Source organism: Eptesicus fuscus, chromosome 22, assembly GCF_027574615.1.
Source record: "Eptesicus fuscus isolate TK198812 chromosome 22, DD_ASM_mEF_20220401, whole genome shotgun sequence".
Lineage (NCBI taxonomy): Eukaryota > Metazoa > Chordata > Mammalia > Chiroptera > Vespertilionidae > Eptesicus > Eptesicus fuscus.
Genome location: NC_072494.1, coordinates 37,065,179 through 37,207,733, shown reverse-complemented (window position 1 = coordinate 37,207,733; position 142,555 = coordinate 37,065,179). Strand labels below are relative to the sequence as shown.

The following is a 142,555-nucleotide window of genomic DNA, read 5'->3' as shown; positions in this document are numbered from 1 at the left end:
TACATAAGAAAAAGAATGCAATGAGAACACAATCAAGGGGCGCTTCTCCGAGTCTGGGGGAGATGCCCACTGAGCTTGGCATTGAAGGATGAGGTAGCCAAGGACAGAAAGGGGAAAGGAGGTCCCTGCCAGGGAAGCAAGTTTAGCAGACGCACGGAGGCCTGGGCCAATGTGGCAGGCAGGGACATGGGACGGGCTGGGCTGGAGGTCAGGGAGGAGCATGTGCATCAGGCTAAGGACCTGCAGGTGATCAGAGCCATGGGCAGGTTTTCTCTGGGCATGGCCTGATAAGATTTGCATTTTAGGGCTGTTGCTTTATCTCCTTTGAAAAGGAGATAATCTGGAGGAAGACTGTAGTCTGGGAGAACCATTAGGGTTTGATTGCAATTGTCAAAGTGAAAGATAGTGATGCCCATGTATGATAAAAATTCTCAGCAAAAAGGGAATAGAAGGCTCATACCTCAACATGATAAAGGTCATTTATAACAAACCTACAGCCAATATAATACTCAATGGGCAAAAACTAAAACTGGTTCCCTTAAGAATAGGAACAAGACAGGGATGTCCGCTTTCACCACTCTCATTCAACATAGTACTAGAAGTCCAAGCCACAGCAATCAGACAAGAAGAAGAAATAAAAAGCATCCCAATTGGAAAGGAGGAAGTAAAACTGCCATTATTCACAGATGACATGATATTGTACATAGAAAACCCTAAAGACTCCACCAAAAAACTATTAGATCTAATGAATAAATATGGCAAAGTAGCAGGATACAAAATTAGTGGCATACTTATACACCAATAATGAACTATAAGCCCTGGCCAGGTGGCTCAGTTGGTTGGAGCACCATCCCATACACCAAAAGGTTGTGGGTTTGATTCCCAATCAGGGCACATACCTAAGTTGCTGGTACAATCCCCTGTGGGGGTGCATACAGGAAGCAACCAACTGATGTTTCTCCTCTCTCTCTTTCTCTCTCTCCCTCCCTCTCTCTCTAATATCAGTAAAACACACACTTGGGTAAGGTTAAAAAAAATAATAAACTATCAGAAAGAGAAACTAAGAAAACAATCCTACTTACTATTGCAGAAAAAAAAAAGTACTTAAAAATAAATTTAACCAAGGAGTAAAAGACCTATATTTGGAAAACTATAGGACATTAAAGAGAGAAATAGAGGAAGATACAAACAATTGGAAGCATATATCGTGTTCATGGATTAGAAGAATTAACATCATTAAAATGTCCATACTAGCCAAAGCAATCTATAGATTCATTGCAATTCCTATTAAAATATCCATGGTATATTTCACAGATCTAGAACAAATATTCCAAAAATATATATGGAACAACAAAAAAAAAGGCCAATCTGGAGAAAGGAGAATAAAGTTGAAGGAATCACAAAACCTGATATAAAACTATACTACAAGGCCATTGTAATCAAAACAGACATATAGATCAATGGAACAGACCAGAGAGCCCAGAAATAAACCCACACCATAATGGTCAATTAATACTTGACAAAGGAGGCAAGAGTATACAATGTAGTAAAGGCAGTCTCTTGAATAAATGGTGTTGGGAAAATTGAATAGGCACCTGCAAAAAATGAAACTAGACCACCAACTTATGCCATACACAAGAATAAACTCAAATTGGATAAAAGACTTAAATGTAAGTCATGAAACCATAAAAATTTTAGAGGGAAACATAGGCAGTAAAATCTCAGACATCTCATAACAATGTTTGTAGATATATATACTAGGGCAAGGTAAACAAAAGAAAAAACACACAGCCAACCAGTGGGCCCAGGCTGAACTCTGAGAACACTGAGTGTTTCAGCGATGCCGGAAGGAGGACCTGAGAAGGAGCATGCAAGAGGAAAGCCCGGGAAGTCGGAGGAGACCAGGGGGGATTCGGGACCGCAGGCGGCGGGTCAGACGATTCCTCGAGGAAGGAGAGGGCGGCAGGGCGAGAAGCGGGAGAGATGTCCGGAAAAGTGGCCTTTGGGGTGTGCAGGTGGAGGCAATGAATTCTCATTTGTGAAATGCGTTGTGTGGGCCAGATGTAAACCGAGTGGTGAGTCTGAGTAAAGAGTAGACGGGGGTTCCTTGACCATTCTTGCAACTTGTCTACGGGGTTGAAATTGCATCAGAATAAAAAGTTCGCCAAAAACAGGGTTTTGCTTCCAAATGATACAGATTTGTTGTAAATATTCCAACAATTCTAAAAGGTATAAAGTAGAAAATGAAAATTCTGCCTTTTCTCAGTCCGCATCCAGATCCCACTCAGCCATAACTTGACCATTGTTCATAGTTTGGGAGTTTCCTTCCAGAGTCATTTTATTTATTATTTATAGTTGTTATAAAAACTAGAATCATACTATGCATCCAATTCTGCAACTTTAAAATATCCCACAGGCATTTGTCAGGACAGGCTGTGCATTTTATCTCCATTCTTCAGGTGGCTTCAAAAAAATTCGTTTTGAAATTTTAAAACATCAAGGAAAGTGTAGATAATAAACAGCACACACCCATGTACCCACTACCCTTTTAAATAAATGGTAACATTTTGACATACATGTTTCAGATTCTTTTGTAGAATATAGCAGGCTGGCCCTAGCTGGCCCTAGCTGGTTTGGCTCAGTGGATAGAGCTTCAGCCTGCAGACTGAAGGGTCCCGGGTTCAATTCTGATCAAGGGCACATGCCCAGGTTGCAGACTCGATGCCCAGTAGGGGGCGTGCAGGAGGCAGCCAATCAATGATTCTCTCTCATTATTGATGTTTCTCTCTCTCTCTCTCCCTCTTCCTTCCTCTCTGAAATCAATAAAAATACTTAATTAAAAAAAAAAATATCGCAGACTTGACTAGATGGGATATGACTGAAAAACCCAAAGTGCCTGAAAATGCAAACTTGACCTCGTCACATCCCTGCTTTAGCCCTTTCAGTGGTTCCCCATCGCCTCGAGGGTCAGATCCATCCTCGAGGGTTCCCCATCGCCCCTGCACGCCAGCCCCATCTCTGCTTGCATTTCCCTCCCCCACGCAGCCATGGTACGCTGCTTTCAAGCGAGCCTTCTCCTGTGTGAGCCTTCCTGAGGCTCTTCTCTCTGGCTACATGAATCCCCACGCCCCCCTGCCACTGCACCCCCACCCCCCACTCACCAGCCCGCCTGGAAATCAGTTGGTCATCTTCAGGACACAGCTCAAGAGTCACTTGAACCCTAACCGGTTTGGCTCAGTGGATAGAGCTTTGGCCTTCGGACTCAAGGGTCCCAGGTTCGATTCCGGTCAAGGGCATGTGCCTTGGTTGCAGGCACAATCCCCAATAGGGGGTGTGCAGGAGGCAGCTGATTGATGTTTCTCTCTCATCGATGCTTCTAACTCTCTATCCCTCTCCCTTCCTCTCTGTAAAAAAAATCAATAAAATATATATAAATATATTTTTTTTTAAAGAGTCACTTGAAGACACAGACAGCAGCATGGTGATTGCCGGGGGCAGGGGGTGGGGAGGTAGGAGAACATATAGGAGGGGTCATTGGTGATGGAAGGAGACTTGCCTTGGGTAGTGAACACGCAATACCATATACAGATGATGTGTTATAAAGTGTACACTGAAACCTCTATAATCCACCCAATAAATTCATTTACAAGTACTCCAAAAAGGGAGCTACTGGGTGCCTTTCCGGGCCACCCGCACCCCCACGCCCAGGGGGGACTGGCCTCGCCACGAGGCCATCTTTGTGTCTCCACCACAGTGCTGTTGTGGGTGCTCTCCTCTGTTGACTGCCGGCCCCTGCGCTCCAAGTCCCTTGAGGCGAGAACGACGCCTTATTCATCCCTGACTCCGATGTCTGGCACATCCAGCGAATGCTCTTTAAATAGCCTTGTGCTGCCTGAGTCCCTGGTGGCACGGCCAGGGCTAGGAGGCCCCCAACCTGTGTCTGGAGGCCGCCAATAACAAGGGTGCTCAGGACCCCTCGGGGTCTCCGGGGCCACCGCCTGCAAGAGCGTTGCCCCCCTTTCCCCTGGGTCCTAACTGAGCCGAGCAGCTCAGGCCTCCCCTGCCCACCCTGGCTCACCCACCACACTGCCTGCCAGATGCCCTCGCCGGAGAGTCAGCAGGGAGCACTCCGTGGGCTCATTACTCACTGGTCAACGGCCCGGGCTCCCATCCCCCAGGAGCCCACGAGGCTGTTGGAGCCCTGCCCCAGTTCCTGTAAATGGAAAGCAATTTGCTCTCATTCCCAAGATGGATCGCTTCGTTTTAATTGCCTGTCCTTTTGCTGGCACGGCCGCCGCCACGGCTGCCTGCGCTGCCTTTTGGCTGTCTCTTGGCAGGACACCCTTCCAGGCCCTGCTAGTCACCCAGAAGAGAAGCACGAGAGGGAAGCCGGAGAGGGAGCCCTCAGAAGGAGCAGGGCAATGGGCAGCAGGGAGCCAAACTGGTGGAAGTGCCACGAGGGTCCTTCTGAAACCCCAGCCAAGATCCCAGACAGGCGGACAGCAGCTCCCAACCTGCGGTCCCCTTGGGGCCTTGCTCCAGAGACCAGGTGGCTACTGCGGTGGCAGCATCCAGCCCCCAGCCTCTAGGGAGCGCCTCCAACCTGGAGCTCCTCTGAGCTGGATTAGCCGGGTGACCTGGGAGAGCGAGGCCAGTGATGAACGTGAAATTGCAGAACCCAGAATCGGTTCCCTGAACGTTGGTGTGAAACGGGCGGCATGCAGGGAGGAGCCACTCTGCACCCGTGTTCCTTCTCCGACAGCCATTCCAGGGGAACATGCAGGTGGGCAGCCACGTTTCCTCGCCGTCTCGTCTGCAAGAGGGCTCGTCCTGGATCTGTGGGGTGAGCCCAGCTTGCCACCTGCACATGGGAGAGCCCCGGCCCAGTCTCTGGCCTCGGCCCTGAGCGGGCCCCACTCGCTGTTCCATGCCAAGGCCTGGGCCAGACTCCCGCGCTCCCTCTGAATGGAGAAGAGGGCATGGCCACCAGCAGCCCAGGGGAGACTGGTACCCTTCTCGGACCCTGACCTGGCTGCACCGTGAGGTGTGAGGCCGGGAGGGAAGCTCTTTGCCAGGGAAGCAGGGGGCTGAGGGACTCTGGGGGAGCCTGACCTTCCTGACCCCTGGCCAACCAGGAGGCACGGGTGCCTGCACAGAGGGATGGCCTGGAGGACTCTCCCTGCCAGAGGGTTCCTGGGCTCCTAGAAGTTCCATGTGCTTCACAGACGTGACCTGGGTGGGGAGGATGAGGGAAAGATGCTCATTCCTCAACAGGTAACTAAGTCTCAAGGACAGGAGTTTCCACCTCCCCGCCCAGCCATCTCTGGAGGGTCTGCAGAGTTGATGGGAACCTCTGCTTGTAATAACTTAGTAAAACCCCACTCGGTTCTCGGGCCCTTCCTGCCTTCTCTCACCTCCCTACCTCTTCACCTCATGCAGCATGAGGCCTGCCCCACACCCCTGCCTCCTGTGACCACCCACCTGCAAGGTCAAGCCTCTCTCCTCGCCCCTGCTCTGCTCCCCTGCAGGGGGGACCGGCCACAGAGCCAGCTGGAAGCCAGGACGCCGAGGAAGCTGTGTGAGGACAGCCAAGACCCACGCCACTGCCGCTGGCAGGACCAAGGCCACGGGCAGGGAGGCCTGGGCTTCCTGGGAAGGCCATCTCTGAGGGAAGGAAGGAGACTCACTCAACAACTACTGTTCTGTTGTTGTTCATCTTCACCCGAGAATATTTTTCCATTAATTTTTTGAGAGAGTGAGAGCGGGGAGAGACAGAGAGAGAAACATCAATGTGAGAGAAACACATTGATTGATTGCCTCCCACACACGCCCCTGACAGGGGCTGGGGATCGAGCCTATAACCAAGGTACAAGCCCTTGACCTGAATCAAACCAGGGACCCCTTAGTCCCAGGGTCGACACTCTATCCACAGAGACAAACCGGCTAGAGCTCAACAACTATTTTTTGCATGCCCACTGTGTGCCAGGAACTGTTTCAGGCACAACTGTGTGCAAGACAGGCAGTCCCTGCCTCTGGAGCTTACATCCCACTGCTCATCGTGAAGGGTCAGCATTGGCCAGGCCTGCGAGACGGCTCCTGAGCCACCACCGAGGAGGAGCTCAACCTCAAGAGGAAGCGTGAGTGAGGAGTGAGCCAGGACAAGGCCCAGGGCCCCCGCCCCCAGTCACGCTGTGACTCCAGCCCAGCCATCTTCCCAGAGGACCTACCAAGAGCAAGGATCCCTGTGCTGAGTCCCCTCCTCCCTCCCTACCTCCCTCTCCTCCTGTCCCCTTCCTCCAAGCCTGCCCCAGTGGGCTCTGGCTGACTGTCTGCTTCATTCCTGACTTGAAGTCTTGAGTCAGTGCCTGCCAGGAGGTCCTGACAACCTGGTGCCTTGATGGCCCTGGGGACAGACACTCTTGGGAATGCTGAGCTTAGTTCCAAAGGCCCAGAGAGAGGAAAAGCAAACAGGGAGAGGCTGGGGGGGGGAGGGCGAGCAAGGAGTTGACCTTCGACTGCAGCTGCCCAGGTTAAACTATGATTTAATGTGTGTGCAAGCTTCAAGCAGAGAGTGTGATGTACCTATTAATCTTCTTCCCTTCCTTCTCCCCTGGGCCCCACGGGACAATACCTCCTACTTAAATGCCTTATTAATCATTTACAACATCGCTGATAGTAGTAAGATTCACAAAGTCAGATTGGAGACACTTGCTTCACTTTTCTGGCTCTCCATCAGAGAGCTACACATCTCACCGTGAGCTGGGAAAGGAGAGGGCACTGTCCCTGGGGTCCTCTCACCCCACGTAGCTTTTCGTTCAGGTTACCTCACCCCTTGGCTGGCCTGAGTGTCTCCATGAGCGTCCCATGTGCCCTGAGCGTGGCTGAGGTAGGGATGCACAAGGTGGCCTTGCCTCACCTCCTCTGGCTGCAGCTCCAAGGGCCTCGCACCCCCGACTCCCACCCCGCCCCTTGGCAGGCATTGGGCCTGTCTGGGTCCTGGAGCCTGCTCTCAGGACCAGGCCTCCTCTCCGCCTTTCTCTCTCTCTCTATTTCCTGCTGCTGGGTCTCTCCCGCGTGAATTCTTAGCACCCGCTTCCGTAGGCACTGATTTGGATGAAGCCTTTATGCATTGCCATCGATTGCAAAAATAACAACAGTGAGCTGAAACTTGAATGTGATAAAACAATAGCTCCAGCTCACAGAATAGCAGCCTCCCAGAGGAATTCCGAAGGCTTAACAAGTTCTTTTTCCCACAGGCAACTGTTGCCCAAATCCTGGGGAAAGTAAGACCTAGTGGAGTTAATGTTTGTGTAGAGAAGACTGCCAGGAGATGGGCGGTTACCAGAGCGGGTAGGAAGGAGGAGTTAACACTCTAACATCAGCACATGCATCTTCTCCTTAGAAGACACCCACATCAGCCCAGCTGAGCCAGGACTGAAGAGCAGACTCCCCAGGCCAGGTCCAGCCGCACAGGGATTGGCTCAGCACCCAAAGCCACGGGTGTGGATTCTGGCCCTGCGCTCTCTCTGCACCCCCAGACGTCCAGTGGCCTCCTCCTGCCTCTGTCACCTCCCCGCTCCCCACTGCTCCCTGTCCCCTTCTGAGCCTGACTTGTAAAAGCCTGAGGGTGGCCCTAGCTGGTATGGCTCAGTGGATAGAGCGACGGCCTAGGGACTGAAGGGACCCGGGTTCGATTCTGGTCAAGGGCACATGCCTGGGTTGTGGGCTTGGTCCCCAGTAGGGTGCGTGCAGGAGGCAGCCGATCGATGATTCTCGCTCATCATTGATGTTTCTATCTCTCTCTCCCTCTCCCTTCCTCTCTGAAATCAATAAAAATATATATATTAAAAATAAATAACTGAAAGCCTGAGGGTGTCCCTCTCAGAAACTGGAGACTGGGTGACCAAGGACTCTTTGGTCCCCTTCCCACCAGCCCTGCTTGCCCTATCCAGCCAACTCTTCCCGTTCCTGCCTGGGAGAGTGGCCATCCCTTTTTCCGGGCAGCCCTGTTTGTAATAGCTGGCCCTGCTGCTCTGAGCGGCCGGCTTGCTTTATCACCCGGCTCCTGGTCCCAACAGGAAGTGCTGTGTCTCCCTGGGCTCCCCTGCTCCCCAACCATCACCCTTGCAAACCCTTCCCCACCCTCCTCTGCCTGCCACTCAGCCTCACTCCCACTCCTCCTCTGGTTGGATTCCTGCATCTCCCTGTCCGGTGTTGGAACCCTGCTCCCACTCAGACCAGTGGCTCTCTCTTCCTGTGTGTGCAGCCCCCGGTCTGACCTGCCTCACTATTCCAGACTGAATTACTCACTAGGAGGCACGAGCAAGCAAACTGACTGCATGAAACCAGCTAGGGCTTGCTGAGCTGTTTCAGGATCGTGTATGGGTGCCCTGAGCTATCTTTCCAACTTGCTAAAATCCCGACAGATAGAAACAGGGAGCCACGCTGAGGATTGGAGACAGAGGGGCTCTGTATTTGAACCCGGAGTTTGGATAAACCCCCCCCCCCCCACCCAATGCCACCCCGAGGACTCAGGCCACTATCCTTTCTCTGGGGTCCTTCTAGCCCCTCTTTTCCATTCCTGCCCCATAGCCACCTCTGGAAAGTCGTCTCTGATGAAATCCGCTTTGTTCTAACTGGCTCGGCTCCTCGGCACGCAGGAGGGAGATTTCCTCTCTGTTTATTGCTTGTTTGCCGTGCTTGAAGCACGTCTGAATCATGCGAGCGCTGCTCCCCAGGCCATGGGCTTCCTGATCCTCCAACCAGCGTCCCCTCCCTCCAGGGCCCCCCAATCCTGTCCTGGCAGCGGGTGCAGGACAGGGAGTCCAGTGTCTGGACAACGCGACCTCTGAGACCTCTGCTGCTGGTCCACAGAGGACCCTGGTGGAGACGGGGACACTCGGGAAATACAGGAGGAACAATGCCATAAGACTGGAGCCACTTGGGTTCCAAGAGTTAAGAGCTTTTCCCAGAAACGTCTGCCTAATTACAGCATGGCCTCCGTCTGGTTTCTGAGGTAGGAGACGCTTCTCGCTCATTTCCCTGAACCCCCTGCGGAGAGTCCTCCTATGCCACGGAACAGAGACACATGGAACAGAGACAGCGAGGCGAGGGCAGTCAGACCGATGCCCTGGGAAAGGGGGGAGGGGGTCAAAAGGAGACAGGAAGAGAGAAATAGAGGAGGAAAGGGGGAGGTGAAATGGAAGATAATGGAAAGAAAGGGAGTTCAGGGAGATAAAAGGTAAGAAGAAGAGAACAGAAAGGAGACAGATAAAGACTGGCCAAAAAAAATGGAGCTATGACCGCATTAGAAAGTAGATGACTCAGAAACACAGACTGAGACAAGGACATACTGTAAGGACTTCCCCATCAGAAGCTTCAAAAAATGTCCTCAGGAATGGAAATGTCCCAGATGGGGGCTGGGAGCTTCGGTGGACCAGTGTCTTTCTGTGCGTTAACTTGTTTCACCTTGTAAGGCCCCCGGGAAGCAGACACTGCTATGAATGCCTTGTTACAGACCAGGACACCCCGGAGGAGAGGGGCGAAGTGACAGGTCACCCGGCTGACCCCAGCAGGGCTAAGGTGCAAATCCAGAGCTGACTCTAAGGCTTGTGCTCTTTCTATTGGCTTCCCCGCTGCTCCCCAGCCAGAGAGCACCCTCGTCTGTCCCGCATCTCACCACGCACAGACTCAGGGCCTCTGGGTGCCAGCATCGTCCCAGTCAGGGACTCTGCCCCACGGAGTTCACAGCCTGGCCGAGGTGGCTACGTTCCTCTAAGGTCTGTCAGCTTGGTCTTGACTCTCCAAGCCAACGGGATCCCCCTAAAATGGAAATAACTGCCGCTTAGCTCCAAGGTCATGCTCAAGTGACCAGCGGGAATGGGAGGGCGTTTCAGCCTCTTTCTTGGTCACCTATTCTAGATCCGTCAACTCCCGGACAGGAACATTTTCTCATGGAAATTCTTGTCCCCAGTCCTTCATAAGCGGTTGTCTTGGGAGGATGGGAATAAAGAAGGAAGAGAGGGTGGGGGTGGGGGTGGGAGTGAGGGTGGGGGTGGGGAGTGGGAGGAACAGAAGTGATCTAAACAGAGAAGAGGAATCTGAGTGGGGACTGAGCAAAGGCTACAGGGACCGCTGCCCGGAGCCCAGAGCCAAGCTCCTCCCTCCTCAGAGTCAGGACTTGGTAGAGCAGGAACTTGCCTGTCCGAGGTGGGAAAAGGCAGGGAGCAGGACGAGGCTCGGGTTGTGTTGGGAATTCCTTCGTTAGAGCTTTAGACTAGATTCCATGGATTACTGAAGTGTTACATAGAGACTGGGGGAAGGATTCAATGAGATCTCAAGGTCACCAAACAAAAATGCACCACGAACGACTCAGACACACAGAAAGATCAAGATCATGAGCACGTGCCGCCCTTCTCAGCCCTAGAACACCGCTGAACACCTGCTTCCTCCCCTGCTGACACCTCCTCCTCCTCCCCCAGGTGGCTACTCTTCTGGCATCTACCACCCTCAGGGGTATTCCCCACCCCAGGATTCCTGGTTCGCCTGTGGGGAGTGGGCCAAAGAGGTCCTTTGGCCAGCCTTTCACATCAGGACTCCATTCACCCTGGCTGCGTGTAGGGCTCCCTCTTGTCTCCTCTCTCTCTCTCTCTCTCTCTTTCTCTCTTCTCTCTCTCTCTCTCTCTCTCTCTCTCTCTCTCCCCCTTCACGGATGGCTGAGCAGACAATCGATATTTATGTGAATCCACCAGGCCTGCTGGTCAGGGAGGCCCAGCTGACAGGCAGAGTCGCCACCCCAGTATGGGCAGGTTTTAACTCGGACACAAAACCGGTGAGTCAGGTGCCTGGGGGCTTGGGCCGGGCTGAAGTCAGCGTGAGCCAGGGGAGGGCCAGGCCCTGCGAGTCCAGTGGGTCGGGTCTGATCTCACCGCGGCATCTGCCAGAGGTTCCAGCTCCTGCGTACTCCGGTGCTTGGCAGGGTGAACCCTCGCTGAGGCTGCGGGGAGAAGACTAAGCCGTTTCTTTCCTGCCGCGGTGCAGAGCAGCCACGCAGCTGCCTGGCTGAGGGGGTTTGGGAGAGGGCCCCAGGGCCCCAGTGCGCCCTCCAGCAGCCCTCTGCTCCCAGCGCACTGCCTGTCACTGTCCGGCATTCCACTGGGGTCACCCCGTCCTCTCAACGTGGCCTCTTGCTCTGGCCCCACTGGCCAGGCTCCACCCCCTCAGGAAGCCTTTCTTGGTTAAGCCTACCTGGCCCTGGGCACTCAGCCCTCACGTTCCTTCAGTTCTCGCACCATTAGCGGGCACAGTGGTCATTTCCTCCTGTGAACATACAGCCTCCTGGGCTAGGAACGCTCTTCCCGCCACACTGTACGCTTCTAGAGAGCAGGGACCAGGCCTGTTCCTCCCCGGGGTCTTTCACTATTTCCAAGTGGCTCCTAAGTGTTTATTGAATGATCTCTGCCTCCACATCTGCCTGAGGGTTTCTCAAGGATGAGGCCACCCACGTCCTATCTTTTCTTGGACTCTCCCACCAGAACCAATAAAGGCTCATCCACGCCTGAATGCTGAGTGAGTGGGAAAAGCCCCAGAGAGGTCTCTCCAGAGAGCCCCTGGCTGCTCCGGCCACCCACTGCTCACCCGCCCGCCCAGGGGCTCCCCGCCCACCCCAGGGGCTCCCCCAGCACCAGGAGCAGCAGCTATAGTTTCATCGGGCACCTCTGAGCCTCTGGCCGAACCCGTTGTGGTTCGATGGCCTATTTTGAGAGTCTGTCTACCCATTGCCAGTCTCCTCAGTGTTTGTATCCAAACCATCCTGAGACAACACCAGCAGCTGCATGCAGCTTTCCTGCTTCCATGCTAACACCACGCTTCTACCAGCTGTTTTATCTTCAGAGGTGCGTCTCCATTCTACAGATGAGGAAACTGAGGCTTAGAGATGGAGTGAGCTCATAGCTTGGACTCCAGCCTCTCAGGTGGCCCAACACCCCTCTGCCTCTCTCGCCCTCGGGTACAGGCGCCCACAAAGCTCAGCTTTCGGGAAAGGCAGTGCTGCCCCTGAGCACCGAGAAACGTCTTTGAGGACGGCTGAATGTCCTTGCAAGAAAGAAAGCTGAAGGGCCTTAAGGTCTGTGCAGGCCGGGGGTTGCCCCGTGCTCCCGGGCAGCAGGGATCTTTTGTTGGGCCCGGCAGTTCCTGATGGACCAGCGCTGCCCAGTCCCGGAGGCGCTGCTGCTGAGCCAGCCCTCAGCCGGATGCACTCCTCGCAGCCTCCCACCCATCGGCACCCAGAGCACTCAGCTCTCCTGGTCTCCCAGGCCCACGGGATTCCAGCTGCCACGTTGTGAGCACTTAGCACAGACAGGCCTTCTGCTCAGCACACGTGTCTTCCCACTGAGAGAACCCATGAGGGAGGGGAATCTCTATTTACATATGAGTCAACTGAGACTCAACAGTGTTACGTAACTTTGTCCAAAGATTTGTAGCTAATAAGTGCCAGCATGTAGATTCTAATCCACGTCTTTCTAGTGCCATTACCAGCCCTCTCTCCACTACACTGCTTCCTGCAACTTTACCTCCACCTTCCACCTCACCTACCAGAACATTTTATTTATTTATTATTTACTAGTAGCCCTGCGCACGAATCCATGCGCCAGTAGCTCGCTGCTGCCCTCCAGTAGCTCTCTGCCCGCTGCCCCGCCCTCTTGTACTTCTCCCTCCCCCCCTCATAGTTTGCTGTCCTGCCCCCTCCTGTAGCTCTCTGCTGTCCGCTTGTAGCTCGCTGCCCCACCCTCCTGCTGATCTGTGATCCGGTCATTACGAGGTCAGTCGTTATGCTTTTTGGTGTAATGACCATTTGCATATTACATCTTTGTTATATAGGATTTTTAATCCTCACCTGAGGATGTATCCTTCGTTGGTTCTAGAGAGAGATAGGAAGGGAGAGGGAGGGGGAGAGAGAGACACATCGGTTGGTTGCCTCCCTCACTCGCCCCAACTGGGGATGGAACCCACAACCTGGGCATGTGCCCTGACTGGGGATTGAACCCATGACCCTTCAGTGCACAGGATGATACTCTGACCCCTGAGCCACACCGGCCATGGCCAGAACCGTTATTTTTCATTTTATTTCTTTATTTTTCATAGGTCACATATTCCAAAAAAGTCCAACACCCATATGTTACCAAAGAGCATGCCATGAAGTTTTCCTCCACACTTGATCACCAAAATGCAGTCCCTCTTTCCAGAAGCAATCCACATGGTCTGTTTCCCGTAGCTCCTTCCATATACACAGTCTGCAAGAGAGGTCATTGTGTTTAAATGTTCTTTCTCCCACACTTTTAAAGCAAATGACGGGATATTATTATTATGCACATTGTTCTGTGCTTGCATTTTTTTTTTTTTTTTTGCTAAACAATGTGTTCTGGGAATTATTCCATATCCACACACTCAGTGCGCGTTATTTCTCCTGAGGGCTCCAGCATCCCATGGTCTACAAGTCCCTCTAACAGTCCCCTGTGATGGACGTTTACATCGCTTCCAATCTCGTGCTATGAAAAAGGTAACAGTGAAAAAATGTTTTATATCACGGCCCTGTGCCCATGTGCAAGGACATCTGTAGGTCAATCCCTAGACGTGGAGCTGCTGAGTAAGTAGGCTCTGAAACGGAACATTCCCGGGGGGAGCAGAATAGAATGGTGAAGGGTAGCCGGGTATCTTTCGCCCTGGCTTTGTCCCTTACCAGCTGTGTGACCCCCAACAAGATGTGTAAGCTCACCAATCCTTGGTTTCCTAGGCTGTTAAAGTATTTGCCTCCTTGCCCTGGCTGGTGTGACTCAGTATCATCCCGTACACCTAAATGTCACAAGTTTGATCCAGTTCAGAGCACATACCTAGGTTTCGGGTTCCATCCCCAGTTGGGGCTCATACAAGAAGGCAATTTATCAATGTCCTCTTCCACTCCCTCCCCCCGCCCACCCACCCGCTGTATAAAATCAATTAGCATGTCCTCTGGTGAGAATTTTTTTTTTTAAGTATTTGCCTCCTTGTGGGGTAGCTGTGAGGGTTCAAGTAAAAGAGGTCATGTAGATAGAATGTCCAGCCGAAGCCCAGCTCATGGAGGTATTGATGAGATGGAGGCATGATCATTTCCCTGGTTCCCCCTCCCCGCTCGGCCACTGACCTGCAGTCCCTCTATTGCCTTGTCTTCTCCATCCTCTCCCTGTTGATGTGCCATGCTCCTAATGCCTCCTCACCCATCTGCCTGGGTGTATCCCTTGCCCACCAGAGAGGAAGAGAGAGAGAGAAACATCCATGTGAGAGAGAAACATTGATCTGTTGCTCCCCTACACACCCCAACCAGAGTTGGGACCCGCAGCCTAAGCACGTGCCCTGACCAGGAATCGAACCCACAACCTTTTGGTGCATGAGACCACGCTCCAACCACCTGAGCCACCAGCGGGGCCCTCTCCCTCATTTCTGCGGCACCCTCCCTGCCCGTGGCAGCCCTGGCACAGCAGAAGCCGGTGAGGACCTGCTGGGCTGAAACCAGCCCTGGGAAGGCCTCCTCCCGGCTCCACCTCCCAGTTCTCCTAGTTCATCAAACAGAGACAGGGTCACCTCCAGTTGCAGGCTGAGGCCACCAGCCTCCCTCTCTGCTTGCTGATCGGGATGCCTGGTGATCAGGAAAGGTTCCTGACTGGGGTTTAAAATCCCCAGTTCTGCACCCCCTTCTCCCCCGCCACCCAGGCTCCTGAGCCCGGTAAGAAGCATTCAGCTGATCCACCGCTGGGGAGGGGTGGGCAAGCCTCTCTGGCCCCAGGCCACCCCTCCCTCAAGTGTCCCCACCAGGGACTGCACACCACCAGGGACATCGTCGCTAGAGGCCGGTGCCTAGCCTGGTGGGAGGAAGTCATTCCGATTTCTCTAGGAGCATGAATGCTTGTTTAATTGCTGTCAAAGGTGGCTCCTCGGGAATGTGTTATTGATAGTGGTTGCGATGAAAGAGGGACAAGGCCGCACTCTCTCCTCTGCTGGGGACTGTCCTCCCTCCCTGGCCATCCCGCCCCTAACCTGCCACTCCCCCACCTCCAGTCTCTCCTCCCCATTGTTCTCTGTCAGCGCCTGCCTTTCTCCCTGCTCTGCAGTAGCTCTGTTCTCTCTTCCCTCTGCCTCTCCCATCAGCCCGTCTCTGGCGCTCCTGCCTCGCCTCTCGCTTTTCTTAACCTTGCTTTTCTACCCCTGGGCCCCCACCTTTATGCTACATTTCCACCATTTGGCCACTCTTATTCTCTCTTCTCCCTTCCTTCCCCATTCCAGCTCCACTAACCACCATTAACTCTCTCTCTCTCTCTCTCTCTCTCTCTCTCTCTCTCTCTCTCTCTCTCTCTCTCTCCCTCCCATTCTCCCACCCCCTCGTTCTCACCCTTTTCTATTTGGGGTCTTGAACCCTCGGTGATTCTCTCTCCCACCAGGGGAGAGGCTGGACTATCCACGTGGGGTTTCCTGCCCCCAAACCTGGGACACAGAAATGTTGATTTCCATCCTCTCCCTTTTCCCAGGCCTCCACCCATTCCTCAAATCCCCAGCCTTTCTCTTTGGCTTGTGCCCATTGGTCAGGTGACCTTTCACCCATCCTACTGGCTCTGTGTGGGGCCAGCACTCAGAGCTCAGATGGAATATCCGAGGAAGGGTTGGTTTGGAGGGGCGGGGTGTGTGTGAAAGCCTCAAGCTCCTTCCTTCCTTCCTTCCTTTGAGCTGGGGTCGCCTCTGTGGCTGTCAGTGACTCTCCCTGCAGGAGTCTGAGCTTTGCCTCTCTCCTTGGCACTGGAATTGGTGTGGGTGGGATGCAGGCCCTCCAGCGCCTGTGCCTTTAAGAAAGCACCTGCTTCAGGCACCATCGGCTCTCTCTCTCTCTCTCTCTCTCTCTCTCTCCCTCTCTCTCCCTCCTCCTCCCTCCCTCCCTCCCTCCTCCCTCCCTTCCTCCCTCCCTTGGCAGCTGGGGGAGGGGAGCAGAGCTGGAGATCCCCGCGGAGCCCCTCCAGAGGAGCTCATAAATAATGGCTGATCTGCCCACAGGGATGGGAACTGTTCTGCTCTGTCTCCAGGAGCCTGGGAGGAGGGAGACAGGCTGGTTCTGTCTCCTCCGGGGCTCTTGCCAGTGAGAGAATGCACCTCCTTTTCCTTCCTGACCCATTTCTCCCTCCCGGAACCTGGGGGAGGAAGTTGGGTGAGGAAGAGGAAAGACCTCCAGTCTCCTGCTTCCCCTGAGGTTTTCAGTCCACCTGGCCCGTCCTACACCCACACGTGTTCGCTGAGCAGCTACTACGTGCTGCCGGCTGAGAGCAGCAATGCACGCCCACCCTTCCTCCGGATTGCAGTCGCCTTTCACCCGCAGAGCAGGGCCTGGTCAGAGCCTCATCCCGCACCCCAAGGGCCAGGGCTGTGGACTCAAAAGTCGTTGTTGTAAAAGCAAATCTAGTTGCATATGCTGCTTGCAGTACTTTCCCAAACCTCTCTCACACCCCCAGTTCCTGTCTCTCCCGCTGTGCTGGGGCTTCCGCAGTCTCCCCTCTTCCCGGGACTCCCGCCTCTGGGAACCCCAACCCCCACCCCAGCAGTCTAGCCGGCTCACAGTACCAGCCAGCCGAGTCTGGTTCAGCTCAGCTGGTCTGACCTTCCTGACTTGGTTCTGCATCGGTGCTTCAACCTGCTTTACCCCCTGGGCCTCGGCAGGCTGGGCTGAGCGTGGAGCAGATTTCTCCCCTGGCCTTGGGGCTGCACCACCTCACTCGACCATCACCCCATCCTCACTCAGCCAGGCCATCGCCAAACCCACGGCCACCTATTGAGGGACACACACACCCCACGTCCCCCCCACCACCACCATCACCATTATGGGGAAGCACCACCCAACCCCCCACCTAAGCCACCTTCAATGCTGCCAAGGGGTCATGTAATGCCAGGCCTGGCTCCCAGCAAGGATGTGGGGAGGTGGGCAGGGGTCTGGAGAGGAAAGCTGTCTCCGCAGCAGACAATCACCAGGCTTCCAGCAGGCGGTCAGACCCAGGGCCTCGCCCAGGGCCCCCTCTGTCATCACCCCACGCTTCCCCACCAAGCTGTCCCTGTCCCTGCAGGGCTGCTGAGAGTCACTGCCCTTCCCAGCAACGCTTGACTGCCCTCCTGTCTCCTGCCGGCCTGCTCTTTCTCTTTCTCTGAAACTTTCCTGTGCATCTTCGTATTTTCTCATTTCTCCATTTCTCTCTCCCTCAGACCAGCGCTGCCTCCTCTCTTTCTCCCTCCCCTCTCCCTCCCATCTTCCTTCCTGCTTCCAAACCTCACTCTCCTTCATCCCTCCCTACTCCCCCAAATCCACACCACCATCCCTCGGGCGGCTATATTTAGCTCGGAGCTGGGCTTTAGAAGCGCTGCTGGAGCTTGTCTGTAGGTTCTGTCAGTGTTTCCATAAGAGGCTCAGCGAGGATGAGTTTATAACTGAGCTGTTTCCTTTCCTCACGCCCCAGGCCCTGGGCTGGGAGCAGGCGGGGAGGGGCCCTCCAAGTACCCTGGGTTGTTCCTCCCATAGGCAGGCAAGCTCTTCAAGAGAGAACTGAAGTGCAGATGAATTCAGACGATGGGTCTGGGGCCCCGGAGACCAGGCAAGCCAGGACTCTGCTGTGGGTTAGGACCTCCGGGAGCCCAAGGACAGAGCCCTTCCTAAGCAGAGAGGAAGCCAGCGGTTGTTCGGTTGTTCGGTTGTTCCTATATGACCTGGGGAAGTTTGAAAGAGCCCTTTCCCCAAAGCATCTCACCAGCCTGCTGCGGCCCCTGGAATCCCCGCCACTGTAGCCGTGTCTTCATGTTAAACCAGTCCATGCCTCGAGACCTCCCGTAGAATCATATCTAACATCTCTAACATCGGAGGGACACTTTACAGGGAACTGCATGGTTTGAACACACTGTGCTTTTGATCCTCACAATTATGAGATCAGGATAGAGAACTAGAATGTTGACATGACTTGCTTGAGGAACCCAGTTTAACAAGTGGTACAGCTCGAACTTGAACTCGGTCTTTCATCTCTAACACTGCGGTAGATGCCCCTCCCCCACACCCCCAGCATGCCCCAGTCGGCCATCAGCCACAGGGATCCACAGTAGCAGGTTAGGAGCCCCAGGTGTGCGATCAGACACCTGGCTGGAATCCTGGTTCTTCCACTCAGGACCCCGTCACCTCCAGCACGGCAGCTCTACTCCTGAGTCCCGAGGAGGACTGTTGTGAGAATTCAAGGAAGTCATGTTTCTGTGAACGAAAAAGGGAACCTGTAACAAACCTGACAAGTTCAGTGACTAGAAGTAACCTCACAGGGTGGTCAGATCATAAATTCCTAACTGGGAAGGTCATGGTGGGTAGTCATGTCCCAGGCGTAAAACTTCTTTAGTAAAGGGTTTATCTTTGCCTTAAACCAGCCCTGCCATTGTTGGGGTTTTTTTGGTGTTTTTTTTTTTTTTTTTTTGGTTTTTTTTTTTTTTTTGCATCTGGGTAACATACCTTTGAAATGCCAAAATGATCCTCTTTTTCAGACTCCTGGAGGCAAAACCACTCTCAAGGGAGCACATGATTTTGCTATCCATATACCATCCCTATTTTTGTAAATGTTAAATGTTGACTGTTACCCCGGCTGGTTGCTCAGTGGTTAGAGTGTCGGCCCATGGGCCAAAAGGTAGCCAGTTTTTGTTTTGTTTTAAGAGAGATGTTTGTTCTTTTCCTTTTCTAATTTTTATTTTTGTTAATCCTCACCTGAAGATATTTTTCCATTGATTTTTTAGAGAGAGTGGAAGGGAGGCGTAGAGATAGAGAGAGAAACATCAATGTGAGAGAGACACATCAATTGGTTGCCTCCCACACCTGCCTCAACCAGGGCCAGGAATAGAGCCTGCAACTGAAGTATGTACCCTTGACTGGAATCGAACCCGGGGCCCTTTAGTCTGTGGACTGACACTCCATTCACTGAGCCAAACTGGCCAGGCTCCCCGGTTTGATTCTTGGTAAAGATAATCTCAGTTGCAGGCTCAATCCCCAGCCCTGAGTGGCGGCACATGTAGGAGGCAACCAATAGATGTTTCCAATAGATGTTTATCTCTCACATCGGTGTTTCTCTCTCTCTCTCTCTCTCTTCCTTTCTCTCTCTTTCCCTCTTTCCCCCCTCCTCCTGCCTCCCCTCCACTCTCTCTCTAAAAAAAAAAAAATCAATGGAAAAAATATCCTTGAGTGAGGGTTTTAAAAAAAAAGGTTTACTATCTTATACCCACCAATGTGAAAGAAGTACATCCCTTCGTTTTACTTTTTATCCAATCATAGGGATTTCCCTGCCTTGCTTTCTTCACCTCCTCCTTAATCTACCACCAATGGATTTCATGTGATTTTCCTTACATTCCCTCTTTTGATTCTAAAGCACACAAAGAACTGCCAACCTGCCATTCTCCAGAGCATTTTGAGATCTTGATTCTGGGCATGTCCTCAAGTTTATTCAAATAAGTTCTCATATTTTCTATCGGTTTGGACGTTCTTGTGTTGACATTCTAAATGCTTGACACGTGGTAGATGTTCAAAAGGGTAAATAGTATCACTAGTGTGTTAACATAGAGCACAGATCCCTGAAGGCATGGGGCATGGGACAGCAGGCTCTGGAGAGGTGAGTAGTATGGCATGGGTGGGCTGAGCAGCAGGTCTGGTTAGCATATAGCAGGTGCATAGTAGGGGCAGAGGGGAGGTGACTCAAATATCAACTACTGCATAGTCCCTAATGTGGGCCCAGAACCTTACGGTATATAAGCACCATTTGTATCTATCCATTTATCTCCTCCTAAGGGGTGGGGGGTGGCTTGGAGAAAGACAAGGCCAGCATTATAATCCCCCTTCTACAGATGTGGAAACCAAGATCCAGAAAGATCACAGCTAATCATTTCATTTATTTATTTATTTATTTATTTATTTTTTATTTTTTAAATGTATTCTTATTGATTTCAGAGAGGAAGAAAGAGGGAGAGAGAGATAGAAACATCAAGGATGAGAAAAGTCATTGATTGGCTGCCTCCTGCATGCCCTCCTCCCAACTGGGGACCGAGCCTACAACCCAGTCATGTGCCCTTGACTGGAACCAAACCTGGGACCCTTCAGTCCACAGGCCAATGCTCTATCCATTAAGCCAAGCGTCCTCAAACTACGGCCCGCGGGCCACATGTGGGTGTTTTTGCCGTTTTGTTTTTTTTTTACTTCAAAATAAGATATGTGCAGTGTGCATAGGAATTTATTCATAGTTTTTTTTTTTAAACTATAGTCCGGCCCTCCAACGGTCTGAGGGACAGTGAACTGGCCCCCTGTTTAAAAAGTTTGAGGACCCCTGCCCTAAGCCAAACCAGCTAGGGCTTATTTTTGTTGTTGTTGTTGTTGGTTGTTGTTTTAAAAATTATTTCATTTATTTACTCATGCTTGCATCAGATATTTAGTAAGTGCCTACTATGTGCAGATGCTGTGTCATATACCAAGCCTACTCAGTGACAGGTAGAAGCAGAACCCAGGGTCAGGATCCCAGCCCATGAGTTCTTTATGATAAGACCACTATTAACTAGTGGCACATGGTAGTTGAGCCTGAGCAGGGAACAAGTCACAGCCTTATATGGACCGACCCTGACCCTTTGGCCTTTCCCTTCTCTGGTTTGAGAAGGGCCCCCACTGCAATGTTTCTTTGAAAGGGGAGCAAAGAATAAGCAGAGGAAAGGGAAGTTGATCCAGGAGAGCGCCTAGGCCCGTTGGTCCTTCTAGGTTTCTTTCTAAGCCCAACTGCAAAAACTGTGTGGACTGCCCCATGAGAAGATGGCTGCTCCCCTGGGCTTAGAATCCAGGAGTCCTGACTCTCAGCCCAAAGAAGGCCTTCAGAAAATTTAGGCCAACCTGACAACAGGTGAGAGAGACATTCCATTCTACCCATTCCTCTTCCTTTCTGGAACAAAGGAAGTTACTTACCAACTTCTCTCTCAATGCTACTCCTATTGAGAGAATGTGATCTATAACATGAGATAATGTGGATGGGCTAGAGGGCAACGAAGGTTGTTCAGGAGTTGTAAATAGGACGATGGGGCATGTTGCCTGAGTGGATGTGCAGTCTCATCCATCCATCCATGCATACATACATCTATTCATCCATCTATCCATCCATCCATCCATCCATTTATCCATCCATCCATCCATCCATCCATTTATCCATCCATCCATCCATTTATTTATCCATCCATCCATTCATTCATCCATCCATCCATCCATCCATCCATCCATCCATCCATTTATCCATCCATCCATCCATCCATCCATCCATCCATTTATCCATCCATCCATCCATTTATCCATCCATCCATCCATCCATCCATTTATCCATCCATCCATCCATCCATCCATCCATCCATCCATCCATCCATCCATCCATCCATCCATCCATTTATCCATCCATCCATCCATCCATTTATCCATCCATCCATCCATCCATCCATTTATCCATCCATCCATCCATCCATTCATCCATCCATTTATCCATCCATCCATCCATCCATCCACTCATCCATCCATCTATCAATCTAATTTACTGAGCACCTAAAAGGCAGATTTCCTCATTCTCTTGCTCCTTTCTCTTCACAAGCTCCACAGGTAGGAAGTGGGAGACTTCCTAGAGGTCCTCTCTTTCATCATCCACCTCTAGGAAGAGCCGTGCTCACTGAACCCTCATTTCTCCTCCTTGATGTTTGATTTTTTTGTTTGCTTCCCTATTCACATGGCCTCCTGGAAAGAGCTGTGGACCTAGGCGTCAGAAAGCCTCGTGTTGAACTCCAACCCTATCACTCACAGTGGAATGACCACAGCCTTCAATTCTTCATGCCTCCGTTTCTTCATCTGTAACATGAGTGCAGTAACACCTGGTGGCTGTGAGGAGCACATGAGATCCTGGGGGAGAAGTCGTTTTGTAAACTGTAGGCTGCCTGCTCCTGTGAAGACTTGTCTTCAACTCCCCTTGTTTACCGGACACCGAACTGAGAAGAGCTGGGGAAAGCAGCAGGACTCCAGGTCCCAGGTGGGGACGGTGCGTCCTAACTCTGCCCTCTGGCTCTCCAGATGACCGTGGGAAAGCCTTACAACCTCTGAGCCTCGGTTTCCCATCCGGGAAGGAGACCCATTTGCCTGCTTCAGCCCAGGAGAGGAGTTGCTCATAAACAGTGATTGCTCCCTTCTCTCTTAGAGATGCTCTGAGCTCACCACCGCCAATTACCCTTTATTGAGCACACGGGAGGCGTTCTCCCAGCTGGATAGACAGGCCTTTCAAAGGCACGGGCCTTGCCCAAGAAGAGAGCCAACCTAGCCCAGTCCTGCCAAGGAGTGCCTTCACCACACGTGTGCCTCTTCACCTGAGCAGAAATGACAGCTGGTTCTCGCCCTCCTGGCACAGGCCAGCAACACCCAGTGGGACCCTAAGTGATCAGAAATAAGGGCTTCCTCCTCATGTCTGGGTTTACCAGGCTGCTGAGAGCTACTGATCTCTGCTCTTCAGTGTCTCTTGCAACTGTCCCTCCTTTGAGCTCCTGCCAGGCTCCTGGGAATGTCTCAAGGTGACATTATTGCAGCAACCTCCTAACTGACCCCACAGCTTGGACCTTGCTTCTCTCCCATCCACCCCACTCGCTGCTGTGGGATTCATCTTCCTAAAATACTACTTTAATCTCTCTTGGTACCATCAGTGACTCCCTATTGACTAAAGGGTAAAGTTCAAGTGGGATGCAGTAGGACATCAGAATCAAGGGAATCCTAGCTCGGCCCTTGACGGTCACTTCAACCTCTCTATGTCAATTTCCTCAACTAAAAAATGAGGCCAATAGCACTGATATCCTACTAGTGTGATTAAACTTTACAATATATATAAGGTGTCCGACCGGAGTGGCTCGGTTGGTTGAGCGTCATCCTGTGCACGGAAAGCTTGCCGATTCAATCCCCAGTCAGGGCACATACTGAAGTACAGAAGGCAACCAATTGATGTTTCTCTCTCACATTTCTCTCTCACATTTCTCTCTCTCTCTCTCTCTCTCTCTCTCTCTCTCTCTCTCTCTCTCTCTCTCTCTCTCTTCCTCTCGTTAATCATGTCCTTGGGTGATGATTAAAAAATAAACTAATAAGTAATAAATAATGAAATATATGTAAGGCACTGTGCCCAGCTGGTAGAAGCTCTTCACTACATGTTAGCCTCCTTCTGCTATCCTTGGTGTTTCTTCCCTCCACATCTCTCCAGCAAGGGGCACAGTGTGTGCGTAATTGCACAGCCACTGGAATTCTGGGAGACAGACACTGACAACAAGCACATCCCATTTCTAGAAGCCAAGAAGGCACCGAGAAAAAGGTTTGGGATTATGATCAGCCTCAAGGCTTCAGACAAAGCAGGAAGGTGAAGTCTGTCCCAGGTCCTGTGGGAGTGAAGAGCCCGGGGAAGGCAGAGGACTCAGGCTGAGATAAGGACACAGGTTCTTGATACATAAGAAATACTTTTTTGAGATAACTGAGCCTACCTCTTAAATGACCTTGGCTCAGGTCCTGGGGAACCCAGTTCATGTTCTTTCAAAAAAAAGAGGGTATAAAACCAAAACAACAGGCAACATTAGTCTGCAGAGCTCTGCTCCCGCAGCCAGGAGCCGTAAGGAGCAAGGACGTGGGGCCAATGGGCCTGGCGAAGGCAGCAGCAGCAGCAGCATCGAGATGACTTCATTTACCCAGTATCAAAAACCACAGTGTCTGCCAAGAAAGAGTATGAGTCACCAGGACCCACAGAAAAGGGGTCAGGGAGGTATGGGGTGGCGTGGGCAGCATGATGTGAGAAAAACAAGTATTCTGAGGGCACACAGGTTCAAATCCCAACATAGCTCTGGGACATCAGTTCCTTGTCGTTAAAACATGGGGAAGAATAATAATGCCAATTTCGTAGCATTGCTTTGAGAATAAAAAAAGCTAATCTGTGTAAAAGGCATTAGCAATAAATGTTTCTTATTTTGATAGCTGAGTTCTTGATTTTCCCCAAAGTTGGAGAAAGAAGGGTCATACTCTCTCATCTTCCACTGACCCTGACAAGAATCCTTGGCTTCAATTAAACTAACCTCAACCTTGATATCCTGTGGGGAGATGATCTCCCTGCCTTGGTCCCAACCATCCCATCTGGTCCAGATTCTTGAAATCCAGTCCTGGATCAACTCCTGATGGACCTCCCAAACACCCCCAGTGCCCAGTCATCTTGCCATCCTCTGAATCCCCACAGCACTTCCCTACTGATCCACTTGGCAATAAATCAGACCACTCTGGGCCATTCTCGTATCATTCACATCTTGTTTAATCATGTTGTTGGTTAATTCTTCATAGGTAAGATTTTACACCCAACGACACTGTAGCTTTTCATAACTCTTCCTGCAGCTATGACAACGCTAGGCACATACTTGATGCTGCAGCTATTTTGAGTGAGTGAATGAGCTGAGTTTAAAGGGCTAGGTTAATGACATCAGGGCTTAAGGTCCAGGCTACAGATGGCTATCAGAGTCCAGGCGGCCGTGTTGCTCTGAGCCGCTGGTCAATTAGGGATGGATGAGCCTCCTACCACCTCAGCCAGATGCCCTGCAGAGGGACTCATAGCCTTTTCCTCTCTCACCTTGCTGATTCCCATCCTGCTGATCTAGTTCAAGGTGACTAGAGCCTGTAGAAAAGGAAATAGCCAGATGGCGTCAGCCTGAGACAGCAACACTGCCAGCTGCATTGGCAAGGCCGGGAAACCCCAGGCAGGCCAGGCAGAGCAATCAAGAGCGCTGTATCTCTGTGCTAATGTGCAAGTAGCTGGTGCTGGGCCTCTAATCAGCCTATAGGGACACAGCAATGGGTAATCCAGGGGCCAGCCAATGGTCTGGAGTTCACAAAGGACGATGGCCATCGGGGAGCCGTTCAAGTGCAGAAGGACCCCAGCCAAGGCACCTTGGGAAGCACCTGTGGACTGGGCCAGGGCCAAGCTAGAAAGGCACTGGTCCCCTGCCTGATTGGAAAATGCTCTCAGAGGGGACACCGGAGCCTGGCGGGCATGGCTGCCTCATTAGTCCTGGGCTGGAACATCCTTCAGCTTCCCTCGCCCCGGGCATTTGCTAGTTAGGATGTTCTTCCTCTCATCTAAGCACAGAGCCTCCTGATGAAGAGGAAGCCAGAGGGGGGAAATATTGTGGAGGTGATTAACAGTGCTTCCCACAATGGCAATTCAAACACTGGGCTGGCCGGAAGCCAAGACGGGCGCAGGTGCCAGGGAAGACAGAGGGAGGGAACAAACAGAAGGTGTGGTAGGCAAGTCTGTCTGCAGTACACCAAAGAGGAGGGTCCTTTAGTCTAATACATTACAACAATAACCCTTTGGTCTTATGGGTAAAATCACCCCCAGCTGACTCTTCGAATGGTGGGGCCTTGGATAGAGAAGGATTGGAGCAAGGCATCCACGTATTCCAGGGTTTTGAGACAAAGAGGACAGTTACCCCAGTCTCAGGAACCAGAAGGGACAGGGCAAGCAACTTCTCAGGAGGAGATACAACTAACTGACTGCTCCTTCCCCACCCAGTCCTCCTCACCGAATCTCCTTAGAGCTGTTCCTGGGATTCACAGCAGCCTGCTCCCCGCCCCACCCCAAACTGAGGGCTCCTGGGGCTGGCACACTGCTTTGCTCCTGGATCCGAGTCCCCCAAGGCCTCGGACCTCACCTGCCCTATCAGGACAATTCCTCTGGAGGCTTGCCCTTCCTCCACCAAGGACACATACTAACATGCTGATCTTGATAAAATCAGGTTAAATCAAGCTCCAGGACAACTTTGAAGGGGAAGTTAAAAAAAAAAAAAGGTTAAGGTATAATAGGAGATGGAGGAGGAAGAGAAATTCACTTCATTCCCTGGGGCTAGTAGAAAGAGGTGACTTTTTTTTTTTTTTAATGAACATGGGCCTCAGTTCCAATATTGGTCAGAATTTTTCCCATAGCAATTTTTAAAAACCCAGATAAACCTGGCTTCAGCAAAATGCATGAGTCTGTCAGGCCTAGCTGCATAGAGAGCTCTAAGATGTGATCAGGCCCGGCTTGTTGCTCAGTGGTTGAGCGTTGACCTATGAAACAGGAAGTCACGGTTTGATTCCTGGTCAGGGCACATGCCCGGGTTGCAAGCTTGATCCCCAGTAGAAGGTGTGCAGGAGGCAGCCAATCAATGATTCTCTCATCATTGATGTTCCTAGCTCTCTCTCCCTCTCCCTTCCTCTCTAAAATCAATAAAAATATACTTTAAAAAAAAAAAAAGCTGTGGTCAGGACAAATTTCTCTGCCATGTGTAGCTGGACTTTCTACATTGGCTCCACTCGCAGGCAGCAATGGCAAGACGGCCCCAACCCCCCAAGCAGCTTCAATTCCAAGGGGAGAGTTTCAACCAAAGTCCCAGAATTGAGTCACTTTGTCTGACTTGGGTTAAGTGCCCATTCCTGGAGCCAGGGGTGGGATCAGTTGCACTCAAACTGCAAGATTTTAGCATGAGAAAACTGAGATTTTTTTCAAAGAAAAAGCAAAGTGCTGGTACCAGAAGCAGACAAACAACATCTGACCACCAGGGACTCCATCTTGAATCAGCGGGTCAAGTTTCTTACTATGTAGGCACCCAGGGTGAGGTGAAGCATATAAACAGATTGGTGACTGAAAGAATAGCAGACAAACTCCTGGCCCCCGAGAGCCAGTCAGTATTCTCTACCTTTGTCTCTTCAGTCTTTTTTTTTAATTGGTTTCAGAGAGGAAGTGAAAGAGATAGAAACATCAATGATGAGAGAGAATCATTGCTCAGCTGCCTCTTGCATGCCCCCCACTGGAGATCGAGCCCGCAACCCAGGCATGTGCCTTGAGTGGAATCAAACCCGGACCTTTCAGTCTGCAGGCCAGTGCTCTACCCACTGAGCCAAACCAGCTAGGGCTCTTCAGTCTTAAAACAGAGCCTGACACAAGTCACTGCATTTGCCTTGAACTACCTCCAAGGCATTTAGGAAAACTGTGAGTTCAAGAAAAATGAAGAAAGGCTCACAAAAATTTCATCTCTCCTGAGTGTCCAAAAGAGACAGAAACCACTTGGAAAATTCTAGTCTTCATAAGTCAGGGGACAGGATGACCTCAGATTGAGAGAGTTGTGATGAAAGCTAAGGTAACTTTGCTGCCCAGACAGAGGAAGTTTTTTGTTTTGTTTGTTTGTTTGTTTGTTTGTTTTCTTGGAGACAGAGGAAGTTTTGCTTCCTGGTGATAGGAGACGGTGGAGAAATATCCCTGGCCATGACCTGGGATAGAGGGAATGGAACCCAGGAGAGAGACCTGTGGCCGTGGATACTGGTATGCAAGCTAGACCATGCCCACTATCCTGGTTGTTGGAGACTGCAGACCTGTCAGTTGACTCATTGGGGTTGGGTTTATCCACCAAGATGCCAGACTTAGTTAATAGGCTATTTTATGAACTTAAACTTCTGACTGAACTAGAGGCCCAGTGCACAAAATTCGTGCACTTGGGGAGAGGGAGGGCGGGGGTTTGGAATTGCGCCCTCTCACAGTCCGGGAGCCCTCCGGGGATGTCCAACTGATGGCTTAGGCCTGCTTCCCATCACCCCGCCGCTGCTGCCAGTGGCCTCCCTCTGCAGGAGGTGACCAGTGGGCCAATCAATCGGGACAGCACTGGCCAGTGAGGGCTGGCCCCGCCCCCTAATCACCCCTCCCCCGCAGCCCGTCACCACTGCCCCTCCCTCTGCCTGCTGGCACCCGCCTTGGCTGGCTTGGTCCCGCCTGCTTGCCGGTCCCACCCCTCCCCCCCACCCATCGTTCTGCCGTTCGGTCGATTTGCATATTAGGCTTTTATTATATAGGCTGTTACAAGAGGACAAATAGAGGGCAAGGGCCAGTGATAGAAGAAAGTCAGAGGTCCAGGAGCCATGGACTCTAGGCCTTGGAAGAAAAAAACATGGACTTTAGAGTTAGAAAACTAGGTTTTCTACTACTAGTGCTACAGACAAGCTGTGTAACCTTGGGTACGTTACTGAACCTCTCTGGCATTTAGTTTTCTCTTCTACAAAATAAAGATAATGATACCACCCCTCAAGAAGTCATAGACTCACCCTGGCCGGTGTAGCTCAGTTGGTTGGGCATTGTCCCCTGTACTTAAAGGTTGCTGGTTTGAGTCCCGGCCTGGGCACATGCCTAGGTTTTGAGCTCTATCCTCAGGTTTCGGGCTCTATCCCCAGTAGGGGGCAGGCAATCAATGTTCCACTCTCACACTGATGTTTCTCTCTCTCCTTCTCCATTCCTCTTTCTCAAAAAAATCAATAAAAATATGTTAAAAGAAGTCATAGGCTCAAATATAATAAGCATAACTAAAATTTTATCACAATCCCTAGGATTTCAGAAGTATATGACCCACAGTGAGTATTAACTCCTTCCAGGATTTCCTATCTCAAAGCTTTTTAAGCACTTCAACATTTGTTCTGCCACCAGCAGCCTCGGAAACAGATGAGGGAAGAGAAGGAGCTCCTAGAGGGAGAGCCATTGACCCTCCTCTTCACTTCCTTGCTTAGTATCTGTGGTTTCCAAGGGAGTCAGAGACCGACAGCAGAGTCCCCAGGCGTGGCAAAACCCAAGATTGGCCCAGACCAGGCAGATGGCTTATTGCTCCTTCTTAAACACCTCCAGGCAAGAAGTTTCTGAGCCTGCTCACCTTTGTAATTCTGTTAGTGAGTTAGGATGCTCTTTCTTGTGACTAATTCCAAACCCTCCAGCATTAACTACTGTTCACATTCATTCATGTATTCACTCAACTGTTGATTCATTATTGCTATAATAATTACTGGGCACCTGTTATGCCAGGCACCATGCCAACTGCTAAAAATACAGAAATGAGCAAGATACCTTTGCCCTTAAGAAGCCTGGAGTCTAGTGGGAAGGAGATACATTGACACACAATCATCTTAGTACACAGTAAGCGCCTTAACAGAGATCAGCTCCAACACTTTGGAAGCCCCGAGGGTCACGGAACCTGAGTTTGGGAGAGGGGACTCGGGGAGGGCTCCTCAGAGGAGGACATTTGAGCTGAGTCTTAAGGGACTGCTGAGCAAACAGACTTGAGCAACAGTTAATTGGTGACTACTGTTCCTCAGCCTTCATGCAAGAAGCCTAATAGGTTGCTTTGTGTTGAGCTGATTATCGCATGGATGATACCATGTTGACTGCACTGGGGTCATTACCAAGCAGAAATTACAATCCAATGCCTGCTGGGCACTAAGGCCTCTTGTGGTGAATGATGCCCGGTGGTCTCAGAAGCAGGTGGCCCAGTCAGGATGCACCACTGGGGCTGCTGCAGTCTCCATGGTCAACGGAAAGTGCAGTAATGGAGGCCTGCCCTCACAGAGATTGGGAGTGGCGGCCCACCAGGCAAGAGTGTGGAATTGATCCTGAATCAGCTACTGTTTGGATGGTGACATGGACCTTCCTCTCCCCGCCCTCCCCCCCACCCCATCCCCCACCCCGCAACCACCAATTCTCAGAAGAAACGAATAATATACTTGAAGCCAGTCTGGAGCAACCGGTTGAAGTAATCCCTCTTCACCTCTCCAGTGGGCGCCCTCTCCCCATCTCCCTCATGCTCAGTTCCAGGAGACAGAGGTGGTGCCTTTAAGGTAGAAGTGCAGGTCACACATGTCAGTGTGAAGTGGGGTGCTAGGGAAGACTCAGCAAAATGCCCATATCTCAGCTATTGTCCTCATGATAGGAATGACTCAGGTTAGACTTTCTGAAGAATTTACTCGATTCTAATAGACAAAAGCAAGAATATTTAATGTGAGGGGGCAACAGAGTCTGCTTAGGGGGGTTTTGAAGAAGAGGCCTCTACCGGTGGAGCCCTGTGCAGGTCCGCTTGGAGGGCCAGTGACATCCCAGGAGGGGCACAGGTGCCTCCTTCTCCAGCAGGGGGTCAGGAGCAGAGCGGGGCAGCTCTTCAGAGCCTTCCTTCACTTTCAGGTATGCTGTTCTTTTGCTTCCACTTGCTCACCGCATCCGTCCCACTTCCCAGGTGAAGTGGTTCTCCTCTTCCGTCCTCCTTCTCCCTTGACTAAGAGCCTTTACGGTGGGCACATCTCCGTTCCTGCCTTCTGGAAGCTGTTAACCCGAGATGGACACACAGAGTAGCCAGATATTTAAAATCTCTCTCTTTCCTCCCTTCCGGCCACTGGGGCAACTGGGTCTAGACCCGGCCCACTCTCATGTCTTTTCTTTCTAGGAGTCAGACTGAGCAGACCTGGCCCGGCTCTACAAGCACTGGTCCTCCACCCGCTCTGAGCTTCATTTCCCCTGATACGAGTGAATTTGTCCCTACTTCTCGGGGACTGCCGGAGTGAGAGGAGGCAATGCAAGTGAAGTGGCTGGCCCATTGTTTGGCATATAATGGGGCTCAATAAATATTAGTTGGGTGGTTGACTGAAAGCTAAGTGTCCAACCTGAGCATTAGCCCAAACCCCATAGGAGGCCTTCAGTTCACTAACTAGGTGTCTGGAAGGGGTCATGACGATGGGGCTAAGTTGCTGCTTAAATAATGGGAGAGGAAGTGGTCTGAGCCTCCCCTGCAAACTAAATTCCACTCTAGCTTCTGTGAGGGCCCGCTTCTTACTGTCCTCCCAGGGGAGAAGGAGAAGGCAGGGACATCTTTGAAATCCAGGAATCTAGTGTCAGCTTGAGGACCAGGAGGGCTAGAATTCAATTCCGGAAGAGAGGCAGGTTCCACTGCCGCCCTGCCTTCCCACTGCCCCTCCCACCAGGGCTGTTCTCCCCAGGACTCCCCAAGTTTCCCATGCCTCCCTGTGCTCCCCAAGTCTCCTCATACTCCCCAAGTCTCCCAGTGCCCCCACATCCCCTAGTACTCCCCAAGTCTCCTAGAACTGCCCAAGTCTCCACGTACTCCCCTGTCCCCCCAGTACTCACATGTCTCCCGGTACTGGCCATTCTGCAGCCTGAAGAACTGGCCTGAGGGGTGGAGAGTCAGAAAGCCTGTCTACTCAAGGGAGGGGACAAGAGTCACGGGCTTGCTTTCACAGGACCTCTGTTATATTCCTGCCATGAACCTCAAGCAACCAGTCAACCTGTCTGAGCCTCAGTTTCCCCAACTGTAAACACTGTGGCTGTGGACACGGGTGTGTACCCGAGACCATGCCCACCTGTCCTGGCTTTTGGAGACCGCAGACCTGTGGAAATAATAACTCACATCCTAACCTGCCTCCCATATAGGACTATTGCAAGGTTCAAATGGAATAATCTATGCGGAAAAGCACTTTGTAAACTGCAAACACAGAAGAACGATCGAAGGCTCTGGAACAGAGGACCTGCGAGGTGGGACAGGTTGCAAAGGCTTCCTGTTTGACATGGGAGCCAGGAAAGATCCTTCCAATTGGCTTTTCTTTGATCTTATTTGAAACTTAATGAGCACTTAAGGCATTGCTGACACGCTAATTAGGACTGAAAATTAAATTTAAAAGTCATCACTTGTTCCCTTCCTTCCACATTCATTTCCTCAGCTCTATTGAGCACAACTATTAACTAAAATCTATTTTTAAATGGCACAGATTTGCTGTTCACTAAAACAAATGAGAGACAAATATTTTGTTAGAAAGACAAATCGCAAACCAAACTTGAGTGTAATGGGGAAAAATAACCTAGTTAATGAGTTCAACTGTAAACCAAACTGTAGCTTTGAAAACAACTGAACAGAATGAGATTGGAACAGCAAGATACGCTCCCCAGCAAATCAAACGGACCCCGCATGTCCTCAAAGCACCTCGGGCCTTACCTGCGTGGGTCTGCCTTCCCACATCAGAGTCCGCGCTCCTTCATCTAACAGCGTGGCCCTGCTATCGACAAAGTGGGGTATCCCCTGCCCCACTGGCTGCTGCTGGGGTTGGAGTTCTCACAATATCTCGAGAAAAAAGAATTGTCTGAGACTCACGCAGGAAAATGAGTGGTTTTTATTTGTGTGGAATGATATCCCTGGGTTTCCAAAGTCCCACATCCCTTTGTCCAGTCATCCAGGAGGTGCAGCTGGGGGTTCAGTACAGCGAGCAGCAAAGCCAGGGTCCAGAGCTCCAATCCATGCTGCATTTGGGTCCAGTCCAGCATCAGACTAGTCACAGCCCATTAGTCCATTGTGCGTGGGGTCCGCATGGCCGTGGGTCACATGGGCGGATGCAGGAGAGCCCAGATGTACGAGTCCCAAGAGCAGCAAGAGGAACCAAGAGCGTAATGCCAGTAAGAGCACAAGAGCACGAACTTCTTTGTTCGGGGAATGAAGTATCCCAGTTTCCCCAGTGCTTGCAGTGACTATGCCCCTCCGGGCCAACCATCTCTGTCCCCAGGAATGATTGATACCAAGCACCTTCGTTAGTCCCCCCAACTTTAATGAGCATGTGTCTATTTTCCCCGTGTTGGACCCCTGAGGGGTGTAAAGTTACAGCTTCCTGGTGAAGCTGTCTAAATGACATGCCTATAATATCTGGCCTTCCCTTCTTTCCTGTTATTAATAACTAGGTTAATTACAATGGTATCAGCCCCAGATGTCATTGATGTGCTAAGTCACCAGCAATGCAAAGATGAAGAGGTGAGGCCCGGCCGGTGTCGCTCAGTGGTTGAGCGTGGACCTATGAACCAGGAGGTCATGGTTTGATTCCTGGTCAGGGCACATGCCCAAGTTGTGGGCTCGATCCCCACTGTGGGGTGTGCAGGAGGCAGCCAACCAATGATTCTCTCTCAGCATTGATGTTTCTATCTCTCTCTCTCCCTCTCCCTTCCTCTCTGAAATCAATAAAAATAATTTTTATAAAGAAAAAGAAAGAAAGAAAGAAAGAAAGAAAGAAAGAAAGAAAGAAAGAAAGAAAGAAAGAAAGAAAAGAAAAGAAAAGAAAAGAAAAGAAAAGAAAAGAAAAGAAAAGAAAAGAAAAGAAAAGAAAAGAAAAGAGGGAGGGAGGGAGGAAAGGAAGGAAGGAAGGAAGGAAGGAAGGAAGGAAGGAAGGAAGGAAGGAAGGAAGGAAGGAAGAGATTACGCTTCCTACAGGAGCCTGTGGCCCAGCATTCAGGGTTTTCCTATGAAAACAAACTCCCACGGCCCAGCTCAGATGCCTTCTCCCCCTAACCTCCTCGAATAGGACATCTGCCTGAAATCAAAGAGTAGAATGGAACTCTGCACCCCCACTAAACCTAGTTATTGCCAGAATCAGAGCATGAAACCAGCAACACAACAAAACACCAAACGGACAACAAACCAACGTTGAGCCGAAAAGATCTCTGTGGTGACAGACTGGTGGTCTTCTGACACCAGCTCCTCCACGCCGGCAGAGACAGCCCCTTTGATGTAATTCTGCATCCCCCTTGCAGATCGTGACACGCGTTCTATAATGATCGCAGGAAAGGCTGTCCTACCCGGTCCTCTCCACAGGAGCCGCAGCAAGTGGGGAAATGAGATGGTTGCTTGTTGAGTGTAGATGACCACCCACACTCAGCAAGGGTGTGAGCTGGAGCCAGCTCTCCTGTGGAGGGCCCAGCAAGGTTCCTACAGAGGAAGAAAAGCTGAGCTAGCCGCTGCTGTTGCTGCTGAGACATCTGCTTATCTCTAATACTGCCAGAACCATCCATCCTTATCTTCCCTGGACCCTCCCAGCTGAAGTCATCATCAGTCTTCCAAGAGCAGAGTTCTCCCTATCTGGTTCCTAAAGCAATGCTCACCACAGACTTGAGAGTTAGTTGTTTGATTGTAGATGAACTTGTCTTGAAGGGTGAACCTGGGCTATCTGTGTTCTTATCTAGTTGCAGCCTTCCTTTAGCTCCTATCATCTTGGGGATTTCTTTTTTTCTTTTTTTTTTTTAAGTGTGTATATATTTTTATTGATTTCAGAAAGAGGAAGGGAGAGGGGGAGAAAGAAGCATCAATGATGAAAGAGAATCATCCATCGACGGCCTCCAGCACGCCCCCTACTGGGGATCGCTCCCAAAACGTGGGTGTGTGCCCTGACCAGGAATCAAACTCTGACTTCCTGGTTCATGGGTTGACACTCAACCACATATCCACGTAAGCTGGGCAAGGGATTTCAGCCTTGGTATCTCTGCCTAGCACTTCAGCCCTCAGTCCCTTAGTTGGCAGTCTTGTGGGCCAGTCTGCAGCTAAATTAGTTTCCCACGCTCTCTCTTCCAGGATCCAGCTTCCACCCCATCAGTAACCTTGGGTTATGTATGATAAGGACAGATAAAGGTCACGAGGGCAGATGTTGCTTGGATAAATGTCTCTTGTCCACACTGCCTCCAGCCATCACCGGACTTGCTCTGCAGAGGAATGAGAGACACTTGGAAGAATTCCAAAGTCCAGCTGGCATCCCACCAACTCTAAGAAAGCGCAAAAGCTCCAGCCATCTTCAGCTTCCCCCCTACCAGACTTCCACTGGACTTGTCATCTGGACCCAAGTTTTAGACTTATTCACATACTTGGTTTTGCTGTGCATCTGTTTTATGTGTCTCCACAACTAGAGGCTTCTATAAGAAAGGGACTGTGTCATATGTTGAGGTAAGAATGTCCAAACTTGTAGAAAAAATTTATAAGCATTTATTAGAGTTTAGTTGGGCCAAACAGAGGACAGTCCTAGAAGCAAGATCTCAACAGACTGGGCGGAAATGCTTCCTAGAATGACAGTTTGTAGTTCTGTTTATGTCTTTGAAATTAAGGAGGGGATGTAAGATAGGTTTTATGAATGCGGGAGAAAGCAAGGCAGGGAACCCTCTATGATTGGATTATAGGATAGTTACAAGATTATGTTCTTTCTTGAGGGTGGTTACTCTTCTGAGGGGTCTGAAAAAGAGGCATTTCAAGGGTCTGTTAACCTAGGTGTACAAAAACAATGGACAGTGTTTGCTTAAGGCCAAGATTCCTTTTACTAGGGGAGATATAGGCCTGAGGCATGACTACCCACCATGATCTGCCCAGGTAGGAATTTATGATCAGATCACTCTGTGAGGTTACTTTCAGTTAGATTTATTACAGAACACCTTTTTTGTCCACACATACAGATCTATGTTATATTGCCCCACATTGCACCAGGTGCAGATTTTCCCCACCTGCCACGTAGGTTTCCAATTGACCCTATACATTGCTGCCACAGCCAGATTGATAGCCACAGACCTGATGGAGCCACTCAGGGCCCTCTAGAGTTTAGTCCCAACCCATCTGCCCAGGCTTCACTCTATTTTTCTACCTCCATACCTTGGCTCATATCATTACCCTTACTGCTTCCCCCAACCCCCCACCCAAAACAGTGTCAAGATTATTCTTCAAGATTTTCCAAATACTAGAGCCTTCTAAAGTTCCTGTCAGAAGGAAGCACTCCTGAAATGTCTATAGGTGTATTTTCAGACTTCATCTTTTCATATGTACTACCAGCACATAGTAGGCACTCGATAAGTATGTTTAAAAGAATAATTATAATACCTTCTATTTTTATTATTTATGCTATGGATATATCTTTTTCCTCCACTAAATTATAAGTATTATTATCTCTGTATTCATCATCTGGGCCCAGTGGATGTTGAAATAGTAGACATTCAAGAAATGTGTACTGACTTGAATAGTAGGTAGTCATTAATGAATAAAATTCCCTGAAATGGGTGCACCTAAATGGTAGGTACCAGCTCCAAGGATTCCTATATTCCTATCTATATTACATTTCTATATTACTTAATACAAGTGACAAAGGAAACTCCACAATTTAGTCGTGTATAATGAGCCATGTGATTAACTCATTGCAGGAATGAACATCAAGGGTACAGAAGGATATGAAATGGAGTGGACTCAAATGCTGCCAAGACTCATTCAGCGTTCTCCTCTGCCTCTCTCCACCTAGAAGCTCTACTCTTTCCTACTGGCAGGCTTCTTCCGTGTGGCAGGAAACGTGACCCCTGATATTCCCAGAGCTTCACTCCGCACAGTGTCCGCTGCTGGAGGGACACTCTTCGGTCTTAAGTTTAAAAATCCCAGGAAAGGATGTCATTGACTCAGTTTAGATCAGATAGGAGTGGGACCTCTAAAAAAAAAAATAATAATAACAGTTCCCGTATTAACAGTGAGGAGAAAGACCTTCTTAAAGAAGCATTGGGTGTGGGCGTGGGAGGACACTTGCTGTTCTAGACAGACAAACTATAGGTCCCTGTGATGGGAAGAGATGCAGTTTGCATTCAAGGGCAGTGGAGAGAAATGGCAAAGGTGGTTGGGGATCTCAAGCTGGAGCTCTCGGGAGGCCAGAGGAACATACTTGTTAAGCACCTCAGGGAGAGACAAGGCTGACTACATTATCTTCCAGTGAGAGATGGGGGAGCAACAAGGCTCACCCCGAGACCGACCTGCCCTGGAGAGCCCATGACACCCAGCTAAGAAGAGCCAGGCTAGAGCTACAGAAGCAGAGAAACTGGGAAGTCAAGGACGCGCAGGGATGAGGAGGAAAGGGGGCTACTAAGCGGCTAGGACAGCCAGCCTCGCACAGCAGCCTAACCAGGAACTTTTGATGGTGGAGACAGTGCCTCCCTCTTGCCCACGGTGGGGGGAAGGGGCACAACTCCACTTTCCCACATGCAGTGGTTATTTTTATGGGCAGATTTATTTTTATCCATGTAGACCTCGAGCTGCTGCTGGAAGAAGCAAGGCACCAGGGCTTCTGGGTTTTCAGAAAGCACAGGCTCCGATGCTGGGCTCGGCTGTAGCGATCCGGCTGCCACTGCCCCTGGAGTCACTTGGACCCACCTCTCCAATACTTCTCTCCTGTCCACGGGAGGCTGAGGGTTGGAGTGAGGTGGGGAGTGCCTCTTCTGTCATCCTGCAACCCCCCACCGGGGATGGGGAGCACTGGGCTCTTCAAGAAGGGAGGACCTACCTGCTGGCTACCACAGAATTCATGCTCCTGGCCTGCCCTGAATCCCAGTCAGCCAGGGGTGGGGCAGACATCAGAGACTCTTCGGGCAGTACCTCCCCTGCAGAGCCTGCCTCCCTGAACCCAAGAAGTTTGAGGAGAGGATCTTGCCTTTCAAATACTCACCAGGCATCATTTTCAGCTCCACATGCCAGGCAGCCAAAGCAGGCTTCTCCTCTGATGGGACCGCACACCTGGCCTAAATTGTGATTTCCCCCCCAGACAAGTTTACTGAACAGTGAGGCAATGCCTCCCCTCACAGCCACGGTAGACAAGCTTAAAATAACTTTAGTATAGTGAAAGCACCATGTCATGATAAAGATGCATTTGACACTCACCGGGCACTAAAATGTCAAACTGTTGCAATCCAGCAGGGAACCTGACAAGCCATTAAATCTGAAGCCCTATCCAGTCGATTCCTTTCTATTCATTCCGTCTTTCCAACAATGGATCTGGGCTCCTGACGCTGACATTTTGATAGGAACTTCCAAACTCTAACAAGGTACCATCTCTATTCCTGCCATTAGTTCTACCACTGAAATGCCCTGGAGAGTAGGGTGGGGTGGGAGGGATCAGGGAAGTTTGGGAAGGGGCAGGGAGTGAATGAGAAAAAAAGTCTCACCTTTGGGGTCCTCCTAGGGCTGTGGTCGGCAAACTGCGGCTCGAGAGCCACATGCGGCTCTTTGGCCCCTTGAGTGTGGCTCTTCCACAAAATACCATGGCCTGGGAGAGTCTAATTTGAAGAAGTGGCGTTAGAAGAAGATTAAGTTTAAAAAATTTGGCTCTCAAGAGAAATTTCAATCGTTGTGCTGTTGGTATTTGGCTCTGTGGACTAATGAGTTTGCCGACCACTGTCCTAGTGCAAGGCGGGTGAGACCTTCAATCCCTAGAAAGGATGCCTAGAAAATTATACACAGGTGGCTTCCATAGAGGGTGGTCCTAAACTCCCCTCCCCACCTCTGCAAGCTCCCATCAGCTGGGCTGGGCTGGGCTGGGGAGGAGAGGCACAAGGACAGACAGGAGATTATTTTGGATTTGGTTCCCAAGATAGATGGCAGCAGGAAATCTCTAGCACCACGTTGGGAACTCCAAGTTCTGAGCCCAGCCCAACCAATCTAAAAAAAGTTTCACAGGTGATTCACAGAGACCCCCCCACCCTACCCAACTTTCAGACCCACTTAAGCCCTTTCCGGTGGCTTTTCCATAAAAATAGCCTATCTTAGCTCATGCTGTGCACATTCCTAAAATCTCTCAAAGGCTCTTAAGCCCCAAACAAGCAGCAGCTGGCCTTGGTGTGCCTGTACCTCTTGCTAAGTGGCCCCAGGCCTGGCATTAGTGGCTGCTCGCCTTGGTGTGCTGTTTGGCCTCCTCCAGTCACCTCCAAGCCCAGTACAAGTAGCAGCCATCTGCAAATCACTTTGTAGCTCAAGCTAGGTGGCCCCAGGCAGGGCAAAGGCAGTGGCTGACCTTGGCCTGCACCTCCTGGGAGGCCCCAAAGCCAGCATACCCTGTACATCGCTTCAGACCACACCAGAGCACCATCCAACCACCTCCAGGAACGACACACTCAGCAGGTGAACTTATCAGGCACCAGAAGCCTCTAAAGCAAGTCCTGCTCTGTGGGGTCAGCCCCTGCACAGTAGGTCGTCTGCTGTGGTTGTGGTCAATCCTCACAGCCAATTGACCTTGGGGTAAATCCCCACATTGACATGACAACAGCAATCGAGGCTCAACTACAATAGGAGGGTACACATAGCCCACACTGGGGAGGAGGGGACAACTGGAATGCCCTGCTTACGAGATCAGGGAGGCTGTGCAACTGGGTCCACAGGACCCAGAAGGCCACTCTACCAAACCAGGAGACATAGCAACTCTACCTAATACATAGAAACAAACACAGGGCCCGGACCAGTTTGGCTCAGTGGATAGAGCGTCAGTCTGCGGACTCAAGGGTTCCAGGTTTGATTCCGGTCAAGGGCATGTACCTTGGTTGCAGGCACATCCCCAGTGGGGGGTGTGCAGGAGGCAGCTGATTGATGTTTCTCTCTCATCAACGTTTCTAACTCTCTCTCCCTCTCCCTTCCTCTCTGTAAACAATCAATAAAAAAAAAATTTTTTTTAAAAAAAACAAAACAAAAAAATAAAGAGACAAAGAAACATGTCCCAAATAAAAGGGACCACCAAACCAGTATTATATGAAATGTTAAAGTGTCTCCTTTAAGAAGGAAAACAAAGATAAAAATATAAATAATAAAATGGCAATAAATACAAGCATATCAATAATGACTTTATTTTTAAATATTTTTATTGATTTCAGAGAGGAAGGTAGAGAGAGAGAGAGACAGAGAGAGAGAGAAACATCAATGATGAGAGAGAATCATTGATCAGCTGCCTCCTGCATGCCCCCTACTGGTGTTCGAGCCCACAACCTGGGCATGTGCCCTAACCAGAATCAAACCATGACCTTCTGGTTCATGGGTCTATACAACCACTGAGCCACACAACCAGGCTATTAACAATTACTTTAAATGCAAATGGATTAAAAGCTCCAATCAAGCCCAGCTATCAACAATTACTTTATTTTTATTTATTTTAAACATCAGGAGAGTTATTTTATTTTATTATATTTTTTTTCTTTTATTGATTTCAGAGAGGAAAGTAGAGGAAGAGAGAAACATTAATGATGAGAGAGAATCATTGATTGGTTGCCTCCTGCAGGCCCCCCACCAAGGATCAAGCCTGCAACCCAGGCATGTGCCCTGAGCAGAATCGAACCCTGACCTCTTTGTTCATAGGTCAATGCTCAGCCATGCCAGGTCAGGCAACAATTACTTTAAATGCAAATGGTTAAAAGCTCCAATCAAGCCCAGCTATCAATAATTACTTTAAATGCCAATAGATTAAGAGCTCCAATCAAGCCCAGCCAACATGGCTCAGTGGTTGAGCATCGACCTATGAACAAGGAGGTCAGGGTTCGATTCCCAGTCAGGGCACATGCCTGGGTTGCAGGCTCAATCCCCAGTCCCTGGTAGGGGCTGTGCAGGAGGCAGCCGATCAATGATTCTCTCATCATTGATGTTTTTATCTATCTCTCCCTCTTCCTTCCTCTCTGAAATCAATAAAAACATATTTTAAAATAAAAGCTCATATGTAGATGAATGGATAACAAAACATGACCCTTACACACTTCAGATAGAAAGACACACAGAGACTTAAAGTAAAGAGATGGAAAAAATATTTCATGAACATGAAAACACAGCAAAACAAAAGCCGGAGTAGCAATAGTTATACAGAAATATTTCATCACTTTGAGTATTCCGTGCCGTTCCCTCTGGCCTGCAATAGTTATCCTAGACTTCTTGTTACAAAGTGTACAACAAGAGACAAACAAGGACCCAGCAATTCCACTTCTGGACTTGTTGTGTTTATCTGAAGAAACCCAAAACACTAAATCAAAAATGCATATACATCCATATGTTTAGTGCAGCATTATTTACAATAGCCAAGATATAGAAACAAACTAAGTGTCCATCAATAGATGAATGAGTAAAGAAGTGGCGCATATATACCATGGAAAATGACTCAGCCAGAAAAGAGAATGACATCTTGCCATCTGCAACAACATGGATGGTCCTAAAGGGTATTGTGCTGAGTAAACTAAGTCAGATGGAGAAAGACAAATGCCACATGATTTCACTTATATGTGGAATCTAAAAAAACAAAACAAACCAACAAGCAAACCAGAAACAGACTCATAGATACAGAGAACATTTGGCCAGTTACCAGATGGGAGGAGTTCTGGGGGAGAGGATGGGTGAAAAGGGTGAAGGGATTAAGAAGCACAAATCGGCCTTGGCCAGTGTGGTTCAGTTGGTTGAGCATCGTCCTGTGTACAAAAAGGTCGCAGGTTCGATTCCAAGTCAGGGCACATACCCAGGTTGCAGGTTCAATCCCTGATGGGAGTACATACTGGAGGCTACTGATCAATGTTTCTTTCTCACACTGAGGTTTCTCTCTTTCTCCCCCCCCCCCTACTTTCTCTCCCTCTAAAAATCAATAAAAGCATTTAAAAATTTTTTTCAAAGAAGTACAAATTGGTCATTACAGAATAGTCATGGGACAGCAAAAGGAATATAGTAAAGTACAGCATAGGGAATATAGTCAGTAATATTGTTATAACTATGTATGTTGTCAGATGAGTACTAGATCAGTTTGTACGTTAAATAAATGTCTAATGGCTTGTATGACTGAAACTAAATAAGAGTGCATGTCAACTGTAATTTAAAAGTAGGAAATATTTTTTAACTGTTTAAGTCTATTCAGATAAATATACCTTGCTTTAGGGAACAATATTTTAATAAGTTATTTCACTTTTGTCTGTTTAACTTTCCCTAGCTCAGCAATAGGATGTTGATGAGTTGTTGAAAAATAGGAGGATAGGGAAGTTAAGAGAGAACAGAAAGGACCCAAATGTTAGGAAGTTGGGAAGGGTGCTCAGGGGCAGAGGGAAACCAGGGCCAGGGTCTACTAGTAATTCACAATTCTGTTTCTCACTGTGCATGTGGTTCTCTGACCTGGGGCAGGAAGGACAGATGGCAAAGGAGGACCCTCCCGGTGTGAAAAGTTGGCTTAAGCTGGGAGGATCAAAGAGGCCTCTTCTCAAAACCCTGAAGTTGTGGTGAGTCACTTTCTTCACAGCAGTTTGCAACTCTAACCTGCCTTCCATAGAAGCATATGAATATGAGGGAGTGTGTGTGCTGAAAGTAGGTGTGGGAACAGCTCAGTCAATGAAGACGTGGTGTGTGAACCAGTTATGGTGCATGTTTGTACTTGAAAGCCATAAGGTTCTAGGCAAAATCTATGGGTGGCACTGTTGTACAGTGCTGGTAGGTGTGTGGCTGCGGGGGGGTGATTAACAGTTTATAGGCTGTGCATAAGTGTGCGCGACATCTGACTGTGTACAGATTAAAATGGAAACGTGTGCTGGAGTTTGATACAGGTGCGGAAAAGTACAGGAAGCCTTGGAGTCCGTCTGACTTGGCCTTGCATTTTGGTTCATCCAGATGTGTAACCTTGGGCCAGTCACTGACCCCTCAATTTTCTTACCTCTGAAATAAGGGTAATAATAAGTACCTTTTAAGATTGCCATGAGTATTAGAAAGGAAAACCTACATGCAAAGCTTTTGGTGCCACAGACTACACATAGCAGGTCTCAAAAATAGGCAGCTGGTATCATGCACTATGGAGGTGCCTCTCGGCGGTACAGAGGCAAGAGGGAGCAACATGTGACCCAGGACTGTGTGTGTGAAATCTGGGTGAGGACTGTGTACGAGGCGTGTGCATTCGTGTGAGTGTGTGCGCGCGCATCCCAAGCAATTCCTTTTCCTTCTCCATTGAGCCCCCTATTCAGACTGGGGCAGAGGGTGAGAGGAGATGGTACAAGTTTACACAAACACCTCGGGTTTCTGGTTCCTGTGTCTCAGTGAGTAAGAGGTTGAGGGGCCCCTAGGAGCTGCAGGAAGCCAACCGCCTGCAGAAGCTTCCTTTTTTCCCTCCACCCAGCAACGGTTTGAACACTGCTACCCACATCCACGCCCCACCTCCACCCCACCTACTTTCCTTTCCACAAGCGAGAGAGCCCGGGCGGGGAGAACACCCCCCGGGAGGAAGGATTCCTCCCCTTCCTTTCCCCCAGTCCCCCTTAAGACGGACCAGGAAGCAGCGCGGCTCACGGCCGGGCCACCTTAACGGCGGAGCGCGGCTGGCCCCGCGCCAAGCCCCGCCTCCCTCGCGGCTCGCGCTCCGCCCCTTCTCCTCCCGCGCCGCTGGGGAGAGCGGGCGGACTGGAGTCGGTCCGAGTTGGCCGAAGCTGTTGCCATGACAAGCATTTTCTTCAGAAAGCTCTGCTGTTGAGACCATCCAAGCTGGGGATCGAAGGGGAAGGCACGAACTTCCTGGGGAACCATCCTTCCGAGGAAAGCAGGACCGGAGGCACCCGCCCAGCTCCCCCGCAGCATTTGCTTCCAGGAACCTGAGGTCCTTCCCCGCGGGAGGGCCGGCGGCGGAGACCGGCCCGCTCCCTGGCCGCGGCCAAAAGAAGGCGAGAGCGCCAGCCGGCATCTCTAGCGTGGCTGCTCGTTGGGGAGACCAGGGGTCACCCCCTCCCTGCCCTGTCCATGGAAACCCGGAGGGAGAGCCCTGCTTGCAGAAGCCTGGATCTTTGCTAGAAAGAAAGAGAGGTAGGCTTGCAGAGAATGAATTGACTCGCGATGTGCAAACTTTGTTTCTTTCCTCTCACTGGCTTCTAAAACTCCCTGAATTCCCTGTTCCTGGCGTATTTCTTGTTACTGGGTTTGGTGTGTGTGTGTGTGTGTGTGTGTGTGTGTGTGTGTGTGTGTACAGATTTGTCAAATACTGTATTTCCTTCCTAGACTCAGTTCTGAGAAATCGTCTAATCAAACAAGTGACTTATTTTTAATTTTCCTAGTTTTTGTCATCCCTGGGCCGTGGGGGTAGGGAAATGGAGGGATTGTCTTTTTCACACCCAAATGGAGCTTTTGGAAAAAACAGTTCATTGCCCCCATCTGCTCCTGCCCTCCCCCTCCCCCTCCCCCTCCCCCTCGGCTTGGGAATGAGCCGCTGAATGGAAAACTTGCAAAAATATTTTCCGCGTCTGTTCCCTTTCTCGAAAGCCCCAAAGAGAGATGGAAAAAAGAAAAAAAGAAAAAAAAAAAAAAAGAACGGAGTAAGAAATCTGCAACAAGAAGGAGGGGCTGCTGTGGGGATGGGAGATGGGCTCACGGGAGATGGGGGGCGGTAGCTGGGAGAAGCTGGGTGAGGAAGGGGTGCACACATTAAATGTCTGGCTTTGGGGTGAAACCCCGGCAGTTTCTCCCTGCCACTTGCAAAACATCCTCAGACTTTCACGTCTATAATTAGCCGTGGAAAAGCTGAGCGTTCCCTGCCCGCTGTTGTTTGACTGTGTGCGGAGAGTCAGGAACCAACTGTGCGAGTGTCTCCGAGGGCAACGCCCCGTGCAGCCCGGGTCCCCGAGGGAAGAAAGGGGAGGAGGGGACGTTGGAAAGTTTGCAATTTCCAGGCTGGTGAAGGGGGGCTGGTGGGTGCTCCGCGGTGGGGGGTCTGGTCGCAGGCGCCTTTGGGAGGAGTGTCCCTGAGTGACTTGGGGCTGAAGAGGGAGAAATTAAGGCTGGATTGTCCCCCCTCCCGCCCTCCCTTCCACACACGCTCGCTCACATTCTTGGCTGGCTCTTGGGGTGGAGGAGGCTGACTGGCATCCTCCCCGGAGTGAGTCCGGCCTCACACGCCTCCATCTCTTTGGAGGACCCAGCGCTCTCCTCGGCTGGGTGTGGAGGGCGCGGGAGGGGCCGGCCACCTCCTGGGAGCGAGTGGGCACGCTGCTGGCCGGAGGCAGCTCCCTCCCGGGCATTCCTGCTGGACTTACAATAACTTGCAGACGCGACGTCGGCGCCGGTTGGCCTGTTTTGGGGGTGGGGGGGGGGATGTCAGATGAAGAAATTCACTGGCCCTCAACTGACGCCTGTTTGGGGGGGGGGGGAGGGGAAGCGAAATCCATTCTGCTGCGCCACCTCCTCCTCTGGGTGGAGATCCTCTGCTGTTTTCTTATTTATTTTTTATTTTATCCACCGCTCCTAGGGTCCTCCCTGCCCTCCTTGAGCCCCTCCCAAAGCTGCCCCTCCAGCCCCCCTGAGCTCCGAGCCCTCTTTGCCTGGAAGAAGGGAAGAGACGGGGGTCTTCCTTGGCCGGGACTGGCCCTGGGGAGGGGCCGTGGAGAGGGGCCTGGGGGTCAGCAGGGACTAGGTGGGGAAGGTCTGGGAGGAGGAGGAGGAGGAGGCAGGAAGAGGCGGTGGCTCCCTCGTTGGCTGGACGTGAAGCCCACACACGTGTGGGGGGTCAGGCCGGGGGAGAGGAAGCAGCTGCCCCCCGCCCCAGCTAGTTTGGTTGGAGGAGTGTTAGTTAAAACGAGCTTAGGAACTGGAGAGAAGGGACTGGGAGGAGAGCTTACATGGGGGCCAGGAAACAATAGGAGCCAGTTTTCATTTTGAGGTGTTGGATGGTTGACCTGACGGCCCCCCCAAAGCTGAACAGCTGTTCCCTCATCCAGAGGGAAGGAGGGCTTCCCCGTTGGGCAGGGGATCCAAGATAGGATCCAAGCCCTTGTGCTGCAGGAAGAGGGTGGGGGTCCATTTCTTTGCTCCTGCACGGGAGCCCTATCCTCTCTGCCACCATCTTGCCAAGGTACACCCCCTAAATCATGACGCTCCCCACCCCCCACGCCCTTCCCTCTTGGGCATAATCCCACCATTCCCGCAGCCCACCTTCCTGTTTTCAGTCCTCTGACGAGGGGTAGATCCTGGTTGGTTTGGGGAGGGGTCTCTATTGAGCGTGCTCTGAGGCCCCTGCTCCCCCGCAGCCTTGAGCAGTGGGTCCGGGGCTGCGGGGCTGGATCCTGTTCGCTGCGAACCTGCTGCCCCTCCCTGGCGGCTCTGCGCCCGCCTGCACCGCTGCCGGCTCCCGCGCGCCTCGGCTCCGCCCCCGGCTCTGCCTAGATCCGAGTTCTCGGTGCCGAAGGTGCTCCGAGCCGCCGAGGAGGGAGCCTCAGTCCTTTCCCCTTACAGTGTCCACCCCCGTGTCCCAGGCTAAATTCAAGGTCAAGTCGATGGAGCACAGCTCCCGTAGCCTCAGGGACTCCCCGCACCTAGCACAGTGCCCAAGCGTAAAAAGCGCAAAAAGCGCTTGGTCAATGTTTGTTGGAAGAAGCAAGTAGCATTTTGGGGGGAGCCTGGGAATCAACCTCACCCAGGCAGATGCTTCCACAGTAATAGTGGGAGGAAGTGGCTGAGTCAGATTAGTCAGATTTCTATGGTCTTTGGTGTCAAAAGAAAGTCAAAATGGGAGGGCCAAAGTAGAGCAGTTAAGAGTTTTCCCTTAGCCCTGGCTGGTTTGGCTCAGTGGATAGAGCGTTGGCCTGCAGACTGCAGGGTTCCAGGTTCAATTCCAGTCAAGGGCACATGCCTGGGTTGTGGGCTTGATCCCCAGTAGGGGGCATGCAGGAGGCAACCGATCAATGATTCTCTCTCATCATTGATGTTTCTATCTCTTGATTTCCTTTCTGAAATCAATAAAAATATATTTAAAAAAAAAAATTTTTTTTTTAAAAAGAGTTTTCTCTTGGTGTGAGTGCTGGAAGAAGTAAGGTGGTGTGGCGGTGGGGTGGGGAGGTGAAGTTCCTAAGCAAGGGTATGGGGAGCCTTAGTGTTCCCCACTCTCACACACTGGAGGGTCTTGAGAGGAAAGGGCCTGGGCTGACCCAGCACTGAGCCAGCTGCCACCTGTCAGCGATTCAAGCATTCCACAGCAAACTGCCTCCTACTCAAGAATTTAGCTTCTCTCAGTAACCTCCATGGGCCCTTTTCTCGCGTATTCTAGGCTCCTGTCCTTGCCCAGCACCCAAGGACATGGATAAGCCCTGTCCAGGGCATTCCAGATCCGCCAAGCTTTGCAGGAAGGAAAGGAAGGTGCTCATTCTTGGTCCCCAAGCGTGTTTGGCTTAGGGTGACCCAGGTGTTTGATTTGACCTTGAAGAGGAATGCCCTACCCTGGGCCTCACTGGCTTCCCTGGGGGAATTCTTCCTACCCTCTGACCTCTTCCCCTGAGCCTACCCCTTAGCCAGGGCTCCCTTCAGTTCCCTGCTCCTCAGATATGCATTGATTCCTGTCCTCCCCAATTGCTATTTGGTGGTAGGGGTGAGAAGGGGGGGAGGGGGGAGAAAGGCAAGGCTTCTGGGTCACAAGGAAGCAGAACTCCTGGGCCCCCTCAAACTGGGAGGGCATCCTTTCCCCCACTCATTTCCCCTTTCTGTAGAGTGGCCATAGCAATAAAGCAGGTGCTGGGGCTGGAGTCCCAGGGGCTTGTGTGGAATGTTTTGGGCTCAGCTTCCTGTCCCAGCATCTCTCTGTCTGATTTTTCCTTTGTATGAGCCATTCTTGTTCCACTGACTTATCTCCTCTGCACGTGTTAAAACAGAGGTAACAGGGACTTTAGACTTCTGCCTCCACCCTGCCCCAGTCCTCTGTGATCGGCCCACGTGAAGGTGGATTGAGGAGGGAAACCAGGCAGGATCTAGTTAGAAACCAGAGCCCAGTCCGGGGAGGAGCTGTCGAAGGCCATTTGTGTTGGGGGATAGTGGAGGGGCCAAAGGCAAGAACAGGGAGGTAAGAACATAGACGTCATGGGGCGCAGGTCCCCTGCTCTCTTGCCTCTCCTCACCCCTCAGCCTCATCCCTTCTTTCTGCTCTGCTTTTCCAAACGAAGTACAGAAATTCATAAGGATGAACTGGGATGGAATCAGAGACCTTTGCTCTTGCCTTCTGCAGGGCAGAGGGAGCTTGGGGTAGTGTGTTATTGGTGGGAAGGTTAAAGACTCTCAGGTTGGCTCAGAGAAACTCTCAGCTCAGAACACCTCCTAGATTTTAAATCAATGCCAGGTGTACAAACCAGTAAAACTCCTGTGGAGGAGAAATTAGCAATATCTAACAAAACAACATAAGCATTTACCCAGCAGTCCAACTTCTAGGAATTTATCCAGAAAAATGCACATTCACAGTTATAAAGTACATAGCACACGGTGGTCTTCTGAGGCATATTTGTAATAGGATAGGAAATCATTGGACACTACCCAATGCCCGTCTTTAATGGACTGGTTGAGGGAACAACAGGACATCCATGTAGTAGAGAACTATGAAGCCAAAAACAAGGAATAGGAAGGAGCCCTATGAACTTACATATCATTTCTAGGATGAGTTATTAAATGAAAAAAGCAAGATGCAAAAGAATGCATGTAGTATGACACCTTTGGGTTGAGAAAGCGGCGGAAATACTTTTTTGCAGACATACATGCACACTCACGCACACACACTCATGCACACACACACCCACACACACATACACACACACACAGGAAAAACAAACCAGAAATTAATTAAAATGGTTACCTATATGGAGTGAGTGGGAACAAGGTAAAGGAGAGAGGAATGGAAGTAAAGGTTTACTGATTACACCTTTTTAGGCAGTTTTTATTTTTTAAATATATATATATTTATATATTTCAGAGAGGAAAGGAGAGGGAGAGAGAGATAGAAACATCAGTGATGAGAGAGAATCATTGATCAGCTGCCTTGAAACCTGGGCATGTACCTTGACTGGGAATCAAACCATGACCTCCTGGTTCATAGGTCGACACTCAATCACTGAGCCACACCGGCCGGGCCAGGCAATTTTGATTTTTGAACCAGGTAAATATTTTACATATTCACAAATTAAATTAGATCCAAAGAAAGAAAAAAAAACAAACCCTAAAGCTGACCACACAGAGGCAATGAACTTAACTGTATATCAACTTGATTACAAGAAAAGAAGTAATGCAAGTAATTTTTTAGTTTAATTTTTTTAGTCCTGACTCTATATCCTTAATAGAATATGTATTCCAAGGATAGAAAGAACTGGGGGAAAAAAAATCTTAACCTTTTGCACTCGGATGTTGAGTGTGACTCGACATGGTTAGCATTAAATCCCGAGTAGAATAAAGGAATCGAGAAAAAAGCAAGCGAGTGCAAAGGGTTAAACTTTACTTTGTAGGTATGTTATTGGCCATGTCATTGATGTCATAAATTGGAAACTTTTTTGTTTATTGTAGGGATAGATCAAGTGAGTAACTACTGATATTACTGAAAAGTAGGGTTTCACTATGGAAGAAGAGAGACAAAAATATGGACTGGGGAAAATGGGGAAGAGCCCTGTGTTTCTCTGTGTCTCCCCTCGGTCTGTCCACTGGGAGAGTGTGGAAGGAAGGCGCACAGTAGCACTGAACACACCTCATGCCCAGTTTTCATTCCTAAGCACCACTGCCCAGTGACAGAAAGTAGTGCTCCTGGAGAAATGGCTGACTTCAGGTCTGGGACTGGGAAACTACAAGTGAGTCGTGTTATGCAGAGAGCTAGAGCATGCTCATGACAAACGGACATGGGAGCTGGCTTCAAGGGGCTCCCACGGCGCCAATTTGGGACGTATTGAGCATCAAAAAGAATAGCATTAATAGACTGCAAGACACAGACTAAAAGATTCCATGTGTCTGTTCTGTCAGTTAAAGTGGAGCAGGGAGGGAAAACTCTTCACAAATAAATGCCAGCTGATGAAATGTAGAAGTAATGGCAGAATTTGAAATGTAACCAGTTTGCAGCCCCCAATATAATAGCTGACTCAGGCTAGGCTTACTCATGGATGCTAAGCCCATTGAGAACAAGGTTGGTCTCAGTGTATCACCTCGTGGATTACTTCTTACAAAGGAAAAACCCATCTTTACCGAGAGTCAGCGCTATCCACCTTAACCAAGTAACCAGACAGTGTTAGTGGGATCACCTGGCATTAATTCCTCTTGATATGCTAGAAGAATTCCAACCACATCACCCATGTTCATGTCAAAAATGTTTGTCCTGAATCTAATTATGAGGAGACAAAAGAAAAATCTAGATTGTGAGCCATTTTACATGACAACTGACCAAGATTTCAGGGAAGTAGATGTCATAAAAACACATTAAAATTGTGTTATGGAGAGAGGGTGAGGAGACAGAAACTGGTCTAGATTTAAAGAAGCTAAAGAGACGTTATAGCCAAATACATTGCATAAACCTTAATTGGATTCTGGGACACACACACACACACACACACACACACACACAAAAGGCCGTAAAAGACACCCTGGACACCTGGGAAATTTTTCATATAGATATTAGGTAGCATGTAATTATTGTTAAATTTTTAAGATGTGATCATGGTAATGATGGTGGTTTTGTGGGAGACTGTCCTTAGAGAATATGCAAAAGTATCAGGGGCAAAGTATCTGCAAGTGATTTTTCGAAAACAGTGTGTGTGTGTGTGTGTGTGTGTGTGTGTGTGTGTGTACATGAAGAGAAAGCATACAAAATGTTAACAATTGGTGGGTCGAAGTGAAGGGTCTGAGTTGTTTATTGTACTATGTTTCCAATGTTTCAGGTTTGAAATTTTCCCTAACACTAAGTTGGGGAGAGAAGTCAATGTCAAGAAGGACTCCTCCTACATTCCTAGACTCCTCTCACTCATCCCCCAAACTCCTGGCCAGCTAAGCTCCCTCAGCCCCACCTGGCACACACAAGGGATGTCCTGACAATGTGATTTCCCTCTGGGAGTCTTCCCTCTCACCCTCACTGCTGCCAACACCAGGCTTTTCCTCCCAGATGGGAAGCAGCTGGGCACAATGGGTGGGCCAGCTGGGCCCCTGGGCACCAAGTGGGAGCAGGCATTCTCCCCCCGCCCCACCCCCACCTCCTCCCATCCCATGGGCCAGCTGAGGAAGCCTAGGCACAGAGAGGGCTTCCAGAATCACTCGCCTTGCCTTTTGAGGAGGGGTCTCCCAAGGAATCCATCAGAGACATCCTTTCTGAATTCGATAATTGAGAGATTTGGAGAGAACCCAGCTGTGCCTGCCCTGATATTTCCAGCCTGGGTTAAGCAAGACCTAAAGACTTGCACTGTCTGTGACCCAAATCACCATGCTGCCCCCACCCCCTCAGCCCAGCTCTGGAGAGAGCTCAGGTTTCCAGGACTGCTCATCTCTCTCTTTCTCCTCTCCCTGGAAACCCTGGGGCCAGGCCTGGCGTGACTCAGGCTCTTTTCATGTAGGAGAGGGCTATTATTGATCCTTTCGTCAATCCCCCTTCTGTCTTGCCTAGGGAGCCTGAAAAAGTGGGAGCCAGGAAGTTGGAAGGGGGCAGACAGGGAGGAGTTTGTTCCCCGGTGCTGCCAGGACTGCCAGAAGAGCACGGGACTGGGAGTCCGGAAACTGGTGATCTGGGCTGCGGTGTGACCCAGACCCGGGCAGCTGATGAAGCGGAGCTTGGACAACAGGCATTTCTGATTCAAGGCTCCGCTTTTCTGCAAAGAGGCCGTGCTCTCGGTGCCTAAGCCACACCCTGTTGTCATAGAGTCCAGCACCATCTAACAGCCTGTAGTTAAGTTCCATCTTTCCGCTGGGGATGACCAACGGAGAGCTGAGAGGTTCTGCCTGTGGGCAGCCACCCTGGAGGTTTAAGGGCAGGGCGTGTACTAATACTCCCCATCTCACCTGCCCGGAAGTTCAGCTGAGAAGTGCCTACTCGGTAGCTTCCGTGGCCACAACTCCACGGTGTCCTAAGCCAGAAACACAAAGATTGGCTGGAGATCCCGAGATCCCAGCCTTCAGCGTGCTCCCTGTCTCCTAGGGATCATGATTCCCAAATAGCCACTAGGTCCAGCCAGGTGAAATTGCCAACATGCAACCACTTTTGACCCACAAAAGACAGCTGAATATGCTTCGATCTGATATTGATATGATTAGACACTGGGAACCAGGGACCAGGCATTGCTATGGGATGCCGAGAGAAGGTTTTCATCTGAAATGTGGGTTGGGTTTGGAAAAGAAAAAAAAAAAATGGGTAAAGTCTCCAGCTGCTAGGCCAGTCTGCCTTCCCTCTCTTGGCCCTGGAAGTAGACACATTGGCGGAGCCCTTGTCCAGACTCTGGTTGAGAGCCCAGCATTAGCCTTTCTGGTCACTGGCCAGAGCTGCTGCCCGTGGGTAGAGAGGAGAGTGCTGTCCATTCGGAGTCCACTATTCGAGTGCCCTCAATGCCCTGCTTCGTATTTTAGGAGCTGAGGATGGAGGAACCTAAGAAAGGAGGCAGTAGAAAATATTCATCCTACTCTTCCCCCTGTCTCGTGGCAGACTAGAGCAGGGACACACCCTTCAGGCCTCATCTGGCACAGGGACACATGATGCTGGGAGCCAAGGGGTGTTGTGGGAATGGGGAGACCAGAATTTGGCAGGGCTCACCTGGAAGTCATCCTTGGAGCAGGTGCTTGCCAAAGAGGATATGAATGAGGAGAGAGGACAGATTTGATGGAGAAGAGGATGGGGGAGGGGAGGGGGGTTGGGAGCAAGGGCTGTGCTGCTGCATCTGGTCGAGGACACTCAGCATCATGGAGAGTCGGATGCTCTGGCAGGTGAGGGAGGCTGTCTCCCTCCCACCCGCACCCCCCACTGGACCACCCCGTCTTTGAGCCAGCACCGGTGTCCAGGGCAGGATGGCGTCTGGCCTCAGCGGCCTGCTTTCTGTCTGCTCTCCTGGTGCTCATGGACCCTTAGGGTGATATCTGGATGTTTCCTCCCCGCCGTGTGTAATACAGCCTCCGTTGTGGGAGGCATCGTAGGACATTCTGTTAGGATGCTGGAACAGGTGCAGCTGCATCCAGACCTTGGTACAGAGGATGTCAGACACCAGACTTTGGGCTGGGTGCAGGGATTGGGGCGGCGGGGCGTGTTTAGAGCATTTGAGATGGATAGAGTTGAAGAAATGGTCCAATTTCCCTCTTTTGTAAGTGAGAAAACTGAAACCTAGAGAGCTGCCCAAGGCCACCAGACTGGGTTGAGCCTGAGCCAGAGCTGGAGTGGGCCTGTGAGTGGGCCCCCGCCCCCATCAGTGTATCACTGTGTGACCTAGATAAACGACAAACCTCCTCGGTCCCCAATTTCTCTACCCATGTCAGAGGGAGAGCCATTCCAGCCCCTGCAAGGATGCTGCGTGGCGTGAGGTCATGTGCCAGAAGCACTTGGGTAGAAAGATGCTAGAAACCATAAGTTCTGTGCCGGGGTTGTTGCTGCTATTATTAACAATTAAGGTCATTAGCACGCGAGAAGATGCAGAGGAGAAACTCTCCCGGCACCACCCTCATCCCAGTGCGGCTCCCAAGGGAGCTGCGTTTCTCCTCCTGACCCTTCCGCAGCCCCGCTCAGGCAGGGAGCCCTGAGCCGGAGAAGCAGAGTCGTGAGAGGGTGCAGAGGTCGTGGGGAGGCCGGGCAGGGCCTTCCTCCTGCCTGGGCACCCTTGCCCCTGCGCTTTCCCAGGTGTGGCTTCTCTGAAAGGTCAGAGGAAGTATGGAGGGGAAGCACTCTGACCAATTTCTTCCTCGGCAGCTGACTAAGCCCGGGTGGCTGTGGAGCCCTGATTTGGGGGCTGAGAGTCAGCAGAGCGAGGTTGCTATCATGTGACAACACAGGCTGATTGTAGTGCCAGAGCCAACCTGTCACTCATTCGCTGGCTCATTTGTTTATTCAACAAACATGGACGTGGATTCAAACTGCATGGCAGGCGCTGTGCTAGGCTTTGGGGAGACGTGGTGTCCAGGAGGCAGGGAGTGGCTAAGAATGCCTACTTTCGGCCGCAGGATGAGTGTCCTGAGCCTGGGGCGTGCAGCAGGCCCCGACGGGAGCAGTGTTCTAAGGAACTTGCACTTGTGTCCCTAGAGAACACTTGAACCCTGACTTCAGGAATAGAAGGCCTTGACTCCATACTCAGTTGAACTGGAGGGGCCTTGGAGACCACTGCAGGGTAACCCTTAGGTTGTGGCCTGGTGGTGAAGGAAGGACTTGCCCTTGCCCTTTGCCAGAGCCAGGCTTCTCCCGGGCCAGGGCCTGGCGCTGGTGCTGAAGCCGGGTGTTCAGCTAGTCCGGTATATCTTTCCCTGGGGTGGCACCCCAGTGTTACCTGATTTTGACCCCCCTGCTTCTATTTTGGGGCCTCTGAGTCTGCTGGGATGCCCAGAAGGGATCTGAATGGAACCTTGGAATGAAACCCTCAGTTTCTCTTTTAATCCTTACTTCTTATGTTGGCCCCTTGCCCTCCTTTCCAGAGGCGGTGTAGTATTACAGGATAAAAGAGTGGACTTCGATTTGGTTGGTACATATTATTCACACTTTTATTGAGCCTCAGTTTCCCCATCTATAAAATGTGTATAATAATCACCTTCCATTCTGTACCCTATAGAGTGTCCTGATAGACCATGAGACCTGGGGGGCGGAGCGCTGCATGAATGCTGACATACTAGGTCTGTGTGCTAGCACGTCATTTCCGGCCCTTCTCTTCACTGCCCAGCCCCAGGCCTCCCTCTCCACTCCAGAGCCTGCTCTTACCGTGTCTTCCCTCCTCACCTAGATCAAGACCTGCAACAATACTTGTTGCATCTTAAATAATAATAACCACAGTGTGATTGTCTGAGCTAACGAACATTCATTAATTATGTGCTAGGTATTAGATTTGGATTTCTCATTTAATATTCTTAGGAAATAATGAAGTCAACGCTAGTGTTGTCTTCATTTTACAGGTTAGTAAAGATGTTCATAAAGCATCAGGCTGAGGTCCTGCCCTGCTCCAGCCCACATATGGATTTCCTCTTTCCATTGCTAAGTGACTGACTGCTTGCCAAGAGAAGGGAGAGATTCAACAGCATTTATTGCGTGTCAACTAAATGCCAGCTGCTTTCAAATTATGTCACAACAACCACCTTCTGAGTCAGGTACAGGATTTGTCTTGGAGATTAGCTGGTTGTAAGAACAGAAACCCACTCAAAGAAGTGAAAGTAAAAGGGGCTTGACTGGGAGGTCACAGAGACCCATCACAGACGTGTGGGAAGCACAGTCCCTGTGTGGGCTGTGCCATCTGCAGAGCCACAAAGACTCCCCCCTTCGCTGCCCCCTCATCCACGTGTGAGCACCCATTGTGGTTAACCAAGCCGCAGGTTCAGTGGCCAAGTTCATATGACCTTCCCACTTACCTCTCCAGGGTAAGTTAACTCAGTCTGTCAGTCCAAAAGCTAGGAGATGCTGGTTCCAGCCAGGTCCACTGTGCACCCCTGCTGCCTATGGCCTGCTGTGGGGAGTAGGCCTATCCCTTCATCAGGGCCTGTGGTGGGAGCAGGTGTTTCTAGGGGGGAAATTCCTTGACCTTAGGTGGATTCAAATCCAAGTATGCTCTTCACCTCACCTGACTCTCTCTAAGATATCATGGAGATGGTGCCCTGGTTGCAGAAATAAGAGGCCATGTGATTTGTCCTGGAATATGTGGGTTTAGGTGGGCTTGGCAAATAGGTTACCATTTTGAACCCTGCTCTATGCCAGGCATTTTATATGCATTATCTGTAATCATTATAACATCCCTACAATACGTTATTGTCTGTGTTTTACAGATAAGAAAGCTAACATTCGGTGAGTTAAGTAGCTTGCCCAGAGGTCATCTGACTGGTTAGGGTTGGTTATTTGACCCAGGCCTTCTCTGACACTAAGATCCATGCTTTTTCTTTAAAAAAAAAAAAAAAGAAAGAAAGAAAAGAAAAGAAAAGAGACTATTTCACTTTGATCCTGTTGGAACATACGTTCCATGAGGGCAAGGATCTTATTCTTTTTGTTCACTGCTCTGCCCCGGGCACCTGTAACAGTCCCTGACACATAGTAAATGGTCAATGAGAACATTTCTGAGTGGGTTTTGCTTTGGTATCATCTGTACGCCTGGGCTTCCCACGGTCAGAGAAGAAAAAGTAATAGTCTAGGCCTTGGAAAAGGGGCCACTGAAATATGGAGGGGTGTGTCTGTGGGTGTGCCTCTGATCCCACTCAACTCCCACAGTCAGCTCTGATGGGTGCATTAGACACAGTCCCTCAATGTGGGGGAGTCAAGGAAAGTACGGCCCTAGAACCCTGTACATAGACACTCAGCCGGTGAGGGGAGCAGGAGAAAGGAGAGATCCCTAACACTGGGTCACCCACTTACTGAGACGAGGAAACAGGATGCTAAGGTCCTCTGTCACTGGAACAAACCACCAATTTCCACCGGATTGTCAGCCCCAGGGGTGAGAGTTCACCAAATGCTGAATCTCTCCCAGTGCCTTTCTCTATCGCAATTCCCTGTGTCACCCAGTCAGCCTTCCCAATCCCAGCCGCATGGTTTTCTATCACAGCACAGATTTGGGAGAGTCAGTGGAACTGAGTTCCAGTCTGCCTGGCCAGCTCTACGACCCTGGACAACTTACTTAACCTCAAAGACTCCATGTTCTCTGGGAAATGAGGATAATACATGAATATCAAGGGTGATACATGTTCCAAGGGGCCTGGCCCCTAGTAAGTGTTCGTTGAATTTTTATTTTTCCTCTTCCATCCTTCCATTTCTCTTTTCCTTCTCCATGGATGTTGGCACAAACCTGCCCACCTACTCTCTACTAACCTTTGGCTTGACACCTTTATCAGAGGGTTATAGTCTCTTATCCCCCAGTGACAGAAAGGCCCAGAAGCCCCAGCCTGCTGCAGAGGGCCTGCCGAGGCCCTGGGACTCCATCATCTCCACATGACAGGCTGTCCTCAGTGCCAGCGCTGGGATTGTGCTTGATGCTTGCGCAACGAGAGTCCCAGCAAGATAAGGCAGAGTGGCAGGTGCGGGGCTGCACCCACCTCGCCTTGTTTGTTCCTGCCCTGCATTCCTCCCCCAGGAGCAGATGCTGTAAGAGCCACTGCTGGGAAGGGACGTTTCCTGTTGATGGAGAAAACCGGACTGGGTGACTGAGCTCCACTTGATTATGGAAACTGGGGCCCAAGGATGTGATCACTATTTTGTCCCCAAGAGAAGCCACCAGCTGCCATCGGAATTGAGCAGGCCACTGGACACACAGCCAGGGGAGTCCCAGCCTGGGACTTCCTCTCTCCCCAGCGCACACCCACACAGAAATTGTAGGGACAGCTTGGCCAAGGCAATGCACGAACCGGAACTTGCCTTCCCTGGAAGGGGCTTGGCATTGAGTGGCTGGGTTGGGTCCCTGTTCTTGCTCCTGCTTCCGATCCATCACCTAAGTGCTCCAGGCTCTCTTGGGGTGGGGGAAATTCTCCAGCCCCCTGGCAGTTTCTCGGGGATGGGAGATGCTTTCAGAGGAAGCGAGGGCGTGGCGATGAGCTGGGAGCTCCTGTGAGCAGGCCTTGAGGCAGCAGGGTTAATGAAGATGTGTCAACTGGTGAGTTCTGGCTGTGGCATCAGCCCAGCCCACTCACAGCCTGTGAGCTCCTTGAAAGGAGAAGTGGTGCCTTCGTCATCTCTGCATGACCAGGGTTTAGCACAGTCCTGGGTTCTTAGAGTGATCATCCATAAGCGATGGATGGATGGATGGATGGATGGATGGATGGATGGATGGATGGATGGATGGATGGATAACAATAAGCAGATAGACATTTTTCTTTAACTAGAGTGCAGAGCACCGCAAAGTTTACCCTTTTCTTTCCCAGGGTCACCATCCCTGTTCAGCACTCCATCACCTCATGCCTGAGTAAGTGCAAAGGCATGCTAGTGACAGGCAGGTGGCCTGGAGGAATGAGCTCTAGCTTGGCAGGTGAGGGGCCTGGGATTTGAACCATTTATCACTTTTGAGAAATCACTGAACCTTTCTGGGCTTCAATTTGTTCATGTTTAAAGTGAATACGTTGGCCTAAATGTACTTCAAGGACATTTCAACTCTCAAATTCTCTGCCTCCTCCTAGCCAAACAGCCCTGCAGATTAATTATAGCTGGTATAAAATTTCACGTAGAAATCCAAATTTCTTCTTTTCACAAACCAGAAGCTCTGACAGAACCAGCCTGCCTTTCCCCGGGCAGTGGTCAGCAGGGACTGTCCCTGCCGCTCCCTCAGCCCAGCCTGTGCCTTCTGGCTCGCCGCAGCCTCCTCCTCTCCCTGACGCACAGCCTGCTTTGCTTGTATTTGTGCCTGTCTGGTCCCAGTAGGCATTTGAATTTGCAAACTCAAAATGGAAAAAAATAAACCTCCTAAGAGTGAAGGCAAGGGCACTTGGGCGGCAGACACTGTGGGGATCTTCCTGGGACGCTGGTGACTGGGTTGTGTAAAGACACAGTGGTCAGTGCCCGGGAGACTTTGCTTAGGGACTTGAGCCCTTGACTGACGGCTGTCCCCCCTTCACCCACCTCCCCCTCCTTGGGTCCCCCTGGGAGCTTGGGAGGCTCCCTGGGGCCGCCTCTGTGTAACTCTGCGTGGGCACTGCTTGGAGGTGGGGAGAGGGCTGGGGCTCCATGGTGGAACTTTGGCAATGGTGCCAATTCCCCTTTCACTTCTTTCTTTTGTCCAGCCTCATCTCATGGCACCTGTTGCTGTAAACAGCTGCACTTCAGAGCTCCCGGGGCAGGCCATCCCAGTGTCCCTTGTCTCCCCGGAGCTCACCCGTGCCCAGTTTAAGTCAGAGCTGTTTCCCACTCAGCTCCCTGGTTCATCCTCTCTGAGCCCTGGCAGTTCTGCCGTCTCCTACCCTACCCAGATAGAGCATCCCCTGCCTACCCCTCTGTCTTTTCATACCTTCTGGGTTGCATACTTTTTTTTTTTTTTTTTTTTGAGGGTTGGAGGTACTGGTTCTTTATTTTAAAAGGACACTTGTGAATTTTCAGTATCAAAACAGTTGCACTATTGGTCTCTCTTTCTCCCAAATGGCCCCCAAAGAGACCATTGACAGGCCTCACAGAAACCTCACCGAAAAGGGGGGGTCTTGGGTAGGGAAGGGAACCTGTGAAGGTCAGCACACTGCCAGCCCAGACTAGCGAGCCCTCACAGCCAGAGGGGATGGCCCGTGCGCCCCAACGCCAGAGAGGCAAAGTTTCAAAATAATACAAAATTTAAAAACAGTTTTGTCCATGTGTACATAAACTATTCAAGATTTCTCCAGCACCAACTGGTGTATACTTTTCTTAGGCTTGTTTTTTATAGTTTATTCTGGCGTCTGAGCTAGCCCTGTGATTTTTTTTTTTTTCTTCCAAGAGCTTCTCTCTTTTCTTTCATCGGCCTGGCATTTCTCAGTCGTCTCTCCTTGTGGGACACCCTCCCCTTGTCGTGGCTTCCTTCTCATATAGGCATTGACACCTGACCTCCAGTTTACATTGTGATGGTTCTTTTTTAGTTAAAAATAATTTTTTTCCCAGAGACAGTTTGCATTCAGTATTATTTTGTGTTTGTTTCAGGTGTGCAGCATCGTGGTTAGACAATCATATACTTTTACAAAGAGTTCCCCCTGATATGTCCGGTACCCACCTGGTACCATACACAGTTACTACAATATCACTGACTATCTTTCCTACCCTACACCCCCATGACTATTGTGTAACTACCAATCTGGACTTCTCAATCCCATCACCTTTTTCACCTGGCCCCCCACTCCCTTCCCCCTCTGCCAATCATCAGTCTGTTCCTTGAGTCTGTTTCTGTTTTGTTTGCTTGCTTATATTGTTCTTTAGATTCCACATATAAGTGAAATCATATGGCATTTGTCTTTCTCTGACTATTTTCACTTAGCATGATACCCTCTAGGTCCATCCATGCTTTTGCAATCAATCCATTAGGATGATTCTTGTCCCGGTCACTTTCAGAGACATGGCATGAGTTTTGGTGTTTCCTGGTATTCTTTCATCTAAATCAGGGGTGGGCAACATCGGGCCTGCAGGCCCTGTAAGGCCCATGAAATCATTTGGTCTGGCCCTGCCAAGGCATTAGGGGTGAGTTAAATTAAATGTTTGACCAAATATAGCAGGCTAACATTTTTTTCTTTTTTTATTATTATTATAGTAGGCTAACTTTTAAGTTGATAATTTTGTATGGCTCGCGAATGATGTTATAAATATCCAAATGGCCCTTGGCAGAAAAAAGGTTCCCCGCCTCTGATCTAAATGGTGGGTTTTGAGCTAGGCAGGTCTTTAGTTTTTTCCTGAGTGTAAAGCAATACATAAAAACACATCCCTAACATTTACTGAGCACTTCCTATCTACCAGGCACCATGCCAAGTGCTGACCTTCCATGACCTCATTTCCTGCTTAGGACAACTCTGTAAAGCAGGTGTCATTCCTGGTCTTTCCCAGAGAAGAAAGTGAGGTTCAGAGAGTGGAAATCTTTTATCCAGGGTTCCACGGCTACTAAGTGGAATTTAAACCATGTCTCTTAAATTCGAGTCTGAACTCTGTTGCTTCTATACAAAATCTTTCTAGAAAGCTTGGAAAATTCAGAAAAACGTAAAGGAAAACAATAAGGTTTCTATAAGTCCAGGGATAACAACATTTTGGTATGTTCTGCTTTATTCTCTTACTAGAGGCCCCATGCACAAAATTCGTGCAAGAGTAGGCCTTCCTTCCCCCAGCTGCCGACACCGGCTTCCCTCTGGCACCCAGGACCGGGGCTTTGTCTGGAAGGTCGTCCAGAAGGATGTCCAGTCTAATTAGCATATAACACTTTTATTATTATAGATTTTACTTTTTTAAAATGTGTTTTCTTATTTTTTATTGATTTTGAGAGAGAAAGGAAGGGAGAGGGATAGAGAGATAGAGACATCGATTAGAGAGGAACATCATCGATCAGCTGCCTCCTGCACACATGCCTACTAGGGATCGAGCCCACAAACCAGGCATGTGCCCTGACTAGAAATCGAGCCCGCAATCTTTTGGTTCCTGGGTGGATGCTCAACCACTGAGCCATACCAGCCGGGCTCCTTTTATTCTTTTATATATGTGAGTGAGTATATACATGTTTTAATAAATTGGAAACACATTGAATATTGAATTGTTTTTGAATTTTATTTGTTGACTTTAGAAAGAGAGGCAGAAGCGGGGAGAAATATCGATTTGTTGTTTCATTTATTTATGCATTCATTGGTTGATTACTGAGCTACCCAGTCAGGGCGAATATTGAATTTTTTAATTCAGATTTTTTCCTAACCAATACTATATCATGAGTGTTTTCCTACATCATAAGGAATTGGCCACCAGTCAGTCCCAAACATGGTTATGGAATCCAATAACAGCAGACCAGAGGTGAAAGGTCAATGTGATTTTAGAAGGGAAATAATGATACTGATGCCTGCAGCTTTTGCCATGACAGGGGACCGTCTGGAGCTAGCCTGGGTGGAGCGCCGAGGTCTGAGTGTGGGGTGAAGAGATCAGAGAAGGGAGAGAGCTTGGAGCTCTTGAACTGCCTTTGAAAAGTTCCTTCCCTCCCTTTGTGTCTGGATCCCACATGAAGGTGCAGGCCAACCTGTGTTTGAAGTGAGAGTTAAAAATGCCAAGTGGCTTTTACACGGGCTCAGCTAAGGGCCAGGCTTTCTGGAAGCCGTGGAACACCCTAAATCAACCCCCCTATAAACCTGTGAGTGGAGTTACTCATTAGAGCAGATCCACCGGATGTCAGAGAGGCTGGCTCCTGCTGGGTTTGGACTCTTACCCTGGCCTCTGGTTAGAGAGAACCAGGAGGCTTTCCTGCCTTTGTTCTCCGGGATGTGTATGTGTGAAAGAGGCAGAGTATATTTTTTAAGAAAATATACTTTTTAAGGTGAGCTCTCCATCTGGGAGCACTCCTACACCTTTCCCCGTTTCTTCCCCCCCCCCCCCCCCAGTTAGGAGGGCATCCCCTAAACTCTAAGGGACCCCACTAGACTTGCAACCAGGGGAACAATGGGTGGCGGCACTCGTCCTGGGCTAACCCCCCGAACCTGTCTCCAAGGCCCCCTTTTCTCTGCCTCTCCAGTGAGCTAAAGCAGCCTTGCCGTGGCTCATTTCTTTCCTGTAACATTCCTAGGGAACCAAAGCGGCCCCACCTAGGTCTCTCCTGTTGCTTCTTCTATGCTAAGCCCTTCCTTGTTTCAGTGTCCCCAGCTTTAATAAATGTACCTTCAAAATAAAAAAATAAAAGATACTTTTAAAAATGATCAAGAATAAAAGCAGGGAGGCGCAGAGAGAAAAAAGTTAGCAAATGTAGGGCTGAGGGCAAAGACAGGGTCCAGTGTGTATGACAGGGACAGGGGTCCCGTGCTTGTGGTAGATGACTCAGCACCCTTAGCAGTCAGGATGCTCTGGAATGACACCCTGAGGTGCCAGCCTCTTGGAGGCTGCACCAAACAGCTCTTATAAATTCGAGAGTGAGTGCTGTTGGCCTCCATCAGATACTGGCTTGTCCAAAGAATGTTGGCACATGCTCAGTGCAGGCTCCAGGGCTGGAACACGAAGTCTTGGGTTCATCCATGAGCTGGTACTACCTGGTGTGTGACTCTGGGAAGCTTTCCACCACTCTGTGCCCATAGTGTGGCTCCTGGCCCACAGGAAGGTCTCACCCCTGCACCTTCTTCCTGGGCCATCTTAGAGCGAGAGATGAGAAAAGTGCAGGGAGATGCTTTGAATGTATGAATACAGAGGATTCTTCATTATCACATTGGTTACCCTAGAAGCTCCTGAGACAAGGCAAGAAGAGAACAGAGTGTTATTATTGCACGTGTCACTTAATTGTTACCCTTCAGCCTTTTCACGCCTTAAAATACCAAATAATATCATCTTGACTACCTTTCAGAATTTTTACAAGAATCACATGGGATAATGGATACGAAAGTGCTTTGAGCCCTGGCTGGGTAACTCAGTTGGTTAGAGCATCGCCCCAATAAGCCAAGGTTGTGGGCTTGATCCCTGATCAGGGCACATGCAAGAATCAACCAGTCAGTGCACAAATAAGTGGATCAACAAATCAATGTTTCTCTGTGTGTGTGTCTCTACCTCCTTCTCTCTAAAAATCAACCAATCAATTGTTTTTAGAAAGAGAAAGTACTTCGTATACCGTAGAGTGCCTACACATCTGTAGATTATGATGTATGAAGATTCCTCAACAGGAAGCCCCTGCTCACTCACCTGGCTCCTCTGAGGACTGGAGAGCCATTGCTCCAGCTCATGGGAAACGCTAGCCCTCGTTGTTGGGTAGGATGAGTTGAGTCTCAAGAAGTGAATGACTTGCTCAAAGTGGATGAAAGATTTGAGAGTCTCAAGGCATTAAGAAGAGCCCCTTGCCCTAGCCGTTTGGCTCAGTGGATAGAGCATCGGACTATAGACTGAAGGGTCCCGGGTTCGATTCCGGTCCAGGGTACATGCCTGGGTTGCAGGCTCAGTCCCCAGTCGGGGGCATGCAGGAGGCAGCCGATCAATGTTTCTCTCTCATCATTGATGTTTCTATCTCTCTCTCCCTCTCCCTTCCTCTCTAAAATCAATTTAAAAAATATTTTTTTTAAATAAGAAGAAGAGCCCCTTAATCGAGTTGCACTCTTGACCAGGCCACTAACTTAAGTGTGACCTTGTGCAAGTCCCTTCACCTCTGAGCTTCACTTCCCTCATTTGTCATTTGTTTCTAACCACAAAGGATTATTAGGATTATTAGGATTCTAAGTGGAGAGTGTGGAATCCAAATGGAAGTGTTTGGGGGGAGTTAAAAGCACCATATAACAAAGGACACTGTTAGGGCTCACCGGTGTCCCTGGGGATGCTGAGAGGAGCCAAGGTTTGATGAAGGCTAGAAGTCCTAGACCTGGAAGGGGCCATAACTCAGCGCCCAGACCAGACCAGTGGAGGCCAATGAAACCACAAGGTCCGTCCCTCACCTGGGACCTGACCAAGTCTCACCCTCTCTTCTAGGGGTCAGGTTCCCCACATGCGAAGTGGCGAGCCCTCCAGTTTGCCTCCCTGTCCTCCCAGCACTGCAGAGGGAGGACCAGTGAGATCACCCCGCCTGTACCGGCGGTGACATCCTGCGTTAGAGCGGACCACCGGATGTAAACAGCGTCTTTCGCGCTACCATCCCGGAATCGCCCCCGTTTTTGTTCCCGGTCTCTGATCTTTTGTTCGGAGGCGCGCGTGCTGAGCGAAGCCCGGGGCGGCCGCGTCCTTGTTCCCAGCGCCACGGCAGCTTAGGGCCGGAGCGTGGAGGAAACGGCGGGGCGGTCGCTGAGCCCTGAAACCCCAGGGTTTTTGCTCTTGGGGTGTTGAGGGAGCCAGGTGAAGGGCGGGGTGAGAACTGGGCGGGTCCCCGCCTTCGAGACTGCAGTGGAGATTCCTCCCCGGGGTGTGGCGGGGGAGGACGGGTCCTGGGAGGGAGGGGAGGGAGGGCGGCTTGGCTGCTGGACCGATTGAGTCACGGCCCTTCCGTGAGTAATCCCTGGCTGGCCGGTGCAGCCGCCGCCTTTTCTGCCCGCGGTGCAGAGCCAGCCCGCAGAGGGCTGAGGACCTGCTGCCGCAGCTGCGCCGGGGCGGGGCCGGGCCACGGCCGCGGGGAGCAGAGCTGCGCCTGCAGGTCTCAACCTGCGCCCGGGAGCTCCGCTGCGGGGCTGGAGGGGGGCGAAGCCTGGGGGACTTCCCGAGGGCGGAGGCTCTCTCGCTGTCTCGGGCCTTCCCAGCCCAGATCTCCCAGAATTGGGGGAGAGGGAGGCGGGGGGGGGGGGGGAGGCTGGTGTCGGTTTTAGGGCCCAGGAAGTCACGGTGGAAAAAGGTTTGGGTTCTTCCAAGGGTGTTGCACTCTGGATGCTAGAGGCCTGTGTCCCCGGCTGCTGACGCCCTGAGTTTCCCTCCAGTGTGAAATGCGATGCCTCTCTTCTGCCTCCCTCGGCCCCCCGCCCCCCCCAAAATAAGCTGGAGCCCAAGCCGCTGCCAAGCTTCCCCACCTTCTTTGTGTGCCACTCCCTGCTTCCCTTACTCCCCCTCTCCCTCCACCGCAGCCCTAGAATAAGAATTTCTAAGTAATTGATAGTTTTTATTAGGCTGATACGGTCAACGCAGTCTATTGACTATGTAGTTAAATGACAATTTTGGACCATGAAGTTGACAGTTCTCATCTAAAAGAGTCTTGCTGACTTTTGGTAGATCCATGGCTGTCTTTGATCATGCTGATTACTAAGTGTTGCTGGCAGAAATAGTGGAAACCTTTTCTCTCTCTCTCTCTCTCTCTCTCTCTCTCTCTCTCTCTCTCTCGCATCTCTCTCATCTCTCTCTTTATCTCATTCTTCCCTTCTCAGGTTTAGTTTATTTATTTCAATAGCCTAATGAAGACACCTGAACCCACTCCTCAAGCCAAAAAGTGAGATCACTACCATAACTAGCATCCACCTATGTGCCCTTTCTATCCTGTCCCCTCACCTCTTCACCCAAGGTAGCCACTACCCTGAATTTTGTGATTATCATTCTCTTGATAACCATGTATACCTAAACAAATACTTTATTTCGTTTTGCTTTATATTTTGTATTAAAAATATATACCACGCACAGTCTTCTGGGGCTTGCTTATTTTCATTCAGTATTATAATACTAAGATTTATGCCTCCCTCCTGAGTGGGATCCTGGATACTTTGGAATGACATCCTGAGGTTCCTTCATTTTCACTGCTATCTACTGTTCCATTGGCGAGGCTAGCAGCCTTTTTCGCCGTTTCGGAGAGCACCGCCACAAACATTCCTGGCCATGTCTCTGGTGCGCATGTGCAAGTTTCTCCTGGGTAGTGAGCTCGGAAGGGAATTGCTAGGTCTTGGGATACGAATATCCAAATGTACATGGTAGTGACGGGTTGTTTCCCAATACATTTGAAGTAGTTTAGCCCCTACCAGTGAAGTGTAAGAGCTGCTGTTGATCCACGCCCTCTCAAGTACTTGGTATTGACAAACTTTTTCATTTTTGCCATCAGAATGGTGTACATAGTATCTCTTAGTGGTCTTGATTTGTATTTCCCTGGTTATCAAAGAAGTTGAAGAGCAGAAATAACATTCCACAGACCAGACCCACAAAAATTGCAGAAATTGGAGTGGTTGTAACCCACAACCCTTAGGTGCAGGGGCCATCCATCTAGCCACTGGGCCACACCGGCCAGGGTGGAGTGGTTGTATATAGAACATTTAAAATATATATTTACTACGTTAAAAAAAAATAAGAGGGTAATAAAAGAATGGTGAAGGGAAACAAAACTCAATTGACTAGATTGAGTTCTCTTTAGATATCTCTTATGTCTCAGATGTCCAAAGAGAACTAAAAATGAAAGAAATATAGTGAAGAAAATTAAAATTTCAGTGAAAAGGTATAATATAATTAAAGGTGATGACAGAATTAGTAAATTGGAAGATATTTCTGGAGAAATTATATAGAAGATGGAATAGAAGAAGATGGAAAAATGTGAAAGAGGTATAGAGGCATAGAAAAGAGAGCAGGAGTCGGCAAATTATTTTCTGTAAATGTCCAGCTAGTAAATATTTTAGGCTTTATGGCCCATATGGTCTCTGTCATAACTACTCAACTCTCCTATTGTAGTATGAAATTAGCCTGGGTGCTAATAATACTATATATTTACAAAACTAGACAGCAGGCCAGATTTGTTATACAGTTTGCCCATTTCCAGAATAGAGTAAGAAGGTCCCAATATGCATTAAACTAATGTTCCATAAGGAGATAATACAGAGAATAGGAGTATGACAATAATGAAGAAGCAATGGTCAAGAGTTGACTAAATACAATTATTATATTGATGAGGCCTAATGAATCGCATGAAGAAGAAATAAACTTCACCCCTAGAAACATCATAATAGAACTACAGAACACCAAGGATAAATAATTTCAAAGTAAATTGCCTTCAAGGGAATAAAATTAGAATGGCAACTGATTTCTCAATCTCAATAATAAAAGCCAGAAGATCGTGAAATAATGGATACGAAAAGTGCTTTGAGCCAAAACAATAACTGCTAACAAGGAATTCTATTATCAGTGGAAATCTTCCAAGAATGAGGGCAAAATTAAGCCCCTTTGAGGGGGCAGGGTATGGGGGGGAGACATGGACAAAAAGAGGTTTCCACTAAAGGAAACAGTTCAAGAAGAAACATTATCTAAAAGAAACATCTAGGATTCAGGAAGGAATGATAGGCAAAGGAAATTGTGAGCCTGGTGCTAAGTCTCACTAGTTATAGCAAAGGAAATAAAGATAACAATGTCTAACTTATAGGGATAAAATGAAGCTATAATTAATAAAATGAATCTCTAATAACAATAGCATGTCAGTTGGAAAGTTTGTGATTGGAGTTTAAGTGGTCTAAGGTCCTAGTATGGTTTGGGAAGAAGTTAAAGATGTTAGGTTTCTAGGCTTACACTAAAAAACTAGGAATAATGCAACTTCCAAACTACAAGAGGGGAGGAAAATCAAAAGAAAAAGAAACATGAAAACAATAGGAAATGTGGCAATTAAAAAAATTAAGGCTGTGATGTAGAAGCAAATAATAAATGTTACCATTTATTGAGTAGCTACCGTGTGAGTAATTTTGAGGCATTCATAGTCATAATTTCATGCAAAAAAGGCAAGAGTGTCAGGCACAAAATAGGCATACAATTCTAGTTTCATTATTACTGTACTTTGGGGCGTAAAACAAGGTCTGGAACTTAGTAGGCACTCATTTATTGAAGAGAGAATTAAAATGGTAGTGAGTATGGATTCTTGTCGAAGGATGAGCAAACTGAGGTTCTGAGAAGCAGCATGGCGGTAAGAAAAGCCTCAGACAGCGTGAATATGAAACGTGCCTCTTGACTTAGAAACGTGGTGGCGTTGAGCATAACATGCTCTTCTGTTTTCTCATCTGTAAAAGTAAGGCAGCGTGCTTGTCAGGTAATAATGTTCATTAACTGCTAGGCATTCACTAAATCAGTGGTTGGCAAACTGCGGCTCGTGAGCCACATGCGGCTCTCGAGCCGCGGTTTTGCTGCTCTGTTGACTAATGAGTTTGCCGACCACTGACCTAGACTCACGATTCCAATAATTACAGGCTGTTGTTGTTCCTTGTGATTAAGCCCAAATGATAGATGTTATTGGCAGAGAACTCTTTCACAGTCACAGGGCCTGGACTTCAGGTATTTGGGATTCACCCAAAGCTACTGTCCCCTCTGCCCTGTGGTAGACTGGCCTGTTCTCTAAGGCAGAAGTAGCATGTGACGGATGAGCACGTGAGCTTTGGAGCCGGGCAGACCTGGGTTCGTGGCCCAGCTTGGTCACTAGTTAACTCTAGGACTTGGGGCCTTAGCTTCTCCAGCTGTTGAAACGGGATAAAAAGTGCTGTCACAAGAGGTGATGGTAAGATGGCAAGAATGTGTGCCCCTCGTTTTGGTGGTGGCCACAAATTAGGTCCTAGTTTATTTTATTACTTTTTAATGTGTTTTTAATGATTTAAGAGAGAGAAACATCAACTTGAGAAAGATTGATTGGCTGCCTCCTGTACGCCTCCTACTGGGAATCAAGCCTGCAGACCAGGTCGAACCAGTGACCTCTCTGTGCATGGGACGACTTTCTTTTTTTTCTTTTTTTCTTTTTTTTTAATTTCTTTATTGATTAAGGTATCACATATTTGTCCTCGTTCCCCCCATTCCCATCTCACACCCCTCCCCACACATGCCCCCACCCCCCTGTTGTCCTTAACCGCCGGTTAGGCTCATATGCCTGCACACAAGTCCTTTGGTTGATCTCCCCCTTTACCCCCACCCTTCCCTACCCTCCCCCCAAGGCCCGACAGTCTGATCCATGCCTCCTTGTTTCTGGGTCTGTTCTTGTTCATCAGTGTATGTTGTTCATTATTTCCCCTAGATGAGTGAGATCATGTGCTATTAGAAATACACTTATAAGAACCGAAAATGAGACAAGCAATAATGGTTATGGTGACAGGCAAATGAATCAGTGTGTAGTGAGTTTCTTTCTGGGCCAACAGTTCTTTTGAGACCAAATTTCAATGTCCAACAGTCATGGGACGACTTTCAACCAACTGAGCCGCACTGACCAGGGCTAGGTCCCAGTTTAACACAGGCATACCTTGGGGACATCAAGGGTTCGGTTCCATCATCGTCTTCTTGCTGGTGGAGGGTCTTGCCTTCAACTTGTAAAAAATGCAACGTCTGTGAGGCACAATAAAATGAGGTTTGCCTATATAAGAAAGAGTAAGAGCTAATGTGTAGGCTCTTAGGTAACAGTAAGAAGTGGTTTCTAGTATTGGAAAAGAGATTCGTCTAGATGACCTTCAGTCCCTTCCAACCTTGAGGTGTTCCTTTCTTCCGGAAACAGAACAAGGGAAGTAGGGCTGTATCTGCTCACTCACATTCTGACTGATGAGCAGGTCCCTGGTGGCAGGGACTGACTGATAGCGTTATATAACAGCCACAGTGACTCCATTTGAATGCTTCCCATGTAGCAGCACTGTGTGCCTGTACATGGATTAATTACCTGAAATATTTAAAATGGGGTCGCTGTTATTATCCCAAATTTATCAGTGCCAAAACTAAAGGACAGAGACATTGACTCACTTTTCCAAGGTCAAACAGGTAGGTAGTGATGGTGGATCGGGACTTGGGTTCATCGGCCACAGAGCCTGTGCTCTTGATCGCTGCACTGTACTTTAGAGGTGACCTGGTCCCTGAGAAAAAGAGTTCTCGTTTCTGGAAAGCACCTTCAAGGCAGTCTTAACAGAAAAAGTGTGGCCGTTGCCAAACCCAGGTTTGAATTCTGGCTCTACTTCTTACTGTGCGGCTCTAGACAAGGTATTTAACCAGTTTTCTTTTCTACAAAATGGGGACGGTATTACCCATTTCCCAAGTGTGTTGGGAGGATCAAATGAAATAATGTCTGAGGTATTCAAAAAGATTGTAGACTGTATTTCCATTGTGAATCTGGAAGGCCTCAGCGGCATCAGCCCTAAGCAGACGCCTGTGTGCTCTGAGCTGATGCTGGGGTGACTTTCCAAGAGTGAGGAAACGGAAGCTGACTTTCCCCTGCTCCTGGAAAAGACGACTTGTCCATTGTTCTCAATGCCCTTCCACTCCCGTCACCCCCTGTACACAGAGCATGGTCTTCCGAAGCCCAGTGTGCTTCCCCGCCCCTTGGCTTTGCCACTCAGCCTTGCCAGGGAGTTGTTTGATGTTGTGCCTCTGTGGGCTCCCAGTCCTGGGCATGTCAGAGGTCACTGTCTGGGGTAAGTGACCTCTATCCCACTGGGCTTCCACCCCCATTAGAAGGTGGTCCTGAGCGCCTGGTGACAGTGGGAGCGAGGCTCACAGCCCTGGGTTTATTTCTGCTCTTCCCTTCCCCGCCCTTCTCCCGTCTCTATGCCAGCACTCTTCTATTTGCTTTCCTGTTTTCTTCTTTTAAAAAAATATTTTTATGGTGGTGAATGGCTTTAACTACATTCGCGTTATTGTGCTACCATCACTACGATCCATTACAGAACTTTTTCATCACCCCAAATAGAAACTCTGTACCCATTGAACAATAACCCCACCCTAAACCTTCTCCCCCAATCCCTGACAACCTCCACTCTACTTCCCGTCCTTATGAATTTGTGCCTAGAGTACGCACTTCATCTACGTGGAATCATACAATATCGATCCTTTTGTTTCTGGCTTCTTTCATTTAGCATACCGTTTCCTTTTTTTGTTTGTTTGTTTTCTTTTTTTAATTTAATTTTATTTAAAAATTTTTAATTTGTTATTGAATTTATTGGGATGACATTGGTTACAGTAGCATAACATTTTCAAGTTTCGCCCATGTTATGGCACGTATCCGAATTTCATTCCTTTTTAAGGCTGAGTATTATTTTATTGTAGGGATATACCACATTTTGTTTATCCATTCATCTGTGGATGGATGTTCTCTTTTCTTTTCTTTTTTTTTAATTTATCAATGCCTCTATCTTATAAGTAGAAAAATTGAGACATTTCCTGAAAAATGAAATCTGTATTACAGTGTATAATGCGGATGCTCTCTTTTCTTTAATCAAACTTGGGGCTATCAAGATTTGCAGTGACATGGGGAGAACAGCCTACTCTTTCCTTGAAGCAGGAAACTGGAGAGTCAGCATCCCAGGGGGTGAGGAGTTACGCCCAGTGTTCTGTTTGCAAAGTCTGCTCTGAAGCCTCTTCTGGGATGTCACCCTGCCAAAGGTCTCTCAACAAGTGTCACCACCTGGACCCAGAAGTGCTAGTTGGAAAGGAGAGAAGGGTTGTCTGGGGCTCCAGCCACGCCTTTGCTTGCCTTCCGGGGGACAGAGCCCGCGTTGCCTGGGGCGCTCTGTTTTCATGACGGCAGGCAAAGGATCTAGAGCAGTGGTTCTCAACCTTTCTAATGCCGCGACCCTTTAATACAGTTCCTCATGTTGTGGTGACCCCCAACCGTAAAATAATTTTCGTTGCTACTTCATAACTGTAATTTTGCTACTGTTATGAATCGTAATGTAAATATCTGTGTTTTCTGATGGTCTTAGGCTCTACAGCAGCGGTTCTCAGCTTGTCGACCCACAGGTTGAGAACCGCTAGCAGGGTCGCCTAAGACCATCGGAAAACACAGATATTTACATTACGATTCATAACAGTAGCAAAATTATAGTTATGAAGTAGCAACGAAAATTATTTTACGGTTGGGGGTCACCACAACATGAGGAACGGTATTAAAGGGTCGCGGCATTAGAAAGGTTGAGAACCACTGCTCTAGAGACTAGAGCAGCTTTTGTTTTACCTGTTTATAGTTCTGAGCTTTTGTTTGTTTTGTTTTGTATATTTCTTCTCCTTGTCAACTCTGTCATTTCTGGTCTCCAGTGCCCTTCGGTATTTCTGTACTACTCCGCTGTAATCATAGGGCTTCCTAATTTGGGTGTGTAGCGTCTTCTTTATTTAGACTCCGTGTCCAGGAGTTCCTGGAGGGGAAGGGCCCCTTCCTTCCTTTCTCTCCGTCTTCCTCCATCCTTTTTTGTTCTCCTTTCTCTGTTTCTTTTACACCCCTCCATGCACCAGGAATTGCATAACCTCTATCTCGGCCACAGTCTGTACCCTCCAAGTGTCCCCATCGCCTCTAACTCGGCCACAATCTGTACCCTCAAGGTGCCCACAGCCTAAGAGGATGACACACCACATTACACACACCCTCAGCATGTGTCACCGTTGCCTCTGGGAGGAAGTAGGAAAACCCATATCAATCGTCTGAGCTCATCGGGGCAGGAATCCTCCAGCTCCAAAGGCCTGGGTTGGGCCTAAAATTCTCAGACTGTTTCATACTGGCTGCTCTCTTGCTCTCTTATTCCTGTTTATCTTTCTTTGTAGGACCTTGGAGCACGGAGTATATCTTAGCTTCTTCTAGGCTCTTTCTGCAGTTGCCTGGCCTTAACTGAGTCACATCACCGTAAAGACCAGGCGATATAAAATCTGCAGAAGGAGTAATGTCACCAGTCCTGGCTGCCTTAAAAGGCTGCCCAAAGATAACACATCAGAGTGCTTTACCCGGATGTGAGTTCTTACCACAACCTTCTTCGACTCTCATGAACTTTTCTGCCTTTCTTTTTCTTTTTCTTTTTTTTTTTAATATATTTTTATTTATTTCAGAGAGAGAGAGAGAAACATCAATGATGAGAGAGAATCATTGATCGGCTGCCTCCTGCATGCCCCCCTACTGGAGATTAAGCCTGCAACCCAGACATGTGCCCTTGACTGGAATTGAACCCGGAACCCTTCAGTCTGCAGGTCAACGCTCTATTCACTGAGCCAAAACCAGATAGGGCTTTTGTTTTTTTCCTTTTTTAAAAAAGAAAGTGATTTTGTTGATTTTTAGAGAGAGAGGATGGGAGAGGGAGAAAGATATAGAAACATTAATGAGAGAGAAACATCAATCGGCTGCCTCCTGCACGCCCCCTTCTGGGGATTGAGCCCACAACCCAGACATGTACCCTGACCAGGAATCGAACCTGAGACTTCCTGGTGCATGGGTCCACGCTCACCCACTGAGCCACACCTGTTGGGCTGTGCCTTTTTTCTTGCTAGCGGCACTTACGAGGGAACCTCGAGCGGACAGATACCCCAGATACAGCTGCAAAAGTTGGAGATGCTGGACAAGTCCATGAATGGCAGTATCAGCGTCGGCCTGGTACACACAGGCCAGGATGTGCAGCCAGGCCTGGAAAGTATAGGAGAAGGGGCCAGAGGCGCTGAGAGCCTCTGACGAGGGGTAGCCGCCCTTTGCTTCTGTTGTTCAATAGCTTCTTAATTCAGTTGATCTTCAGCTAAGGGCACTGGTCCCTTATACATGAAAGAAGGGATGATGTTTTCAACTTCTGTGTGAGGTAGATTACTTTCATTATTTCCCCTCTCAGGTAAGAAATTAAGGCCCAAGGAGAATGGATTTGGAGGAAAGTGTGCTGAGAGGAAGGCCAATCTGGTGCTACTTGGGAGGAGCTGTGATGGGAGAGCCTGTGAGCTGTGAGGGGGAAGAGCCTGGCCCACACGGGGCAGTCTGGCCCCCAGGCATAGCTCCGGGGGGGCCTGGGCCCATGGGCCTGGCTGATGTGACATTTCAGCCCTTCTGGCGCATCCGCTGGTCAAACTGGATTCACTTCTGGTTTTCTTCCTTAGATATTTCGTAGGGTCTGTGACCCACAGCAATATTTGACAGTTTATTGCAGCTGCTAGCCCATAGCAGCTTACAAAGTCGGTAGAAAGATGCCCCCTTCAGATGAATGCATCCCATCGGCGCATGGCCTATCCAGCAACACTAAGGGTGTTTCGTCTCCCAGCAACCTCCTCACCTGGTGCCCATGTTCACGGCAAATTTTGCACACGCGTGTGTAGCAGCTCTGGGAAGCCCTAAGGAAGCTCCCCTTGACTCGGGGTATGGGTCTGAGCCTGAGCCCATTAGGGGAGACAGGAGGCTCATGCTGTGAGTGAGCTCTTCCCCAGCAGCTGATGGCTGCACCTGGCCTGCAGGGCGACCCCGGAGGTGTCCTACCAGGTGGTCTTGCTCTTCATTTGATGCCTAATACAGATTTCATTGCATCGGCTGCATCTGCCTATATCCTGCTTTCCAATCTATATCCTACCTCTTTGTCCCGGTGACTCATAGATGCTTCACTGTAAAATATAATTCAATGTAAAATAGTATTAGACCTTCTGCAAAGTTCCCCATATGGCTGTGATTCTGGGATGCTCTGGGATATTTGATGCAGTTGGAAAACTGGGGTACCTGCTCCCTGAAAAGGCCAGGAATTTACTCGCTAGTGCAATGACTAGTGATGAAACGGTGATTAGGTCTGGCCTTCTTCCTAGCTTGTGGTCATTTGACCCCTGGCCCCTCTCTGCTTTGAGAAGATTAACGGGGCGTCTGTGGTCCTTACCCTCCAATGGTGCCACAGTCACTGCCTTTGGGGGTAGCGGAGTCCTGGGCAGCTGTCTCCTTTCCATCTCTCCAGTGGAGCCAAGCTGGCGCGAGCTCTGGAGGCGGAGGGGAAGGCATCCAGAGGGCACAGTGCTGCCCCGGAATCTGAAAGGGAGCCCCTTGGCCAGGTGGCCCTGTTCAGCTGACAGCTCCTGCTGAGAGGACAGGGTAGATTTTGGCACTTGGCACCGCTCTGCCCGTCTGGCTCCTTTAGAATGGGAGTTGAAGACTCCTGGCCAGGGGACCTGGGAGGTGATGCGCTGATGCCAGGGTAGAAGGGGGCAGTGGGCTGGGCCTCAGTTCTGGGTAACGGCACCTCTGCACATCACTTCTGGGGATAGTTATCCCACCTGCCTTCTTGCAGGCAAAACTCAGAGCCTTTGGAGGACCTTGCCTTTCCCAAAGCAGCTCAATTTAGCCTCTGTTTCTCCTGCCTCCTATGGTAGGTCGGCTGAGCATCTTATACAGAGAGCTGCTCATCTTCCTATTTACTTCCTAGGCTTCTCTCACCCCTCAGTGGTGCCTTTTTATTCTACAAATGGGGCCTTCCACCCTGGCCTATACAGGAAGAATGGGAACTGTCAGGGCCGTCCATCTTCTCTCCCCTGTAACCTCTGTAATCTTCTCATTTTACCCTCTTCCCCTCCCATCTTGGCTCTTGAAACTATTCCCATAGGAAGAAAAAGGCAATTCACCCTCCCACCCCTCTTTAGGGCCAAACCTCCGTTTGTTGTCTAGGAAACCATGGCAACATGGCCTAAGAAGCCCCTTCTACCATTTTGGAAGTTAATGTTCCAAAGCCTCGTACTCCCAGCTGTGAGTTCTCTACAAATTTTTCCCAAAGGGGGACAGGAGCCTCTGATTTTTCAGATCTGCTCCAAGGAGAATGTTTCAAGCCAACCAATCCCTAGATAATCCTTTTGCAAGTGGGTTAGGAAAGTGTTCTCCGTAGGATCTTTTGGGGTATGACTGTACTAACATTGGCTGGGAGTCTAGCAGAGTATTCTGGGATGTAGTCTATACTTACTTCTCTTGTCCTCTTTCCTCCTTTCCCCTCCTCGCACTCAATTACTCACAAGACGGGTGTTGGAGGTGGTTATCTCTCAGCTTCCACCAACTCTTTCCTGCTTTTTCTTCTCCTTGACATGTTTGTCCTTCTTGCTCTGGTGCTACCTTTTAAAGCCCCAAGTTGGGAATCCAGGCCGCTGGGATGATTAACTGCAGGAGCCCAGTCGAAGAATTCCACAGCCTTAGACGGCAAAGTTTCCATAGCCTCACTGCTGTGGGACTTCCCCCGCGAAGGAGTCCTCTGTCTTCAGCTGGCCGTGGAGGAGGGTGGGGGAGAGCAGGCTGGTGTGTCCTCGGCTTCCCTTTGGATTTTACTGCTGGCAGAGGGGAGAGTCCAGTGGCTGAAACCCTGCAGGGAGGGCACTGATCCCTCCCCGCACCCCGAAAAGGCTTGCTCTCTGGTGATGGAGATCTTACTGATTTGGAACAGCCGGCCCCAGGTGTGTGAGACTAGAGCAGCTGGGGAAAGAGTGCTCCTGCAAAATTTTGTAGAAGCAAATGTTGGGCAAATAGTGGGAGATGGTCTGGCTCTGCCGGGTTAGGATGCCTTTTGCTCCTCCTGCTGCTCTGGTCCCTTCTGTGAACCCTTGAATTCTTGCATAGGGGCGGGGAGAGCTGGAAGAAGGCAGCCATGTCACCAGGGAGTTGGACTTCAGCCTCCTATGCCTGTTCCCTACCCAAGCTTTACAGGCTCAGAGTAGAACTGAGATGTGACCATGGAGCCACAGTCTTGCAGCTTGTCGTTAGGAAGGGCTAGCTTATCGTGCTCAGTTCTTGAGTTTCCATGTGAGCATTGAAAGGAGCCAGAGTCAGATTGTAGTCCTAGGTGCCTTTTATATTTATTCTCCCAGCCTCCTTCCTCCATCAGGCCACTTCCCTATTTATGCTGGAGTGGAAACTTGGCTGAGCATACTAAATCCTGACTCTAGTTTTAAATTCATAGGGATAGTCTCATATCCTTCCTCTCCCTCCATCTCTGTTAGGACTCCTCACTTTGAGTCCTCAGTGTTAGCAGTTTGCCTCTGCTTCGAGCATAGTTAGATGCTACGTATTTGACTTAGCCGGGCAAGCTCCCAGTGGATGTGGGAGAGTGCAGATTGGCTCATAGAGTTCGTCCTGTGTGCCTTCGGCCCATCATCCATGACCCCAGTGACATTGACTGGCCCTGTGTTGGTGCCCTACTGGCTTCTCAGCATATCCATATTCCTTCCACTGTTTGAACCAATGTGGGCTAGACAAGGGTGATTGATTTTAGAAATTGCCCAGGTAAGGGGAATAGAATTTCATCCAAGTAGGCTGTCCCTACAGATGTGCAAAAGAGAGAATAAGAGAGATTCTGAGATTGAGGTAGATAAGTGGTGGTGGGGAGAGAGAGGAAATAGAAGGAGGGAGGAAGTTAGGGAGACAGGACAAGATGGGGAAAGGGATATACATAGATTTGAAAAACAAAGTGAGAAGTTGGGAATGAAGTATGTAGAAAAAAATGAGGAGGTGGGGAAAGTTTGGTACCAGATATCTTCCCTATCATTTCTGGCAGTTCGGTGCTTCAGAAATAATCTTGAAAGCATCCTTTTTTGCCACTTCCTACAGACTTCCCCACCACCACCATCACCATAGTTCTCCTCCCCTGTCTTCCCTCAGGGGCTCGGCAGTGGTGTTTAAAATGCTGTGTGTGGGAGTTTAAAATCCAATGAGTGTTGAGAGAACTTAAATTCTTTATGTTTCCCTTTGCTTCTCCCTAGAGAGGTGGATGGTTCCCACAGTGATCGCTGGTCTTCCTTCTCCCTGCACCAGAAAAGCCCTGTACTATGTCCTGGAGAACAAGGGATCTATGCCTCCAACCCATTCAGTCTACCAACCACAGGGCCCCAAAGGTGGAGAGGGGGGAAGTGCTGAAGAAGTGGTTCCGGGGACTTCCAGATAACTGTTTATCTCTGGAGATTGGCAGAGAAGGGTGGCTCTTTCATTAACTCCTCCTGTTAGGTCAGGCCGTGGGGCAGAGGTTGGGATAGAGAGATGGTGCAACCTTTCTGTCCACCTAGAAGAATGCACAGTACCTCGCACTTTCTCTTCCCTGGGACTTCCATCAACAATGACCAGCTGGGCCTGAGCTGCCTTTGTCTCCTACCCATTGTCTCTTTCAACAATGGGCCCTCTGTCCCTCACCTTGGATCTGAGCCCTGTTGTGAATAGATGTTCTTTCGAGCCCATGAATTTTGGAAGCTTGCTCTGTGTCGGTGGCTCTGAGACATGTCTGCTTCTCTTCATCTTTGTATGTGTTCCCAAGTAATGGCCACTCAGCTTGAGTTAATACCCTGAGGCTCAGGAACAGAAACTCTGGTGTCAGGGACACAAGCTCACCTGCGGTGTCTCTCCAGCAGCCTACTCCCAGCTGTCCAGGATGGTGCCCCACGGAGGACCCTTTCCTCACCTCCCCCAGACCCTTCCTGCCCCGCAGGAAGAGGGGAGTGCTGATGACAGTCGGTCTGACAGGCTCGGAAACCATGCCTGCTCTGCTCTTCTGACCTCAAGGTGCTGCCAAGACTGATTTCTGTCCCAAGTCCTGATTTTCCCAGCAAGACTTTGTCAGCTGTCAGTTGGAACTGTGCTTCCCCAATGGAATCAGCAGCAGCCTCCCCCTTCTCCTGCCCTCTCTCCTCCCCGTGGGGTTCGTTCTCATTGATATTTTTTCTGAGCCATCATAGCATCTGGGAGGCATTCAGTTTCGTTCTGAGATGGTGCTCTTCTAAACGGTGCCCTAACTTGACTTTTAACTGATTCATGTGCCCATCAGCAATTGGCGTAGGAGTAGGATTCTCCTCTGAGGACCATAGGAATCCAGTGGCGCTGAAATAGGTGGAGGAAGAGGGATGATAAGACCCCGCATCATCTTCTGTATTCCAACTAGCTGTTTCTGGAAGGTGGTTCCCTTTCTCTCACTTAGATGTCATTTAGTGACTGACAGCCTGTAGCGTATTTATCAACGTCAGTATCCACTTCCAGCTCAGTGGTGTGTGTGACTCCAGTGGCTGATTTCTGATCACACTCTACCTCCTCTGCCCAGATCACACTCTACCTCCTGGGTGCCTGGGGCCCTGGAGACGGATGTGTCCCAGAGGACTCAGCCCCGCTCTTGATCATTCTTCAGCATCGGAATCTTGAATGCTGACTGCTTGGTCACCACCCCGACGGAAACTGAAATCTTGTTGTGCAGAAGTACCCCTTCACCCCAGAGCTCCCTGAGGAGTGAGGACGGGATGAAAGCTCTCTGTACAGGTGGAGGAAAGACCTGTGTCCCTTCCTTCAGAGGCCCCTCTGAGGTCATTCCCTTCGGACCTCCGGCAGGGGGTGGCCAGGCTGCATGCGGAGTGGGGAACTCTGCTCCGAGCCTCTCTTCCCATGGCCCCTGGTGGGATCCTCAGTCTCTTCATCCTGATGACAGTGGGGATGGTGGCGAGGGGGGAGGGGGGAGGGACGCTGCTGGCTGGAGCCTGGCTTAGCCAGGAAGGGAGAAGACTGAGTGCAGGTGGTGCAGAGGTGAGAAGGGCCTGAGTCGCGGCCTCTCCTTGATGAGCTGGGCCGAGGCTGTACACACCAGCAGCCCACCTTCCCTTCTTCTTTTTTTTTTTTTTTAATATATTTTTATTGATTTTTTTACAGAGAGGAAGGGAGAGGGATAGAGAGCTAGAAACATCGATGAGAGAGAAACATCGATCAGCTGCCTCCTGCACACCCCCCACCGGGGATGTGCCCGCAACCAATGTACATGCCCCTGACCGGAATCGAACCTGGGACCCCCCAGTCCGCAGGCCGATGCTCTATCCACTGAGCCAAACCGGTTTCGGCCCACCTTCCCTTCGTTAGGGGAGCGTACCCCTTCCCCGCCCTGCTCGCTTCGGTCTTCGCCTTGCTGCTGGCTCCATTCTTTTTGTTCCTGAGAAAGTTGCGGTGGCTCTTTTTTTTTTTTTTTTTTTTTTTTTTGAGGCTGTTTTAGGGGGCTGGGAAAGGGAAACGTTAAAAGTAAAATAATAAAAACAGACCACTCTGCCATCACAGGCACATAAATAGCAGCGCCGGGCCAGGCTGCACACTTGCTTTGCCATAGCAACCTACACCGCGTGTTTACAGCAGCCCGCCGCCGGCTGGAAAACAGCAGCTGCTGCTGCCCCGCCAGCTGCGCCTGTGCCCAGGCCGCTGCCTGTGCCCCTCAGAGCAGTGGGTAGGTGCCCCCGCCCCCCCGCAGAGGTGTGGCAGGAGGTCGTGGCCGGCCCTTCTGTAGGGGCTTTGGGGGTGGCAGGGAAAAGGCAGCCAGGGTTCAGATGCGCCAAGGGGCGGTGAGACTTGGGGAGACTGAAGTGAGTGGTGGGGGTCTTTTGTCCTCTCATTTCCCCTCCAGCTCTGTCTCCTGCGGATGAAGGAAACGGGAGGGCAGGGGGTGCTGGGTGCCCCCTCCACCAGAGAGGGTCGCGGTGTGTCTCTGACCCTGGGTGTACCTCGGTTTGCCTTGAAGAATACATTTTGGTTCTGCTACAGCGAGGTCCTTCCTCTCCACTCTGTGTTCTCACAGGACAGGGGCTTTCCTTGGGGAGATCGGGGGTCTCCGGGAAGGGGACTGCCCTGAGATGAATGGAAGCAGAGCATCCTGGGAGGGCTGGAGGAGGGAGAAGGGAAAGCAGGAGATAATAGATGACGAGACCCTCCTGGGCCTCTCCTGTCAGCTTAGATCTGGGGCAGTGTTTGGACCGGACCCCACTCCAGGCCTTCGAGAGCGTTAGCCTTGTGTTGTTGGACGTTGTCATGGCATTGTTTGCAGAGATGCTTCATAACTTCTGCAGCGGAAGAAAGTCTGGTCCCCAAACCAGCAGCGTCAGCATCCCCCGGTTAGGGAACTTGCTAGAAGTACATGTTCCCTGGCCCCACCCCACAACTCCTGAATCAGAAACCCTGGGAGCTGGCCCAGCAGTGGGTTTTAACCTACTGCTGGGCCAGCTCCTGGCGAGGTGGTGCTCACTCAGGTTTGAGAACCACTGCCCTGAAACACGACGCAAGTGCAGCCCAGGCTGACTTAGTGGCTCCTGCCTGTGCAATGAGTGAACAAGAAGGAGAGGCACCGGGGCAGTGAGGTGACAGGTTGCGAGGGAGTGCTCCCAGCTCTCTACTGGATAACGCCTCCTCTCAGCACGGAGTTCTTGCCCGATTCCCTGGGACTTCCAGGGAACAGTGGGCTGAGAGAAGGCCGGGCGAGGCAAAGCCGTGGTTCCCTCACTCTGTAAGGTGGCTGCCACGGAGTGCAGAGAGGCGATGGGGCGCTGGCCAGGCGTGATGTCCAGTGTGTGGTGCTCTGGCTAGTGTCTGGGTCCCACAGGAATGCTGTTTTGCTTCCTCTCTTGCTGGGCCCCCAGGGAAAGAGCAGCTGCCCACAGCACTCCCTGTCGGCGGCTGGGATGTGGCCTCCTCTGTCTGAGGCCAGACAGCTTTCTCCTCACCCCTGAGAGCTCCGGTAGAACCCGCGGCCTGGGAACCACAGGATCCTGACCCAGAAGCCAAGGGAGACTGGCCTTCCCCTCCCTCTCCATGGGCATGGCACGATTCTGCTGAGATTTGTTTCTAAAAATAACGCAGGACCCAGTCCAGCTGCTAAAAAGCCCCTTTGTGCCCTTGGGACCAAAATGTGGAAAAACCACAGCAGCCCCAAGAAAGGCAATCTGTGTTGCCCAAGAGCGGGCCCAGGCCAGACATCTGAATGTTACTGCTCAAGGCCCGCGTCCTGACTGCTAGCCTAGTAGCTTCCTGTCCCCAGGCCCAAGGAGCTGCACCTTACTTAGCGCGGAAGACAGACACTTAGCTCACCCATATCGTGAGCATTTCCCACAGTCGGGTGGGAGGGATCAACAGACCTCCTGATGGCACTGCCACTCCCGCTGAAATCAGCTCCGCCCTCCTGCTCGGAAGGGAAAGGTCAGTATTCCTGTTTCATCCTCTACGTTGTTTAGCTCTGGCTTGCAGTGAACACTCCCACCCCTGAATCATGGGAGACGATAGAGGTGACCTGAGCCAGCACAACCCAGATTCTTTGGAGGAGGGTACATTCCCCATGGCTCTGGGGCGGAGGGACTGCCCTTTTTCATCTTGATATATTGATGCTATATTTGGATGGAGACGGGAGGTGGGGCCCGGGAGGCATTGCCCTCTTGGGCACATTCCTGGTTCGGTTTCTTGATCCATGCCATGAAGCTTCTGTCTTTATCTTGATGATTCCTGGGGTCTCTGACATGGGCTGGGTCATCAGGCCAGAGGAACAGGGGGGCAACCCTGGATCCGTTCTTGGTATCACTCTTTCGAGAATGTCTAGGCCTGTGGTCGGCAAACTGCGGCTCTCGAGCCACATGCGGCTCTTTGGCCCCTTGAGTGTGGCTCTTCCACAAAATACCATGGCCTGGGCGAGTCTATTTTGAAGAAGTGGCGTTAGAAGAAGATTAAGTTTAAAAAATTTGGCTCTCAAAAGCAATTTCAATCGTTGTCCTGTTGATATTTGCCTCTGTGGACTGATGAGTTTGCCGACCACTGGTCTAGGCTATCTGTGGGCCGTACCTTCCCCCTGACTGCTGAAGGCATCTGGCCAGAGCTGATAAGTTTTGTCATTGTCATAACAGGTCTACAGTCCAGCTCTTCCAGGTCGGAAGGGTTCAGCATCGTGGTGTGTTGTGTTTTTGGTTTCAGTGTTTGGACCTCACGCACAGAGTACCGAGTTGATCAATACTGGACTCATGGCCCATTGTTATCATTTGGCTCATGCGAGGCCCTTCCTCTGCTTAGTGTTTCCCCACACCCCACATCTGTTCCCTTTTTTGTGTATGAGCAGCATTCTAACGTGTCCTTTTGTTTAAATATGTTCCTTCGAACGTATAGAATTGCTTTTTTTTGTCTTCATTGTTGGAAAGTATTACATGTGTCCCCTTTTTTCTCCCATTGACCTCTTCTAGCCCGCCCCCACTCCCACTCCCCGCCCCAGGCCCTCACCACCCGACTGTGTCCATGGGTTATACATATATACATACACGTTCGTTGGTTGATCTCTTCTACCCTCCATTGAAGAACTGCTTTAGATCCATGTGTTTCTAATTTATGTAAAAGCTGTTACAGCACCTTTTGCACTGTTTTTAAGATAACCAGTATTACCTTGTGTACATGTGATCCGTATTTCTAACTGTTGTATAATATCCCCTTTATCAGCTCGCCCATCACGGGGGAGGGGACCCCAGGTGGCCTTCAGTTCCCTGTCGCCACAAACATGTTCCACTGAACATCCTTGCACGCGTCCCCTTCTGGACCTGTGTGAGAATCTCTCTGGGAGATGCACCCAGCAGTCGATGACTGGGTCCTTTGTATCCATAGTCTTAACTTGGCCAAGAAGTACCAGATGGTTCTGGGAGAAGGGATGAATTCTGGGTGCCAGAAACCCAGAGGTTGACAGGGATATATTTTCTCCAGGCAGATGCTTCGATTTTAGTGCTACATGTTGCTGCTAGATTGAAAACGCTGTCAGGATGGACCTGGAAAATATTATGCTAAGTGAAGTAAGCCAGTCTGAGAAAGACAAAGATCACATGATCACGCTCATTCATGGAATATAATAAACACAACGAATTGACCAACAAAATAAGACCTGAAGCATGGAAGAGACTGACATACCTCGATGTGGGGCTGGGGAGACAAGAAAAGATAAACCGAACAACTTATATGCTTATGTGCATAGCCCATGGACATGGGCAGTAGGGTAATGAAGACCTGGAGGAGTGGGGGCGGGGGGGCGAAAAGAAAATGCTGTCAGGATAGCCGATTTTGGGGAGGGACAGGGATGGGTGAGGGAGTGTGTGTGTGTGTGTGTGTGTGTGTGTGACCCACCTCTTAACCAGGAGGTGAGGTGATGTTCTCTCTTTAGGAAGTGCTGAGAATTTGCATAAGGTTCCAGGCCCAGGCCCACGGGCTACAGTGTGCCATCCTGTGGGCATGCAGAGGCCCCGTGTTGGTGCCCCAGCCCTCACTGGGCTTCCTGGCATGGCCTAGTGGTTGCTGATGATAACAGGTGGTGCCACCTCCACCTGAACTTTAGCCAATGTGCTCTGCCTCTGACCTTCTTCCTGCAGGCCTCCCTGGAGCCTCGGCAGATTGGGGGTGGGGGGGTGGGGGCGGTGCTCAGGTCTGCTTCTGCAGGCCAGCAGGTGTTAGAGGAGCAATGCGGGCAGGCAGGGCAGGCAGGCGTGGGGAGCGAAGGAAGACCCGGGACCATGACTAGTCTGAGGAGGGAGCAGAGCAGCCTCTGTGTGGAGCTTAAACCTTCAGAGAGAAGGGCCAGCGGGGAGGGGGGGGGGGGGGGGGGGGGGGAATTCAGGCCAGGCAGCCTGCAGTGGAGGAACTTGCCAGAAGCACAGGAGTGCCTGAGAGAAGGAGTAAAGACCCTGTAGGTGATGGCACAGGAAGTGCCCTGCTGAGAAAGGAGGGAGAATCTAGAGCAGGCTCTCTGAGCCTCTCCCAAGTCACTACCGGTTGCAAGGCCAAGGGTGAGCGATGACAGAGTGGAGGAGCCCTCAGCCCCACTCCCGGATCTCCAGGTGGGAAATGGATTTGCTTGGAATCATGCCAGTCCAGAGCCTACTGTATTCTGGCTGGAGGGAGGAGGGCGGGGGAGGAGGGGTACTATATGTGGGGGAGGAAGGGCTGGGTGGAGTGTCTGCCCCTGAGAAGCCCTGGGTCTAGCCCTACACTGCCCAGAAAATTCAAAGAGGTTAAGGAGGTGTTTCCCTGTTTCTGAGCTTTTACAGGTCATGGGCAAGGAGCAGGTAGGTTTATGTGGGCCAAGCATGTCAAACTCGCGGCCGGCAGGCCACATGCCTGGTTGACCTGCCGGCCGCAAGTCTGACGTGCTTGAGTGGGCCGTCTCATCAAACTTTAGGAAGTAAATCCATAGCTTTGTTTCCATTTTCTTAGTGTCCTTGTACTTGAGGCAGGGTGGCTTTGAGTTCAGGCTAGTCACACATCCTGGCTCCCTGAAATTTTCCTGCATGAGATAGGGTGCCCTCCTTAGAGGGTTGTTGGTGAGGATCCGTGAAACAATAGTCGTCATAATGATACTAACTACTGTGTGTGGACCAACCACTATATATCAGCCACTATGCTAAGCACTACATAAGAATACATGTGTGTATGTGTCTGTGTGTATATATGTGTGTGTGTGCATGTGTGTGTGTGTGTGTGTGTGTGTGTGTGTGTGTGTGTGTATGATTTTTCTCTGATTTTCACATAAAATACTTAGCATGGTACCTGGCTCATTGTAGGTGCTCAACAAATATTATTTCCCTCCCTGCCCAACCCACTGTCTCTCCTGAAATTAGGGAGAAATAGAGCCTCATTTGGGATGAGGAAGGGAGCATCTGGATCAGAGAAAAGAGAACAAGTTTTATTTGGGGGGGAGGGGGGCGGGGAGGTGCCCTGAAACAGGTTTCAGATTTCAGTGAGTGCATCCTAAGGTGGGACCAGCCTACCCCCTCCCCAGGTCTTCTCTTCCCCTTCCCCTTCCTCTTCTTCCTCTTCTTCCTCTTCCTCTTCTCCCCCTTTTCCTCCTCCTCCTCTTCCTTCCTTCCTCCTTCTCCTCCTCCTCCTCCTCCCCCTCCTTCCTTGCCTCAGTGATGCCACTCCAACTGGAGCATCTCTGAGTGCTACCTCCCTCCTGAGCAGGTGCTCAGCCCCGTGAAGTGGGCAGGGGAGGGCAGGGAACAGCAGCACTGCCTGCAGCCCAGAGGCCAGAGCTGAGTGTAGCCGCTTATTATTCCAGGCCGGGCCGGTCCAGCTGCAGTGCTGCCCCAGCCTGAAGCCCTAGCCCCCAGGCCCCTCCTGTTTCCTTTCTCCCATTTCCATTCCTGCTTCATCTCCCACGCATCGGGCCAGATGTAATAGGTGCCTTTGGCAGGGAAGACTAAGGGAGTGGGTTCCTTTTAAATCCTCAGAATACTCTACTCTCTCCCCTACAGGGGAGTTACCCTTTTTCCTCAGAGCCTGGAGATCTGTCTCTTCTTTCGCATCCGGGAACTTTTCCAAGAGTCGGGGATTCTTTGGACAAAACTGGAGGAAACAGAGCACCTGACTGCTGTTTATGGCAGTGATGGCGAACCTGTGACACGCGTGTCAGCACTGAAAGGTTCCAGGTTCAATTCTGAGGCGGCCGCATGCCGAGGATGAAACATTTGCTGCTCCTGAGGATGAAACATTTGCGAAATAATGTTTTTTCCTCAAAGTGACACACTACCCGAGTTATGCTCAGTTTTTTGGCAAAGTTTGACACACCAAGCTCAAAAGGTTGCCCATCACTGGTTTATGGTTTGGTGGCTTAGGCCATGATGTTCTTGTCCCAGGCAGGTCCTCTTTTCTGGAACTTGCTACTGAGCCTCGCTGCAGACTGAGTTATCAGGAAGTGTGGGGTGGTTTGTTTCTCGGGAATGTATGGCAACGGGAGGGAGGGTCTGTTTCGCCCTCTCTGCCTGGGGTATGATGGAGGTGATTCTGAGAGAGAAAGAGCAAGGGCAAGAGTCAGCATTACCTTTAGATGGAAATGGGTATTTTCTGTACCCAAGAGGGTTCTGGGTATATTTTTCCTGCAACTGTGTTCCCCCGGACACTTTTTTGTTAACAAATTGGCCTCAAGCAATTTTGTTTTTTTTTATCCTCACTCGAGGATATTTTTCCATTGCTTTTTAGAGAGAGTGGAAGAGAGAGGGAAAGACAGAGTGAAACATCGATGTGAGAGAAACACATCAATTGGTTGCCTCCTGCACAAGCCCTGACCAGGACCTGGGCTGAGGAGGAGCCTGCAATCGAGGTACATGCCCTTGACCAGAACTGAACCCGGGACCCTTCGGTCCGCAGGCCGATGCTCTATCCATTGAGCCAAACCGGCCAGGGCGGCCTAAAGCAATTTTGCCATAAAAGATAAAATAAAAAATAGAAAAATAAAAAAATAGAAAGGACATAATGATAATGAAAGATGAAAAATTAAAACCAAAATTTAAGACTATTGAGAAAAATGAGAATACATCTTCCATGGATAGCGTTATACTTTTTTAAAAATTTGCTTGCTGGTTGATCCCCTTGTAAGGCATAGCACTTTTTCCTTTTTGCTAAAATTTCTTCTTCCTGCACTAAGAGAGGTATCAATTTGCACAGCCTGGTCAACTTGGTTTTGACAAGTGGGAGGGCTCCCTGCACTCAGGGAGGGATTTGCAGGCTGATCTGTGATCATTTTCTGGTAGAGTGTGCAGTGTGGCCGTCCACAGGGCTTTGCAGTCTGCTTTGTACATAGCTGTTACCCACTATTTTAAGAACACCACTACTTGTCTACTTGTCACTGTACAGACCGCTGTGAAGGCTGAGATTTATATAATGTGAAATGGGAGTAACTGTAAGAACTTCACTCGTGGAGAAATAAAACCCCGCTGACAACTAACTTAAATACGTGAAATCCGCCAAATGTAAACCTAACTGTCAGCCAGTTATTTTATCTTTTATGGCAAATCTGCCTTGTGGCCGATTAGTTGTGCAGCAAAATGCTTGCAACCTACATGTTTATAGGGAAACTACCAGCACAAACCCAGAGAGGCCTGCATTTGAAAAGACCTCTCAGGCCCTAGCTGGTTTGGCTCAGTAGATAGAGCGTCGGCCTGTGGACCGAAGGGTCCCAGGTTCAATTGCAGTCAGGGGCACATGCCCGGGTTGCAGGCTCATCCCCGGTGGGGGGCGTGCGGGAGGCAGCCGGTCAATGGTTCTCTCTCATCATTGATGTTTCTGTCTCTCCTCCCTCTCCTTTCCTCTCTGAAATCAATCAATAAATATAGATAGATAGATGATAGATAGATAGATAGATAGATAGATAGATAGGTATAGATATAGATATAGAGAGATAGAGATAGAGATAGAGATAGAGATAGATAGATATAGATATATATAGATATATATATTCATTTTTTTTAAGACCTCTTAGGTGTTTGTCAGAAAATGAGGAGGTTCAGACTCAGGGAAGGAGTAAAGCCAGGCAGTCAAGGTCACTGACTTGCCAAAGGCCGGATCACTTTTTATCTCCTTGGACCACACTCTCTTCATCTGTAAGGTGGGGGTCACAGCTGTCCTACCTAGAATTGATGTGACAGTGCTTTTACGTATCATTACAGATTGTAGAACACATTACAGGACTTTAGGAGGAAAAAATTAAAATGATTTTATGATCATGTAGAATGATAGGATTTCTTGGCCCCACAGAAGGGACGAGAGACTTCGCTCTCCCATCCTGTCATCCCTTAGGCTGGCGAAATGCTGGAAACGGAGTGAGAACATACCTTACCCAGAATGCCCGGAGCCGAATGATTAATCCTGACCTGACAAGAGGTCTTACCGCCCAGGCGCCCGAGTGAGCGTTGTGTCTGAGGCCCAGGCAGTGGAGCGCTGACAGAGTATTCTTTGCTGGTTGCCTAATAAGGTTAGGGACCAGGCAAGTGCAGGAGTTGCAGGGAGCTCGTGTTCTCAGAGCTCTGAGCTCAGGGAGGCAGGGGCACCTGCCTCACCTCCGAATCCCGGAAGAACTTTCATGGAGAAATAAATGGGCTCCCAGCTGGGCACTGCCCCCTTGACTTCGTGCCAGCAGCTTAGGGCTTGACCTCCTGAGCAACCTGAAGCAGGCAAACCTCATTTTTCCCACGTGCCTCATGTGTTTTCATCTTTTAAAAAAAAAAATGTTTTTATTGATTTCAGAAAGCGGAAGGGAGAGGGAGAGAGATAGAAACATCAGTGATGAGAGAAAATCATCAAGCCGCTGCTTCCCGCACGCCCCCTACTGGGGATCAAGCTTCAACCTCCTGGTTCATGGGTCGATGCTCAACCACAGAGCCACATTCACTGAGCCGTGTTTTCATCTTTAGTGACTGTTTCCTCACTGGTTGCCTATGCGAGTGGAAGAAGCTCTCCTCTTTGATACCTTGAGGAGAAGTTCAAAGTCAGGAATTCTGACTTAGGCTGCTCCTTTCCTAGAGACCCAAGGCTATGTAGCCTAGTGGTTATTACCCAGCTAATGGTTATTGCTGGTGAAGCATCCTTGGGATTTTCCATTCTCCCTCTGGCAAGGAAAGACGGAGGGGCCCAGGTTGCCTATTGTCCTTCTTAAAGGGCTAGATAACAAAATTCACTGAGATCAAATGAAGCTTTCTCAAATCGCTGAGTGTCCTATACTGGGCACTGGGCATCTTTCATCCAAGATTTCCAAGCATTATTTCTGTCTATAATCCCATTCCTTTATCACTTTTTTAGGAATGGTGTGTAAAGGTAGGGCTGATTCTTCCCCTAGGTTAGGGTGGAAGGAATTGAGCCCTAAGAAGGCTAGATGCCTTGCCCAAAGGGTGCCTGGGAAGATGGTAAATCTGGTTCTGAATCTGCTATTGTTCATTCAATAAAAAATGTAGCTGACTGCCCACCATGTGCAGGTTCTCCCCTAGGCACTGGGGATAAAGCCTGAACAAGATGAGTAAAATCTCTACCTTCATGGAATGAACATTGTAGTGGGCAGAGACAGAGAAGATCTGATGTCCAATTTAGCACTGCCGGCTCTGTTTTCAACATCCTCTTGAAAGCTTAAGGAGGTCTATGTAAGGATCAAGGTGGGCTTCTTACTACGATAGAATCTTTGTCCTCCACTGCCTCAGAGTAGCTTGGAGGAGAAGCTGAACTGGAGAGAAAATTCTGTGGAGCTGATTATCTCTGTGCCAGTCTGAATTAAGGGAATTGGACACACTGCCTCAGGTTTTTTCCAGACCTCCTTGTTTCCAGGATTCTCTGATGACACCTAAAAATAAAGGGAGTGTGATATTAAAAACAATAACGACAACAAAAGAAAACCCTGCTTGCTTAACCCTGTGTAAGTCAGGATAGCTCTAAAAGTCTGGGGTAGAAGGAGGCGGCAGAAGGCCCATTGGGACAGGGGGTCTGTAATCTCCTCTATCTCAGGGGATCCTACTCAGAACAGGATTAATTGGATCATAATACCCTCAATCAATGGAACTTTGGCCACAAGTGATTTTTGGAAAAGTAATTGACAGCCCTAACCAGTTTGGCTCAGTTGATAGAGCGTCGGCCTGCAGACTCAAGGGTCCCAGGTTCAATTCCGGTCAAGGGCATGTACCTTGGTTGCAGGCACATCCCCAGTGGGGGGGGTGGGGTGCAGGAGGCAGCTGATAGATGTTTCTCTCTCATCGATGTTTCTAACTCTCTCTCCCTCTCCCTCTCCCTTCCTCTCTGTAAAAAATCAATAAAATATATTTAAAAGAAAAAAAGAAAAGAAAAGTAATTGATAAAAGAGCCAAGTCCTCATCTGCTAGTTCGTGTGCTTTGTTCACCTTCTAGAAGCGAAAGTGTCATCTATTTGTTAGAGAGAGGCTGAGCAGAGCTCCTTGCTCCACCCCTGGTAACCGCACTCAAGTCAGCGGGGACAGTTTAACCAAGGCTGGGCCTCCAGACTCTGGTGCTTCGTTCAGGAAGAGCCCCTTCACATGGCAGTGGCAATGGCCCTGCATGACACACAGAAGCCTCTCTGAAGCCGAAGCCGAGAGCAGGGCTCTGGATAAGCCTTCACACCTCCCGGCCTGCATATCCTCACCTGCCCCTCGCTCTGCTCCTCTCCAGCCAGCATGTGCGAGAGGCAGCACATGCCTTTCTGAGGGGGATGCTGATTTGAGAGCCTTCGATGACCTTGCTGTGGCCTTAGGCTCTATCGGAATCAAACGCTGTCTTATCCCTGTCACCCCGAAAACACTTAACACTCACAGGCTGTAAACTCACTATCTTTTCTCCTCAGAGGTCCTTCTGCCCCCTTGTGTAAAAAGGTCCCACCCTGTTTCACCAACTGCCAGAGCATGTTACTCTCCCCTTTCCTCCAGAAGCTTTGTGGAGGAGGGAGGGGCTTAGCTCCAAGGCCTGCATGGCTTGCCTGGCCTGTTGACAACTGCAAGCTGCAGGATTTCCATACAACTGGAGGCTGGGTGCTCTGAGGGGCCTTAGGGGATGGGGCCTCTTCCATCAGTCATCTTCCTGGTTTGTAAATGTATGTGTTGAGAGTAGGGAAGGGTATGGAGCCAGGAGGGAGAGTGGCAGACCGGCAGGCCATCCTCCGGAGCACTCGGGTCTGCACCCCTTTTCTGACCTCACCTCGTAGAAGTGAGGTCAAAATGAAAGGATTCTGTAGCGGGTCCCACAAATAGGGAGAACATCAGAGCCATGAGAGCTCATAACCTTTTATTTCCAAGTTTCTGAAATGGTGGGATTTGTGTTGCTTGGTCTGGGAGAGATGAGATATGAAGCCAGGGTGTATCTGAAATTACTTCCCCACATTGGACTTGACAGGCTGCTGGGGCCTCTGAGGGGGGAAGGGGCCTCTCCTGAATGAGTTCACTTAGCTCAGGGTTCCGCGGTCAGTTCAGGTCGGGCACCAACTGTCACCTAAACCCTTGTGCTAGAACGAGTATCTCTTGCCTTGGCAGGTGGGTCACCATGACTGCTCTAATTGTTTCTTTTTGTCTGTCTTTGAATCTTTATTCCAGAGATCCAGTCATCATTGGTATCCAGGGAGCCCTCCTCCTTCTCCTGCTGCCTCTCTACCATCGCAGTTCCTGGTTGTTGCTAAGGTTGCCTCCATGGTAACATGCGCATGCTGTTTACACTTCCATCTGGGCAAGCTGGTCTAAGCTAGGAACCTACCTACCCTGGACAACCACTTCTGTCGCCACCTGGGGGCACCAGTCATCGTGACACGTGGTCCGGCTTCCACTCAGTTCCCCCATACTCTTCCTCTTCTTGCTGCCAAGCTTCCTAAGGGAAAAGGATCTTGGCTAGAAGCTCTGAAGCTTATTGCACAAGACAGAGTCAATCAGTTTCCTAACTGGGCTCCCACAGAAGCAAGAAACAGGAAGTAGGCAGAGAAGCAAGAGACCCTGATCAGTTGGAGGAGAACTCCACATTTTCTCTGACTGAGGGTGACTGAAGGGCTTGGTAACAGCAGGCAAAATGACAAACCCTACAGAACATGCCTTGCCGGCCAACTCGACGGTTGAGAGCCATGAAGGGGAATTTGGCTGCACAGTAATGGACCTAAGGAAGCTCATGGAGCTGCGTTCATCGGAGGCTCTGACCCACATCAATGCCCACTATGGAGGTGTAATGAGTCTCTGCAGTAAACTGAAAACCAACCCTGTGGAAGGTAAAGGCCATATGAGGAGTGGGGAGTTGGAGGAAGTGGCTAGGATTGAAAAATATGGTTTTTCCAGCTTCTAAAGAGGCATCTGGAGCCATGACTGGTATACCTGTGTCTAGTGGGGAAAGGATGGTAGATGAAGCACTGAAAGGTGGTGAGGCCATAGAGAGCCATGTTCCCCCGCACACTCGTGATGTTTAGGGAATGTGCTATTCTCTGAAAATTATTATTTCCTCCCTTTTCTATATCAATGGACAGGAAGGAGGATATTTATCTCTATTTTGGAAACATGTATGTTAGAGATGCTTTTATCAGTAAATAATCATCAAGTCCCTTATTCTGTATTAGTCTTTTATTGCAACGGGATTAAGATGTCTTTTTCCCCCACACTGATCTTACAGTGTTAATCTCTAATGTATACAGTTTAAAATAAGGTGGTAAGTCATATAAGGTATATAATTATAATTGTACCCATCAAATATGTGGATTCCTCCTATTTCCGGTCATGGAATTATTGATGACTTTTTCAACCTGCCTGATGCACTTTTAATGTGGTTCTTCTTAATCTATACTTAAAAGAAACTGCAATATGCAGCTTTATGCTTGCCTGGCCCAGCCCATTTGCCCAGTGAGCCATGGTAATAGGAAATTTTGCCTCATCAAAAACGGAGAGAGAACAAAACGAACCTTGCGCCTCGCTTTTGCCTGGTTTCAGCATCTATGCTACAGGTCCTTGTTCGGTCCTACCAGTCAGGCAGGCCATGGTTGAGTCGCATGAGATGAAATAAAGATCTTGTCCTTTAGCTGCCTTCAGGTTACCGCATGTATACTATTTCTGAGCCTCCCGTGGAGGCCACATCATCTTTCTTGCCAATTCTAAGAAAGACTCTTTAGGATTTAAAAAGCCGGGGGGGGGGGGGGGCGGAGGGGAGGGAGATTTTTATCTCGATATCTGTTCATTGCCCATGCCTTGTTTTCTTTGCAATCTGAGAACGGCTCTACACGTTCTCTTTACTTCTGGAATTCAGTTCCCTGTCTTACAGGCTTTGATTCAAATATCAGCTCTATCATTTACTACCTGGATAACACTGAACAGTTTACTCGGCCTCTCTAAGTCCGTTTCTGCTTTGAAAATGATTTTAATACCTAGCCCATGGAGTTATTGGGATTAAAGACTACAATGTATGTCCTAGTGCTCAGATTGATAATGGGGATTCAGGAAGTTAGCTGTCTCAGGTTAACCTGGAGCCCATGTGTCTGAAGATATTGCCCAAAATATGAGTGCAGTGCATTATTATATCTCTAAAATTTACTGCATGTAACTGCAACCACTGTCCACTTCTTCCATTCACCTCTTGATGTCAAAAAGAGATCTAGTTGGGATAAACAAAAAGCAGCAAAAAGAAAAAAAGAGGAGAGAGAGATCTGATTGAGTTGACTGGGCTTAGTTGCTTTCATGTGGCTCAGTCTTATCAGCTAACTTTCTTTATTCTGCCGCTCTTGTAGCAGCATTGACCTTAAAGAGAGGCTATTCCTGGTAGGTTTTTACTCAGATAATGCACCCACCAGAATTTAGACAGGATCTCCTTTTCCCCCTTTCTATCCTGCTCTTGATCCCTTTGGTGAGTTGTTTCTCTCACAAAGTGAAACTATGGAGTCCAAATAAGCTGGAACCTAGGATCCAGACTTTCTCCCCAAATTTCTAAGTCCTTTGCCATAGCTGCTACTGTTTACTTTCTGATTCCTAGAGAGCTTCCATTCCCAAAGGCCAACATATATTCTACTTGAATCTCAACGTCAGATATCACATGTTACAGACAGAGTTAATGCTCTTAGATTCTTTCCCAGTCCGGTTTCAGGCTGATAACTTGATAACTGTGGACAGCAGGTGCTTCTGTTGCCACAGACCCTGGCCATGCCTAAAGCCCAGTACCTCTACCATTGGCACAGTTGGCCACTGCCGTTCTCCTGCTTCCTAGATCACAAACGCGTGTCCTGATTTACTTCCGTGTAAGATTTATCATGGTGCTGGTAGTTGAGCTGGGGAGTTAGGGTGTCAGAAAACAACTTTTCTATGCGTAATCTTTAACCCCCCAGTGCCAACAGTGACATCTTCATGTGTGAGAGGAATAAAGGGGCAGGAAAAGACACCACCAAATAGCTCTGACACAGGGGTCTCTCCCGAGACACGGGTAATGCTGAGCTGTTTAGTTGGGCAGGCTGAGAAAAGACCATTGATATCAAGTACCCCATTGAGCTGATGCTATAAAAACCAGCCTATTCACAGAAGACCACACTGAAGTGCCTAACAGCCTAGCACAGTCTTGTCACCTGTGGGAGGCCCCTGTGGACTAATAATACGAATAAAGAAATTTGCCGGGTACTTGAATTCTGTTGTTTGGAAACCAAGATGAAGTAAGGCTGGGAAGATGGATTCCTAGAGTATGGCCCTTCACCTTCATTTTTTTGTTAGTTGACAGCATCTGTAGTATAGATTGACTTTTTTTTTAACCATAGCAACAAAGGGGCCTTATTGAACTTGGAGTTTATAATATTTCTGACACAAACATTATTTTTTTAATTTTATCTTTCAATTACAGTTTATATTCAGTATTATTTTGTATTAGTTTCAGGTGTACAGCATAGTAGTTATATAATCAAATATTTTACAAAGTGTTCCCCCAGATATATTTTTTTAAATAAATTTTATTGATTTTTTACAGAGAGGAAGGGAGAGGGATAGAGAGTTAGAAACATCAATGGGAGAAAAACATCGATCAGCTGCCTCCTGCACACCTCCTACTGGGGATGTGCCCGCAACCAAGGTACATGCCCTTGACCAGAATCGAACCTGGGACCTTTCAGTCTGCAGGCCGATGCTCTATCCACTGAGCCAAACCAGTTAGGACCCCCCTGATATTTTTAGTACCCATTTGGCACCATACATAGTTATTACAGTATTATTGACTATACTTCCTATGCTGTACTTTACATCCCCATGACTATTTCGTAACTACCAATTAGTACTTTTTTTTTTAAATATATTTTATTGATTTTTACAGAGAGGAAGAGAGAGGGAGAGAGAGTTAGAAACATCGATGAGAGAGAAACATCCATCAGCTGCCTCCTGCACACCTCCCCACTGGGGATGTGCCCGCAACCAAGGTACATGCCCTTGACCGGAATCGAACCTGGGACCTTTCAGTCCGCAGGCCGTCGCTCCATCCACTGAGCCAAACCGGTTTTGGCCCAATTAGTACTTTTTAATCCCTTCACCTTTTTCACCCAGTTCCCCAACATCTCCCCTAATCTGGCAACCATCAGTCTGTTCTCTGTGTTTATGAGTCTGTTCCAGTTTTGTTTGTTCATTTAGTATGTTCTTTGGATACTACACATAAGTGAAATCATATGATATTTGTCTTTCTCTGACTGACTTATTTAACTTAGCATAATACCCTCCAGGTCCATCCATGTTGTCGCAATAGTAATATTTCTTTGGTTTTTTTTTCTGACCAAGCAAGATTCCATTGTATATACACACTGAGTGGACAGATTATTATGATCGCTGAACGCATAATAACCTGGCCACTCAGTGTATATCTTATATAATAAAAGTCTAATATGCAAATTGTCCCCTCGACCAGGAGTTCGACCAGCAGGCTGGCTGGACCCCACCCATGCACGAATTCATGCACCAGGCCTCTAATACACACACACACACACACACACACACACACACACACACACCTACACACACACACACACACACACACACATATATATACACACACATACACACACACACACTCACACACACACACACACACACACACACACACACTGAGTGGCCAGATTATTATGCGTTCAGAGATCATAATAATCTGGCCACTCAGTGTATATACCACAGCTTTTTTATCCACTCATCTATTGATGGGCACTTGGGTTGCTTCCATATCTTGAATAATGTAAATAATGCTGCAATGAGCATAGGGGTACATATATTATTTTGAATTAGTGTTTCGGGTTTCTTGGAATAAATACCTAGAAGTGGAATTACTGGGTCATAAGGCAGTTCCATTTTTAATTTTTTGAGGACCCTCCATACTGTTTTCCACAGTGGCTGCACCGGTCTGCATTCCCACCAACAGTGTACGAGGGGTCCCTTTTCTCCACATCCTCGCCAACACTTGCTGTTTGTTGATTTATTGATGATAGCCATTCTGACAGGTATAAGGTGATGTCTCATTGTGGTTTTAATTTATATTTCTCTGATGATTAGTGACGTTGAGCATCTTTGCATCTGTATATTGCCACATCTGTATGTTCTCTTTGGAGATGTGTCTGTTTAGGTCCTCTGCCCATTTTTTAATTGGATTGTTTGGTTTTTGGTGTTGAGTTCTTTACAAATTTTTTATGTTAACCCCTTATTGGATGTATCATTGGGAATATCTTCTTCCATTCAGTAGGTTGTTTTTTTCATTTTGTTGATGGTTTCCTTTGCTGTGCAAAAACTTTACCCTGATATAGTCCCATTTGTTTCTTTTTTCTTTTGTTTCCCTCACCTGAGGAGATACATCAGAAAAAAATATTGCTAAGAGAAATGTCAGAGATTTTACTGCCTATATTTTCTTCTAAGATATTTATGGTTTCAAGTCTTACATTTAAGTCTTTAATCCATTTTGAATTTATTCTTGCATATGGTATATGAAGGTGGTCTAGTTTCATTTTTTGCGTGTATCTGTCCAATTTTCCCAGCACCATTTATTGAGTAGACTGTCTCTACCCCATTGTGTGTTCTTGCCTCCTTGTCAAATATTAATTGACCATACAGGTATGGGTTTATTTATGGGCTCTCTGTCTGTTCCATTGATATATATGTATGTTTTAATGCTGGTACTATGCTGTTTTGATTACTATAGCCTTGTAGTATAGTTTGGTATCAGGTAGTATGATACCTCCAACTTTGTGCTTCTTTCTCAAGATTGCTGGAGTCTTTGTGTTTCCATATAAAATTTTTGGTTAGTTGTTCTAGTTCTATGAAACCACCATTGATATTTTGATAGGAATTATGTTGAATCTACAGATTGCTTTTGATAGTATGGACATTTTAATAATGTAAATTCTTCCAATCCATGAACACAGTATATGCTTTCATTTATTTGTATCTTTTTTACTCTCTTTCTGGAGTGTCTTACAATTTTTCAAGTACCTGCTTGGTTAAATTTATTTATAAGTAATTTTTTGTGGCAATTATAAATGGAATTGTTTTCATAATTTCCCTTTCTAATAGTTTGTTATTGGTATATAAAAATATAATCAATATCTGAATATTTATTTTGTATCCTACTACTTTACTAAATTCATTTATCAGTTCTAGTAGTTTTTTGGTGAACTCTTTAGGTTTTTCTGTGTACAATATATGTCACCTGTGAATAATGACAGTTTTACTTCCTCCTTTCCAATTTGGATGTCCTTTATTTCTTTTTCTTATCTGATTGCTGTGGCTAGGATTTCTAGTACTATGATGAAAAAGAGTGTTAAAACTAGACATCCCTTCTCTTTTTTTCTGACCTTAAAGGAAACACTTTTAGTTTTTGCCTATTGAGTATAAATGTTGGCAGTGGGTTTGCCATATGTAGTCTTTTCTATGTTCACGTATGTTCCCTCTATTCCCACTCTGCTGAAAGTTTTTATCATAAATCGATGCTGGATTTTATCAAATGCTTTTTCTATATCTATAGATATTATATATGATTTTATATATTTTATTTTGTTTATGTGGTATATTATGTTCATTGATTTTCAGATATTGTACAAACCTTGCACCCAGGAGTAAATCCCACTTGATCATGGTGTATGATCTTTTTAATGTATTGCTGAATTTTATTTGCTAATATTTTGTTGAGGTCTTTTGCATCTATGTTCATCGGGGATATTGGCCTATAATTTTCTTTTCTTTGTAGGGTCTTTATCTGGTTTTGAAATTAGGATAATGCTGACCTCATAAAATGAGCTTGGGAGTCTTCCCTCCTCTTGAATTTTTTAGAGTAGTTTGAGAAGGATAGGTGATAGTTATTCTTTGAATATTTGGTAAAATTTACCCATGAAGGCATCTGGTCCAGGACTTTTGTTTGTTGGGAGTTTTTATTACTACTTCGATTTTGTTAGTTATAATGGGTCTATTCAGATTTTAAGTTTCTTCTTTGATTCGACTTTGGGAGATTGTATGCTTCTAGGAATTTAACCATTTCTTCTCGATTGTCCAATTTGTCGGCATATAGTTTTCGTAACATTTTCTTACCTTTTGTATTTCTGTGGTGTCGATTGTTACTTATCCTCTTTCCTTAACATGGTTTTATTATTGTAAATTTACACATTCTAGAGGCTTAATTTAAACAGGTGGGACTTAATTTAAAAATTTTAATTCATATATACCCTTTCTCTCAACAGGCCAAAAGGTGCTAGATTAGTTAGTTGCCTAAGGTCTTAACACAATGGAATGTTTCATGTTTTCCGACTCACAGTCCTCATGCTAGAGCAGCAACAGGGAATCTCAAAGCACAGATCATTTAAGCTTATTTTATTTATCAACATAAGAACATCCAAACCTGTAGAGAATTTTTGTAAGAGTTTATTGGAGCCAAACCATTGACATGCTGGGAAGCGAGCTCTCAGGTGCTTCCGAGAATGACAGTTGCGCAGCTCCTCTTACTCGTTTAGAACTAAGGAGGGGGTGGAAGGAAGATTACATGGAGGTGGGAGAAAGCGAGGCAGAGAAACCTCTGTGATTGGATTACAGGATGTGTCCTTCTTTCCCCCAGAGAACTTTCCCACATTGGTCCTCAGCTGTGCTACCCTTTTTTAGGAAAAAGAAAGATGTTTTATGAGGAGGATCCAACAGTAGGGAGAAGATCTATGCCCAGACTAGAAAGGACAGAGAAGGGGAGCCTTCACTAAAGAATAAATCATTACCTGTGGACTTTGTTCTGAAAGGTAAAGACTGTTCCTGTTGAATTTGGATCTAGAAGAATGTTGGTGGGAATTATATTTCATGTGCCCTCTCTACCCTACTACTTCCCTCCTCTGCAGAGTTGAGGGTGTGGCATGGGATACAGAGGGCTTCCAATTCCTTTGCAATCACAGTCAACAAATACTTAATGTCTAGCTGGTGCCGGGGACACAATGATGAACACAGCAGGCACAGTTCCTCCTTCCATAGAACTGACAGGCTATAAGAGAATACCCAGAAAGTAAGGCAATTTCAGAAATATTGTCAGAGTGCTGTGATGGGTGTTACGGGAGTACACACGTATGGGGACCTAGGCTGAAGGGTTTGCAGGGGACAGGAAGGAGGCCTAGGAGTTGGAGACAGGACTCCTGTGTCATCGGCCTGCCTCGGGAAGCTCTGGCCTGGCCATGCTCCAGGGTAACTCCACCCTCAATCTTCTGGCTGGTCTAATCATCAAATAGACATGAGACCGATTAGCAAGAGAAAATAACCAAACTTAATACATACATATGAATGGAACCCCACATACAGGAGAGGGTTAGAGACCCCACTTGCACGAGAGGTTCAGAGACAGAAAGGGTAATTGTGAGGTTATAAGACACTGAGCCAGGGATGAGGTAAGGGGCCTTGGGGCTTCAAAGGGTCATTGCAGGATGATCAGAAGAAAAAATAAAAGATTGTTCTGCCATTTGGATAAGTCAAAATGTTACCTCCGATAATCTCTTATATATGGGGAAGCCCCCTAATTCAAGTTCTTCTAGGAGGTTAAAGAGAGGGGCTTAAGTTTCTCCTGAGCCTGAGGCTAAAATTGCCTTTAGCTCAAAACAATCCGCAAGCCACAGAAGCACATCTCTGGGTAGCTGCTCTGAAGCCCCAGTAATTGCTACCACTTACTGCCTGTTCCTGGCCTAAGGTGTGAGCATCTACTAGGTTTAAGGAGCTGAGATTCTTTGGGGAGTAAATGGCAGGAGGGGAGAGAATCTGTTATAAGATAATCAGCCCAAATTACAATTCTGGTTCATTAACTGCAGAATTTAGGTTAATATCTCCTCCATTTTAAGATCTTAGGGCTTTAACGGCTCCTTTTACCATGTTCTACCAAGAACTGCTCAAGCTGGGACATCCTGGGGTTGTGGCAGATTGGAATTTCTAATAGAATTGTCGATCTGGAAAACAAATTTGAACACATAGCCCCCAATAAGTGTTCACCTACAACACTACTGCATTACTATTAGTACTTCTAACACTAATATTACTTCCATAAGATAGTCAAGAAATAAAGATGTATGAAGTAATATGAAAAAGTTCTAGTATTTTTCCAGGCCTCGACAGATGGATGCCCACCCACTACTTAGAGACCACTGCTTTAGAGAATGTTAGTGTTGAGGGGGGCGTAGGGAACTAGATGAGTGACTATGGGTGGAACAGATACAAGATGGGCAGCTGGCTTCTTGGAAACTTTCTTCTCTCTCTCTGTTTGAGGATATCCCTTTTTAGGAGCTCATCCATTTCAGGATAGAAGCAGAGCAGAGCGACCTCTCTTTCCTCTCGCCCTCTGCCCCGTAGCCATCCCCTTGCACCCTTGCCCCAGTTCTACTAAAGATGCCAAATAAATGATCCTAAAAGCAATTTATGTGCTCATGGCTGCAGAGATTCACAGCCTGCAGAGGTCACACTTTGGGCAGATATGTTAGCCCTGGTTTAAGATGTGAGAGAAACTCAAAACAAAAGAGTATCTTGGAGAGAGCGGGGGAGGAGGGGGGAGAACAGACCAGCTCAGACAGCCAGAAAGCAGCTCTGCTGTGAAGTGAGTAGTTCAGGCAAGCCCAGTCGCTCCATAAAAGGAATATTTAGTACTTGGTAGAGGGGTGGGCAAGATTTTCACACAACCTGGGGGAAGCAGCATCCACAGCCATATGGTGGATGATTGAGAAAAACGGGAGAGTAAACGTGCCCTCCCTCAGTCCCTCCCCCCTGCAGGGAATTCCACGGTGCATCCTGGGAGTTCTGTCTGGTTTGCGCTCCTGCCTAGGGTTGAATTAGGCCAACGGTGCATGACAGCAGTGGGCCTTCTCTCGCTAGCTCAACCCCAGGCTCTGGGGAGTCTTTTCTATCCAGCCCCTCCCTGCCCAGAGCTGGACTTCTGGGTTAGCTTGGCATGATGCTGCCAGGCAGGGGGCAGAGAAGTCTTGATGGGGAGAGCGGCTACATCTTCCTGAACCTGAGCACCCTCCCTGCTCTCGCCCCTCCCACCAGCCTGGAACCCTCTGCGCTGCTCTCCCTGGGCAGCCCTGCAGAAGCGGTTGCGAGGTTTGTTTTGATCTGCACCTTCTTGTTGCTGCCTTGCATGGAACCGTCGCCAGATTCAGTTCCTCTTGACCCTGGACTGAGGCCGGTGCTGCCTCTCCCTGGAGGGGGGCCTTCACTCTTCTTGTTGAGCTGTGAGGGGTGAGCTGGGAGTGTGACCCGGATGGGAGCGCCTGCACACAGTGTGGAGAAGGCGGCCCAGGAGAGGGGCGCGAGGCCCTTGGGGAGCTTGCTCTTCCCGCTGACAGAGTTGGAGTGTTCAAAAGGGGCCCAGAGCAGAGGGCCCGATAAGGGGCTGTTCCCTGAGGACGTGCCCACCTCCGCAGGGTGCTTTGGAAGAGAATGAGGCCGGGGGCACTCTTCCCCGAGCCCGCCACCTGCTAGCCCCTGGGGAAGATGCTTTGTCTCTGGGGCTGGAAGGCCAAGCTGCGGGTGTGTTCAGCTGGAGAAGCTGAAGTTGGAAGCAGCTCTGGTCAGCAGCAGGAGCTGGCTAACGCCTGTGGGTTCCTTTTCTTTCTTTTTTAATATATTTTTATTGATTTCAGAGAGGAAGGGAGAAGGAGAGAGAGAAACATCAGTGATGAGAGAGAATCATTGATCAGCTGCCTCCTGCACGCCCCACACTGGGGATCAAGCACGCAGCCCGGGCATATGCCCTGATCGGGAAAGGAACCTTGACCTTCTGGTTCATAGGTCGACACTCAACCACTGAGCCACACTGGCCGGGCATGCCTGTGGCTTTCTGTATTGACTTGAAGCTACTCCTCCCCGTAGCCCCTCGTCTGGGGTTTCTAAGGGAGGACTTGAAAGGCATTCTGATGTCTGTGCTCATGTCCCAGAGAGGACTGCCTTCACGTCAGCCCAGGGAAGCCTCGCCCTTGTGCTGTCTGTGTGGGCGAAGATTCGGCAAGGTGTCATCACTCAGACAGCTGGGAAGTCCCTCGTGAGGCCCAGCCCAGCCACACCCTTCCTGGGGCTGAGCTGGTTCTGATAAGGGTGCCTCTGCCGACCGTCCTGGGCCTCCTAGGGTGGCTGGCCCCGGCCCTCTCTGCTGGAGCTGGGCCTCTGAGGGCTGGGCCGCAGGGTCCCGCCCTAGCCCCGGGCCCCAGCACAGTGCCGCACACACAGATTTTCCATCTCCCATCTCCCGCCAGCCTGGGCAGGGGCCTGTCACTCCCAGCGTGGGGTGGGGGCGATGACTTCACAGCCTGCATTCTTGTCACCTCTCCCAGCTCATGTGTTCAGTCTGGTCCTGGGGCCAGAGCACTCCTGTGTGGGTGGACTTTCCCATGTTCTGGTGGACAAGGTTTCCTCTCATTTTCTTGACGTATTTTAGGGGAAACCCTTTCCCTATGTTTTCAGCCTTCTCTCCCTGCCAAGTCTTCCTTCCCCCTCCAGGAAGCCATGCGTTTGAGAAGCAGCGCAGAGATCAGGGCTAAACCCCTCTCCTGGGCTGGACAAGTATGAGTGTGCAATTACGGCTGCTGGGCTCGGGCCCAGCGGCCTCTCAGGGGCAGGGAGAGTTGGAATGGAAAGCCCAGAATCGGGGATTGGCCCGGCTCCCAGTCCCACATGGCCTTCTGTGCCATGCCACATGTCTGAGGGAGGATTCCCAAGGCTACTATGCTAATAGCCCAACCTGCCCCTCCCTGCCACAGGGCATGCTGGGAACTGGGACAGCCCCGTGGCTTCTTAAGGTAGCTATTGAAGAGCTTAGGGTGGTTAAGGTGGAGCACACAGATGAGAGAAAATGACACAAAGGAAGTAAGTGGGACTTTGAGGGCCTCTAGGTGGGAGCAAGGCCTGACCTTTTTTTGTTTTCCATGCTGTGTCTTGTTTCATTCGCTTGGGTCCAAGAAAGGCCAGAATGAACCTTTGATTGAATACAAAGTGTACAGGTTGGACTCTGACAGACGTGGTGTCACCCTCCTTGAGGGCAGTGCTGATTCACCCCAACTGTAAGCAGTGGGAACGGGCTGATCTGCTTAGAGGCACAGGAAAGCAGCTCTCGGGACTGCCCTGGGTGGATAAAGTGGGGTGGCCAACCCTCTCTGTTGGCCTGGGACTGAGGGGGTGTTCTCGGGCATTCCCAGGGGGCATTCCCAGGAGGCGGGAGCTTCATTGCTAACACCAGGGAAGTCCCAGGCAAACCCAGACAAGCTCGTGGCCCCAGGACGGAGCCTCAGGGAAGCAGCTGCCTCTGCCCAGCCCCTCTGTGGCCAGGTTGGCATCCAGTTGCTCCCTGTGGAGCGGGACAGCCTCGGTCACATACTCTGCTTGAGTAGTTACATAACCGCTCCACGTCTTAGTTTGCTTATATGTAAAATGGGGTTAATAGTAGCTACCGCATGGGGTTATTTTACATGAGAAGACACAGAAGTACCTAAGGAAGCGTCTGACACAGGAATCACTTAAATGTTGGCAAACTTATTTATTGCTGTTTCATTCAGCTCATTCAACAAATATGGATGGGTACCATGTGTCAGGCACTGCTGCAGACCTAAGGAACAAAGTCAGAAATTCTGCCCTCGTGGAGGGGGATAGACAAACGATAAGTGAATGCATTCTAGCATATATTAGGGGAGAAGGCCAGGAGAGGGGACCATGAGCAGGGTAAGGGAGACGGGGAGTGCTGGAGCAGAGAAGTCCTAATGTTAAATACAGTGGTCAGGGTAGGCCTCACTCTGAAGGTGACATTTGTACAAAGACCGGAAGGAGGTGAGGGAATGAACCCTACCTAGTGAAGAGGAATCTGAGCAAAGGGAACCGGGACCCCGAAATAGAAGCATGTCGAGTGCGTTCGGAGACTGGGAGGAAGGCTAGCTTGGCTGGGATGTCCGTGGCCAAGGGGAAGATGGTAGGAGGTAAGGAGTGGGGCCTGGGGGCTCCTAGGGGGCCTTATTGGCCATCATACGGTCTTCAGTGCCCAGTTTCACTCCAAGGAAAAGCCACCAGAGGATTCTGAGGAGATGAGCATCATGAGTTGGTTTGGAGAATATCATTCTGGCTACTCTATTGAAGAGAATGAGAATAGAAGGCAAGGGGGGAAGCAATGAGACCAGTTAGAAGGCAGTTGTAATAATCCAGGCAAGAGATGGTGATGATGATGATGATGATGATGATGATGATGATGATGCTTTAGACCTGGATGGTAGCCATGGAAAAGGAGAAATGAGTAGGCCTGCGATGTATTTTGAAGGTAAAGCTAACAGGATTTCCTGACTAAATGGATATAATAGATGAGGGAGAGGGAGAGGGAGAGGGAGAGGGAGAGGGAGGAGTCAAGGATGATTACACGGTATTAATATGAGAACAGAAAGGCAGGGCCACCTCACATGGGTGGTGGTTGCTGTTGTGGTTGTTGCTGTGGCTGTTGTTAGGCCTTCATTAAGCTTCTATGATGTTCCTTATGTTGATCCCTAACATCTGATGTCATGGTTTGCCCTCATAGCGTGTACTCGCTCTTGTAAAGGAGGCAACGACCACTCTTTACATTGTGAATCCCTTTACATCGTGAATCCCATGACATTGTGAATCACTTTATATTGTGAATCCTGCCTCCTTGAGAAACATCCCAAGTAGACCGGCAGATGATCAGAACTCCTGTTCCCTCAAGCAAGGCTGGCCCTCCAGCACAGCAGTCCCAACTTGGCACAGCCTGGCTGCCAAGGGTCCCTGGGGAGAAGGAACCAGCAAGGCCCTGCCCCTGGCAGCTCTGCCTCCGCCTGCCTGGGGATCAAGATGCCCTGCCCGGGAGCACTCCTTTCCCAGGCCCTTGCTTTCCTTCCCTGCTGGGAGCCTGACTTCTCGGAGCCTCTAGGAAGCAGCCTACTTGCCTCTAACCCTCTTGCCAACGTGTGCTCCCCTGCAGAGCTCAGCAGTGCCACCCAGAGGCCAGGGTGGTGCAGCTGGGCCCTGGGAGGCAGGAGGCTGGGGATATGAGCTTCGGGCACCCCTTCCCCCACCAGCTCCTGTTTTCCTCCCCTAAACACCAGCAAGTGGAGTGTTCTCCAATCCCAGGCTCCCCACGTGTGGATGCCAGTTCACTCCCCCTTTACATCCAGGCAGGGTCCCACGTCTGCCTTCCCAGGCAGAGGAGTATCTCATGCACCTCTCCTGGTGGCTTTGTTTTTAGGGTAGAGACGGGGAGGCTGTCTCGGACCCTGTAAACAAGACTCCCATTTCAAAATCCTTTTTTGTCTGAAAGCCTTCCTCAGTCTAACCCACATCTTCCCTCTTGCCTAGTTAAGGTAACACTCTTGGGGCCTGTTCAGTGGAGAGGGAGAGTCGATATTTGCCCCTCATGCCACACCCCCACCCGCTGCCAGGGGAAACCCTGCATGTTGATTTTAGTCTGAAGGAGCCCTCTGGCAGCAGTGTCTCCGTCTTCTCCTGGCAGAGTCCTGTCATCTGCTTTTCTTTGCACTGTTTGTTTTTAAATACATTTATATTGATTTCAGAGAGGAAGGGAAAGGGAGAGAGAGATAGAAACATCAATGATCAGAGAGAATCATGGATCAGCTGCTTTCTGCATGCCCCACACCGGGGATCCAGCCTGCAACCCAGGCATATGCCCTGACCAGGTATCGAACCATGACCTTCTGGTTCATAGGTCGACGCTCAACCACTGAGCCATCCCGGCTGGGTTCTTTGCACTCTTTGAAGCTCTGTTCTCTGATTCTAACCCTCCTCATCTGCTGGCTTTTTTCATGACAAAGGTTGCCCCACCCTGCCTGTGAGGACCCCACCCAACTGTGCAGCCCAGTAACTTCACGTGCCAAGAAGGGGCTAATTTGCTGTTGTGTGGAAACAACTTGAAGCAAGCCAATTGGCAGTAATGGAAACTTTAGGATTTCCCCACTTCCCTTAAAGTGTAAACCCCTGGGGCCCAGCAGAGAGGCCTAGCTATAAGGAAAGCACTGGGAATAATTCTGTTTCCTCTCTGGGAACATGCTCAGAACACATGTGCACACTGGCGCAGGTATGCAAGCATACGTGTGTTAGTGGGAGCATGCTGCTTCTCAAGGATGGTGTACTCTCTGACTTTGTGGCTCCACCTTTTTTTGTTCTCTTTCTATTCAACCTGAATAGCAGTACTTCTCTTAGTACCTAGTACTTAGTCTACATACGTAGTACTTAATAGAATAGCAGTAGCTCTTAGTGGGGTGTGCTTTTGTTTCTTGGTGTGTGTATCAGAGAGTGAAGGGTATGTGTGTACAAAGGGGATGCCCAAGGTTGGAGTCTCAGCGCCTCTTTTCTGTGGATCTCCTAAAGCCACTGAAATCAGGACACCTGGTGGGTCTGTGTCTCCTCGCCTCCTAGCATGACCTTGAGCAGACAGCTTATTCTTTCTGGCCTTTGTGTGTGAGCCAGTGGATGGAAGCTAACTCTGTTTTTAAATCATCGCCAGCATTTACATGCCAATATGAGAGGGAGGTACTGTGTGAGTCCCAGGAAACATTTTTTAAATATATTTTTATTGATTTCAGAGAGGAAGGGAGAGGAAGAGAGAAACATCAATGATGAGAGAGAATGTTTGTGTTCTTAGAGCTGGAGCCTGGTGCATAACTCAGTAGGGAGATGAAGTTTAGGAATAAGCTAGCTTACCCAGGAGACTAAGAAGGGTGAGTGGCCACTGTGACCAACTTGTTGCAGTTTACCCATTTTTTGACTGAAAGTTTCACACCCCCTGAGTCCTGAACAAATTGGGGCAGTTTGGCCACCCTAACTGGGCAGATGAGGAAGCAAGGGGTCTCTTTTGTTGTTTTGTTTTGTTTTGTTTTGTTCATCATCACCTGAGGATATTTTTCCATTGATTTTTTTTATTTTTATTTTTTTTAGAGAGAGAATAGAAGGGAGAGACAGAGGAAACATTGATGTGAGAGAGACACATCAATATGTTGCCTTTGTACATGCCCCAACCAGGGTTAGGGATCGAGCCTGCAATCGTGGTACATGACCTTGACCGGAATCAAACCCAGGATCCTTTAGTCCTCAAGCCATTGCTCTAACCACTGAGCAACCCTGCTAGGGCGCAAGGGGTCTCTTTTGTAAAGGGGTCTTTTCACTGCTTTCCTCTAGCATTCATCTCTTCCCCCGTCTCCTTTCAGGTCTATCTGGGAACCCAGCAGATCTGGAAAAACGTAAACAAGTATTTGGACAGAACTTAATCCCCCCAAAAAAGCCCAAGACCTTCTTAGAATTAGTGTGGGAAGCCCTTCAAGATGTCACCCTCATCATCCTGGAGATCGCAGCCATCATCTCCCTGGTTCTGTCCTTCTATCGCCCCCATGGTGAAGAAAATGAACGTGAGTGTCTTGAACAGCCCCGCAGAACTCTGACCTGGCTGGCTCTTTCCACAACCACCAGAAAGCACTCAGTGGTGGACAGATTGTAGCTTCAACGTTTCCCCCCATTATTCAGGGTGGGTTCTCCAAAGGAAACCAACAAGTAGCTAATAAGCTATTCTCCCAGCCCATTCTGATCCCAGGATCTTTTCCCCCTTCTCCTGTGAAATCCTTATGTGGAATGTCACAAATCCTCTACCCTCACCCAACCAATACGACCCTGCTTCCCAACATGCCCCACACCAATATTGGCATCTGGGGACATAACAGCAGGCGCCTGACTGTGTCGGGAGTTGTAAGTTCTTCACATGTGACCTGCCTGTGATTTGCGTTGATGTGTTTTGCACTGTTTAGTCAGTTGCTACTTTTGGGTTAACATATAGTGATGAAATGAAGCCCAATCCTGCTGTCCTCCAAGATCCCTAGAGGGAAGCTCTTACCCAAGAGTTTAATTTTTTTATGATTCTCTTTCCTTGACTTTCCATTCTGAGGGATTGCAGAAGCACTACCCCCATTTTTTCAATGCCAACCAAAGCACCTAGATGACCCTTTCTTTCTCTCCTTTCGCTGGGCTAGAGTGTGGTCTACCTATCAATAGCCCAGAGGATGAAGGGGAGTCAGAAGCTGGCTGGATCGAGGGGGCAGCCATTCTGTTCTCGGTGATCATCGTGGTGCTAGTAACGGCCTTCAATGATTGGAGCAAAGAGAAGCAGTTCCGAGGGCTGCAGAACCGCATTGAAAAGGAACAGAAATTCTCCGTTATTCGAAATGGTCACATCATCCAGCTCCCTGTGGCTGAAATCGTGGTGGGTGATATCGCCCAAATCAAATACGGTGAGAGCTCCATGTTTCTCTTACCCATGCCACTCTCCCTATTGCTGAGGGAGACTCCAAAAAGATATGATCCCAAATTGTGTTAGCCCCTAGGTCGCATTTAAGGGGGTTATGTAAAGAAAATTCAGAGAAAGAACTAACGGAAACTCTCCTAAAAGATTGTCAGACTTACGTGTCTTCGGGTTAAAAGTATGTAATATTCAGGCCATGGGAAGGTGTTTGGGGATGAGCAATTGTTTGACGATATAATACCTGCAAAATAGTCTTGTCCCAGGTTGTCTTTCAAAGGCTCTCCAGCTACTCCCTGGGCCATTGCTTCTAGGTGAGGGTCTGGGATGGGGTTGGGTGGTCCCCACCCTCCGCCAGGCTCTTACCGTCCCCCTTTCCCTGCTTCCCCTTCCCCTCTGTGCACTAGGTGACCTGCTGCCTGCAGATGGGATCCTGATCCAGGGGAATGATCTCAAGATCGACGAGAGCTCTCTAACTGGGGAATCGGACCATGTCAAGAAATCCTTAGAAAGAGACCCCATGTTGCTCTCAGGTATGGCTTTGGCCACCTTGGTTTCCATTCTGCCTCCTCCCACACAGCCAAGCCACAGAGACCTGATTCAGGCCCCGCTCTGTCCCCTTTCCCTGGGGCAATGGCATATGAGTGGGTTAAATAGAAGGATCTAAGGTAACCTAACAGAAGTTCTCTATGGAGCAAGTTCTGGAAGAGGGTGGGTGGTGAGGGAAGGAGCCTTACCCTAAAGCAGTTAGACACACTTATCTCCTTATCCCCCAATTTACTTGATCTATTTTATTTTTTAATGTATTTTTATTGGTTTCAGAGAGGGAAGGGAGAAGGAGAGAGAGAGAGAGAAGAAACATCAATGATGAGAGGGAATCATCGATCAGCTGCCTTCTGCACACTCCCAACTGGGAATCGAGCCTGCAAGCTGGGCATGTGCCCTGATCAGGAATTGAACTGTGACCTCCTGGTTCATTGGTCGATACTCAACCACTGAGCCACACCAGCCGGGCTACTTATTCTGTTTTAAATGGCCCAAGCTCTTGACCTTTTCCTTCTCTCTGCTGAGTATCATTATCCATCGGTGAAGAAGGAAGCCTGTGTTTTACACCGGAGCATGGCGAGGTGTAAAACGCAACACTCTTCCCATCTTCTCCTTTCTCCCACAGGGACCCATGTCATGGAAGGTTCTGGCCGGATGTTAGTGACTGCTGTGGGTGTCAACTCCCAGACTGGAATCATCTTTACTCTCTTGGGGGCCAGTGAGGGAGAAGAGGAGGAGAAGAAGAAGAAAGGTAAGAGGCATTCAGAATGAGACTCTTTTCCCTCCTGTCCCCATGGACAAGCTAGGAGGCAAGGGAGCAGATCTGATGGGAGACTGCTGGATGAAGAGCAGAGACGGAGATGTCCACCCTGGCTCTTAGGGGGCTCTGATGAACCCCAGATCCTGGCTCTAGCTCCCAAATCAGGTTGCATTTGAGCCTCCATCCCTGTGTATATTGGTGGGTTGTAAAGAGGTGAGTGATAAAGCCTGCCCCAAATGAGCTGGCTAGTGCTCTGGCCCTAAATGCCCCTCTGATCCCATCCCTTTCTTCCTCAAACATTGGTGGAGAGGGGGGGCAAATGAACCATGAGGGCTAAGGAAAAACTGGCCAGGAGATGGCTGGATTCCTGCTGAACCATGAGCTGCCAGTGGAAGAGAGAGAGCAGCTAGGAGAGTGAGCAAACAGGTAATGCCTACTGTGAAGTTAGCCCTGCCTTTGCCATTCACTTGTTCTTAAAGGAAGGAAAAACAGAAGGCAATGAGAAAAGCATAGTAAAACCAAATCTGCAGCTTTCCCTACGCGTCCCTTCTTCCCTGGAAGGAGAGAAGGACTCCACCCCTTAGACGGAGGCCCATCTCGGGCTGTTTAGTGGGGGGCAGGGTATGAAAAGGAAACAACACGCTGTTCGTCTCTGCAGCTGTCTGCAGATGAGTGAGGACGAGGCGGCCTGGTGCCGGTGATGACGTGGGGACTCTGCAGAGCCTTTGCCATCAGGCCAACACAGTTCAACCCTCTTGCTCCTCCCCCAACCCCATTTCTCCACGCGATGCAGCCGTGCTCGGGAGACAGTGCTGTGTGGGTGTGCGCTCGCCTGCATGAGTGGTCTGCTCCATTCCCCATGGTGTCATGAGAAGCCCTGGTGAGAAGGGGCAGAAGCAGAGACGGAGCTTCCTTCACGTCCCCTTCCCTGCAGCTCCTCCCCTTTGCTGTCGCCCTTTTGGGCTCTGAGCAGGACCAACAAATTGGATATCTGATCTCTTAATAGTCACCTTGGGTCTCCACCCCACTTTTTTCTCTCTTGTTCAAACAGGTAAAAAACAAGGAGTCCCCGAAAATCGCAACAAAGGTAACCTGTCCACCCACTCATCTCCCATCTCTACCTGACTACACTCAAACCAGACCTTCCAGGCCATCTGCCTTCTCCCTTTTCCTCGCCATAAATCTGTTATCTGCTGCTGTGGCCCAGATGCCTCATCCTGAGGAAGGTGCAGAGATTTGGGGTGGTCTCAAGGTCCCGGTCTCAATCCAAGATGGGACAACAGCACCCTCTGCTGTTGGCTCAGGGAACCTCCTGTCAAGGTTTCTCTTGGGGAGTGTGTGGGGTCCATCTGTTGTTCTTCCCAGGGTGCTGAACTCTTTCCTCGTTACCCTAGGCTGGATTTAATCATCAGTGTCTGGGTTGGAAGACTTCAGGGTCCTTAGGGTGGAGGGCGCCGGGGTGGGCAGTCCCTGCACCCTCCTCTTGCTGGCTTCCTCATCGGTGTTCTCTTCTGGTCTGGAACCCTCTGCTGGTCTCAGGAGCTCGGAGAGAGCCTTTTCTCTGTGCCTCTCTCCTCCCTCTTTCTTTGTTCTTTCCACAGTCTGTTTTCTTCCCCCTGATCTGATGTGTGTTCCTCTTGGTGGCTGTGCTGACATCCGTCTCTGTCTTGTTTGTGAGTCTGACAGCAGAGACCGAATCTCAGGAAGGGCATCCTAAGCAAAGGGGCCGAGCTCTGCAGGGGTGAAGTTGGAGGGTGTGGGAACCAGAGAGCACTGCCCTCAGACAGTGCCTAGAAATGCGGTCCTCTGTCACCGTATCATAGCAGTCTTTAAAAATGAAGTCTTCACGTCGGAGAACCAGGCTGCACAGAAATGATTCTTTAATTTTAGGTCTCTCCTTCTCTTCTTTAAAAAGCAAAATGAATTTGTATGTCTGTCTTTATCCCTTCTTTCTCTTATTCCAGGGGTCCCTCACAGCAGCTTCTTCCCTCTCCCCCAGAAGACTAACCCCAGGTCCTACTCTGTGTCCCCCCACCTTTGTCAGAGATTCCCTCCCCTTGTTGTTCACCTGATGGAAGGAGGAGCTGGAGAACACCCTTGATTGGGGTCTGTGTTTCTTCCCTGGCAGTCTATGCGCAGAGAGAGATGAACCTTTTCACAGAGCAGACTAGGACCCTTATGCTCTGGAAACATCTGCCAGCCTTCCCCTCAGCCCCTTTCTGCAAGATTCACTACAGCGAGTACTAACTTCCAGGAAGGGTGGTTGTTGGTAATAGCACTTACTGGCATGACTAATCCTCTCCCTAGAATAAACCTGGCTTGGGGCTCTGAGGTGGTGCCAGAAAGCTGCACCATCTGAGGAAATCTATACCCCAAAAGCACCCCTGTTTTCTCTCCAGTTCTTAGAATATTATCCCACGGCCCTAATACAGGGTTGAAGGCCAGTGCCCTCTCTGGCCTAGGGTGAGAGTGGTCAGGGCTGATGTCAGGGGTCCAGGGTGTATCCAGGAAGAAGACAGAAGGGTGTTTTGGTTCCCACCTGTCTGCTGCTCCGTGCTGCTACCTGCCTGCTCACCTGTCCTATTTGTGTGTGCACCCTAGCCAAGACTCAGGATGGAGTGGCCCTGGAAATCCAGCCACTCAACAGCCAGGAAGGCATCGACAATGAGGAGAAGGAGAAGAAGGTGGTCAAGCTGCCCAAGAAGGAGAAGTCGGTGCTGCAGGGCAAGCTGACGCGCTTGGCTGTTCAGATCGGGAAAGCTGGTGAGTCGCGTGGAGCCTTCCGGTTGTTGTGGTTTATCGAGGCTGTTCCAGAGTCTCGCTGCGTCGGTTCCTTTCCCTCCACACCCGCCAGGTCTGGCAGAGGAAGCTGAGCCCTCCCAGGGGCTGGTGCGGTCTAGGCAGCCGCATCATGACCCCGCCTAGGCTCTAAGAGAGAAGTGTTTGCCCGCGTGTAAGGGTTAAAGGCCCTGAGGTCTCTCTCATCCAAACACACGGGAAGTGAAGAACTTATATCACAACACGGGAGATTTACGTTAGCAAGAGGGGAGACGGTAATAACTGCTTACCTGTCACATGTGTGGGCTTGTTAATTCCTTAAGGGTAGAGAAGGTTGTTAGAGGTCGTTCCCTAGCAGAGTAGTACCATCAGGCCAGGCACAGCCATAAACGCAAAATAAGGACTGCGGGGGAGGCGGGGAGGAGGGGTGAGGGGGAAAGGGAGGCAGCGGCCTGGCCATTTGCAGAGGAGAAGTCACTAACGGCGCTTGTGAGGAGGAGGTGGCTTCTCCTTGACTTCCCGCTATGAGTCTGTCCTCTGCATTCTTTCAGTGGTGGGATGGGGAGAGGGGTTTGGAGGCGGGAACAAAAGGAAGATTGCTCCTTCAAAGGACATATCCCTCCAGGCACCACTGTTGAATTATTTCCTGGCCCCACCCCTCTGCTTACTACAGTCAGAGTCTGGCTTAGTGCATCTCTGTGTGTGCAGTTCACCTGGGACCTTGTGAATGCACGGTGTCTGATTCAGGAGGTCTGGGCAGGGCCTGAGACTCCGCATTTCTAACAAGCCCAGGTGAGGCCAATGCCACTGACCCACTAAGCACACACTGAGTGGCTAGAATCTACTGTCCACTACCGTAGCCGCTAACCATGTTTGGCTGTTTCTAGTTAAATTAACTAAAATTAAATATAATTAAACATTCCGTTCCTCAGTTCACACTAGCCTTATTTTGATTGGTCAATAATGACATGTGGCTGGTGGCTACCATATTGGACAGTGTAAATAGAGGATATTTTAAACATCACAGTGAGTTCTGTTAGCGCTAGTCTAGCCTGTTCACTCAGTTCTTTTAGCCAACTAATTTTGACTACCATGAAATCTCTTAAATATAAATTAGCCATGGATGAGATGAAATGCAGGTGTGGAGTCAAGTTATTGAGCCTGTCATACAGGTTTGGAACACTAACCAGACTCACCTAATCCTTCCTATTTTCCTCCTAATCCCCGTGTTGTTCTGTGGGAAGTACAAACTTCCTGATGGCTGGCCAGTCGTCTCCTCTGTTGTTTTATTTTACATTTCAAGCGAGGCCAGGACTGGGATGAGGAAAATGAGGTGCCTTGCACCCCCCAGAGAGGAATACCTCCTTCAGTTTCATACCCTGGACATCTTGTCTGCCTCACCTTAGCCCTGAGTAAGATGAAGCAAAGTGCAAAAGAAGATGTTCTCATTGATATTCATTGATCACCTCTAGCCTTACTCAGCAGGCCCTCAGGAAAAGTGAAGATCCAACCAGATCACAGTGTGAGGCAGACATGATGCCGCAGACATCGGCACCTCTGCCCAGATGCTGACCCCAGGCCATTGGAACTGCTGGGCCAGTTGTTTATAGACCTTGAGCAGAACCTTCCATGTGCCTTGGGGTGTAGGTTGACCAGCTGTCCCAGTTTGCTTGGGATTTTCTTGATTTTAGCACGTTGACCACATTTTAAAGGGAATTCTTTTCCTCCTGAGTTCTCCCACATCCCAGGAAACTGCTCGCCTGCAAGCCAGATGGTTGGTCCCCCCACCAGTGTGCCATACCAAAAACCTCTCTGTGCCTTAGTTTCCTCAGAAAAGGGGGTAATGATAGTAACTTATCTCACCGGGTTGTCGTGAGGATGAAATAGGTTCGTTTATATGAAGGGCTTGCCTGGCCCATAGTAGGCACTATATAAGTATGTGCTGTTGTTGCCTCCTTTTGTCTGGGAGGCACTGTACTAGAGGTTGGTCTTTAGGGGTGCTATGCTGACACCATGGGGGCATCGCTGTAAACAAGTTGCAAAATTGCCTGGCATTCTCGGCCTGCTATTGGGGAAAGTCTACCCTGATAAACTACTAGGATGCTGGCGAATATAATCACTGCATTGTGACTCGTGAGAAGAGAGTAGGTCTGAGATAAAATCATAGAATGCTGATTCAGAACACTAGGCCAGCCCCCTTACTTATGTGTGAGAAAACAGGCCGGACAGGGTGAGAGACTAGACCAAAGCCAGAGTCAAATCAGGGCAGTGCTGAGACAGAGCCTGTGTCTCTGAAATGCAAAACCCGTGTCTCTCCCTACACTCATGCAAGCAACAAGAATGGGGAGGGGATTCTAGTATGACTTCCTGGAGGTAGCGGCTTTGAAAATTGGTGACAAAGGCTACAACTCAAGCCGAGGGGTCCTAGGAATGCCCAGGTGCCGGGGTTCACGTGACCTGTTTCTTGTGCAGGTCTGATCATGTCTGCTATCACCGTTCTCATCCTGATTCTGTACTTTGTGATCGACAACTTCGTGATACAGCGCAAGCCATGGCTAGCCGAGTGCACCCCCATCTACATCCAGTACTTTGTCAAGTTCTTCATCATCGGTATCACTGTCCTGGTGGTGGCTGTGCCCGAGGGGCTGCCACTGGCTGTCACCATCTCACTGGCCTACTCTGTGAAGGTGAGACCAGAATGGACACTTTCTCTTCCCTCAGGACACAGGTGGGAGGGGGGAGTGCCACACAGCCTTTGACAAAAGGACTGGCCACCGACGCTCTGTAGCCTCCGTGTGGTACCTCCTAAGCGCACCGGTCCCGGGCCCTGTGGACGGACCATGGCGATAGTTGCATCCGTGTCTCAATGACCCAGTAGAATCTAAAGAGGATTCCCAAGAAGAGTATCCTGCATTTTTTCTGTGGGACAAGAGAATGAAATGTGGAAAGATGTGAGCTAGGAAATGGCCTTTGACCTGTCCTGGGGGAGCTCAGGGGGCCCCCTCTCAAGTCTTTTCTCTTGTCCTCCGTAGAAAATGATGAAGGACAATAACCTGGTGCGGCACCTGGATGCCTGTGAGACGATGGGCAATGCCACAGCCATCTGCTCTGACAAGACAGGCACGCTGACCATGAACCGCATGACCGTGGTACAAGCTTATGTCGGAAACACCCATTACCGTCAGGTCCCGAGCCCCGACGCCTTCGTGCCTAAGGTCCTGGACCTTCTTGTCAATGGCATTTCTATCAACAGTGCCTACACCTCCAAGATCCTGGTAAGCTCTTCCTTTGCCTGGACATTTCGAACGGGCGGTTGGAGGGAACATTCGTTTTTCTCTGAGACACAAGTCATCTTCTCTTGTTCCTTCTGCCTGAACTGCCATTCCACATTGCATTGCCTACTCTTAAGTGAACGCGTTTGGGGTGAAACTAGGGAATAATCCATAGGAGTAGATTGGAAGTGACAGCCGGGGGTGACAGGGAGGAATCTATGGCTGTGAAATGCCGTCCAATTACCATGTAAAGACAGTATCTCCAGGGAGAGGCCTTGTGCTGATAGCAGAACCAACCGGGCTTATCAGGAGTAAAGCACTCACTTTCCAGAAACTCAGAGAGGGTATTAGAATGAGACCCACAAAGGGTGAGCCACCAGCACCATCCCCAGGACAAACTGACAGCCCGTAATCCAGATGGCTCAGGGACCAGTTCCGCTGACCACTGTCCACCTGCCCTTGAAAAGAACAAATGCCGCCCTCCCTCCACCTGGGCAACTATGTGCAAGGTTTGAGGGGCGTCCTTTCCTTCCCGAGTTCTCCCCGGCTGAGGCATCTTCTTCAAGGGTGCCGTGTATGTTTCCCTCCCAGCCTCCGGAGAAGGAGGGGGGCCTGCCGCGGCAGGTGGGCAACAAGACGGAGTGCTCGCTGCTGGGCTTTGTCATCGACCTGAAGCAGGACTACCACGCCGTGCGCAGTGAGGTGCCCGAGGAGAAGCTCTACAAGGTGTACACCTTCAACTCGGTGCGCAAGTCCATGAGCACGGTCATCCAGAAGCCCGGCGGCGGCTACCGCATGTACAGCAAGGGCGCCTCCGAGATCATTCTGCGCAAGTGAGCTCTCCTTCCCCCTCTTCCCTTCCAGATCCTCCCTCACGAAGGTCCAGGGGACGTGCCCCAGGCTGAACCCACCGAGTGATGCGCCAGCTCCTAGCATCTGAGCACTGACTCAGGCCACGCATTGTCTTTAAGTCCCTTCGGTGGCTCATTTTATCTAACCCTCACAGTTCAGTGAGGCAGATACTATCGTCATCTCTTTTACAAATGAGAAAGCAGAGGGACAGCGAAGTGAAGTCACTTGCTCAAGGTGATGCAACTAATAGTGGCACAGCCAGGATTCAGGCCGTTCCCGCCTCCATCCCCAATCTGAAAGCAGAGAGCAGTACCCACCCACCGCACGGGGTGACTGTAATTAAATGATCCGATGTATGTAAACACCTTCCTTGCACATGGCAAGTTCGAGAAATGTTAGCTCTATGTTCCCTCTTCCTTCTTATTCTCAATTCTAATTACAGGGAAGTCAATAAACTACTCAGAGTGGCTGGGTTATCCCCCCAGGCCATTACCAGGTGACCCGTATGGGTATAGGGCCAGTAACTGAATTAACCAGCACCCCAACTTGGCTCTGGCCACCTCTGTCAATGAACACATTCTCGCTGAACACACCCTACCCACTGAGCACTGTTGTAGGTACTGGGCACAAAAAACATCTCTCTACCTTTGAGAAGTTCCACAAATGACTCTTGGCACTGCGTCACACATGCGTGGGAACAGATGACATGGGGAGAATCACACGCTCCTCCTAAGATGTGCCTGTCTACCTACAGGCCACCCCACCTTGAAAAGGGGGCCCGGCTGGGTGGTGGATAGAGGTTTCTGGCCAGGAAACAGGGCTTTCAGAAGTACTGCAGAGTTGCCAGAATGTCTATAGAGGGCGGTAGAGACACACTGGGTGGGGAGGGGGCGGCTGCTTTCTGACTGTGCCCCTCCCCAGGTGTAATCGCATCCTGGACAAGAACGGAGAAGCAGTGCCATTCAAGAATAAGGACCGAGATGAGATAGTGCGCACGGTCATCGAGCCCATGGCCAGTGAGGGACTCCGGACCATCTGCTTGGCTTATCGAGATTTCAATGACGCAGAGCCCCCGTGGGACAATGAGAGCGAAATCCTCACTGAACTGACCTGCATCGCAGTGGTGGGCATCGAGGACCCTGTGCGCCCAGAGGTGAGCCTCTGGGTTGGAGAAAGGGCAAGAACACATGAGTGGGAGTCTTCCAGGGGCCCCTGGCCCGCGTGTGGGCCCAACGTGACCTGCGGGGAAGCCACCACGAGTCACGGGAGCGAGGGCACTGGCTCTGCTTCCAGTTGTGACCCACCCAAGTCACCCAACTGCTTGTCACCTACACGGAGAGCTGTTTCTGTGCTGCCAGCTCCACAGAGCTGCGGAGTGCTGAGCTGGCAGAGGTGCCATTCCTACGGTTGGTTGGCGCTGCTTCGGGGTGCGCAGCACGGGGTTCACTGGGCTCGTCGTGGGGTTCGTAAGAATAGTCAGGAGGAAGAACTGATCAGGACAGCAGCTTTGTCTCTGGCCACCTTCTTTCAATCAACTTATTTTTGTTGATCCCTCCCTCCCCCCCAGAATAGCCCAACACTATTCTTGACACTAGGGAATTGCAAAAGCCTCTGCCTCCTAAGAAGTTCAGGGAGATAGGCTATCAATTATCAAGACCCAGAAGCTTGGAAGGGTGTCCTGCGTTTGGGAAACCACAAGGAATTGATGTGGTTGGAGAGTGGCCAGGGAGGGTGGAGAGAGGATGGAGAGTGTAAAAACTTCTGCTAGAAAGGAAGGCAGTGGCCAGATCTCAGAAGGCCATATGTGCCCGCGCTGCTGAGGAGTCTAGATTGCACGTGGGAGAGTGAGCTTTTACTCCTGGCTCCTGCAGCCAGTCTCCCCTCCAACGCCTGGTACACGAGGCTAATTCCAACGTGACAGAATTGGCGCGGCACTGCTTCGAGTGGGCCCCCGCCCCCGTCCTGTCCACGATGAAGGAGCAGCTGAGCAGGACCGCTCCCCAGCATCACCAGCTGCTCCTCTCCTCTTGCCTCGCCCTCCACAGGTCCCAGACGCTATTGCCAAATGCAAACGAGCTGGCATCACTGTCAGAATGGTGACGGGAGACAACGTCAACACCGCCCGGGCCATTGCCACCAAGTGTGGCATCATCACGCCTGGGGACGAATTCCTGTGCTTGGAAGGGAAGGAGTTCAACCGGCTCATCCGCAACGAGAAGGGCGAGGTGGGTCCTGGGTGAGAGGAACCGGGCCCTCGTTTGGCAAGGGAAGGGCCGGGTCTCGTGTTAGGCACCTGGGGCACGTGGGAGAAAGCGGGTGCTTTTTAAACTAGAAGTTATTCACAGTGAACACCCCTTCCACCAAGGCTGCTCAGGCGGTAGAATTAAGAGCTTCCTTCTCACGATATTCATTCACAAGCTCGCTTTTGAGGGGGTGTCACTAACTTTTCACATCTTTCCGTTTTTTTTTTCAGTCGGCCTCTGTCCTCCTGGGTCACTGCCCTGTGACCAACAGTGGCACGGGTTTGTAGGAGGACGTGGTCTGGGTGTGGAGCAGACCAGAGCTTCCTGGTCTATGTTCAAATCAAACCTAAGGCCTCAGAAGCCCCACTTTAGCCATTGAGCTGACCCTGGCTCACCCCCCTGTCAAGGGTCTAGAAATAGGGGATCAGCTCCAGGTAGGGAATTGGAGGAGAAGGCAGACAAGCAGGGCCTGGAGGGGCACCATCAGTGAATCTGCCCTTGGAGACGGGGTCACCTGCTGCATCTGCATTGGGGCAGGCGACCCCTGCCCTGGCCGTGGAGCACAGCCCTCCCCGCAGCTTGGAGTGTGCGGAACGGGAGGGTTCTTCCTGGGGGGCTCTTCTGAACTTGACTGACCCAGGTGTGGTCTGGTATTGGCAGGTAGAGCAAGAAAAGCTGGACAAAGTCTGGCCTAAGCTTCGAGTCCTGGCGCGATCTTCCCCCACGGACAAGCACACGCTGGTGAAAGGTGAGGTCAGCCCCTGAGCAGGGACAGGTAGGGAAGACAGGCCGGGCGGGGACAGGTAGAAACCGTACACCAAAGCCACTTCCCTGTCCTGAGGAGGGTGGGTCCCGGGGACAATATGCAGTTTAGCAAAAGCTGAGCCCCTGTGAGTATAAGACGTATAACAAAGTTATTTTTAAACATTATCGTACAGGGTGGGGGAAAAGCAGGTTTACAGCTGTTTGTCTGGAAAATAATACAATAATTAATAAATAAGAATATAAGAATAAACTGTGTCACCTACTCACAACTGAAAACCTGCTTTTGCCCCGCCCTGTGTGTTGTTTGCCACTAATACTATGAACTAGGCAGGGCAGGTTAAGTTTGAAGCGGAAAAGGCAGGTGGCTTACCCACACTGCCCCGCCAGTATGTGGACGTGGTAGTTGGACCCCAGGTCTCCCTGCAAATCATGTGGAGCTTGTGTGTCACAGAACAGCTGTCTTGGGGCCCCAGGCTCTGTGTGAGGAGGAAAGGCTTTCTTGCTCAGAGCCCTCCCCTTGAAACAACGCCCTGCCCTTGGGTGATGGTCTAGCACAGTGGTCGGCAAACTGGGGCTCGCGAGCCGCGGTTTGCCGCTCTGTTGACTAATGAGTTTGCCGACCACTGGTCTAGCACATCAGCGGAGGGAAGCGGGAAGGGAGGTGATGGCGGGATCAGGGAGGAAGACCAGAGAAGCACCTTGTGTGGGGACAAGGCTTGCCAAATGGCCTCTGACGGCACAGGTGGACTGACCGAGGGTGTCTGCTTCTCCCAGGCATCATTGACAGCACGGTTGGGGACCAGCGACAGGTGGTGGCTGTCACAGGTGATGGCACCAATGACGGGCCGGCTCTGAAGAAAGCAGACGTGGGTTTTGCAATGGTAAGCAGCTGCTCCTGTCTCTAGCTCCATCTCTCTGCCCACCCAGCCCCTGATCATATGCAAAAACGGGGACCATCGAGTACGAAGACTAGGTGACACAGGCAGGGAAATCAGGAACTGGCATTACCCAGGAACTCGGGACCAACTTGAACTTGCCCTGTGGACATGGTAGTAGTCTGTGTCTAGGCACACGTGGAAAATTCGTGTTCCAGGTGGAATGTGTGCTCTTATTTGCTTTATTCTAAAATCTACTGTAGATAATGATTTCAAAAGAGCAATACAATTATTCTACTAAAAGCAGTGAAAGTTTTTTTCTTAGAATTCTTTTTACCCCGCAGGTACATCCTACTAAGAATGTGCCGTCAACTTGCTGTGTTTTTTTTAAAAAAGTCACTTGGGACATTTTTCCTTTGTATGATTGTGCTACCAACTGTTACACCAGTTCATTTATATCATATTGCTTTTCAATTTAGGGATTGCTTTGTTTTGCTTTTTAATTTTACACCTCATTCAATGGTGAGTGAACCTTTTGTTTGTTTTGTGGTTGTTAATCCTCACCCAAGGATATTGTTTATTGATTTTTCTAAATAATGGAAGGGAGGGGGAGAGACAGAGAGAGAAACATCGATGTGAGAGAGACACATCGATTGGTTGCCTCCTGCACGCACCCCAACCAGGTCTGGGGATTGAGCCTGCAACCGAGGTACATGCCCTTGACCAGAATCGGACCCAGGACCCTTCAGTCTGTGGACCGATGCTCTATCCACTGAGCCAAACCAGCTAGGGCATAACTTTTTTTTTTTTTAACCCTCACCTGAGCACATGTTTTTTACTGATTAGAGAGAGAGAGAGAGAAAATGTGACGTGGGAGAAACATCAGTTGGTTGCCTCTCATATGCACCCCAACCAGGGACTGAACCTGCAACCTAGGCATGTGCCCTGACCAGAAATCGAACCCATGACCTTTCAGTGCACAGGACGACACTCCACCTAACCGAGCCACACCAGCCAGGGCTAGAAACTGCTTTTTTAACTTAATTTTGTTTAATACTTATATAAAGTAGTTCTATAGTTCTAAAGTCAAATATAGAAAATAAGGTCTATTCATAGAAATCTAGCTTCTCTTCCTATCACCTCCACCCTACTGCCTCCCTGTTAACCCCACATGGAACTTACTTCTTTCGTTTTCAGTTTATCCTTCTGTTTGCTCCTATAAAATGCATGTACTATGCACCTTTTTCCATTTGCTTTTTTCACTTAACAACATAACTTGGAGATTATACCATGGTGGTAGTATAGATAGATATTCCTCCTTTTCCTCCTCTTTTTATAGTGCATGGTACAGCATTAGAGAACTTTTGATGGGAAAAGCGAATTGTGTAGTCTAACAGATACTCATTTGTTGCGCTCTGGATAGGAAATTAATACTACCAGGTGAAGAAAACCAATAATCTAGTAATGCAAGCCAAATTCACCGACAGGCTCCTCTGCGGGTTACAGAAGTCGCAAGGCATGTTTGATGTGGAATAGAAGCACAGGCCAGGGATGTTAGGGACAGCCGTACAAAGCAAGCAGAGCTTAATTGAGTGGAACATTCTAGATAGGTAGGATTTAAGTAGATGGGGAAAGAGGAGGTTCCAGACTTGGGGGGATGGGGAAAGTAAAAGTCTAGGCTCTCAAAGTGAAGGAGAGATTCAGGGAATTGTGAATAAACCAGTGGGTGTTAGGCAGAAAGATGTGTAAGAGCAGGCTGGAAGTGCTTCAAGGTTCACTTATTGAGGGCTCTGACTGCCAGACCAGAAAGCTCACTGCTTCTAAAGCACAGCTTTCAAGCCCTGATAGTCTATTCAGAAGCCTTCAGTGCTTGCCCAGTGGCAGGGTTTTGAACAAGGGTAAGGCTTGAGAACTGTGCTGCCAGACTGCTTCTGCTTAAAGTTGCGGGGCAGATAAGGACTTAAATGAGATACCGGCAGTGGCAAAGGAAATTTAAGAATTTGGAGGTAGGATAGGACTTGTTTCTTATCTTTTAATTCGTTTCTAAGGTGGGGGAGTAGGAGGGAAGAGAGAGGAATATCGGAAGATAACGAATTTGCCATCTGGGTTCAGTAGTGAGGTGGGAGCATTGGGCCTCAGCCCTCTTTTCTGTAAAGTGACGGTGGCACATTTTCCCTTCATTTTCTTTTTTTCTTTTCTTTTCTTTTTTTCTTCTTTTTTTTCAATCTTTAATTTCTTTGTTGATTAAGGTATTACATATGTATCCTCATTCCCCCATTAACCTCCCAACCACCCCCCCTCCCACTCATGCCCTCACCCTCCTGTTGTATGTGTCCATTGGTCGGGCTTATCTGCATGCATACAAGTCCTTTGGTTGATCTCTCCCCTTACTCCCACCCTCCCCTACCTTCCCTCTGAGGTTTGACAGTCTGATCGCTGCTTCTCTGTCTCTGGATCTGTTTTTGTCCATCCGTTTATTTGGGAAAGAAAATAACTCGTCTTTAGTATTTGTGTGGCTGGTGTGCCCTCTAGCGTTAGACCTAGTTCGGACGCCTCTTGGAAGTCAGGAAGTGGAGTCTGGGTTCAGAAGGCTGGTAAACGCAGCTTTATCCAGTGTCTCAGTTTTCCTTCCCGTCTTCCCTCAGGGTATTGCAGGCACAGATGTGGCAAAGGAGGCCTCAGACATCATCCTGACAGATGACAACTTTACCAGCATTGTGAAGGCAGTGATGTGGGGACGCAACGTCTACGACAGCATCTCCAAGTTCTTGCAGTTCCAGCTCACCGTCAATGTGGTGGCCGTGATCGTGGCCTTCACCGGAGCCTGCATCACTCAGGTGAGGGGAGTGTGCGTGGAGGGGGCTGAACTGGGAGCGATGAGGCAGGGGCTAAGGAACGTGGGGAGTGCCCTGGCCGGGGTGGCTCAGTTGGTGAGTGCCATCCCAGGCACCAAAAGGTGGCCGGTTCGATTCCCGGTCAGGGCACGGGCCAGGTTGCAGGCTCGCTCACCAGTAGCGAGTGTGCAGGAGGCAGCCGATAAGTGGCCAGACCCTAAGTCTGGGTGGACAGCCGGAGCTAGGCCATCTCGGGGACAAAGGTGAAGCCGACGAGTGAGGGGAGGGTGGCTTCCGAGGAAAGCTAAAAGCCCTGGTTCTCCTTCCCACCAGGACTCCCCGTTGAAAGCTGTGCAGATGCTGTGGGTGAATCTAATCATGGACACGTTTGCCTCACTGGCCCTGGCCACAGAGCCCCCCACAGACTCTTTGTTGAAGCGTCGCCCCTATGGCCGAAATAAGCCTCTGATCTCACGGACTATGATGAAGAACATCTTGGGCCACGCCGTCTATCAGCTCACAATCATCTTTTTCCTCGTCTTCGCCGGTGAGCCGAGTGTGGGGAGGCCTGAGGCGGGGGGTGGGGTGCTGGACGGAGATGGGGCGGGGCGTGGCCCGAGGACAGAAGGCAGAAGGGAGCAAGCTGAGCACAAGACTAGGAGGAACAGTGTCCTCTGTCCCCGCTCTAGGGCACGTCATGCCGGCTTATGTGCTTCCGTTAAGAATTTCATTATACCTTTTTTTATCGATCATAAAACAAAAGCTCAGGCCACATAATAGCGGCGCTGAGATTCGGACCTATGTCTGCCCGACTCTAGTGCACACAGTTTTACGACCAGGCTGCACTACAAGGAGATAAACATCGGAGCATACTGAGCGACAGTCAGATAGGTTGAGGTCAGGGCTAACATTTAACGTATTTGATAATTCGCGTAGCTCAGATACTGACCACTTCGAATGGACACCAGCCGTCAGCAGGCAGTACGGCCACACCAATGTGTCTGACTCACCCCGAGCTCGCCGAGTTCATACTTACCCTCCAGTGCTTCCCCTCTCTCCACTAGGTGAGAAATTCTTTGACATTGATAGTGGGAGGAACGCACCTCTACATTCCCCACCCAGCCAGCACTACACCATTATTTTCAACACTTTTGTGCTGATGCAGCTCTTCAATGAGATCAACTCACGCAAGATCCACGGAGAGAGGAATGTCTTTGCAGGCATCTTCCGTAATCTCATCTTTTGTTCTGTGGTTATGGGCACATTCATCAGCCAGGTGAGATGCCAGCTGGAGCTGGGATAGGAAGTCTGAGGTGATACAGGCCGGTAGCCTGGGAGCCAGGGTTCCCGAAGTGCCTGGGAAAAAGGAGTGAGGGAGTGATGGGGACTCGGGCTGTGGGCTGCTGGGTTCTCCGTTGGCTCCCATTTGCACGTGGCTCTAAACTTGGAACCCGCTGTGTCAAGTGCTCCAGCTCAAGGCAGCATGTCGGTGACAAATAAGACATGTAGAATCCTTTCATTATCTGCCTAAAACACAGAAATCTCACAACGTGACCAAGAGGAGGGTCACTCTCTTCCACCCGCTTCCCATGCCTCCTGCCAGCACACATGAGATGTGCATGCACCTGCTGTGGGCTCTCTCAGTAGAACATGCTGTGCAGTTCACAGAGAAAGGGCAGTGATGGGATGGCGTGCATTAGCTGACAGATAAGCCTGGCTTGGGCTCCTGTGGGGACCGGGGTCAAGAGCATGGCTGCCCTGGTGGTAAGAGGAGTGGGCCCTTCCTTCTTGCTCTAGTCAGAGGTAAGACTGTCTCCTTGTCAGAGTGCTTAAGTCTGTGTCTTTCTCCCCTTCTCTCCTGCATTTTTTTCTTTCTCCTTCCCCACAAGCAAATCAGGACTTGGACCACAAGGGTCCTGGGGCAAGGGCTTATGTGGCTCTGAGGGCCTTAGCTGGAGGGCTAACTCCCTCTTACTCACCTCCCTGATGGCGGGCTCCCCCTTCTCTCTTCAAGATTATCATCGTGGAATTTGGGGGTAAACCTTTCAGCTGTACGAAGCTCAGCCTGTCCCAGTGGTTTTGGTGTCTCTTCATTGGTATTGGAGAACTGCTGTGGGGCCAGGTGAGTACAGGCCCAGCCTCCCTGTGCGTGCGTACAGCCTGCAGACCTCAAGTTTTTAGATGTTTCCCATCTTGTAGGATCCCAAGGTGGAATGATCACTGCCCATCACTCTAGAGGCTTCGGATCTTTCTCTGACCAGGCCTGGAGCTTCTCTGAGATGGGAGTGGAGAATTTAAATGAAACTTTGCTTTAAAATAATAATAATAAAGTAAAGGTCTTAGAAGTAGAAGAGTTTACAAAGCATATGTCTTTATTCTAATGAGGCTTCAGTCTGGCCCTGGCTACTCAGCTGGCGTGGTTTAAGGCTCCCCAACTCTTCCGTTTCTCACCATGGCCTTCTCTGGGTTGAATGCCTGACTCTCACCTAAAAGAAATCCAGGCTCACAAGGTCTCTGGAGAAGCAGTCTAGCACATAGCTCAGAGCATGGATGTTGGATCCGCTGCCTGAGTTTGAATGCCAGCTCTCCTTTTTATAATTTGAACAAGTTTCTTAACCACTCTGTGCCTCAGTTTCCTCAGCTTAGGATGACAGGGTCATTATTCATTGTTATTAATCAGGAAATCAGTTACTGAATAGAATGACTTAGAACCATGTCTACTGTAAAGACGCAATAAATGTTAGCTGTTCATATCATAACAATGTCATCAGGTCTGGTAAGAGTGTCATTCCTGTCCTAACACCACTTTGCAAGGCCCCTGCTTTGCTCTAACTGACCCCAAAGACCCCTCCCTGGAGACCTGCTAGTTGTTTCTCTCATACCTCCCAGATCCCTCCCTGATTAGGTGCTATCCCAGCTCCTAACCCAGGTCCCTCCACCCTCTTCTGCTTACTGAAGTTCATTTGCCAGTGGGTCCCTAAGGCAGCTTACATTAGGGCGAAGCTTGGTTGTTTCACCTGCTGTTTGAAGCTCTCATCTGAGTCTAGTCTGTGACTGTGGCCTTTCTTCTATATCACAGCAGCTCCTTCCAAGATCCGAAAGCACAGCTTTGACATTCTTCCTGTTTGAATACCCGTGGGTCCATGTTGGACTGCCCAACACAGCCCTTCTTTCCCACCCGAGCCCTGTCTACTCCTCCTCTTGTATGTGGAGGACAATTGATTGACAGGCACTGAGCTCACCAAGTGATTTATTTTGAATGACAAGCCTACCCTACTGCTCCATGGCTTCTGGTCATACTTATATGTCCTTTCTTTTTTTTTTTTTTTTTTTTTTTTTTAAATATATTTTATTGATTTTTTTACAGAGAGGAAGGGAGACGGATAGAGAGTTAGAAACATCGATGAGAGAGAAACATCGATCTGCTGCCTCCTGCACACCCGCTACTGGGGATGTGCCCGTAACCAAAGTACGTGCCCTTGACCGGAATCGAACCTGGGACCTTTCAGTCCGCAGGCCGATGCTCTGTCCACTGAGCCAAACCGGTTTCGGCTATATGTCCTTTCTTCCATGGCCTGTCCCACCTCCTTCCTCACCCAAGTCCAAGAAGACTTTTAGTACCCTTTCACTACACTTTCATAGCAAGGAATTGCTCTGCAGGTGGTAACGAAGAAGAGGCTCGTTCTTTTCCAATGCCCTCTCTACCCCTTACTCATACACATGTAACATGACCATCCTTTCCTCAGACTCATTTTCCCCCAAGTCCCGGTCTCTATCCCCTCCTACTATGTACCAGGCATCTCAGTTCTACTTCCCTGAAAAGTCACATGGCATAATGAGAAGGAAGAACTGAGACGGAAGGAGGAGAAGGAACTATAACGAGGCAGACGACTGGTCAAATGCTAGAATATAAGCTCTCTGCTGGATGTCCACAAATGCAGACAGCCCTCCTGAGGTCCTGACAGCGTATAGGCACTTCGCGTGCTTCCCCCACTTTTCTCCCAATGGGATGGGTCATAGGGCAAAGAGGAACCTCCCCAAGGGCCTGACCCTGATTCTGGTGTTTGCCCTTTTCCTGCACCTGTTCTCAGGTCATCTCCACAATACCTACCCAATCCCTGAAGTTCCTGAAGGAGGCCGGGCATGGCACTGCCAAAGAGGAGATCACCAAGGATGCAGAGGGGATGGACGAAATTGACCATGCGGAGATGGAGCTACGCCGAGGCCAGATCCTCTGGTTTCGGGGTCTGAACCGTATCCAGACTCAGGTACTTGGATAGTGGTCTAGCCGCACCCTGGGAGAAGAAGTCTCCCCATCTTGGGAAGTTTGGGGAGGGCATCCGTTCTTGGTGGCCAACATCTCTTCCCTTACAAGGCCCGCTACTAATGGGCAGCCCTAGCTCCCTGGCTTTCGGACAGACAGGGGCAGAAGCAGCTGCGCAAGCTCCTCCGAGGGGAGAGTAGTCATGGGACCTAGAGCCCGGGACACTCACGGTTAGCTCAGTCCTTTAGCTTTGGGTTGGTTCTGAAGCCCCTTTCCCACCCTCCATTGGGCTGGGCTAGCTTCCTGCACGAGGTCTCTTGCAAACACTAGACCTAACCCAGGGAGAGAAAGCTCGGAGTCCTTCCCTCCCCTTCAGAAGGAAGGAGTTAGACAGTATCTCTATGCCAGCAGCCCCAGCAGACACTTAATGTACATCCTCAAGCCGCTGTCAGGTAATGTAGATGTTACCTGGAGGGATTTTTGTAAAAGAAACTCGCCCTCTTATATCTTCCCCACTTGAAATTTAAGGTCACGGTGGGGAACCTGATGGCTAGGTGTGTGTAAATGACAGTAGTCTCTCAATGCCTGAGTATCGTTTGCAGCTACCTGCTTCCCCAAAAGGAAGCTATCATTTCTTCAAACTTTGTTTTCTTGCAATTTCTGAAAGAGAAGAGAAGCTGTCCTCTTGCTCTGAAGTCCCCTGCCTACAGCCTTACAGAAACTCTCCCCGACTTTTTATGTCACTCTATCTACCTTCTGCTGGGTGAGTGGGCTGGTCTAGGCCCTGGTAACCCTATCACTTTCCCTGTTCTTGCCCCCACATGCCTCAGTTGTGTTAGTCCTGAGATTTCCCACTTGAAGAAACTTTAAATCCCAAGGCGTCAAGGATGCTCTCCGGAGAACAGGCCTATTCCCCTCTACTGATTGGCTGAAGACCCAGAAATAAGTGTCACTCTCTAAAATTAGCCTTGCAGATATTTAGAAAGTTCCCACCTTTTCTCCTCAGTGCACAGAGAGGAGGTACAATGGCTATTCTAAACTAAATACCTGCTGAGAACTTGTCTCCCGGAGGCAAGGAACAAGTGGGAGTGGGAAAGGGGCCAGGTAGGAAAACACTGGGGCTCCCTCCCCCGCCCTCGAGTTCCTCCTCCCAGAGAGGGCAGTTCCCTCAGGACCTGCACACACTGCCTCGGGACGTCCCGAGTCCCCACCCTCATCCCACCACTCTCCAGGCTGCTGGCCCATCCAGCAGTGGCCTCAGTGCCCAGGGAACCTGGCACCTTTGGCTCCTGTCACTAAGGCCCAGTGCTTTCCTTTACATCTGCTGTTTTCGAAATAACCTGTCTGCTTTTCTTCCCCTCAGGATCCTCTGCCTCCTCTTCCACTCTGTGATTTCTTTCCTAGCCAGGATCCTCTTGTTCCGGTGTCTCCTGGCTCCTGGCCAGTCTTCTCTCCTGGGGCTTGAGATTCACGGACCTTCCTTCCTTCCCCCTCACTCCTTGGACTGTGTAGTTTCATGGCCTTCGGAGCTTTAAGAATACTTACCTTTCCCTATTGGAGCGTGAGGCAGTTGGGCCAGAATGGCATTAACGCCTAACCTTAGGCAGCCTGTTAAAGAATGCCACAGTAACCAAATCCGTGCCATTGCAGTGTGCACCTGACTATAAGCAGACGAGGCTGCCTGTGCCAACCTGTATCCGGCACCTGAAGCTCTCTCCTGGCACAAATCTTCAGCCTCAGCAGAGTCCTAACAAAACCCCCTGCCATCTGATTCCTGACCTTTGTTGCCATTCTCATTGCAACCCTTAGGGTGGGAGGTGTTGCCAATCCTTTGTCCCGTCCGGGTCCCTTTAGCCGGGGGAGCTAAAAGCTCTAGAAAGCAGAAGTTTGGGAAACAAGGGCTAGAACCCGGGGAAGGTAAATCTGGGATCTGATTTCCTTGTGGAAGATGAGACCTCATGACCCTAGGAAAGCGCTGAGGGAGGTGTGTCTCCTGCCTCTTCTCCGTGTAGCTGAACCCTCCCTCCATGCAGACCCTCTCCTCCTACGGGATCAGGCTTCTCTGTCCCTGGCACTGAGAACTGGTGCAGGGGTGGTGTTTTAGCTCAGAATCCAGAACCTAGGCCTACACACTTCATGGCTTCTCGGGAAGCTTCACAAGTAAGAAGAGCTGACTCGCACGGTGCCTGCTTTCCCACCTTCTCTCCTGGGAAATGCAGTCAGATGAGTGGAATCGGCCCCTTTCCAGCATTCCTGGTAGATTGGCCATTGGGACCAAGCATGTGGGCGTTTTTAAGATGATTCTTCCAGATTCTGAAGGATAAAGGAACCCCTTTTGATTTGTTCCTTGTTACTTAGGGGTCAGGGATAAAGATGGTAGGTTTGACCAAGGCCCCACACCCAGACCATGGTTGGAAAACAAATGGCATGGTTTGCCTCTGTCGCAGATGAGTAGGGCCCTGGAGACCAGAGACCGCTATGTAGGGCTAGCCTTAAGGCTGCTCACCACCCACCAACTAGCAACAACTCTTTCTGCCCCTCCTTCCTTCAGTCTGCCTGCTGAGTTACTGTCAGCATTTCTGCCAGACATTTCTGGATCTCCAATGCATTAATGCAGCTAGTGGCATCCTCTCTAAAGAGCCTGGCCATTGGATTTCTGAGCTCCATTCTCAGTCCCTGTCCACCTCAGACCAAGGGAAGGATGCCTCAGAGAAGAACCCCATAAGAGAGTGAGCCCAGCAACCCATGATTCAGGAGCCTTTCCACTATGGCCCGCTATGTACTAGTATGGGCTGCTACATGCTTCTGTTTTTCCTTTAAACACATGAGTTATTATCTTGGAAAATCTGTAAAAATAGGTAGTCGATTTCATTGGTTTAGAGGTTCCTGAGCCTCAAGATTCAGTAATATATACTTTGCCTTCTATTTTAAATTGCACACCTGATTTTTTAAGAGTACAGATGAAAACAGTAAATAAGCTATCACTATCTGAGGCATGATGAAGTGTGGAAGTCCCTAAAAATTTTAGGTACTTTGGACACCGGCATACCTAAAATATCCTCCATTTGGCTAAAAGTGGAGAGCAGGCTGGATTCTGGCTGGGTATTTGGACTCCATGGCAAATTGTTCCTTAAATGAAGTGTGATGTGCAATGGACGCGTTTCCCCCTGCTCCTCACCACTCCTTTGTGTGTGAGGAATATCTGGCTTTTTCTCTCCTGTCCCATTTCCCAGCTCCTTCTCCCCCTTCCCGAACCCTCCACCACCCTCCCTTTCTCTCTCTTCACCTCTCTCTGACTGTGGAGCAAAGCTATTTCACTCTCTGATTCTTTGCAGATCGACGTAATTAACACATTCCAGACGGGAGCCAATTTTAAGGGAGTCCTAAAGCGACCGACCATGGGTCAACACCTTGATGTAAAACATGTTCCTAGCTCATCCTATGTAACAGTTGTACCAGTCAAATCTTCCCCCACCACTTCTGTTGCTGCTGCTGTTCCATCTCCTACTCTGGGCAGTGAGTGATAGTCTATTATGATGCATGATTTGCTAAAATGACCACAAGAGAGCACGTGGCATCCACTTTAACCAACCATGGATAAATTTTTCTTTTGGTTTTCCCTTTGATCTTTGACTGAAGGGAAGAAAAACTGGATAAAAAGCCCACTCCAAAAATCAGCCTATGTGCCTGCCTATTTATTATTTATTTATTAATTATTTATAATGTTGAAAAATTATTAAACCATACCATTTTAAAGACAATATTCCTGTCTTCTAATTGTTCCTCTGCATTGCTTGTTTCTTCCTCGAGTTTTTTGTTTTGCTTTACTTTATTTTTTTGTATTTTGCTTTGTTCTGATATGTTGTTGTTCCACTCCATCTGCTCCTCAGAGTCTAAACTCTATTTCCTGAGGCTAGATACAAGGTTAGGTCAAATGAAACCCAGAACTCTCTTCTGGGGGCAAGTTTGAGGTCTCCTAAGAATGGTATGAAGGGGGCTATTGTTCCCATGGGGGTTTTTTTTATCACTAGACCTGTCATAATTAACCAGTATTGAATTTTCCCATTAATAATACTCCTTTTTGGCGACCACTCTGTTAGCTGGCAGTGTTGGCATAAAAGTTAGAACTGTATATGAAGACATGAAAGTGTTCAATTCAAATGCGGTTTTATTTTTCAGGGACTTTAAACCAAATTCTGGTTTAAGAGTCAATTATTTCACATCTAGGGAGGAAAATATATGAAAAGGTCAAAATAACATTTTTCTTCACCTGTTAAACTTATTTTGTAGGGATTTCTGAAGAGCAACCTTTTTTTTTTTTTTTTTTTTTTTCTTGCTTCTAGGAATAGAATAGAAAGATAGAAACCGGAAGTTTGAAAAGTATTGCCTCGCCTACAGCGATCCCTTCATATCGTATTTTGCACATAAAGTTTCAGGAACCCCTTTCTTAGCCAGCCTGTCTATTGGGATGCTGCCCACACTCAACCAATGGTGTTCGCATTGGTAGATTATTGGATTCTTGCTAATGCTTATGCCTTCCTATCCCTAGGCATTTTACCTTTCCCAAATGGGATACAGAAAGGAGAGAGAAGTCTGTTTGTTGGTAGTGCTATTACAGTATTTGATAGGAAAGGAATCCCTCTGTATTAAGTATATTGTGAGCTTCAAGTATCTGAGGGTTTGTCTCTCCCTTCCTCCTAACCTCCTCTTCCAACCCAGGGATTGGGGGGTGTAGAAAGAACAGTTGCACTGTTTGTAGTTCACATGGTTATGAGCTGCATAGATGTACCAGCTTAGATTATTTGTTGTCTTTTTTTAAAAACCCTAACCCAAGGATATGTTTATTGATCTGAGAGAGAGAGTGAGAAAAACAGAGAAACATCAATGTGAGAGAGAAACATTTATCAGTTGCCTCCTGTACACACCTGACTGGGGTTCAAACTCACAACCTCGGTATGTGCCCTGACCAGGAATCAGACCCAAAACCTTTTGGTGTACAGGACAACACTCCAACCAACTGAGCCACCTGGTCAGGGCAGATTATTTGTTGTCTTTTTAACCAACTGCAAGTGTTCTCATGTGAGGTATTGGGGGGGAAGGGGATATATAAATACATATTTCTTTTGGCCCAAAGGCAGTCAAAGAACTAAATAAATCTTACCTTGCAAATATCCAAGAGCCTCTTGCCCTAATTCTCCCGTATTCCTCTCTTATTTCCATTTTCTTCTAGTTTTGCTATGTCCTTCGAACTAATTTTTGTTCTTTTTTTTTTAATCATGCTTTTATACTAGGAAGGGTTAGTATCAGATATCCTAGCAACGGTAGAAGGAGCTAAGCGGAAGACCCAGAGCCCACCGGGCTAATGTAGAATTGCTGGTAGACGGTAGGCTGCAAACCATCAAAGACCAGGAAATCCTTCAGGAGAGACAGGTCATCCTTGCTCTTTCTCTGGCTCCTTCTTCCTTGGAGGTCCTAGAAGTTATAGTCATGTTTAAAACTCCCTTTCCCATTTTAGATCTCCAAATAAATCCAGTTATTGGTCTAACTTTCAGTAGATAAATCCCTAATATTTCCCTCTGTAAGGCTTTCCTTCAGAGAAAGAAAAGTGAGCAGAAGACTACAGAATACCAGCCCAGGAAATGGAGTGTTCATCTGCCTGTTCACTGAGCTAGCACTAAGGTTGGGGCTCCTGAGTCATGAGAAAGAGTTGCCCTTCAATGAACCATTTCACCAGTAGGACAGGGACCACCGAAGAGACATTTCCCAAAGGTTTTCAGAGACGATGACCAGGGAAGGAAGGGTTGATTGGCTGAGTGGAGAGACCCTAAAGCTTTCACAGCACCTGCCTCACTAGCTATGTCTTGTTTCCCGTACACCGCTCATGCACCACGCAGGATGCCTCAGGCAGGGAAGAGGACCTGGGGTGGAGTGATGATGGTTATCTTTGTGATTGTTCATCAGCATGAGTTATGTATTCTCTGAGGCCCGTGTGGCACTTGAGGAGCATTCTGGCACAGCCCCATGCCCTCAACCCCCTCGCCTTTTCCTCCATCCCCAGCCTCCAGATGATACTCCCTAGCTTTCTGACTCCACTTCACTTGAGCTTCCTTGCAGGTGACTGGTTTCCCTTTAGATTCCAGAAGTCCTGCAGTCTAGCCAGATGGCTGTTCTTGCTTCCCCAAAGAAGAAAATTTTTCTGTTTTTTCCATTTACCCACCCCCAATTCACTTTTTTATCTCCCTTATTGTTTACCTGTAACAGTTGTTATGATCACCCCAACAGGTGAGAGGAAAAGCCAGCAAGTAGGGCTCCAGACCCTCACTACAACCCCAGTTTTTAAAAATCTGTTTTATGTATTAGACCTCAAAAATAATTCTTTCTATAAAGTATTCAATGCTTAAAACAACAGAAGCAGGAAGTTCGAAAATTACTGATATTGAAGATGATCAACTGGTGGTATAAAGGTACCTACCTGTTCACCTACAGCACTTGTTAGAACTTTTGAGATCTCAAGAGCAGATGGGAAGTGTGGGCTATGTTATCACCCCTGTAGGGGGTGGCATGGCTTTGAGCCCTTCTCTTGACCAGGGCCAAGGGAGAAGGCATTGGGTTTAGGTTTACTCAAAGTTTGACATAGATCAGTTAAAACTTGGGACTTCCTGAAGATTAGATGGAGACTCTATTCCATCTAATCTCACCTAGATCTGGATCAAAGAGAACATAACAGGTAAAATTCACCTATCAGATGGTCAGTAGGAATCACAGAAGGATGGAAAAGTAGGTCCTTACTTTCTCTTCAGCTTGGTGAATGTGTGCCCTGGTTCCTTGATTCTGCTTGGTTGGGGTGTTGAATTGATTCTATTGAGTGGCAAAGAATCCTTTGCCCTCTAAGCTCTGAGCACCCTCAGTCCTGGTGGGTCTTCCAGGCTGTCAGAGAATAAGGCAAGTCTAGCCAGCAGAGACACACTTTAGGGAACCTTCTTTGCACACTATTTTTGAAGGCACTATACAGTGATAGGAAGTACTGGGACAGGCAATCCAACCAAATTATTTGCCTGACTCTTTGCATGCTCTGCTGTCTCCACATTCTTACCTCTTCTCCAGGAACGTATTCTTTGGTTAAACATCAGAGGAATGTGTGAGATGCCCTAACCCAACACTCGTCATTCCTCCCTATCCCCCTTCCCCACCTCAACAGTTTTTCCTGTGTTACTCCCACTTCTTTTCCAAGGGAAGAATTTCGAACAAGACTAGGATCAGCCACCAACGAAAATCCTATAACTGATTTCTTTTCCCCTGGCCTCTCTCTCCAACCTCTCAGGATTCAACTTTCTCTCCCGATCCCAGTCCTACTAAACCAATTTCTAAATCATCCCTTGGAGCAGGGGTGGGGAACGTCCGGCCCACGGGCCATATAAGGCCTGCAAAATCATTTGGTCTGTCCCTGCCAAGGCATTAGGAGTGAGTTAATTAAATGTTTGACCAAATATAGCAGGCTAATTTTTAAGTTGATAGTTTTGTGTGGCCTGAGAATCTATATATATAAAAGCCCAGCAACTGGAACAGTGGAATGACCAGAATAACTGGTGGCTATGACGCGCACTGCGGCAGCCAACCTAGCTGATCTGTCCCCAGTCAGTCCCTCTCCCCCCCCCCCCCCCCCGCCAGCCCAGCCCCCATCAGCCCCCATCAGCCCCCAACACCCCGATTGGGGGCAGAGCCGGCTGGCCCACCCTACCCCCCCTCGCCAGCCCAGCCCAATGGGCCCCCATCGGGGTGGGCCAGCCGCACCCCACTCATGCATGAATTCGTGCACGGGCCTCTAGTGATATTATAAATATCCAAATGGCCCTTGGAAGAAAAAAAGGTTCCCCACACCTGCCTTAGAGAGACCTGCAGTTCAGAAAAGCAGGCTGCCAAAGCGGTGGTGTTGGGTAAGGCACAGACTGGTCACAGAGATTAATTATGGTCAATTTTTTCCCCTATCTCTAAATTGACTGAATCCCTTTCTTTGCCCAGTAAAACTACACATTGGTTTTTTTCTTTCATCTTCCTCATCCATCCCATGAGAAAAGCCACTTGTTTGTAGCACTGCCCCCTGGATTGCACCCAACCTAGGTCCCATCCTTTTCCTTCACGTAAGATTATGCTTCTCTTTGCAATTTAGAAACGGCTGGAGGAAGCGATGAGACTGGGCAGAGTTGCCATGTGTCAGAGACATAGACATGCATCTGAGTGTGAGAGGCAGGTCTTCTCTCAGTATCAGGAGGAAGGCGTCTTTTGGTACCTTTGATACCTGTGTTTCATCCACATCTTCCAGGGGAGGGGCAGAAGGAAGGGGACAGGGTGGAGGTTGTGGGATATAAATATATGCGTGTTACCTGATGAAAGAGCAATTCTTCAATTGAACAGTATAAGTTCTAATTTCTTGCATGCTGCTGACACAAATGAAGATTGGTTTGTCTGCCTTGCTGCATTGAATTCATGGTCACTTATCACTCAAAGTGTATTATGTACAGATTGGTATGTGTTTGGCTCTTTGAGGGTTTTAAACAGATAACTAAACCTCAATGTGTAATTTTTTTATCCCACATTCACAAAATGCCTGGCCTCAACACAGAAATCCACATGTCTGACTCATCTTTTAAATTTGGCTATTAATTTGCACCTCGTTCCAACATTTGTGCCCTCTGTTCAAAAGAACTAATGAATCTTTTTGTTTTCTGTTTCATTTTAAGAGTGGATTGTTTGGGAATGCTAACTTTGCTTTGGGTTTTCTGTTTTCTTACTGCAGCTTTTGAAACATCCTAGTTGTTTGCCATTACTCACCTCACCCCACCCCAGTGCTTGAAAGTTGAGCCACGTAAATGTTGTTGGTGTCCTGTTGTATGGTTTTTGTTGATGATCAATAATGTTTGGTAGTTTGGATTTTGTTTCTCTCCTCAAGCCACCAGTTCCTTGTTCTACTGGCCAATTCTCATATCTGTATTTTCTCATCCTTCTCTTCCTCCCCCTGGTATAGATCAAAGTGGTCAAAGCATTCCATAGTTCCCTCCATGAAAGCATCCAGAAACCCAAGAACCAAAACTCCATCCACAACTTCATGACCCACCCTGAATTCGCCATAGATGAGGAGGGGCCACGAACACCACTCCTGGATGAGCAAGCGGAGGAAAGTTTTGCAAAGGTTCCTAAGCCTGGGACTAGGGTGCTGCTGTTGGATGGTGAGGTCACTCCATCCGCCAACACAAACAACAATGCCGTGGATTGCAGCCAGGTGCAAATTGTTCCCTCCCACCCCGACAGCCCTCTACATAGCCTGGAGACATCAGTTTGAACGTCATTCTCTGACTCCCATTCTTGCTTTCCCTGTTTCTTGTTCATCTCTCCCATCTGTAAGATGATGATGGGAATTTTCACTGTCATGTCAGCTGCTCCCAAGTATGTGTGAGCCCCGCCTGACCACGAAGAGGCAAGAGAACATACCTACAAGGATTTCAACTTAAACTTGAGTTGGGGTTTGTAGCAGGACCCAGTGAAACCCCTGCCGGGTAATGAATAGTAGAACCTACTCCTTGAGTGTATCAGTTGTCATTTTTAAAGAAATGATATGATCTTCTTAGCATTCATTCCAACCCAATTCTCCCCCAGTATTCATGCTTATGTTGCCATCTCCTGACTTCTGTGTCATTTATAACCTCAGTTGAGGGTTCAGCAAGACAAATATTCTCAAATGCAATGTGTGGGAAGCAGGAATGGAATGTATGGAATTAGCCTGTAGAGTGATGGTTGTTAAAATTGTTTTCCCATTTTGAAAGCTTATACCTAAAGCCCTCTAGCTCTTTCTACCCTTCCAGTCAAACTTCTCCACTCTCTTTAACTATTGTCTTCCTTACCTACACTTTTTTTTTTTTTTTTTAAGTTGCAATGATTAAGAAAGTGGCAAGGACCTGACTGAATTAAGTCAACTTTGACCATTCTCCCTTCTGGCCCCTATGGAACCATTGATTTCGTTCTAGGGGCACTCAGGTTTTCTTTGCTAATAGGGTCTTCTGAAGCAACTGAGAGCTGGTAAGAATGTGTTCTTGCTGTTATCGGTTATCTACTTCTAAACTTGTCAGGTATGTGTGGTTTCTCCGTCCTAGGGAGATCAACCTTGACCATGAAGCTTGCATATGTGTGGTGTGTAGTTTTTACCGTAAGCCTGAGATGTCTCTTATTTCTAAAGTGGTGGTAAGTGAGTCTGTTGAGAATGGCCCCGTCTCCAAACTGAACTTTGGTATCGAGGACCAGGAGCTGGCCAACTCTTACGGGGTCCTGGGGTGACCACTGCTGCTTTCAAAGCCACCTGGCAAGGCTCTTCGAGGGCAGGACCTGGTTATGGGGGGAGTGAGTGTTGAGAAGCCTTGGGAGAGGCCTAAGGGCCGTCTAGGACCTGAGCTTGGATACCAGCTTTGATATTCCCTTCAGTTGTCTAACTCTATTCTTTGCTGTGTTCCCTAACTTGTCCAGTCTCTGAAGAGGTCCCAACCTTTCTCAAATACTTTGATTTTGAAATTATGAATCCAAAGTGGGAGGCTCCAGTGACACTTTGCTGACTTAAAGGAGCAAAAAAAAACCCACCCTGCAAAGCTCTCCTCCATCTTCTCCTCCTTCCCCTCTTGTGCCCCACTCAAGCCCCTCTCCAGAGCGAGCTCACCTGCTACACAATCAAGCCCTGTGCCTTCTTTCCCTGAACACTGCCCAAAGCATCCCCTCTCACCTGCCTCTCAGGAGCTGGGGACTTTACTAGGAGACTTTCTAAGCGTTCCTTCATGGGACAAGGTGGAGCCACATTTGCAGCAGCTCCATTTCTATCTCCGTGCAGGGGGTTCTCTCATGTCTGCCAATTCCCTCCTCCCATCGGAGAGCTGGGGAAGCCTGCCCCACTTTGCGGCGCGATGGGAGAAGGGAGAAGGGCTTGAGGCTCTCGTGAACTGCCAGATGTCCGTCTGTGAGCGGAAGGGCACCCGAACCTGTCTTCTCCAGCCTTTCCTTCTGGCTGCCACCCCCTCTCCCACTCTCACCTGAGCTGGCCGAGGCAGGAAGAGTAAAGAAGCATGCTCCCTACACATCCCCGTTATTACAGAATCGACCACGTTGGATTTGGGTTTTGTAAAGGTGACCTGCGTCAGTGCCCTTTTCTCTGTCTGTCACATGGGGGAGGAAAGACAGCTCACGCGAGGTGTCAGGTGTTCACGTGTCTATTTATTAAGTACATTGGAAGATTTCGTTCTGTCAAGTCTTTTATTACCTCAGATCAGTTTTAAAAAAAAAGAAAACAAGCCAATAACAAACTTTGGAGGCTATTTTACCATTCCTGCTCCAAAAAGACTCTCATGGTGCCCGACAGGTTACTCCTGAGAGCTAGTGTCTACTTTTCAAGTCAACGGTTTTTTGTGTATTCTAGTTTCCACAGTAGGAGAGAAAATATAGAAATATTATGCAAAAAAAATATATATAGTTTTCTTTAGATCAGAAACGTATTTTTTGAGTCAGCCATATGTATTTTGTTTAAAGGATGTAAAATAAAGTGCTGTCATGTAACCCTGTGGAGGGAGCACATAACCAGCTGTTTCACATGACAGGTGACTTCGTATATTTGTCATTGGTTTTTAAACCAATGCAGCGTAATTCCTTTCTCCAAACAGCCATCTTTATACTTAGGGGGGGGGGAAACTTGTTGGGTTCTAGACTTTTTTAATATAAATTTTGTTGCTACGGAACTGAGTAAGTTTTAAGTGTTTATGTGCCTATGTTTTTTATATAAGTTTTTTCCTATTCCGTTTCAGCGATCCAACTGGCAGTGAGTAAATACGGCATAAGTTAAAGCTTTTCCCAAAAACGGTGCTTTGGATTTGAAAAGGGTCTGATGGAGAGAAGGGGGAAATAGTGTCCTAGATTGCTCTCTTGATAAATCTAGGAAAATGGGCGGTAGGCTGATGGGAAGGAAAGCATCCAGCAAGAAGTGGGGGCGGGGGGTGGCGGGCAGCAGCGAATGAGCGTGGGCCCCTGGGAGCTTAGTGATGAGGGTCAGGGGCCTTGCTTGGATTTTGTTTCTTGATGCATAGCTGACAGAGTGGAGCCCAAGACATGAACATCTCTTGGGCTGCAAGGATCCTCTGATTTGGGGTTTGCATATTTTACCTCCAATAGGAGGTTCTTTTTCCTCCGATTGTCCCTGGAACTTTCCATCAGTGAGTTTTTATGCAAGGATCTGCGTTGGGACTTCCTCCCCTCCCCTAGGAAGCTTCGTGCAAGGTTTGAAATGGGGGAGAGAGCTGTAAGTGGAAGAGGACAAAGGCTGTTCCTAGCCCTGGCCGACAGCCTTGGGGCTCGGGCCCTCCCGTAGGCGCCCTCTGACCTCTGAAATGACTTGCATCCCCGGAAGTTGCAGAGAGACCTCCTAGAAACCCCTCTGGCACTCGTGAGTTCTGTAGGTTTTGGTTTCTTCTTGCCCTTGAGCGTCAGAGGGGAGCGTTTGCACTTAAATCTGAGTGATTGCCTCACTGCCGGTAACCCAGAGGGACATGGCAAGCTCACCTGTGCCCTGAACCCCCCAAACGCTTCCTTTCTCTCCTGCTTCCTTACCTATGGACTGAAGCAGCCCCTGTACCATCACCAAGTGCCCACTTCCTCACTTTCCGAACATGGGGCCGCCCCACCGCGGCGGGTGGGGGGGAGGCATTTCCAACGCCTGCTGTTTTTAAGCCATTCCAGCCCCTCCCTCGGAGTAGACCAGACACCCTTGCAGGTAGCTCAGTGCCAGTCTTCTGTGCCCTCCCAGCCCTGCTGTTAGGCCCGCTGTCCCCTTCCCTCTTGACTGAGAGGGATGGAGGGAGGTGAGCTCCCCTGACTGGAGTGGCTGTTGGTTCATGTTTTCGCCCCATATGTATATATGCCATATGTGAATATGCCATATATATGTGCCAACCAATCTAACTACTTTGTTCTTTTCAAATTAGCACGGAGATAGGAATTTTGAGTTTCTTTTTTTCTTTTTTCTGTAACTAGTATAGCAAGCACTGGTTTGTGTGTTTTGTTTTGTTTTGTTTTTTTGTATAAAATAATAAAAACAAAAGATAGGCCGCTGTGGTCTGCATGACATCAATCAGCAAATGGTGATATCAGAGCAATGTGTACCCAGTGTGTGTTGCCATAATTTGCAGTTCGGCTTAACAGTGCACCCAATCTGTATTTGCATTTTGATATTATTTAAGCTCTCTGTACAATGTTTTGCATGTATTTATATGGTTCTTAGGGGGGAAAAAATGCTACAAACTGACAAATCTGAAATTCAAACATGTTGTTCCACTGAAACAGGAAGAAAGAGTAGGAGTTTGAAAAGATGGAAAAAAAGGGATAACTTTTTGGAACCAATAAAACTTGTTGCTGATGAGCAGAACGCAGAACTGCTGTGCACTGAGAATAAAGCCCGTGCCCACTTGTGACTGTGCTGTCCTCGGTGTGTCTCACTTTTGGGCGATGTCCCTGGTTGTCTGCTGGAGGCGGGAAAGGATGCCACAGCCATGTCGAGAACCCTCTCTTCAAGCCCAGAACTCGGCTTATGAGTGGACCCTGATCTGCATCTCTGCCACATCTCCCTCAGTGATTCAGGCCCCGGTTGCCAGTTTCATCCCTCGTAGCCCGAGCTTTGCTCTGCTCTCTTCCATTAGAATCTGCAACCGGGGCTGGAGCTTTTGAAAAAGGATGAATTTGGGAGGATAAGAAACAAAGTGAGCTTGGCAGCCCTTTCTTTGCTTTATTTATTACTTATTTTTTAAATAATATTTTTATTGATTTCAGAGAGGGAGAGAGAGAGAGAGAGAAACATCAATGATGAGAATCATTGATTGGCTGCCTCCTGCACACCCCACACTTGTGATCGAGCCCACAACCCGGGCATGTACCCTGACAGGGAATCGAACCGTGACCTCCCGGCTCATAGGTCAATGCTCAATCACTGAGCCACGATGGCTGGGCTTGTTTACTTATTTTTTAAATGAAATGCCTTTTGGGAACATTTGTTCCCTTTATGTTAGCACTTTCTCCTACCTCCACTCTGGGGTCTCCAGCCCCCACCTTCCCAACGTTTTTGTTAATTGTCCCGTTCATTGAGTCGCTAGCATGACTGATATGAGGCCCCAATTTCAGGTCAAAACAGCTTTCTGGCAAGTCATTTAGGTTCTGAGCTTTCATGTCTCAGAACTCAAGCCTCCTTCCTACAGCTCCCATCCTGTGCACAGTCAAGTTTGCTGCTGTCTGAAAACAAGCGGAAGGGCTCCGTGGGCTCCCCACAGCTCTGCGGGAGCCGTGTGATGCTGAAGAACAGCCCAGCCCTCCTGGCTGGCTGAGCAGGCTGGCAGTGAAGGAGGAGGCGGTCCGAGTTGGAAAAGGCTTCCGCGGTGAGAGGCCTTATCCCCATTTTCTTGCCTCTGTCCCAGGCTGCTCTCCGCAGGCAGCCACGCTGCCCACTTGGTCCCTTTATTATTATTATTTTTTTTAATATATATATATTATTGATTTTTTTTTTTTTTTACAGAGAGGAAGGGAGAGGGATAGAGAGCTAGAAACATCGATCTGCTGCCTCCTGCACACCCCGCACTGGGGATGTGCCCGCAACCAAGGTACATGCCCTTGACCGGAATCGAACCTGGGACCCTTCAGTCCGCAGGCCAACGCTCTATCCACTGAGCCAAACCGGCCAGGGCCACTTGGTCCCTTTAAACAAGCTGTAGAGAAAAAGCGGGTGGTAACAGGGGCTGGGTCTTATTTGATACCAAAAGTCACAAACAGAACTAGTCTTTTTTTTCTTCCCATCGTCGGTCCCTTTGCCAAAAAGGGTGCAAAACACATACACACCGAGTCGTTAATAAAGCTTGTCCCTATACTTCCCCTCCTACTCTCACCTTTTCCTTGCTAGGCCCTAGGTCTGCGCCTCTCTGCTAAGCCAGAGAGGATCTTAAGGATCCACACTCCTAGCTCCAGTGCACAGTAAGGCACTGAGAAGGATGAACTTCAAAGTAGCTTTCTGGCAGAGACCAATGTCTCCTAAGATGTTGGTTTAATAGAGTATAAAGCCAGCTCGGCTCCTTGGGAGTAACCGCATGGAAAAGACCACGTTCTTTTCTTCCACCCGTTTCCCTACCCCCAGTTCTAGAAAAGAATAGTTTATGTGCCCTCGATCTATATATATAAAAGCCTAAGCAACCGTTACAACTGAACAACTGGAACAACTGGTCGACCAGTCGCTATGACGTGCACTGACCACCAGGGGGCAGACACTCAACACAGGACCTGCCCCCTGTTGGTCAGTGTGCTTCCACAGCCAACCTCCCACGGTCCCTCCCCAGGGCCAGCCAACCTCCTGTGGTCCCTCCCCTGGCCAGCCAACCTCCTGTGGTCCCTGCCCCTGGCCAGCAGGCCCCGATCACCA

The 142,555-nt window shown here is 49.3% G+C and overlaps 1 protein-coding gene across 3 annotated transcripts; it reads left to right on the top strand.

Moving 5' to 3' along the window:
* Positions 1–42,907: 42,907 nt before the first annotated feature.
* ATP2B4 (ATPase plasma membrane Ca2+ transporting 4) lies at positions 42,908–140,570 on the top strand. 3 transcript variants are annotated; one of them, XM_008154227.3, is made up of 22 exons: positions 42,908–43,317; positions 90,737–91,392; positions 106,813–107,010; positions 107,626–107,883; positions 108,299–108,424; positions 109,063–109,188; positions 110,249–110,284; positions 111,799–111,960; positions 114,448–114,662; positions 115,008–115,250; positions 115,839–116,080; positions 117,021–117,252; positions 118,145–118,324; positions 119,003–119,090; positions 119,882–119,988; positions 122,628–122,819; positions 123,150–123,363; positions 123,881–124,092; positions 124,831–124,938; positions 126,908–127,084; positions 130,416–130,523; positions 136,103–140,570. In XM_008154227.3, exons 2-22 carry the CDS (start codon positions 91,200–91,202, stop codon positions 136,415–136,417), a joined length of 3,732 nt encoding a protein of 1,243 aa, XP_008152449.1. In that variant the 5' UTR covers positions 42,908–43,317; positions 90,737–91,199; the 3' UTR covers positions 136,418–140,570. The 3 variants fall into 3 exon arrangements, with proteins under 3 accessions (XP_008152449.1, XP_008152451.1, XP_008152450.1); XM_008154229.3 differs by having other exon boundaries at positions 130,416–130,596; positions 136,103–136,221; XM_008154228.3 differs by lacking the exon at positions 130,416–130,523.
* The last annotated feature ends 1,985 nt before the right edge of the window (positions 140,571–142,555 follow it).

Bases quoted from the DNA above. Each gene is read 5' to 3' on its own strand.
- ATP2B4 (XM_008154227.3), top strand. From the start codon at position 91,200: ATGACAAACCCTACAGAACATGCCTTGCCGGCCAACTCGACGGTTGAG. The intron at 91,393-106,812 runs GTAAAGGCCATA...GTCTCCTTTCAG, and splicing joins GAAAACCAACCCTGTGGAAG to GTCTATCTGGGAACCCAGCA. The intron at 110,285-111,798 runs GTAACCTGTCCA...TGTGCACCCTAG, and splicing joins CCCCGAAAATCGCAACAAAG to CCAAGACTCAGGATGGAGTG.